A 116,399-nucleotide genomic window follows, 5' to 3' on the forward strand; every position below is an offset into this window, starting at 1 on the left:
CCTGCACACCAGTATAGTATTGTTATTGATCTCACCAAATCATATGAATATCACACCACACCGGTATCATTACATCATCTGTATAGGAATAATGAAATAATATAAACTAATCTTGGGAGACAAGACAGGGTATCGGTTTGTGGCTCTTGCGACTTTTGGTTACTTCTACTTCTGCGCATGTAGAAAGTGCTGGCGATTAAGCTCTTCAAAGTTCTATTCGATCCCTTCACTAGTATATTGGACAAAACTTAAATTGAAATAGGAGAATCCTCCAAGCAACTCCAAGTTGACGCAAAGGTGAAAAGTGTGGCGACTGACAAACTGGTAAGATATCATATATTGGACTTTATTTTGTCTTCGGTGTTAAGGAAATAATAATAATCAACCAAGGAATAAAAGCGTAGACAAGAATATTCCTACTATGGTCCAACGTATCATCTGCATGGAGCATTCGTCACTCAACCCCATCCACCAATCATCCCCTGCGGACAGGTCCACAGCTACACTTTCTCACATCCACTAAGAGTTGTGTTTTCTCGAAATTACATGATCAACTTTCCTTTTTTAAATAGATACGAAGTGTGTTTCAATCAATATTATTAAATTAGGAACATGACCTATTGATAGAATAAAATTGAGATTCGTCCCTAAGTTGAACTTTTAAATTCACTTCCCTTCTTATTATCAATCAAAATGCTACGTAGATTAATAATAAAATATATTATTTCTTAAAAAAAAATCTAAAATAATTGAAAAAAATAATGACGCTCATTTTAATGACGATAACGCCGCTAACTAAACTCTAAATCTGAAATTCTAAATCCTAAACCTTAAATCTAAATCGTAAACCCTAAATTCTAAACCCAAACTCTAAACCCTAAACACAAACCTATATCTTAAACCCTAATCCTAAACCCTAATCCCAAACCGTAAACTCTAAACCCAAACCCTAGACCTTAAATTCAAACCCTAGATCCTAAACCCAAACGTAGACTCTAAACCCAAGCCTTAAACCCTAAAGAAACAACATCAACATTAACCCAAACCTTTAGGATATAAGATTTGGGTTCAGGGTTTACGATTTGAGTTTAAGGTCTAGGGATTAGGTTTGGGTATATGGTTTGAGTTTAGCGTCTAAGATTTGGGTTTAAGATATAGGCTTTGGGTTTACGGTTTACGGTTTAGATTTAGGGTTTAGGATTTACGGTTTGGGTTTAGGATTTGGGTTTAGGGTTTAGGGTTTAGAGTTTGATTTTAGAATTTAGGGTTTAGATTTAAGGTTTAGGGTTTAGTTAGTGGCATAAGCATCATTAAAATTGGCGTTATTTTTTTTCAATTATTTCAGATTTTTTTAAAATAAAGTTAATCTATTTTATTATTAATTTAGATAACAAGAGGAGAGGTAAATCTAAAGGTTCACCCTAGGGGTGAACCTAAATCTTGTTCCTATTGATATATGTTTAGTCCAACTAATTATTTTCAACAATCTATACTTAAAAAAATACTAAGTGCATCTAATTATATATTGTGGATGTAACCACCACTTGAGCATAATAATCGGGATCCAGTTTTTCTATTTACATCTAAATATCTTATTTAATCAAACAAAAACTGAAATTAAATAAAGATGAGAAAAGTGTATGATAGCATCAAAATCGTTAGTTAATTATTACTTCAATCAACATATTTTAAAATTGCATCTAAATTCCCTAGAAGATGTAGCATTTAAATATATAACGTAACCAACTTCTATTTGGTACCTAATTATATGGCTAATATCTAATTTAAATTCTGAATATATTTTTAATATGTATCTGATATTATTATGGAAGTTAGTGAAGATCATATTAACTCATTACATATATATAACAGAATATATTAAAATTAATTTTTTCAAACATTTTTCAAAAAAATTGTTTGGTTTTCGATGCGGATTAAATTTGATATTGGTTTCAGATATAACACTTTAAGAACCATTCGAGTATATAGGTCATATCTAACAGAGTAATCGACTTTGATTTTCGGGTCGATTCTGAGTTGGGTTTTTCTGGGTATGAATATTCTTGGCTAATTATGTTAGGTAACTATTACAAAAATATAATATGTTACCAAAATTATATTAAATTAAATAAATATTAAACACAAATATTATTACAAAAAAAAATATAAATATAAAAATTAAATTTCTCAAAAAAAATAAATAAAAATATACATGCCCTTTAAATGCCTTTTAAAGGACGGATCAAAATCTAGTTGATATTAAAGGAAACCTAACTTTAATTAATCAACATCTCTTTCTAGAGATAACAAAAAGAAAGTTTAATCAATCATATAAAATCCCAGATTTGGTTTGAATGTAGATAGCATTGCAATTATTAGGCGTTATGTTATGTGATTGTTTTTTTTTTTTGGAACTGAAATGTTATGTGATTGTTTCATTAAACTATACCTTACCCGCTCTATAGCAAGAAAAAAAAAGGGACTATCCGGCTTTTTACTAAACAAATGGCAAATCCATATTACATCCCCACACGACAGACACTGACGAGCATCAGTAATGTTAAATTAGAAACATGACTTATTGATAAAAAAATTGTATCTAACTTTTATTTCAATAAAATATACCTTTTAAATATAACTGTAATTAAATTTAATTTCTGAATCTAACCACCACATGCCTAATAATCAAGTAACCGCCACAATAACCACCATGACCTTTGATTAAAATATATTGATGCAATTATTCATACAAACATCAATGAATATATCACGTCAGTTACTAAAGAAACATTTATGCCAATATATATTTTTTTAATAGTAAATGACTATAAATCCAGATACCAAAGAATCAAAAACATCAGAAAAATCAACTTTGTTTTAATTAAATTTATGCCAATATATTGAAATTCCAAACACATATTCCAATATATATTGACATTCTAAACATATATCAATTGTAACTATAACTTTTTTTTTATCTTTTTAAAATTAATCATTCTTTAAAAATAAAGTACAAAATTAATGTGTAAAACGTAATTGAGAACAATCTGTTACAAACGTAATATGAAACTGTCGTAAATTCTTCATACATTCTATTGCTCAAATCAAAGTTTCCACCTCCGAACGAAGAGATGAAAGACATAGCCAAATAATGACACTCTAATACCACCAAACACAAGTATATAAATCAAACATAAAAGCATGTGGACATTATAGTGAATCATGAAGATATAAAACATAATTGTGAATATTGTTTTTGAGATATGTATATATTTAGTTAAGAAAACTAAGTTTAATGTTTATATTATTATCTCCCTATATAAGTTGTACATGTATAAGCTTTATCATTAAGAGTCGATACAATATTCTTCCAATCTTATACTCTCATCATTCTCTACATGGTATAAGAGCTACAATGATCTAACGATCTGCTCCGTTCCTGTTTTTCTTTTATTTTCTTCAAGCTACAGAGCTTCTTTATTTTTTGATTTCAAGCCATTAAGCTTCTATCATATTTTATGTTAAGCTATACACTTCCACCATTCATGTTCATGTGAGCGTTTGAATCTAAGCCATTGAGGTTTTTGTTATTCAAGTCTACCATAGACCTCTGAATCCAAGCCTAGTGCTTCTTTATATTCATGCCTCATTTTTATCTTTATAATTCTTAAGCCATCATGGTTTCACTTCCAAAATCAAAGCTTAATGCTTCTTGTTTTGTTTTTCTTAAAGCCATGGAGCTTCTTATTAATTATTCATGTCTCCGAAGACCTCTGAATCTATCTCTTCTTTTTGAAAAAAAATCGTTTTCTTTGTTCTATATTTCTTAGGTATTAGAAAAAAAACATTAAAAAATGGTTTTGTTACCAAGCCAAAGTGCTTCCTACCATCATTCAAGCTAATCAAACGTGCCTCTGAATCTATAAGCCTTCAACCTTCTATTTTCTGTTTCCAAGTCAAGGTGCTTCCTCTCCAACCATCTCACGATATCAACAAGATGAGACTTCCATTGTCAAAACACAAATCTTATGTCCTCCGATCTCTCCGTCAAACATGACTGCAACATTCCTCCGTCTCCGCTACACAGTTACTGATCCGCTGCGTTCACAAACACAGATCATTGGATCTCCGTCTCTCTTCATCTCCATCATGAGATCTCTTCGCCGCCAACGAAGAAAAAAAAGCCTCAAGCTCCTAACCACCATTGCGATCTCCATCACGTCTTGATCTATTATTGTTCAATCTCAAGCCTAGCTTCAGTTGTCACTTCATCACCACCTTGAGCTTGAGGAGACATATAGAGAATCATAAAGATATAAAATATAATTGTGAATATTGTTATTGAGATATGTATATATTTATTTAAGGAAACTAGGTTTAATGTTTATATTCTTATCTTCCTATAAAAGTTGTAAATGTATAAGCTTTATCATTATGAGAGTCAATACAATATTCTTCCAATCTTATACTCTCATCATTCTCTACAGACATAACATAATAGTATTGTTACTGATCTCACGAAATCATATGAATATCACACCACACCAGCAGTGCCGGCTTGTTACTGATCTCACGAAATCATATGAATATCACACCACACCAGCAGTGCCGGCTCTAGGGGTAGGCAAGTGGGTGGCACACGCCCAGGGTTCACTTTTAAAACAAATAAATTTAATGATAAAAAAAATTCAAATTTTTGTTGTATTTTTGCAATAAAGTCCCAAAATATTATATATCTATATTATTAAAAAAGAAGTACCCATTTGAAAATGTTCTTACTTCATTAATTAAACTCCCTATTTTTTTGCTTGTTTTTTTCAGTTGCATTTATGAAATATCCTAAAACGAATAAAACTACCTAATTTATTACTTATCTTTTCAGTTAAATTAATGAAATATGCTTAAATGAATTTAAACTTCCTATTTTATTGTTTGTCTTTTTCAGTTACCTTAATTAAATATCCTTAAATAAATTTGGACATAATGTCATTTAATCAACCAAGAAAACTCATGAGTTATCCTTACGTGCATAATTTTAATAATAGAGATTTTTAAAAACGTGCATCATTAAAATTTTACCTAAAACATGCATCACTAATATATAACATGCATCAATAAAAGTAGAATTTGACTCATACAATTGTACGGATATTATTTTTAGTTGATTAAATTTAAAAATAATTATTTATTCAAAAAATATTTAAGAATGGCTATGCTTTTAAAAATTATATGGTATTATTTTTTCATAACTCATTTGTCATTTGCTAAATTGTTAGAAAAAAAATTTTAGCATAATATAACTCAGTTGTCATTTGCTAAATTTATGGTTTTTATTTATATTTTTTATTAATTAATTATAATATTTTCATTTTATATTTGAAAGATAAATGATTTTTTTTTCAAACAATATTTTTGTAAATGTATTTTCTTAAAAATAATCAATTTAAATTGTTATTATCATTGAATATAATTATTTTTGACATAATTTGAGTTTTCGTTTACATCAAAACTTATCATATTTTAGGATAATTTTAATTTAAAATGTAATTTTCGTATTTTTCAAACAAATTCTAAAAATATTTTTTTTAAATATTTTGTTATAATTTTCAAAAAAATATTGAGTTACATTTCAAATAAAAAGGTAAAGATATTAAAAATATTCTAATTAAAATATGTAAAATTTAATATAGTTTTAAGGAAATGGTCAAAATAAAAAAATTACACATAAAAAAATCATGATTTTTGTTAATTGGGCGGATCATTATTTATATGGTATCGCACACGAATTTTTTTTTTCTGTTTTTACAATTATCTAATTAACTCTATATACTCATTTTTTTATATTTTTTATATGATATCACATATTCGTAAAAAAATAGATAGTTTAAGATGCAAAAAAATATTTACTTAATGAATATAATATGAACGAATATTACAAATATATCATTTAATAAAATAAATAATTAAAAACTGAAAAAGTTCATATCCGCGCTCAGGGTCTAGTAATCAATTATATTGCATATATATTAAATTTATGGAAGGACCCAATATAAAGTTGAGCCGGGCCTCCACACCGGTATAGTATTGTTATTGATCTCACCAAATCATATGAATATCACACTACACCAGTATCATTACATCATCTGTATAGGAATAATGAAATAATATAAACTAATCTTGGGAGACAAGACAGGGTATCGGTTTGTGGCTCTTGCGACTTTTGGTTACTTCTACTTCTACGCACGTAGAAGGTGCTGGCGATTAAGCTCTTCAAAGTTCTATTCGATCCCTTCACTAGTATATTGGACAAAACTTAAATTGAAATAGGAGAATCCTCCAAGCAACTCCAAGTTGACGCAAAGGTGAAAAGTGTGGCGGCTGACAAACTGGTAAGATATCATATATTGGACTTTATTTTGTCTTCGGTGTTAAGGAAATAATAATAATCAACCAAGGAATAAAAGCGTAGAGAAGAATATTCCTACGAAAAAAAAAAAAAAAAAAAAAAAAAAATATTCCTGCGATGGTCCAACGTATCATCTGCACGGAGCATTCGTCACTCAACCCCATCCACCAATCATTCCCTGCGGACAGGTCCGCATCTACACTTTCTCACATCCACTAAGAGTTGTGTCTTCTCGAAATTACATGATCAGCTTTCCTTTTTTAAATAGATACGAAGTGTGTTTCAATCAATCCCCTACTCAATCCCCTAAACTATATTCGCAAAATGATTTATACATATGTCATCACTACAATCATTTTCGCTGAAAAAAAAATGACATAATACTTAAAATAGATGACACGGTTTTAGAAAATAGTGACATGACATCATATTAATTATGAAATGTAAAATTTCCTTATACAAATTTAAATTTTTTACAGAGATTTTAAATATGGTAATAAAAATAACTCATATATCATCATTAATGTCAATTTTCCGTATAAATATTTATTTAAGGAAAACTATTAAATATATTTATAATTCATATATCACAATTAAAATAATAATATATCTGTATATGTGTATCTCACGTTAATAAAAATAAACTAAATAAAGTAGCATTAATCCAAAAATTTTTTGATAGTTAAATATTTAAACATTATTTAAATTTATCCGTTCATCTTCATCATTTAAATTAACAAAAATATTTTTCAGTTTAACTAAAACAAACAAAGTCTCAAATTTATTAGAATTTATATTCATATGTAAATATATATATATATATATATATATATATATATTTACAATTAGATGGGAAGATATATATATATATATATGTATATTTAAAATAAATAATCATTAAACACAATAATATAATTAAAACTATTTTTATAAAATCTAATTTTATCTTTATTAAAAATTAAATCAAATCAAATTTAAATAATTATACCTAATCAAAAAAATATGATTACAAAAATACTTTTATGATTTTTTATAACTATTGAAGTTAAAATATAAATTAATAAAGTTAAAATATAAATCAAATTTTTTTTTTGAAATAAAAAATGTTATGTTAAAAATTACTATTTCTGCGCATGACGCAGGAAAACTCCTAATATTATTAAATTAAGAACATGATCTATTGATAGAACAAAACTTAGGTTTGCCCCTAAGTTGAACCTTTAAATTCACTTCCATTCTTATTACCAATTAAAATACCACGTATATTAATAATAAAATATATTATTTTTTAAAAAAAAATCTAAAATAATTGAAAAAAATAACGACGCTCATTTTAATGACGCTAACGCCGTTAACTAAACTCTAAATCTTAAATTCTAAACCCTAAACCTTAAATCTAAATCATAAACCCTAAGTTCTAAACCCAAACTCTAAACCCTAAACCCAAATCCTAAACCCTAAGCCCAAACCGTAAACTATAAACCCAAACCCTAGACCTTAAATTCAAACCCTAGATCCTAAGCCCAAACTTAGACTCTGAACCCAAACCTTAAACCCTAAAGAAACAACATCAACATTAACCCAAACCTTTAGGATATAAGATTTGAGTTCAGGGTTTACGATTTGAGTTTAAGGTCTAGGGATTAGGTTTGGGTATATGGTTTGAGTTTAGAGTCTAAGATTTAGGTTTAAGATATAGGGTTTGAGTTTAGGGTTTACGGTTTAAATTTAGTGTTTAGGATTTGGGTTAGGATATAGGGCTTTGGTTTAGGGTTTACGGTCTGGATTTAGAATTTGGGTTTAGGGTTTAGGGTTTAGAGTTTGATTTTAGAATTTAGGGTTTAGGGTTTAGATTTAAGGTTTAAGGTTTAGTTAGTGGCTTTAGCATCATTAAAATTGACGGTTTTTTTTTCAATTATTTCAGATTTAAAAAAAAATAAAATTAATCTATTTTATTATTAATCTAGCTAACAAGAGGAGAGGTGAATCTAAAGGTTCACCCCTAGGGTAAACCTAAGTCTTGTTCCTATTGATATATGTTTAGTCCAACTAATTATTTTCAACAATCTATACTTACAAAAATACTAAGTGCATCTAATTATATATTGTTAATGTAACCACCACTTGAGCATAATAATCTCGATCCAGTTTTTCTATTTACATCTAAATATCTTATTTAATCAAACAAAAACTGAAATTAAATAAAGATGAGAAAAGTGTATGATAGCATCAAAATCGTTAGTTAATTATTACTTCAATCAACATATTTTAAAATTGCATCTAAATTCCCTAGAAGATATAGCATTTAAATATATAATGTAACCAACTTCTATTTGGTACCTAATTATATGGCTAATATCTAATTTAAATTCTGAATATATTTTTAATGTGTATCTGATATTATTATGGAAGTTAGTGAAGATCATATTAACCCATTTACATATATATAACATAATATATTAAAATTATTTTTTTCAAACATTTTTCAAAAAATTTGTTTGGTTTTCGATGCGGGTTAAATTTGATATTGGTTTCGGATATAACACTTTAAGAACCATTCGAGTATATATGCCATATATAATAGAGTAATCGACTTTGATTTTCGTGTCGATTCCGAGTTGGGTTTTTCTGGGTACGAATATTCTTGGCTAATTATGATAGGTAACTATTACAAAATATCATATGTTACCAAAATTATATTAAATTAAATAAATATTAAACACAAATATGATTACAAAAAATAACATAAATATAAAAATTAAATTTCTCAAAAATATTAAATAAAAAATATACCCGTCCTTTAAAGGCGGATTAAAATCTAGTTGATATTAAAGGAAACCTAACTTTAATTAATCAACATCTCTTTTTAGAGATAACAAAAAGAAAGTTTAATCAATCATATAAAATCCCAGATTTGGTTTGAATGTAGATTGCATTGCAATTATTAGGCGTTATGTTATGTGATTGTTTTTTTTTTTTTAACTGAAATGTTATGTGATTGTTTCATTAAACTATACCTTACCCGCTCTGTTGCAAGAAAAAAAAAGGGACTATCCGGCTTTTTACTAAACAAAAGGCAAATCCATATTACATCCCACACGACAGACACCGACGAGCATCAATATTATTAAATTAGAAACATGACTTATTGATAAAAGGCTGTGTCCAACTATTATTTTAATAAAATATATTTTTAAAATATAACTGTAATTAAATTTAATTTCTAAATTTAACCACCGCATACCTAATAATCAAGTAACCGTCACAATAACCACCATGACATGTTTGATTAAAATATATTGATGCAATTATTCATACAAATATCATTTAATATATCACGTTAGTTACTAAAGAAACATTTATGCCAATATATTTTTTTAATAGTAAGTGACTATAAATTCAGATACCAAAAAAACAAAAACATCAGAAAAATCAACTTTGTTTTAATTAAATTTATACCAATATATTGACATTCCAAACACATATTCCAATATATATTGACATTCCAAACGCATATCAATTGTAACTATAACTTTTTTTTATCTTTTTAAAATTAATCATTCTTTAAAAATAATGTACAAAATTAATGTGTAAAATGACCATGACACTATATAGTTATGTAACATCACAAATTCAATACAATTATCAAAACCTCTTACTAATAATTTAAAAAATATTATACACAAACATATAAATTAAATTTCTTTAATATATAAACAAATTACAAAAAATACATATTTACATTAAAAAACAAAAAATTACAAACCAACATTATACATGCGGGTCAAGATCTAGAACCGACAAATATAATTATAAAGAAACGGGCATATATGCAATATGATTACAAAGAACTAAGCGTATGCTGTCAATTTTTAAATGACTATTCTTTTATAAAATAGATTTTGATAAAGATTTATACACAGATATAATTACAAAGAAAAACACAAATATAATTATACAAAAACACAAATATGAAAATTAAATTTCTAAAAAAAATTAAAACAAATATGAAGGACATGTCAGAATCTAGTTAGTAAATAAAAATGTCATTTATTTGGACCGCATATGTATATTAGTGGGAATACTTTGATTTTAAAAAGTGATCACAAATCATAGTACCATTTCAGTGTTAATCCAGTAATCCTAAGTGTGTATATGATTATGAATATTAGATGACAAAGAGACAAATGTATAATAATATCTCAAATTTGTCTATACAACAGTCTAATAATAATTGATGAAGCTGAGTGATTTTCTTATCCTAATAAGTTACAAAACTACATGCGATCACTAGCAACATCTCTTTTGGATAATGTTTTATCAAGAAAAGGAAACCGAATATTCACTTGAAAGATTATATATCCCTTTTTCATTTAATTACCGTACGTAATCCACCGACAAATGAATTTGCCTGTCATAAACACAAACACGAAGTTGCGGTGCACTCGCTAACACCGGATCTCGCTCCTCCTCCTCCAGCATATTCTCCAATCTACTGTAGTTAACGGAGACTTAACGCGGTCTCCCCGCAATTCGAATACACTCTTAGACCATCTCAGATCCATGTTTATAATAGAGATCTCTAAAATAGAGGTAAAACTAGAGATGGTGTTTTTGCTCTATTGTGTTCCTCTATAATAGAGAAATTCTATATTTACCTATATAAATAGAGGAATACTATTTTTTTCTCTATATGTAAAGAAAAAAATAGCATTTTTCTATTTATAGAAGTAAATATAGCATTTTTCTATTATACATTAGAGCAAAAACAATATCTTTATTTTTTTTTCTATTTTAGAAATGTATGGATCGGAGATGCTCTTACGTTAAACGTGTAGCAGACCTTGCCTTGACCCCACGACCGTTAGGAACTCCGTCTATATCTCTCTCTCGATTCATCCAATAATATCTTAACACGTGTACACTTTCGGGTTATAGAGATATTCGTCTCGATTTAATTTCCAAAATTAAAGAGATCTTTTTAAATATAATAAAGCTTTTTTATTAATTTTCCTCGTTTCTTTAAGGAGTCTTCAAATAGCAGCGGGAACGCGTATAGTTACAGCTACATTCTCCTTTAGCTTTCCTTCTCTCTATCGGTGCGTCTTGAGTTTGTTCTTCTCGAGATCTGTGCCTCCGTGTTTCTTCTTCGTTCGAAACTTTTGTTCCGGAGGTTTTATCGATTCGCTCAGGTACGGATTCACCGAGCGACTAACATTTGTAGATTACTGCTATATGTATTCTTTCTTGTAGATCTGAGTTGAGTTTCGAACTTTCGACTGATTCACTTTCATTTCTTGATATTGAAACTCCACAATGGGGAAACGTTGGCTCGTTTCTCACTAAGTCCATTGCCGAGTTTGTGAACATGATTCAAGAGAGAGAGAGAGAGAGTGCCCTGTTTTTTACTTTTTTAATATAAAAATCGAGTCTTCTTGTTTGGGGTTCGAGAACGGTTTCGTCGGTAGATACATATAAGCGTTTCTTGGGCGTTTCTGTAACTTTTCTTTATAAAAGATTTTGGTATCTTGACTCAAGGCATTGCGTTTTGTTTTTCAGTTGTGGAGAACGTGTAGATCTTTGGTATATAGTGCATGAACATATATGCTATTACATCTGTTCGTATTGGGTCGCGTGACCAGATGCATATATTTATGGTTTTTCTGTTTTGGTATGTGCATTGTTTTTGTTTGCAGATATGGCGCCACCCATTGAGATTGCTGCTACCAAAACTTATGCTGAGAAACAGGCTTCACTTCCTCTGCTTAACGAAAGGATTCTTTCGTCCATGACCCATAGATCAGTTGCTGCACACCCATGGCATGATCTTGAGATAGGTATGCAGCTATATAACGTAACGGTTCATTCTTTTGTACAGGTTCTTTGCTTCTAATATTTAACTCTTAATACCTTTTTATTTTTCTTTGTTTAATAGGACCTGAAGCTCCAATAATCTTCAACTGTGTAAGTATACTTTGGCAACGTTCTTGATATTTTAGGTTGCAAAAAGGCATTAGGATAGATAAGTTTTTTTTATTATCAAAAAATATAACTGGCATTTTGGGTATGTGGGAGACGTTGCGCTTGTTCACTGATGTCTATTGCCGGATTAGGAAACCTGTTTATGAGTTTAATCGTTGAGATGTTTCTTTGGGAATCATTAACAAATCATAGGGAGGGTATTATTGCAGGTGGTTGAGATAGGAAAGGGGAGCAAGGTGAAGTATGAACTCGACAAAACTACGGGTCTCATCAAGGTATTAGCTTCGTTGCAACTTGCAACCACTTTTGTTCACTGTCCTTTTCACTACTAGAGCCTTGCCATGGTTTAAAACATTACGTATTGTTTTCAGGTTGACCGTATTCTTTACTCGTCTGTCGTGTACCCACACAACTATGGGTTCATTCCGCGTACCCTTTGTGAGGACAATGACCCTATTGATGTTCTTGTCATTATGCAGGTAATCTCTTTTGTTTCTCCATGACACGTTGAGAACTTGTATAATTTATCAAATAATGTTTTTATTGCTTCATAAGTGCATCTGTTAAGCTTCGAAGAGGCTCAGTAGCTCAGCGTTTAGCTATAGGCTCTCCTGTATGTAGCAGCCTAGGACTTTAATGTAATGTAGCAGAGTAGAGATGTTGTTGCATTGGTTATAAACCATTTAGTGAGAGCTAGGCTTATATAGGTGTCTACTAATCAGTTTGGTCTTGTGAAACTGAGCTAGAAAAGCAGTTTTACAGCTTACATATGTAACAGTGACACTATCACCAGCTTCTTTTAGTCTGTCTTTTTGACCATTAGAAAATACATGCCATGTGAATCATATTGGATTTGTTCACAGGAACCGGTGATCCCAGGATGCTTTCTCCGGGCCAAAGCTATTGGTCTTATGCCAATGATTGATCAGGTTAAAAACATTAACATCCTTCAATGTTAATATGTGTCATCTTATGTTCTCATAAAACCAAAAGATACTGAACCAATATGCTGTTTATGCTTTTAAAAGGGTGAGAAAGACGACAAGATCATTGCTGTGTGCGCTGACGATCCAGAGTATCGCCATTACAATGACATCAAGGAGCTTCCTCCTCATCGTCTGGCTGAGATCCGCCGTTTCTTTGAAGACTGTGAGTGTTCTTTCTTCATCTTCTTTCAACCTTTGGTTCTCTAGGGGATGGTATAAGATTAGGGGTGAATCAAAACTAAACCGGCCCATGACACATCCGTATATGAGACTTATACATACTCTTGGATTCTTGTCACAGATAAGAAAAACGAGAACAAAGAAGTAGCCGTTAACGACTTCCTTCCAGCAACCGCAGCCTACGAAGCAGTTCAGCATTCCATGTAAGCCTTTTTTATAAAGCTCACTGTTATATAGATTTCATATACAATGTAAAAACATTGTTTCATAGGATAGCTAAATAATAACTCTTTTTGTGACATGTAGGGATCTCTATGCGGATTACGTCATGGAAACCTTGAGACGGTGATCTCTTTCACCACCCAAGCAAGCAATAAAGAAAGAACGTGTGCAACTGCACTTTCACATTGTGTTTTGCTTGGCAAATGTGAAGTGTATACAAGAGTATAAATACTTACATATAATATGTTAGGATTCTCATTGGATATGTCCTTTTTGTTGAATCCAGTAGATGATGCCGAAAAAACAAATTCAATGAAACTAAGAACGTTGGTATTCTTTTACCCATTTTGTTTCTTCTTCACTTGTGTATCTTTTTACCCATGGTAAAATGTTTTCTTATACTTCGTCGTTCAGAGTCTACAAGTGGTTATTACCATTATAACCTTACCTTTTACGAAGTTACCGGTTCACCCACGTTTACATCTAAAACCCTCATCGACCCCTAAAACCACTCGACGAGAAGGAAGACGAACAAGGAGGAGGAGGGAGGAGGAGGAAGAAGAAGATCGATTCGCGATTCCGTAACCATGAGCTCCTTCAATGGAAGCAGCAATATCGACAACCTTCTACTCCAAACCCTACTTGGACGCCTCCAGATTCGTCCCCCTAACTCTCCTCCTCTTCTCTCTCAATCCCTAGAGGACCTCCTCTTCAAACCCGACGACAGCGACGGAGATGATCGGAGCAGTCTCGATGGGGAAGAAGCTAGGCTGGAGAAGGAGCTAATCAGCGTCATCGTCTCGGGTCGAATCGATCCTCTGAAGCCGAATTCAGGGCAGGCGGTGACGGTTAACGAGCACCACATCTGCGTTGGGTTTCATGAAGATGAGGAATCGGATTATCGTGTGTGGGAGTGGCACGGACATATCATGCTTTTTGATGAAGAGAATGGGTACACGCCTGAGTATATCTATGGGAATTACTTCGAGAGGTTGCCGGTGAAGCTACCGAAGAAGAAGGAAGCGAAAGAGGAGGAGGAGGAGGAGGTTGAGAATTTGGGTCTGCGAGAGCTGATTGATGGCGGAGATGCTGCTACTCGTGGCAGGGTTCTTCACAGGAACATCAACATCGGTTCCTCAAGGTTGGTTTCATATGTTTTGCTTGATTTTTACTGTTAGTTTTGTAAATAAGTCTGATACAAGCTCGGTTAACTACGTAATGTTATTTAAAAGTCTGATTCACTCTAGGTTGCTTCAACATTTTTTTTAATAATTTCAAGACAGTAATTTCTGATAGGAAGACAAAAAAAATGGAACCTGATAGTGTTTCATCAGTTCCTAGAGCAAATGTTTTGGCATTTGGTTGCAAGAAAGGCCAATGTTTGGTTGTGGCTGTTGCATTTGTGATCAATTAGTTCTTCTCATTCACATAGAATGTTTGCAACTTTTCTTCACATTGCCTACTTTATCTCTGTGGATGGTTGCTTCCCAACTCTGATCAAAATCCATGTTTCATATTCAAAGTCTGGCTTTTTAATGTGCCGTGTCATTATGTTCTTGCAAAGATTGCATTTTGTTAATTGTTCTACTTTTGCTCCGCTTTGCTGAGACACAATTTAGTATATAACAACACTTGGTATTCAAATCTTTTGCGTTAGCATACAGTTCACTATAGTTGTCAGTGGGTTTTTTTTTTTTGCCAAGAAAACTCATTGACGATTTATAATTTCTTGAGTACCATGTCGAAATATTAGTGTTAATGTTTGAATGACTTCATCTTTACTTTTGCCAGTGTGATAAATCTCTTGAGTATTTGTAGTGCCTATGTCTTACTCTTATTTTTTTCATATGCACTTCATAGTCTCTTTCTTCCGGTTAGCTGTTAGATTAAACTCGTCTTGTTTCGCTTTAGATTCCAACTATACCTTGGTTAATTTTGAGTTTGGATATCGCAAAAAGATTGAATCAATCACTGCATTTAACATGGTTCATGTGAATCGGCAGGGCCTAAATTCCTAGGATCGGCTTGGCTATGAGAGGTTACTTTGCTCATGAAGATTTCAGATGTGTGGACAACTCAGTACAACAAAACATAACGCGTTGGTGGGTTTACGACCTCTGTTCTGTTCTATTTAAACAAGTAAACCAATGGGTGAATCAGTTTCCTTTAAAACAACCACCTAAAGTTGTTTCTGATCCAAATTTACAATACATGTTGATGAACAGAGCCAGCAAAAATTACATGATTATGGTCATTAAACTTTTCCCCTGTTTTGTTTATTGTATGTAACTGGCCTGATCAATCACTCGTTTTCGAACATTGATGCAGCTGTTTGGTAACTTCAGCTCCGTTACAACTATGAAAATATGAATCCGAATGTAGTGTGTGAGAAAAATGTATAATACTTTTTTTAAAGAAAGGTTACCAAATCTAATAACGACAATAAATAAGGGCCCGGCCAGGTAATGGGTCCCAATAAAAAAAAAGTCCATCAGAATAAGCTTGAACAAAAAGAAAGTTAAAAACAATGAGAGATAGCAGCCGTTGATGTAAACCCTTCCGATATTTGCCACGTCATCGATCCGCGTAAAGCAGAGACAACCAATAAGAGTCAGCACAAGCTTCTATATAATAAATCTGCTCCTCCATTAGTCTTCAATCACCGAACTCACAGAACATTTGATCCTCTCTCAATCTCTAATAACGTTTTCTAACCTCTTAAAAAAAACCATCGATAATGGCTCCTAAGGCGGCAGAGAAGAAACCGGCAGAGAAGAAGCCAGCAGAGAAGGCCCCGGCGGAGAAGCGACCAAAGGCGGAGAAGAAGATCTCGAAGGAAGGCGGTAGCGACAAGAAGAAGAAGAAGGCGAAGAAGAGCGTTGAGACGTACAAGATCTACATCTTCAAGGTCCTGAAGCAGGTTCATCCCGATATCGGAATCTCGGGGAAAGCCATGGGGATCATGAACAGTTTCATCAACGACATCTTCGAGAAACTCGCCCAGGAATCGTCGAAGCTCGCGAGGTACAACAAGAAGCCGACGATCACGTCTCGGGAGATCCAGACGGCGGTTAGGCTTGTGTTGCCGGGAGAGCTCGCGAAGCACGCCGTCTCTGAAGGGACTAAGGCGGTTACCAAATTCACAAGCACTTAGGGTTTCTTTTATCTTCAATTCGCATGTTTTGATATAAATTGATTCTCTTGTCTTGATCTTTGGTTCTGGATTGTATTCAATTAGTGAGATGGTTGAATGAACAGGTTTTTGTGTTAATGAATATGCTGCGTTTTCTCTTATGGTTTAAGTTATCTAATCGGATTTAATAAGCCTTAATTGTTCAGAAGTTCTTAGAATCATTGGTTAATTTAGTTCTTCCAGTAAATATGTTAGATCTTATAATAATTGAAACAATCGGTTGATATTTCTCATTTGTTTGGTTCCTTGGATCATCAAAGGGAATGCTAAACCTTACTTTGCTTGATTGTTAGATGTGTCACAAATTGATTTCGATATTGATTACTAATAGTAATACTGGATATGCGACAGTTACGGAATAATCATATCCCAAGATCTAGTTCCGGTAATTCCTTTGCAATTTGCAACAAAACAGGATCAACCCTAGTCCTAAGCTAAACGTATACATTAACATAAAAATGCATAGGAGAGCAATTGTCCCGACAAAAGAAAGAACATTACATGTGTTGGTGTAGAATTAATTCACTATGCAAATCCAACTTAATGATCAGAGAAATCTCACGAGAAGGAAAACTTGTCTTGGTACCAATCAATATAATGTTCTGCTTCTGATGTAAACAGTAGTGAAATGCTTGCATCTCTGTTTTGGTAAGCTCTTTATTGACTTGTGTGTTACTTTTATGCAATACAAGAACGGATGCAGTGTGGTTAACTAGTCTGTTTTCAGCCATTGTAAGCCGTCCGAGAGAAACATGGCAAGGTTTGTTGAGAGGCTGAACGCGTCATCCTTCACCCTCGATTAGGAAAGTGAAAGAGATATAAGAGCAAACACAACTTGAAGAAGATAGAAAGAATTGACAAAAGAGATATAAGCGCTTTTGAAGATTAATTGCTGTGTTACCGCCAAATCAAAGTTTGCAGGATTTGTATCATCTTTTGGAAGATAATTGATTAGTTGAATTGAAACGTTTCTTTCAAACGAATATCAGGTAACTAAGACCCCGTGATTTTCAGTAATGTATGTTAAAAAGGGTTATCGGATAAAGATGCGTAAAACAAACAAACACAAAAATCATGTCATACTATTGGGCTTTTAAGGGCCCATGTATTAGTGTAAGACGTGTGCATTTCTGATTCGTTTTTAATAAGATGGCCACGTCTTTCGCCTTAGATGTTGTTGTTTGACTTTTCTTTCAGCTATAAAATGTTGTTCTTCTTCTAATCCGTTCTCAAATTAGCTTCTTCTTTTTTTAATCTGTCGTCCTGGGTTTTTGGGAATCTCATGTTGGATATGGTCAAGATCTGATCGTGGTTTCGATGATCCGACTTTAATGTTTTCAACCTCACTGATTTTGATTGATTTTCCCAAGCGTTTTCTCGTCTGATTAATAGATAGCTCTGAGATCTCTGTTGGATTGGATTAGGGTAGCTCTTCGATTATAGATAGGGTTTGGAAGAGCATAATAGGGGATATAATGCGGCTGAGCTCCGAGCTACTCATCTCTTTGGTTCCTTCGTTGACTTTTTCTTATTCTGGTTTATCTTCTAATCGTTTGAAACCTCTCGAAAAGAGTGATTGGCGTGGTAATCTTAGTTGAAGTTTCGTTCCTCTCTTAGATCTTTTGCCTTTTGTTCCATCTCTCACGGTTTTCTTAGCTCGGTTTAAAAACTAAACTAATCGAAGAAGAAGAAGCTTGTTTCACCAGTGATCTTTCTTTCGGTGTGTGTTTGATCTTTCGAAGAAGATTTGCGACGCACAGGAGGTATTTGAATCTTTCTTGGATAAAAATCTAGATTAGGTTAATCAGTGTGCCTTTTTGTTTCTGGTGTATGTTCTCAAGATCTTTTACTGATGTTACTTTTGATTTTGTTTGTCGCAGTTACTGTTTGCTACAATTGGATATGAGCTCTGTTTGCGGTGGGTTTGATTACAAAAATGCAGAGTCCCACATCTCTGCTTCCAGCCCCAATAAATGTTCTAATAATGGTTCGAATCATGTCTCCGTTACCGGATCTGAAGATGCTCAGGAGTCTGATGGGGATGATAGTGGTAATATACACCAATATCTGAATGAAGAATCCAAAGACATCACCGAACCGGTGATCCCAGAGCCTTTATTACCTCTCAAGTCTTCCGATGATGAAGGAGAAGACAAGAACCTTGCCAAGGACATGCTCTCTGAGAGTGTAAGTTGCCACCAAACTCTTTTATTCTTTAGTAGTAGATGCACAAGAACACGGAGGTGTTAGACTATAAAATAGCATGGACATATAACATATGATTGGAGAATTTACAAAAAAAAAAATCATCTGAGAAAATCCCATTTTTTCAGATATAGTACCATTCTCGTATTGGTTATTGCTCTGTGATTTATCACTAGGCTTTGTGATTAGCACTTTCCCCATATGTGAGGTAGATGTTTATAGATTTTAGAAACAAAACAAACTAGTCTTAGTCGTAGATGCATCAAACATGTGTGAATATGATTGAAGAATTCGTTAAATCCATTCCGACTTTACTGTCTGAAAAATATTATTACATTAGACATGGGAAAGAGTGTCACTCACTCATTCATTGGACTTTGGCTGTATGATGCATCTCAGTGGTTGTTGGAACTTATCGATTGAATTTTAGTTTAAAAGTATATGCTTTGTCTGGGTTTCCCTGTTTATGTTATATCTGCTTCTGACTGGTGTTTCTTCTGGTAATCTAGCCACAGGTGAGTGCTGCTATTGTCATCCCAGCCATTAAAGGCAGCCGAGAGAAGCATGGCAAGTCCGTCGAGAAGCTGAGCGTGTCATGGGCTGAAGATGTGTATGATCCTCCACCTTCCATCGTCTCTCACACGAGGAGCAAGAAACAGCAGCAACATCAGAAATCAAAGAGCAGTTTGAAAAAGAGTGGAAAGAAAGGACACAAGGGAAGCAGTAGTTCATCATCATCATCATCATCGTCATCCCGTGGCAGCAAAGACAAGAAGTCGTCATCTTCTTCTTCTCGCAGTAAACACAGTCGTGATAAGTTTGGATGGGCAACACAAATGCCTATTGCAGCCGCATCTTCTTGATCGTCGTCTATGGCATGACCATCTCTACTTTGCTATGTCTCCTCTCTCTTTCTCTCTCTCTCTCTCTCACTCGCTTTCTCACTTGTTTATATATATATAAATAAAAGCTATGGTGTGAAAACTTTTCTCGAGTTTCAGAACGATTTTTGTTTTTTGTTTTGTACGGAATTGAGTTTGTTTTAAAGACGCTTTGTTTACTTGTCAATTTTCTGCTTGATTTTAGAATATTTAATTAATAAATAGATATCCTACAAATCATATTCTTAACTTAAAATAATTTGATTTGTATTTGTACACGAGGAACATCAAAATCACAACTGAATTTATGCTAATAATAATTTTATTCATAAATACAATATTATCAAAATAATATATTTAAAACTAAAATAGTAAATATTATATAAACTAAACAACGAAAATTAATTTCAAAGATTAAAAAATATAAAAACATGAAATCCTAGAATTAAAACATTAAATAACACTTAAAATTTGACAAATAATAAACATAAAATAAATATAATCTGAATATCTAATAGGATACAAAGATAATATTTTGCAATTTACTATTTTTGTATTTTTTTCATCTATACTATTAAAAAGGAAGAAATCTTAAAAAATCTATTTATGTAAGGTTGTTGGACATTTTCATTTTTAGTCCAATCTATTATATACAATCAAATATTATACCAACCCCTATTATATATCAACCAAATAATATTCTCTAACATTTATAAATATATGTAACCTCTCCTTTAATTTCAACTAGACTAAGATCCACGTCTTACACGAGATGAACATCGTATATATAAATTATTTTGGATATTATATGTTCTTTTATATATTATTTTATAATATATATATTGGATAATGAAAAGTCAGTAATTATTACGTATATAATTAAATTGGTCTGAATACGTAAATAAATTTTATTAATCCAAACGATCACTTTTCTATTTTCTATAATTAAATTTACATAATATATACATAGATAAATAGTATATTTTAAATATTGATATATCGTTAAATGATGCGTTCTACTTATTTGTATCTTTTTATAACAAAAAAAATTAAGTCGCTGATAACAAATTTTCATTGTGCAATATTTTTGAAAGTTTTAGTAATTTATAATTTTTATAAACATTCAATGCAAATTTTAAATTTTTAAATATTAAGTTGTCAGTATTTATTCAAATTCAAAGCAAATTTCAAAATTAAAATCTTTATGTATTTTCTATGGTATATAGTTTAATTAAAAGATATTAATATATATGAGACTTTCTATTTACATGATTTTGTAATAATTTGTATCTTTTCATAAAAAATAAATAAATCATAGATCATAAAAATTTCAATGTGGGACTCTTTAAAAAGTTCAAAATATAACATATATGGAAAAATCTTATTTTTTATTATATGGTTAATGTGTGTTTAATATATTTTAATAACTTAAAGTTAAACAAAAATTATAGATAATACACTAATTTGTATCAAATCTTTATTCAAAATCTTTAATTGTTATATATACTTTAGCCACATTAGGCAATTTCGTAATATTTATTTAAGGAAATAATTGAAAACATTAATAATTACTTTATGGTTAGTTTAATAAAAAGTTTATTATATATTTAGATGGACGAATTCTAATAATCATTGTGGTGATGACACGCAGCTACTGTTGTAATGTTTCTTTTTAATATATTGGGGATTTTTTTTGTGACCCGCTTATCTTATCTACATATAAAAATGCTTAATGGTTACCAAACGTACCTACCTATAGTATCTACAACTTATAACATCTACCATTAATGATATACCAATATCAACACTATTAAAAGCAAATTATAGCAGACATTATGGACAATGCAGAAGGTTTTGTATTATGTTCTTAGATATTGTTGGGATTGCCCTATTAAATTAGAAAAAATGTGCCAAGTAAATCTTAAATTTCATCAACTAACAATAACTCTTATAAAATGCATACATTGTATGAGAGAGAGAGTAAGATTTAGTATTCAGGTTTCGGACCAGGTATGGAACGATTCCTTTCGGGTTCCAGACATTTAGACCAACTAGGTATTTGAATATTTTCTCTTCGGATTCGGATCAGTTATTTTCAGGTCCGGATCAATTCACATCAATAATTTAAATAACTATAATTTTTGGGTATATGACGAGTCGGGTTAGTTTGGATATTTAGGATACAAAAATACTATAAATACCCGAAACACACAAAAATATCAGAAAACATGATTTTTTTCGAAAACTCAAACAAATACAAAAAAATAGTCAAATACCTTGAACAACCCAATTTTTTTACCCGAAATGTAAACTAAAGAATTGAAAAATACCCAAAATTTTATTCGAATACCCAAAATATATAAGTAAAAATTTGATAGCTTTACTCTTTTTTATTTTTAACGTCTGATTAATTATGCTATTACAACGATGAGATACATAGACGATTCTACACCCGACAATTCTACCTTCATATGAGAATGCACGTCTGACTGCATCAATCCAAGGCGCCTTATGAGATCCATGTTCGATGATACGCCATGCACCATGCTGAAGACCTCTTGTAACTTTTTTCTCCATAATCTGCATAATTTGCGTTTTCTGGGGTTTGAACCCCATACCTCCTGGTGTAGAAGCATTAATGAACCCTTAGTCAAATCAATGGACTAAGAGGGCTTCCACAGCTTTATTTTTTTAACTTAAAAATATCCATAATACCGAAAACATATCTTAAATACCCAGATACAAAAAAAAAATGGGTACTTTAGGTAGTCGATCGGTTCTCAGATAGGACTCAGACCAAACCGAAACCCGCATGTCCAAAAATATACCCAATAGGTACTTTGTCTTGGACCTGGACACAAATTGAATATGTATTTCCGTGTCAGTTTTGGTTTGATGCTTTTAGGTTCGGATAAAATGCATGTGTCTGATAGAAAGTTACATAAAATGTACATACAAAATCTCAAATAAACAGTGGAGGATTGTAGAAATCATAGAAGAAGGCGTCACAGAGTGCCTATGCTTAATAGGATTGAACTGGAGATAGAGAAGTTTAAAGAAAATTGGACTCAAGATGAAGATGCACTACAAGAAAACATAATCTTAACGAGGGCGGTTTTCCTCGCTAATTCGTCGCAAAAGAGGCTTTACGACGAATTAGCGAGGAAACGTGTTTGATCGTTACACGTCCGTCGTAACACATATTTCCTCGCTAATTCGTCGTAACTTAGCGACGAATATATTTCGTCGTAAAGACGAAGTAGAACGATTCGTCGTAAAGACGTCGCTACAATTCCTCGTAAGGACGTCGCTACAATTCCTCGTAAATAACTCGAAAACAGTTCCTCGTAATCTACACGTAAATACCTTGAAATATTTTCCTCGCAAAATACACGTAACAACCACGAAATTATTTCCTCGTAAAATAGTCGTAAACATTTCCTCGTTATTTCCTCGTAAAGAATTCCTCGTAAAATACTCGTAAACTGTTTCTCGTCATTTCCTCGTAAGATTTCCACGTAAAGAGGTCGTACTTTAGCTACGAATTTACTTCGTTTTTATTATTTTACAGAATTTTAAAATATAATTAAAAAATAATTAAAATTATTTAATTTAATAATAAATTAAAATTCAAAATAAAAATAAATTCATATGAAAATATTTTATAAATAAATAAGTTTTGAATTTATATAATACAACAACAAAAAAAAAACTAAGGGTCGTTCATCGCCCGGTAGAATTCATCACTCCTCCTCGTAACATCCGCCTCGTTATGTACGTCGTCGGATGACTCGCCATGAATGGGATGTTGTTGTCGCATGTTCCTCAACATGGACTCCCATTCCGGATTTGTGGCCGCAATAACGTCCAAGAAGCCCTCGACTCCACCCATACGAGATTTTGTCGCGGTCAACTCGTTACGCAGCTGAGCGGACTCTCTACGCAGCTCCGTGACTTCATCATCCCGTCGCTGACCATAAGACGATGTCGCTCTCGGAACATCATTGACGGAACCAATACCCAACGTCCGTCCCTTTTTTTTAGGGACAACCTTAAAAACAAAAAATAAATATTGTAAGTAAATATTTAAAGTTAAATTAAATGAATAATTAAAAGTTAATTTTTTTGAAAATTTACCTCCTCGTAAATCTTATCCACTTCAAGTGTGGATAAGGTGACGGGTAATCCGTCGGTAGACTGCTGGGTCAGCTGAGTCTGGCGGTCTTCAACCCGAGCAACTACGTCGTTGTAGATTTGCTCGGACTTGCCATCTACAAATACGCCCGCCTTGTTCTTGTGGGTCCTCTCGTAAAGTTCCATAAGAGACGGGAGATGTCCCGTCTCTTTGGCCTAAAAAAACAGTTAAGAAAGTTAGAATAAATTAATATAATTATTAAAAAATTATTTAATAAAATATTTAATTACCATTTCCAAACGGACACCGGCGTGGGGTTTTTGGCCCGTAGTGTGAAGCATCGGCCCGTTCCCGTGCTCATCGACCGTGTTACGGGAGTTAGAGCAAGCCTGGGCGATTCTAATCGAATCAGGAAGGCGCCAATAACGGATGAGGCCATCCCACACCTCCGTGGTGAGCTCAGCGGGTTTGCCACGCTCATACCCCTTCACGATCCAGTCACCCTTCCAGTTGGAGACCGTGTCCAACAAGCGAACTTTCGCTTTCGCGTTAAACTTCTTCCTCACCCTCTCAGTGATCCCCAAAGCCCAATTATATTTTTGCTGTTGGAAAAAATAAATTAACAATTAGTTTTTTAGAAAGTATATATATAAATCATGAAAAAATTAAAATATATATAATTAATTAATAGAAACTTACAGCGTAAATTTTGAACCACGTCTTTCTGACGTAGTGAGGCGTCTTACTCCAGTTTGGATGTGGCATGGAGAAGTAACCCTTGATCGTGTCGGTTACGTCCGATGCAAGACATCCGTCAACCCCCCACCTGGAAAATACAAATTTAAAATATAAATTATTTTTTAATGTTATAAAAGATATTTAAACGAATTAAAAAAATTAATGCAACATACCACAACGTTCCGTCCGGTCGGTCTGGGTCGATGACTGGTAAACCTTCTCTGCCTGGCAGACTGAGAATGTCCTCTACCGTGTACTGCGAGTAAGGAGCACTCGGAGGCACCATCAGATCAGGATGAATATCAGCGACCATCGGAGGTGCCATCGGAGGAGGCACAGGAGGAGGCATCGGAGGAGGCACATGAGGAGCCGATGGTGCACTAGAAGAAGTAGACCCAGAGACTCTCTGAGTGTACTGAGTCTCGGGGACAGTCTCCTGGCCCGAAGAACTGGGAGCGGAAGAAGAGGCCGGGTCTAAACGACTACCCGGCTCACCGAAGATCTCTCTATAATGGGCAGTAAGTCTTCCTTTTCGAACCTGGAAAAAAAAATGAAATTTTTGAAATTAACATCAACAATATATTTTCCAACATTATCCACCTAATCAACACTAAATAACATAAAATCCGCAAACCTATCTAAATTCCCTATACTAACCACCTAATCTATCCTAAACTAACCAAATTAGAGAGGAATCAGGCTTACCATTGCTACGAAATGGAGAGGAAGTAGAGAGGAAGTAGAGAGGAAAGAAAGAGTGAGCGGTCGGGTGTATATATAAGATTACATATCGTCGCAAATTCGTCGTAAATTTACGACTAAATAGCGAGCAGTTACAAAGGCCCGTCTTTTTTTTTACGAGGAAATTGCGAGGAATCACAAAGGCCCGTGTTTTTTTATACGTGGTATTAACGACGATTTACTTTACGAGGAATTAACGAGGCTTGCTTTCCTATAAATATACCCACAACTCTCACTCTCAAACCACACCCAAACTCCCAAATCACACTTTATCTCAAATCACAATCCTCAAAAAATCCTATTCAAATTATAAATATTTGAAAAAATAGGAAAAGGAGAAGATATTAGAATTCATGTGGGCGAGACTTACGTATTATAATTGCTGGAAGTCTTGCCACATGTTAATCTGGTATTTTTCTCCTTTTCCTTTTTTTTTCAAGTTTGTACACAACGAGATATTTACGACGATTTGTGCTTACGTGGAATTAACGTGTTTATGTATAAATCCGTTTACGTGGTCTTTACGACGATTTGTGCTTACGTGGAATTAACGAGTGTTTTTTTTACGTGGACTTTACGACGATTTTTCTTACGTGGAATTAACGTGATTTATGTTTAAATCTTTTTACGTGGTCTTTACGACGATTTCATCCTACGTGGAATTAACGAGTGTTATGTTTAAATCCCTAGAACCCCAAACCCGAAACCCGAAACCCCAAACCCCAAACCCCAAACCCCAACCCCGAAACCCGAAACCCCAAACCCCAAACCCCAGATTCCTTATTTTCTACTTCATATATTCCAAACCCCCATCTTTAATTTTCTACTTCATATATTCCAACCCCAAACCCGAAACCCGAAACCCGAAACCCCAACCCCGAAACCCGAAACCCGAAATCCGAAACCCGAAACCCCAAACCCGAAACCCGAAACTCGAAACCCCAAACCCGAAACCCAACCCCGAAACCCGAAACCTCAAACCCGAAACCACAAACCCCAAACCCGAAACCCCAAACCCGAAACCCGAAACCCGAAACCCAAACCCCCATCTTTAATTTTCTACTTCATATATTCCAACCCCCATCTTTAATTTTCTACTTCATATATTCCAAACCCCCATCTTTAATTTTCTACTTCATATATCCCTAGAACCCCAAACCCGAAACCTGAAACCCGAAACCCCATACCCCAAACCCGAAACCCCAAACCCGAAACCCGAAACCCGAAACCCCATATTCCTTATTTTCTACTTCATATATTCCAAACCCCCATCTTTAATTTTCTACTTCATATATTCCAAACCTCATATTTAATTTTAAGTTTCGTCGTTATTTCCTCGTTGTCTTACGTGGTTTTTACGACGATTTAACCCTACGTGGACTTTACGACGATTTTATTCTACGTGGACTTTACGACGATTTCATCCTACGTGTACTTTACGACGATTTCATCCTGCGTGGACTTTACGACGATTTCATCCTACGTGGACTTTACGACGATTTGTGCTTACGTGGAATTAACGAGTGTTATGTTTAAATCCCTAGAATCAGAAACCCGAAACCCCAAACCCCAACCCCCAAACCCCATACCCTAAACCCGAAACCCCAAACCCGAAACCCCATACCCTAAACCCCAAACCCGAAACCCCAACCCCAAACCCCATACCCTAAACCCGAAACCCCAAACCCGAAACCCCAAACCCGAAACCCGAAACCCGAAACCCAACCCCCATCTTTAATTTTCTACTTCATATATTCCAAACCCCCATCTTTAATTTTCTACTTCATATATCCCTAGAACCCCAAACCCCGAAACCCGAAAGCCCAAACCCGAAACCCAAAACCCAAAACCCGAAATCCGAAACCAAAAACCCGAAACCCCATATTCCTTATTTTCTACTTCATATATTCCAAACTCCATCTTTATTTCCATTCCAAACCACAATATCCCACATTTGCTTATTCATAAAACAAACTCCCAGCATTCCCTTATTCATAAAACAAACCTCACATTATCTTATTCATAAAACAAACTCCCTCATCTTATTCATAGAACAAATACATCAATCGGATACATCGACATTCTCGTCATCACTAGAAACATCATCATTTTCATTAAACTCGTCTTCAACAGCTTCGTCTGTGGCATCATCGGTAAGATCTTCGTACTCGTGATTATGCGGATCAATGAGAAGGATGTCATCAATTTCTTGTTCAGGTTCCTCGACTTCATTTATCTGTTCTTCTTGCAATGGTGGTTCTTCTCCACTGATGATTCGTCCTCGAGGTGTAACTTTGATCACTGCTAACCAATTTATACCTGAATCTCTCATCCGAGGGTATGGAAGGAAGCTAACTTGGTCTGCTTGTGAAGCTAAGATGAAAGGCTCGAATTTGTTGTACCTTCGTCCACCGTTGACATCAACTACACCGAATTTGTTAGACCGAACACCTCTGTTGACGACGGGGTCGAACCATTCACATTTGAAGAGGACGCATTTCAGCTTCAGTATCCCTGGAAATTCGACTTCAATAATCTCCGTCAAGATCCCGTAGAAATCTGTTTCCCCTTTCACACATATTCCATAGTTACTGGTCGCCCGCTGTCTACCATAGTCATATGTATGAAAAGTATAGCCTCGTGTGAAATACATCTGTGATGTGGTGACCTTTACAAGTGGAGATTGAATTACTTCGTGTAACCACTTAGGATAATCTGCATCGTCGTCGTCATAATCAACCTGCAAAAATAAAGAGAATGTTAATGAAATACAGATAATGTATGAAAAAAAGTTTTAGTTAATACCTGATTCCGCAACCACTTAATGAAGTGTTGATCTTTCCTTTTGTCTACGTCACTTGTGGATATACCAGGAAATGTTTCTTCGACTTGAGAAACAAATAGGCTGTAAAATCACATTTTATAGGAATGAATCTCTCGCAATTATACAATTAATTATAGTTATATGTGTTTCGAAGTGTCAATATATGTTACCTTTCAAAATAACGCATCAATGGATCTTCGCAATTGAGTAGAATATAGGTGTGTGCACTATGAGCGTCTTCTTCACTCGACCACCAAACCTCTTTACACTTCCCACCGAGTCGCCCAATCTGGCTAAAGATGTCTGGAACACCAGCAACTGCATATGTTGGCGCAACACCACCATCATCATATCTTCTTGGAGCTCTTCTCCGTGTACGTACTTTTGACGCAAAGTAGTACGATGTGAAGTGAGAAACTTCTTCCGTCAAACTTCCAGCAATTATAGAACCTTCAACTTTGGCGAGGTTCTTTGCTTTTCCCTTCAAATATTTCATGGCTCGCTCATACTGATACATCCATCCGTAATGTACAGGTCCACGAAGCAATGCCTCATATGGGAGGTGGACAGCTAGATGCTCCATGACGTCAAAAAATCCGGGAGGAAATATCTTCTCCAAGTTGCACAATAAGATGGGAATGTTCTCCTGAAGCTGTTCCACAACTTCTTCTTTAAGAGTGCGTGTGCTCAGATCCCTGAAAAATGCTCCAATGCCTTTTATATTCAAAAAAAATTAAACACATTGTTAGTCATATATTATTTTGTAAATTATTGTGATATAATACACTACGTACCTGCAAGTGCTTCATGTACGTTTGTTGGAAGTAGCTCCGCAAATGCAAAGGGCAGTAGTCGTTGCATAAATACATGACAATCATGACTCTTCATCCCGGAGAACTTTTGACCCTTTTCAACACATCTAGAGAGATTCGAAACATACCCATCGGGGAACTTCACTTCTGATGCCACCCAGTTGAACAACACCGACTTTTTTTCTGAAGATAATCTGAATATCGGAACGGGAACTTGTCCATTGCTTTTAATATGTAACTCGCTTCTTGAGCAAATATCCGGCAAGTCCAACCTCGATTTTATGTTGTCTTTTGTCTTCCCTGGGACATTCAATATTGTATTCATGATGTTCTCAAAGAAATTCTTCTCTATATGCATCACATCGAGGTTGTGGCGCAGAAGAAGATCCTTCCAATATGGCAACTCCCAAAATATACTCTTCTTGTGCCAGTTGTGATGAACACCGTAAGAATCTGGCATATTACGAGGGACATGCCAATTACCACCCCAACGAACTGTTTCGTTAGCTCCGTAGTAGTCGATTTGCGCTTCAATTTGTTCTCCAGTTAGATATGGAGGAGGAGTGTCTCTCACAACCCTTTTGTGCCTAAACAAATTCTTGTTTCTTCGGTAAGGATGGCCAATGGGAAGAAATCGACGGTGACAATCAAACCAACTTGTCTTCCTACCATTCTTCAGTTGAAACGCATCTGTCGTTCCATTACAATATGGACAAGCTAATCTCCCATGTGTAGTCCATCCAGACAACATCCCATAGGCAGGGAAATCACTTATGGTCCACAAAAGCATCGCTCGCATCGTAAAATTCGTCTTCGTTGAACAGTCATACGTCCTCACCCCTGTTGACCACAAATCCTTCAACTCTTTTATCAGTGGTTGTAGGAAAACATCCAGGGACCTTTTTGGATGGTTCGGACCAGGTATTAATATGGTCAAGAATAGTAACTCCCGTTGCATGCACATCTCCGGTGGCAGGTTGTATGGAGTAAGAAAGACTGGCCACAATGAATATTGTCTCCCTGACATTCCGAACGGACTAAATCCATCTGTGCATAATCCGAGATACACATTCCGGATATTGCTAGCGAAATCTGGATGTACTTTGTTGAAATGTTTCCAGGCTCTTGCATCTGATGGATGAGTCATCTCACCATCCGTCTGAGTATGCTCGGCATGCCATCTCATCTTTCCAGCAGTCTGCTCTGATTGATACAATCTTTTCAATCTGTCTGTAATTGGTAGGTACCACATCCTTTGGTACGGTACCCTATTACGTCCCCGTCCTTGCGGCTTGAATCGTGGCTTCTTGCAGAATCGACATTCTTCTAGCTTCTCATCATCTCCCCAATAGATCATGCAGTTGTCGATGCAAACATCTATCATCTCCGAAGGCAACCCAAGGCTATAAACCAGTTTCTGAATCTCATAATAAGAATCAGCAGACACATTGTCTTCCGGCAAATACTCTTTAAACAAGTCCGCCCATTCGTTCATGCAACTTTCAGGTAGATTGTGATCAGTTTTAATATTCATCATTCTAGCAGCTAACGACAATTTAGAGAGACCTTCTCTACAACCACTGTAAAGTGGTTGATTCGCCGCGCTTAACATTTCGTAAAACTTTTTTGCATCTATATTAGGTTCTTCATCTCCATCATGAGCTACGAATGCATCAGCTACCATATCATGAACCCTATCATAATCTACCATCTCCTCCTGCTGGTAACTATGTTCATTATGCAAATGATGATCAACCGGTTCTTTTTCCTGAAAATTGCTATTACTACTACTAGCTTCATTCTGATCATAATTAAAACCTTCTCCATGTTGAAACCAGATATAGTAATTTGCCGTGAAACCTCTATTTATTAAATGCTTCCAAACATTTTCACGGTTTGCCAGTTTCGAATTGTTGCATTTCCGACAAGGACAGAACATCTTACCACTTTCTTGGGCGAGCGGTGTTGAATCTGCTTGATGCATAAATGTCTCCAGACCCGCAAGGTATTCTTTCGTCACTCTCCCGTTAGCATCTCTATGCATATACATCCACTTCCGCAACTCGTAAATATTCCCGGAGCCAGCCATTTTTTTTCTTTCACGTTTTTTGTTGTTGGTGTGTTTAAAATGATGTTTAAACATCCATATTTATAGGAAAATTCGAATCTGGTAGTTGTAATTTTGCTATGAATTTACGACGAAAATTAATTAGGTGGGCAAAAAAAACGGGTAACACCTATAAAGTTGGTGGATTCAAAAATTTCCTCGCTAAATACACGTAAACTATTTCCTCGTAAATACCACGCAAAGTTTACGTCGTATTTACGAGGAAATAGTTTTTTCTCGTAAAATACTCGTAAAGTTACATCCACTTTACGACGAAATATTTTTGTCGTTACGTTACGAGGAAATAACGATGACTTTAGTTTTTCACGTAAATTCGTCGTAAACTCGACGCAAATTTACGAGGATTGTTTTTCCTCGTTAATTTTCGTCGTTAACCATGTGTTTTCTTGTAGTGATGTCTCGATGTGGAAAAATGGGAAAGGTAGATTCAAGAGAAGTTTTTCTACAAAGGAAACTTGACTTAACATTAGAGATAATCATATCTTGTGTGACTGGTATAAGGCTGTTTGGTTCAAGCATGTGACACCTAAATATGCTTTTGTCACTTGGATTGCTATGCGTGGGAGATTAGCAACAGGGGAGAGAATGCAATGCTGGAATACTAATGGGGATGTGTCCTGCATTTAATGCAATGAGCCTATGGAGACTCTAACGCACCTGTTTTTTGAATGGTCATACTCTGCACAGGTATGGGAAGCTCTCATGAAGGGTGTTCTGAAAGATCAATACACGGATCACTGGGAAAGACTTACCCGACTTATAATTGATAACTCGAGTTGGGGTAAAGTCAAGCTGTTCATTGTGAGATATGCTCTTCATGTGGTTTGAGAGTATGGAGATGGTATGGCCATGTGGTCTGAGTCAAGAGAGTTGGGATAAAAGCTTATGGAGAGTTGATTTTTTATCCTTTTATTTTACAGTTTAAAAAATCATATGAAAAGTTGTAAAAGGTATTTTTCTTTTGAATTAAATTTAACATTCAATTCAAAAAAAAAAAATCTCAAATAAACTAATTAAGTTTAAATAAATTTTCTTCATTGATATATACAACTTTGTAACATAATAATGTACAACACCCAAAATACTAATTCATATCAAAATGTGTTTTTTATTTATAATTCAATAAACCCGTGTTTTTGAAGCGCGAGTCAAAATCTAGTAATTTTTTAAAAAATCTAAACTATAAAATGTATATAGTGTTTTTGACTATTGTTATTTTGTTATGTTTTATGGGTAGTGGTGATCGTTTATAATCCTTCAGTATCAATGGATTTTTCATTCAAATCCTCAGAAGGCCTTGGCTACTCTTGCTGGCGTCTTAGACAGTGGCCAGCAGAGGAGAACCTTCCCGTCAAGATGCTGATACCTTCGAGAAGAATTCTCACTTTCCAGTTGAAAATAAATTAAAATTGTGATTACAGTTGAAAATGAATTAAAATTGTGAAAGACTATCTGAGAATCTTTAGCAGAAATAGTCTGTTATGGATCTTTTGAAAACATGTAACTCCTTACAAAAAAAAAAAGAAAACTATCAAGACACTGCTAACTTATGAAGAAAAACAAAGACGTGTGGCAATCGATGGAAATTGTTTTAAAGATGACGACCAATCTTCAACTTATATCCAGACTTAATTAATTATACACTTCTTTTCACCGGCATTCACTATCACCTGTCGAATGCAATCATCAGTATTAGCGTTATTACGATATAACAAAAGCTCCACACTACACTAGATAAATCTAAAAGCTTGATTGCTTACCTTTAGTGAAAACCTCCACCAGTCCAAGCGGTGTCTGATTTCCCGTTGTGACCAGCTGATTTCTTGTCTCCGGCACTTTGGTAATAAACATCATCTTTGGGATCATTCCAACCGGTCCAGCCATCATCATCATTAGAAGCTGATGACCCCTTTGAAGCTACTGCCTCCTTCTTCTTACTCTCATCCCAAGAATTTGACCTCTGAGAATTGTTGTAATAACCACTTGATGATGACTGTGACCCTCTTCCTTCAACAGATGGATTCGCTGCTTTGTTCCCATTTCCAAAGTTTTGGTAGTAACCATTGCTCTCGCTTTCGTTACGCTGGCTCCAGGTTGTTGTTCTTCCTTCTTTAGTGTACTCCCCGACCTTCTGTGACGCAATCGCCATTACTCCTTTCATAATCCCCCATGTTCTCTGTCCTATCTCCGTTGTCTTACTCGCTACTACATTTACAGTTTCACTCACCTTGTGATCATACCCACCTTCCTTCACCTGCAAGACAAAAAATGGTTTCTTTATCTGATTTGACATTACTTCAGCAAAACTCTACTGTGGTAAACAAGAAAAGTAAAGAGATCCTCCAAGAATTGTGCTCTATACAGAGTTACAAAGAATCTATAGACATGACACTAAATCTATTACATGACAATGTAGAAAATGGGATAGCTGGCACCCAGATGAGAGATTAAGCTAAGCAAATCAACACAGATACTCAATAACAAGGCTAGAGATAGATCCAAGAACTGTATAGAGAGCATCCAAGAATTGTGCTCTATACAGAGTTATAATCTACACTAGACAGGACACTAAATCTCTTATATAAAGATGTTGGAAATGGGATAACCTACGCCCAGATGAGAGATTAAGCTTAATCAGCAACTTATGTAAACTAACATAGATACTACAGATAGAAACCACAAACTTCATGTTGACCCAAATCAAATATAGCCTTTCAATGGTTATGAATTATCATAGGAAATTAAGCACAATAAAAGTGTTACAAGTACCTTGGAAGTGAACTCCTTGGTTCCTGTCTGAACAACACTTGCTGCAGAAGCAGCAACCATAGACAATCTTCCAAAGCCCTAAACCCATCACATCTACATTATCATCATGACATCATCCCATTCAAGAAACGAGCTAAAACAAAACAAAAGTACATCCAAATCACCTGAGACACAGCGGAGAAAACATCATCCTGCTGATTCCTTCTCGGTACCGGACCCGAGCCTGATCCAAACCCTACATACTTGCCTCCCTGCGAAGGAGGAAGCCCTTCAGGCTTAGACTCATTCTCCGCCATCCTCCTCGCGAAGAAACTCTCCTTCCCCGCAGCCGAAGCCTCAAGCTGCGACCTCGTATAAATATCCTCAGACGACTTCGACTTCACCGGCGCACCTCCTCCTCCTCCTCCCAACCCCCTAAAATCATTCTCCGATTGATTCCGTCTCATATCCCTCGAAGTCCGGTACGAATCATCGTTACCCCAACTATCCCATCCTCCGTTACCGTTACCTAACGGCGGCTTCTTCTTATGCATCCCCCCAACCGCTTCCTTAACAACTGGCGGATCACTCCATGGCTTACCTGATACAAGGAATTACAACAAAAGCCACGTCATCAACAAATATGGCAACAGAAGCTGATTCATTTCACTCATCGAAAAATATCTGAAAGTTTGTTAGATCATCTTTCTTCCATCACAAAAAGCCACGTCATCAACAAATACGTCTACCCTCTATCACTACCTTCCGCTAACGCCTGGATCCGGTTACGATACACGGAGGCGGCGTTGGAATTGTACTTGGAGACGATATCAGTCTCCTTGGCGATTCCGTACTGCGCGAGGAAGCTGTTGAGCCGCTCGTTGCCTCCCGCTTCCATCTTCTTGATCTGGATCTCTGACCATGAGTCCATGGTGACGGATCTGACGAAGGAGATGTGTACGCCTAGTCCTCGGTGCTTCCCGGAGCACTCTAAGCACATGAAGATTCCGTAAGAGACCGACGCCCATTGCGGATTCTTTTGAGCGCAGTCGACGCATACTTTGTTGTCCGGTTGAGATTGGAGTGTGCGTAGCTTTCTCGCCGCCGCCGCCATAGTTCCCGGAGCTCCGAACACCGATCAATCTGATGATTCGGATCGCAGGCTTGTGGGGCTGATAAATGTGTAGTTTCGGTGCGTGTGTTTGGCACGTGCGAGGTTCCTGGCACAGCTTCTCAAAGAAGGCATGCCGAGACTGACATTATATAGTTAAGAGAATCAAATATCATTCGTGTGCTATAATCATATAACTATTTGAACAAAGAAATTGGATATGAGTAATATAATGTGAATCGAGATTCCAAAACTGCAGAACCAGTCAAAATCCATATTGAGTTAAAATATGTTTTGTGAGACCTATTTTTAGTTTAAAATTAAAGTGTGTGTGTGGCTTAGTTTAATTTCAAGTTGTAAAGTTTATGGATGAAGAAGGATACTTTGACAAAAAATTGAACCTGCTGAGCTGTGTCCTAGTCGTTTGTCACTTGCATTTATGTTGTTTTCCTTGTCACTTGCGTGTAAAGCCAAAGCATACCCATTATTTGATTTTGAGGACCTCTTTAATTACATGTAAACTAATAAGATGTAAACCAAACTCAACACACCTATAAAGTGTCAATCTGAGTGGAACCTACCATTTATCTAGCTATTTTTTGGTTGGTCCCAAGTGTATGATCGCTGTTGTTTTTTTATTTTGAACAATATGATCGCTGTTATATTACTAGAAGACTTATATAGTACTTGGGACCTGCCAGTAAGGGGGTTTAAAAAAAATCTCTCTCCACAAGTAACCGAGTAATTTAGAAAAATGATTTTGCATCAGTAGAGTAAATTGACTATTCAATTATCTACAGTTTACTAATGGTTTACATTAACAAGATGCATAATCACGCTTATTTATATGCAGAACGCTCTCTCTACAATTCTTACCACTTTAACCATTAAGGTAAAGTTCAACTAGCTACATCAATCTTTATTTTGTTCATACATTTGCATCTCCATTAATAGTTAGAGACGACTCCTTAACAATTTTTGAAACCGCAATCTCTTCTACTTGAGGTTTGTTGTGTTGTTGAACCACAAGGATTGATGGGATGATGTGGTTGATCGAAGAGGCAAGCACGTCTCCGATACGACCTAACTCGGGATGTTCGGTCTGACGCTCGGCTAATGTCGCCACCTCGGCTGATGGTAACCTCCCTCTTCCAACCACTATGAGGTCAAAGTCTTGGCTTTGTCCTAATGACAATATTTCTTGAATTATATTGTTTGGTTCCTTTTCTTTGTATTCCACCATTTCTTTCCATTTGCTCTTGAAATCTTTTAATACTCCTTCGTCTAGTTCCTAATTTTATATTTGTCAAACCAAAAAAAAAGAACGATAAAACACCTCGACTTTGTTGACCTAAAAACCGGTTTGGTTACGTTTTTACAGATATATCAAAACCAAAACCGAACAAAAATATAATTAAATGCCACATTATAACTAGCAAAAAATAGAACAATACCTTTTCTTTTTTTTGGATCCACGTTGGTTGTCAAGCAGGTATAATACTTCTCCTTGCCTTTAGACGATGCCGGTCGTAACGTGACGGCGTTACTCCTCAGCGTTTCTCTCACCAAAAACCTAACAATGGTAACTTTAACAGCCTGATGCTCCGCCATCCTCCCTCCCAGCTCTAAAGCCTCACGGTCATCGGCCCCACCAAAGAAAATCACACAAACCCTTTCAACCACGTTCGACCCATCAAGACTCGAAATTTGGGGCTCGAGAGACCCAAGCCCACGATCAACAAGAACGGCCACTGAACACGGTGCATTCTTCAAAACCCTCTGGTTAACTAATCTCCAACCATGGCCAACGTTTTCCGGTACGTTTACATCTCCTCTGTCTTGGTGGTGGTGGCCACGACCATGATCAACGTTCCATCGTTTGTGGAAAGGTAAAATGATCATTGTGACTCTTTTGGTCTCTGCCATGTGGCAAATATCTTCGTGCATTGTGTGTAAAGAAGAGACTGCGGTAATTGGGCGGACAGCGACTCGGCCTAATTGACGATAGGCTTGGAAACCTCCTACGACGCTGCTGTGACACACGCCGTGACGGTAACGGTGGACGAAAGGTAATCCGTCTTTACGGGCTCTTTGCACCATTATGATTGACGAGGTTCGTTCCGTTAGTTCCATGAGGTGCATGACGAACAGTTTTAGCCGCAGTATCTGCCAAAATAAATATGGTATAACCAAGATTAGTCCCAATCAGTTGAAATGATTTTTAATAAAATACCGTGGACGTATAAATGATATATATATGCATGCATATATAGAGCCTCCGGTTTTATATATGACCAAAAAAAATTAAAGTTAATATTGAGTTAAAATTTGTAGAACCTCCAGATACTTTAAAACAGTAATGTGATGAAGGAACTCAGAGGTTCTGAAACAAACATATATTTACGTAGGACATGGATTTACGCCTCAGAAGATTCATCTATTTTAGAACATAAACAGAGCGGGTCTCCAGCACATACACAAGAAACATCTAAGTGGGCCATTTTTGTGGGTTCATCATTTTATTTTTCAAAAATAAAATAAATATTGTATATCATAGATATTTAATCAAAAATATAATGACAAACATATCAAACTAATATATCTTATATAATAAATTAGTTAAACAAATATAATATCTACAAATAAACATCGTGTTTAATTGATTAGCTTTAAAAATTGGTTATAGGCTAGCAGATACAATTTTGGGTAAATTTTTGTTAAAATAATTTTATCAAAAGTATATCAAATAACATTAAAAAATTATTTTTTACTATTTATTATTTGTATAATATTGATATATTTTTTATATTGGGTCTCGGAAATGTGGTGCCCTGCACACAAAGAGACGAGGATGCGAACCTCTTCCCTGGTGGAGTCTTCACTAGACGACAAGTCCTTTAATTTGCGGTGGGTACCACGTGCCGGTTTGTAAATGGCCATTACAGTTGGCGTCGTAATGAACGTTGTGAAGAGTGCCATTAGCACCAGTATCGCAAAAGTCTCGTCGTTTAGCACCTAGAATTAAACCCAACCCAACCCAACCCACATACGCTTGATCAGTAACGACATAACACATAACACAGTTTTGTTTTATATGCAGACATGCGGTCCTTATAAAAAAAACATGATCGTATAACTTTAATGATTAAGGATGAGTCGAGGATCCAAATGTCCAAATGATGTTATAGTTTTGTGGTACAATGAGCTCCACCAAACCTTTCGTGTTTATCAAGCAACCAAGTGTCAAAGCCTCTCTCCCCGGAACTTCGACCATCACCGCCGCAGCAAAAGTTCCGACGATCTTTCCTACACAAGCCGTAACCACGACAAGTCCCAACATCCCCCACGACTCAGCTCCTCTGATCTTTGCCACGTCAGTTTTCAATCCACTCGTCGCGAAATAAAGCGGTAAGAGTAAACCGGAGACAAAATCCTCAATCCGTTCAATCAATCGGTGACCGAACTCTCCGTCTTTCGGTATAATTAAACCGAAAACAAAAGCTCCTAAAATCGAGTGAATACCGATTAGATCAGTGACGAAACCGGAAACCATAACTCCAGCTAAAGTCAAACACACGTCAGACTCGCGTACGACGTCGTTTTCAGGAGATCCGCGTTTCGCGACCCATTTCATTCCGTGTCGGATCACGACCAACATAAAAACAACAAACCCGACACCCGATAACAGAACCCACAACGACACCAACGGACTCGTCTTCTCCCCACCGCCGCTACCCGCTAACGCAACCGCTCAAGCGAGCAAAATCCACGCGGCTACATCGTTGAAAGCGGCTGCAGCCATCGCGGTTTCTCCGACCCGAGTCGTCAATAGCTTGAGCTCAGCTAAGATACGCGCGAGCACAGGGAAAGCTGTGATTGAGAGAGCGACTCCCATGAAAACGAGAAACTCGGCGTATCCGGGTCTATCTGCGGCGGTGTAAAGAGTGTTGCGTATCACGAAGGCGATTCCAGCGCCGGCGAGAAACGGGAGCGTTATTCCGGCGGCTGCGATTCCGAAAGCGCGTTTGCCGCTTCGACGGATGGATGATAAGTCGAGCTCGAGACCGACGAGGAAGAGGAAGAAGAGGAGTCCTATGCTCGCGACGGACTCGAGTATCGGCATGCTCCATGTCGGGAACACGCGGTGCATATACGGCGTGTTCCTACCTAAAGCAGACGGTCCTAACAAAATCCCTCCCTTCGAAAAAAACAAAGATGATGATGGCAAAACCGTAAATAAGAACGATGGCATAATTGTAAATAGTGTGTGTTTTAAGTGTAAATTTTACTTACGACTATCTCGGCGATGACTTTCGGTTGGCGGAGAGGTTTGAAGAGGAGGCCGATCGAGGGAGCGACTGACGGCTACGATTAACGCCGTTTGGACGATGAGTAACGGAAAGGCGAAGTTCAAGGGATTGTCGCCTTGCCATGCTCCGTCAGAGGAGGTTTTCACGGCGGTTATGTTTAAGGCCATTTTGGGGATTGTTTTTCTCTATTAAGAATGGCTTTTATTTGGAACATTTGATATAGTTCAAGTGACTAGAATGTTACGTGAAGAAATTTATAGGCAAACTATTACAATTTTTCAGTCTTTGAAGATTCAAAAAGGTAATGACGATGTTGTTGCTTGTAAGTTGTATGCGTCTATCTACATACGTATCACGTTTGACTTTGAATGATTAAGGTTTACTTATGAACAGTAATTTGTTTACACATATGCTGTGATTGTATAGTCATAATTAATGCATGCATGTCAATATTTGCAAGTTATATAACATATTGTGTTATCTGGTGACATGCTATTATGTTGCCAAAACATCAATTTTTTTCTTCCCTCAAGAATTTATTTAATTAAAGGGCCAAGCCCAACACGTTGCAAAGTTCAACCACTAAGGGACAAGCTAAAACCATAAACATGGGCCGAAACCCACCTAGAGAAACCCTAGAAACGAAACGAGGCGCCGCCGTTCACGCGAACAACTTTTTCGAGCCACGACATTCCCCCCGCTTCAAGCCACCACCGGAGAACCAACCATCGATTCACCGGGACACACCAGAGCTCATTAGCTCTACACCATCTTCACCGCAAACGCCTTCAACTCATGTGTTTCCATTATCGGAAAGCATCAATCGCCAGTTCGAGATCTCATCCGTCACCATTCATCACAAACACCGAGAAGAAAGCTTCGCACGAAACATCACCATTTACCACTGGAGAGCTTCGATCGTCCTCCACGAGATCTCATCCATCGAATCCAGCCAGAAACCGCATAAACAAAGATACAAAACCAAACCCTAAAACAGAACTAGGGAACCAAAAGCCGGCGACACAAGGCAAGGAACGACTTCACCCGCCGGAGTCAAAAGCCGGTGACTGCGGAGCTGGAGAAGCCTCCACCTCCCGGAGACAAGGCCGGCGGCGACGGAGCTGTAGAAACCTCCACCTCCCGGAATCGAAACTTAATCTGACAAGCCGACTTCACCACACCAAAACCCTCCACACGATCGCGTCGTTACTCCAGACGCAGAGCCACCATTGATGTTGGTTCACTCCCCGAATTGACGACGACGAATGGGGACTGGACCAGAGCTCAGACAAGGCGGTCAGGAAAAGGAAACGAAAGAGAAGCAGGAGATGTAGATCTTAATGGAAGAACGAAAGACTCCGGTGATGGCACGTTTGCTCACGCGCCGGCCGTACGCCGGATCCAAGAGTAGATCTACTTTTTCTCTCTGAAACTTTTAAACATCAATTTTTTTACAAAGACAGCTATGTTAAGAAATAACTTATAATTTATAGTATCGAGAAATTTAAATAAGAGTAGAATTTGATACCCGTAGGAAGCAAATAACACTAGTATAAGGGAGAGAGTTTATTATAAGGAAGAAGAAGAAGATGTAATGGTTCTTTGATTATAAACTCTTGTTCTTGTTTATGGTGTACAAATGAGTGAGATGAGTGATGGTATTTATAGTGAGCAACAATACATAAAATATGAAAGATAGTGCTTGAGTTGGTAAATGAGTGGATGATCATAGTGCTTGAGTTTGGTAAAGAAGTGGATGATCATAGTGCTTGAGTTTGGTAAAGAAGTGGATGATCATTTCAATGCTTATCTTATAACACTCCCCCTTGATCATTCATCTTGTATTACGTAATACCTCGTTAAAAACCTAGTCATGGAAAACCCAATGGGAAAAACCGTAGTAAAAGTAAAAAGAGTACAACTACGTAAGCTCCCCCTCGAATGAGTAGTCATAGAACCTTTAGAACAATGATAGATTTTCATCTCTCAAATTGTAACATTCTCTTTGGTGTCTATCTTTTGTATGTTCTTTGTTGCCTCGTTAAAACCTTGTCATGGAAAAACCCAATGGGATAAAAAAAAAACCATGATAAGGAAAAAGAGTACAACCATACTTACTATCATATTTCTTTCCCTGGAAACAATATCTTCAGGATATGCATTCCAATCAACTCTCTTTAGAAAATTGAGCTTAAGAGAATAAACTCTATTAATTTCTATTATGATATCTAGGGCATTTAGACTTCTTGTCCATAATTCTTTTTTGACTTAGACAATAGTTTATTGGTCTATTTGGATTTCAAACCAAATTTCTTACATACAATCGTCTAGAGATTCGCCTCGTATATACGAATTATTCATTTGTAACTATAGAAGTTACTATTATGATTTTCTTTCTTTTCATATGAAATTACATCTTTCAGTAATGAAAAAGATTAATAATTTTCTCAAATAACACTCTTACGTATGGTATTTCAGGACCAAACATATACGAGCGTCTTAAATAAAATACTTTAAGGATCTTTATGATAACATCTCAGTTTTAGATCTCCAGTTTAGAATACATAAAAACAATATGGTATTGTCAAAAGTTTTTTTTTTTCAAAACATAATTTTTCTATAACTCTTCAGGAGTTTTGATTATATTCAAATCATGATTCTATTGATTTATAATCTCTTCATAAATACAAATGGATACATTAGTTAACCTTATAATATTTCATATATCCCATAAAATAGTTTGTTTCAATTCGATCGAATATGCAGAGTTCCCGGGAACATGATTTTGATATCATCAATCCTTCATGGATTATACTTTCAGGGATTAACATTTTTCAAGTGGATTGTTTCATTCAAGCTCTTCCTTTATTACCAGACTATAAGGAACTTGATACTAGTTGCATCTACCACATGAAATTATGTTTCTTCACAATTAATTTCATATTGATCCTTCTTTATGTGCAACGGTTCATTTACATCTCACTTGTTTTACATCTTTTAGTGTATGGACTACTGGTCCAAATACTTCTCTATTTCACAAGAAGTTTATATCTTTGTCTATTGCATCTTTCTGATTTGGCCAATCATTTCTTTGTGTACACTTTTCAATAGACTTTCTTTCATGATCATCTTTCTCATTTATTATATCAACTGCTACTTTGCATGTATAATATCATCGACGTCAATTTTCTTATCGGTTCCATTTTGTTTCATACATGACATAACTTATTGAGATCTCTTCATTTGTCTCAGGTACCTGAATTTTCGTCACTCATGTTTAATTTCTCTTCTGGAGATCATACAAAACTATATTTTACCTCGTTTTGACCATTATCAATATATGCTCCTTTTCATTTACGAGGATTTATCTTGGGAACCAATCTGTCTACCACGCTGCAGGCATGACTAGCAGTTTGATATTGTTTTTGTAGAACATTTATTCTTATTGGAGCATTTACAGCTGGTATATGTGACTTGATCACTATATTTATATGGGTCGTGTCTGGCAACTGCTTTAGTAAGTTTTGAAATGAATTATCTTTTGGACTTCTATTTCACATTGTGTTTAGCCCGAGGATCAATGATAATTCATTTCAACTTATTTTCTTTTCCAGCTGTTTATTTTCTCCCCCTTATGTTGGAAGTACTAACTCACTTTTAGAATTCATGTATAGCCTTACTTATATTTTTCGGGGATGGCTCTGGATTCTTAAGTGTCAATAGAGATTTATATCCAACATATATTTCCAACCTCATTTGAAAACACATCTTCATTTGAAGCTCTGTGGCGGAGCAATATCCAACATTCTTAGATGAAAATGATTGGTTTCTGATTCTATACCAATGATGGGGAGAACTAGTGAATATTTATTGGCTTGATGCGAACCATTGTTGCTCAAAATGTTTAGCACTTATCTCAGTGAATGTGCTATAGTCGTTAAAGACTTTAAGAAGTGAATTCACCAATATTATAAAAATGCATAGTGGGTGATCAGTCCACTAACATCTTCGTTATTTATGCCAATATCTTATTTTGGCTGGTGAAAACCATATTACCCTTTTATCTTTTGGGTAAGCAACATATGTCAAATCATTCGGAAGAATCTTCTGGTTCTTATATGACTATGCATATGACCTTTAAGTATATATTCGCATTATTAATGAACCAAAATGGTCTAACTGATTCATGCCAAATGTAAACTTCTAGTTTACTATACATTTATCTTCATTATATTAATCTTTGTGTAGTACAATATATAAGAGGCTGTAGATATTTTCTCTAAAATACTTATACTGCTTTGAGAATTTTTTTTGATTGAAATGTATATATCATTTCGTTTGCTTATTGTCTCAACATAAGTGTCTCAAAATCTTACGGATTTACTTTGAGAAAAATTCATCAATCTTAGTTTTAGTGTAAACATAATCTTCTGGATGTTTGACTTATCATAAAAAGTGAGATTCTTTAACTCTTCCCCTCGAGATTATAATACTACAGGTTTATCAATCTCGAATGTATCTCATTTTCTTAATCAACAACATATCCTACATGGGTTATGTATTTTTCGTAGATCCTTTTAACTTTTGATACTTATAAAAATACAATACCTTAAGAACTTTAAATTGCATTCTTAAGAACTTTAAATTAAATTTTTATGTGCAGTAATACTATGTATACTTCTCGAGCATCATATATATCTTCTTTTTAAGCATTCTATAAGTTTTTACTACCTTGTATTGTACACACAATAAATTTTCTTTCATCTTCAGATGAATTCATAATTTCTTTTCTTTATTACCATGTTTATTTTCTCAACTTTAAGTGAGAGTATGAGTTCTATAAAGAAACTCTTTGGACCTTGACCTCATTTATGCTCACGTCTAAAACCACTATTTATGAGTTTTTTTAAATGTCATATTCTCTTCAGGAGAATGAATCATAATCAACTAGACGTGATTTATCAATAGATATTTTTCAATATATATGCATCATAAAAAAATTTCTTGAAGAAATTTTACTTTTAAACTTAACATCCAACATAGTTGGCTTTATTTACAGACTTCAGGTCTTGTAATCTTTAAATGCAAAATACAAAATGAGCTTTAGGTAATCACTTCAGGTGATAATACCTTTTTATATTTATTATCTTCCAAAACTTATGGATCTTTTAAAGTCAAGCTTTAAACTTAAAATCCTCAATATAAATGGTAATAAAATCAAAATATTTCATATATATATAAATATGTATTAACAAAGGTGTCTTATTATATCATAAAATAAATAAAACTTTCATAGTAATTATTATATAGACTATATTATTACTCTCATGCTATTTAACAAAGTTTAACCTATCAATCAATTTAATGAACAAATTTATATCACTGCCAACTTCATGCAAATTGATTTATCTAATCAAGTTTGTTAAACTTGTATATAAAGCATAAAAATACTTATCTTATAAACAGAAATATATCGGCGATGAAAGTTTCAGCTGTTCACGTTTCTGAATTGGCTGATAACTTGCACATATCTTTCCGAGAGAATACACAATCCTGAAAACTTTAAATTTTGCTCATATAAACATGGCCATTACATTAGTAAATATCAACATATAATCCAAATTATTTTATGATATTAGACCAAAGACTAATCGACTACAAAACTAACCGATTACAAATAATTTCTTTTATGATGTTAGACCATGAATCATAAAGTATGTTTCCTTAATACCATTAAACCATGAAGCATATTAAAGTATAATAAGCAAAATTTAATTCATCAAATAACTATTATTCTTACATATAGACAAGCGTTGATGATTATTAATGATATCAAGTTCTTTAGTGCTCAAAGATTTTAAAACCAAACAATCAAACCAATCAAAGATTATATTGCAAATATTAATTAATGATTCTCAATTATTTATAGCATGAACCATATAAACCAATGGTTATCCAAACCAATTCAAACATATTATTTTTTGAACAAACCAATTTAGTATTATAACTTTGACCAAACGTATTATTATCAAACAAGCATATTGGTGACACATGTGTGCATGTGCATGGTTCAATGAATAGACGAGCAAATCGGTAACGCAACTACACGTTATAAAGGTGTTTTCTGTTTGGAGTGTTAACCGAACCAAACCAATTAACAATAAGCGATACACATTACAGTGTGTAGAATTAAATTAAACAAAGTCGTTTTAGCAGATCCATCGATCGATGCGTTATAGCCCATAAACCCATCGATCGATGCGTTTTAGCATATGGACAACCATTAGTCATGGTTAATATATTATATGTCATATGACTATAGTATTATGCAATTTTAAAATGAACCATTTATATTAATCATGCAAGCAATTACAAGGAGAAGCGATGTAAAGAAAATTAAACCGATTTTCATCTTAAATTCACTCGGAGTAAATTCTCCAACGAATAAACCATAAATAGAAACACAAATAAAAATGACACATAAAAACAAAAGTGCGCGAATCATCTTTCTTGAAATGAAAAAATCGGAGGAGAGCGATTTGAATTTTTTTTTTTTTTTTTTTTTTTTTTTTTAGAGAAGATGAAATGTTTTGGATGATGAAATGGAGTGAAAATGAGTTGTATTTATAGATGAATAAATATTTTTTGTTATGATAATAAATTATGCGACGGCTCAGCCGGTCAATGCAGAATAATAAATAAATTATACGGCGGCTCGGCCGACCAATTAGCAATAAACAAAATATAAGGTGGCTCAGCCGACCAGTTAACAACAAACAGAAAATAAAGGCGGCTCGGCCGTCCAGTTAACAACAAACAGAAAATAAAGGCGGCTCGGCCGTCCAGTTAACAATAAATAGAATATAAGGCGGCTCGGCTGACCAATAAATTAATTAAAATATTAATAAATAATATAGGCGGTATTCCGGCCATTATAACATAATATAAATAATAGTACAGGCGGTATACCGACCATTATAGCAGAGTATATATGATACAATATATTTTACCGAATTGCAGAATGATCGTGTTGATAACGTGTTAAGAAATAACTTATAATTTATAGTATCGAGAAATTTAAATAAGAGTAGAATTTGATACCCGTAAGAAGCAAATAACACTAGTATAAGGGAGAGAGTTTATTATAAGGAGGAAGAAGAAGATGTAATGGTTCTTTGATTATAAACTCTTGTTCTTGTTTATGGTATACAAATGAGTGAGATGAGTGATGGTATTTATAGTGAACAACAATACATAAAATATGAAAGATAGTGCTTGAGTTGGTAAATGAGTGGATGATCATAGTGCTTGAGTTTGGTAAAGAAATGGATGATCATAGTGCTTGAGTTTGGTAAAGAAGTGGATGATCATTTCAATGTTTATCTTATAACAAGCTATTATATAAATGTATAAAAATTAATTCTTCATAACAAGGGAGAAAACTCACCTCACAAAGAGGAAACTGCAAAATAATATACTGACTTATTATCACTTAGAAGTAGGAATCATACGAGTCGCACGTGGAACGCGAGACACCGGCGTTGACGTATGCTACGTCGGCGTGATTCAGTTTTAGCAAGTGCATTCAGGTGACACGTATCTTCTTTCCTTTTAAAAAATATAGTTTTGACATTAATTAGAGCGGTTGATTTTTTCAAAAAAATTTAAGGCATTTTATCACTTTTCAATTACATTCAAAGCCACAGTGCATTTGTAAGACATTTTTTTATGAGACCTACAGAAAGAATATACAGATTTACCTTTAATGAAAAAAAATTAGATCTTTTCTATGCTAGAAAAAAGAAAAAATTTGTTTCTTTATTATTATTTAATGTACTTCTTAATATTTTGTTTTTGCTTATTTTTAAATTAAAAATACATATAACAAATTTTGTTGATATAATAAATTATGTTTTTTTATTCTATATAATTTGATATCCACTTTGATATTTTTTTTGTTATATTTTAAAATATCTACTTGTACACGTATTCAATGATTGTGTTATGGATGAGTGATATGTGGATGTTTGAAGACCGTGGATAATTACATGTAGAATATAAACATGGAAAGACACATGTGGATGAGAGTGGGAAGATAGTGTAGACGGATAAGCATGGATGAGTAAACATGGACGGCTATTTGTGGATGAGTAAAATTATGATTAAAAATCATAATTTAGCACACTACATATCTCATGGTGGAGGATTGTGACGATCTCGATGCAATGCAGCTTCACCGAGCTCATCCACGACGATGTTGAGCTCGGAATCAATGGTGTGGCTCACCGGAAAGAGGAGCTGACTCGTTTTGACCGATGGTTTTGGAGGAGGAGCTGGCTCGTTTTAACTTTTTGGTTTGTTTAGCTTTGTTTTCATCACTCATGCTTATTTTTTTTCCTAGACATGTATGTGGTCGTAATTGGTTTGAAGTTATTAATTTGTTCATCTTTGATATTGTGGACACATTGACATCCATATCATAGCCTTTCAATATGTTACATTTTTTAATTAATGTTTAGTGTTTGAGTTACTACTCTATCCACCACATAAACTTCAATTTTCTATCCACAAATTTAAGAGATCTCTCTTATTCTTTATTCATGGTTATGTTAGTGTCCATATCCACAACATAATCAAAATCTTCTTTCCTGGCGACAGATAAATATTGTTGTTGGGGTTGTGTCATTAAGCTCAGCTATTGTGGACTTTGCTCTGATGAAACTTTTGAAATTTTTACACTCATCTCCGTCCACGCATCTACGTCCACGCATCATCCGTCCACACATCATCCGTCCACAGGAGCGAAGCCACATGATAGGGAAGAGGTGGCACAGGCACCCATAATTTTCTTAAAAAATAATGTAAATGCTAAGTAATTTTATATGTGCACTCATTAGAATTTATAATTGTGCACCCATTAGAATTTAGATTAAGGGCAAATGAAAAACAAAACGAACTAAATTCCAAAAAAAAAAATAGCTTAGCCCACATAAAATAAAAGAAACTTTTAAAACTCAATTATAGTTTTCAATTTCTTTTGCTAAAATCATAAATCCCTAACTAGTAGTGACTAGTGTCTAGTAACTATTAACGTGACATGCAAAAAACTTTAATAATATATTTTTATTTCCAAAATTTCTTTTAAAAAATATTTTGATTTGTTTCCACTAGGATCTGTAATTATTCGAATAGCATTTGAATTTTACACAGAAGTCCTAAAGTTTTAAACAATGACTAATTTGACTTTAGATAAATTTTGTTTTTTTATCGACGATGAAAAAATAATTTAGTTATTTAATTACATATCTTTTAATTTGTAGACTTTTGAAATTGGTTTTGAATTTACCTGCAGGGTCGGCTTAGATAGGGAGGCGAGCGGTGCGACCATCCCGGACCCAATCCATTGTCCCCCTATTTCTTAATAGATAAGGGTCTGATTTTTTTTTAAAAAAAATACATGTATTCTTATATTAAAAATAAGAAAAGGGGTCCAAAATTTTTTTATATGAAAATATTTTTTTTATTTCCGTAGATTTATTTTTAAAAATACTTCTGGTATTTTGAAAAAAAACATATATCTATCAAATTTTTTAAAGAAAAATAATAGGTGAAAATTAAATTTTTTTTTTGCCCAAGGGACCATGAATATGAGATCATTTAAGGGAATATCTCATTTTGATTTACCAAAAAATTGTTTCAAAATATTACAAACTACGAAGTGATACCTTACCTCAAGCAATGATTAATTTATAATGTATTAATATCAATATTTTATTATATTTAGTTTCATATTATTAAATATTTTAATTTTAATATTAGTAGTGCACCCACCATAAAAATTTCCTGGCTTCGCCCCTGTCCGTCCACGCATCAAATGTCTATTAAAGGCAAAGTTGTCCATAGTTTATTGCTGGTCCACAACAAAATGTCTCACATGTAAAAAGTAATTCTGAATGTAAAGATAAGTCAAAAAGTGGCTTAGAGAGTAATCAACTCATTTTTGAAGGATCAGCATCTCTATTATATAATCAAGTTTGAAATAAGCATAGTTGTGCTTCACGAGTCTCAAAATTATAATGGTGGCAAAACCAGTTTTGAACTTGTAGAATATAAATGATGTAAAAGTAGTGACTAAATTTCGTCACATGCCTAATTTTCTTGTAAAATTTAGTTAACCCCATTGACATCGTTCACTTATTTATGTTTGTCATAACGTAAGACCCTTCTTCCCCACACACAATTCGGATAGATCTGCTATATGCTGTGTAATGTATAAACAAAATAGTGTTCATAAACATAAGTCACTACATAAAAATATTTATAATGCGATCTGGTCGAGTACGAAAACTCAGATTCGTCATAAATAGACTGTTCATAATCATTATGTAACGCTTTTATTTCGGGTCATTCATAATTTATTTTTGTTGGGCCATTACATCTTTAGGCCAACATTATAGCCGTCAAATGGTCCCTCCATGGTCCAAATGGGCATGACCAGTTGGACCATTTCGGTTTGGGCACTGATGGGTGGTCCATATTGGACAATGGTCCAAACAAATGTCCAAGACTAATAGAGATCATGTCCAAACGGACATGCCCATGGACATCTAATAAAATTTATAATTATTTTTTAATTATTAGTTTAGATCTTATTTCTAAAATTTTGAAATTATGTTTACTTTCCAAAATTATAAAAGTATTTTTTTCTTATCAAAACTGTAAAACTATGTTTTTCTTTCAAAATCGAGAAATTTCATTTTTCCGTAGAAATCGAGAAATTGTTTTTTTCCGCCAAAACCAGAAATTGTGTTTTTCCGCCAAAACCGAAAATTGCGTTTTCCCGCCAAAATCGAGAAATTACGCTTTCCCACCGAAACCGAGAAATTGTGTTTTCCCGCCAAAACCGAGAAATTGCATTTTCCCGCAAAAACCGAAAATTGCGTTTTCCCGCCAAAACCGAGAAATTACGTTTTCCCACCGAAACCGAGAAATTGCGTTTTCCCGCCGAAACCGAGAAATTGCGTTTTTCCGCCAAAACCGAGAAATTGTGTTTTCCCGCCAAAACCGAGAAATTGCTTTTTCCCGCAAAAACCGAGAAATTATGTTTTTCCGCTGAAACCGAGAAATTGCGTTTTCCCGCCAAAACCAAGAAATTGCGTTTTCCCGCCAAAACCGAGAAATTGCGTTTTCCCGCCAAAACCGAGAAATTGGGGTTTCCCGCCAAAATCGAGAAATTGGGGTTTCCCGCTAAAACCGAGAAATTGCGTTTTCACGCCAAAACCAAAAAAATTGCGTTTTTCCGCTAAAACCGAGAAATTGCATTTTCCTGCCAAATTAATGAAATACATTTTTCTGTCAAAATTGTGAAATTATGTTTTCCGTCAAAATCGTGAATTTTTTATTTTAACAATAAAACTATTGTTTTGGGTTAAATTATAAAGTTATGTTTTCTTTTGTTAAACTAATAAAAACATGTTTTAGGAAGCCCATGGACATCCATTGTCCATTTGGTCTTTGTCCAATTAGACCATGTACCAATTAGTCTTTTGTCCTGTTGGACCGTTTATTAATTGGGCACATACATAGCGGGCTAGCCTATGGTCAGCCCGCCGAGTTGACAACTCTAGCCAACATGTATAGTAAATTTTCGTCCAAAAAAGGATTACAGTAACGTTTTCTGCGTTTTGGTACACTTCTATTGGGCCACATAACTTTTAACCAAAAAATATTATCGTGCGCATTAATTAGTTTTCACAATCAAAAGAAGATATGCGAACTAGAGTTCTTTCAGTTTACAATAATTTTATATGCGGAAACAAAAAAAAACAAGATTGTTCGGAAAAAGATGCATATTTTCCCATTGATTCTGAAAAAAAAAAAGATTTTACAAGATCTGAAACTGAAACAATCGAATTAACCGCCGAATCCGTACAGAGTCCGACCCTGCCTCTTGAGAGCGTAGACAACGTCCATGGCCGTGACTGTTTTGCGGCGAGCGTGCTCTGTGTACGTAACCGCGTCACGAATCACGTTCTCTAGAAAGATCTTGAGAACGCCGCGAGTTTCTTCGTAGATCAAACCGCTGATACGCTTCACACCTCCTCTTCTCGCCAGACGACGGATCGCTGGTTTCGTAATTCCCTGGATGTTGTCTCGGAGAACTTTCCGATGCCTCTTGGCTCCTCCCTTTCCCAATCCTTTTCCTCCCTTTCCGCGGCCTGACATTTTTTCTCGGGAAAATTCAATATTAAAAACCTTCGATGGGAGAAAATAATAAGTTGAGAGATTGGGAGGTAATGAGGTTTTTATATAAAAGGGGGTGAGACGAGAATGATTTGTGTATATGTGTTTTTAATAAGTTTGAGAGATTCTGGATCGTCGGATCGTTTACAATCGACGGTTGTTATCATCGATCCGCGTGGTTGTCAGCTTCTGACTTTTAAACCGTTAGATATGTTGCTATCCGCGTCATATGCGTGAGTGAGATTCTGAACCGTAAGATCTTGTGATTGGCGATTCGCAAGACGAGGGTAACGAGCGGGAGAGTTAACGCTTAAGCGCGGACATGCCAATATTTTAACGAAATTATATTGTACTAGGATCGGTCCGCGCTACGCGCGGGATTTGGATACATGTCCTTTCCATTTGAACAGAATTGTAAAGGCATTGTTTGTTAGGTATTGTCTAGTTTCATGGTGTTGACTGTTTTTTACTGTATGAGATATTTGAAAGAGAAGGTGACTTGAAGTTGTTAGACATGTAATAAGTTTATACGTATGTTGGTTGTATTTTATAGGGCCGTTAGAGATACTGGGCTATTACATTTGTTAATGTGGTCTTGTATGGGCTTGTCAATCGTATGTAACGTTTTTGAGTTGCTGAATATGTTGTTGGATCAATTTTCTTTTGGTTTTGTTATGTATATATTGGTTTAGCAATATCTTATTGACCAAGCAATCGGTGAGTTTTACATTATTTTAGTGCAGCATACTCTTGCTTAATAGTATATTATACAGATGTTTTTAAGTAAATTGCATATGTTTCTATTTGTTGTAATTTTTTTTTATCCATACTATTTAACAATATAAAGTTAAAGAGATTTATAGTAAATCTATACTCAAATTTTGATCATAAAAGATTCTTCATTTTTCTTATATAATCTTACTTGGTCCCACACATATTTATAGTTTATAGACAGCTTTCATGTTTCTTAGTTCATGCAAGTTTGATTGGAAAAAAAGAGCGATAGAGAGATAACAATAAAAGAAGTAGAGTGAGGTTCTCTTCTATGAGTTTTGTACTTTTAACTTTGAAGTCTTAAACTCAATGCTAATTGAGTCTTATGTTTGGTCTCAGCAGAATCAGAATGGCTCAGGCTGATGGTCAAAGGAGAAGACGGATAGACTTCATCAGCAACAGTCCAGAGCCACCACTTGTGTTGTGGTTTTGAGTTCACTCGGAACTCGGAGAGTGAAGATCTGTGAGTTTTCATCTGAGGATGATGATGATGGAGCTATTATGCTCAGCAATGAGGACTCAATAGGGTAAAACATGTCAGTGAAGTGATGAAGCCGTCGGGAAGAAGAAGAAGAAGAAGAAGAAGAAGAAGACCAAATTTGTCGGTATGGCCAAACTTGCAAATCCCACATTGCAGAAAATGGCTGCATTGTTACTACCGAGCTGTTTCTATTGAACCAAAAATGAATGCAGGATAGAAAAACAGAGATTCATGACCAAATAATATTTTTTGTAACAATTTTCAGCAAATAATTACTTAACATAATTAAGTAAGTTCATTAGATCCCTAAGCTTACAACACCCCAAAATACTTAAAACACAACAATACATTAATGATCATAAGATGATTAAAAAATTATGACGAAAGAAAAATAATAGTTAATGTGAAGAATAAAAAAAGCATGGTTTGATTGCTAATTAACTCTAGTAGAAAAAATTGGAGAAGAAGCCTACCGAGATAAAAAAAACAAACAATCAAAGAAGCATTATTGTTATAGTTTCTGAAGCATCGGATTATTTCAATAGAGATAAGCATTGTCTATGAGGGAATATTATAACCCTACATAGTTACATTGTAGAATTAACTTAGAAGTGTTTTCCTGTCAACTTCATACTTGCAAACTAAATCATATATCTGCAATAAATCATAAATGAAACATAAACATAACAATATAGAAATACAAAAAGCAAAAAAAGTGACTGCTAAACTTTTCCGTAAAAGCATTTGTTTCCTAACTGGTTTATTTAATGATGTTCAGTAGTGAACTTTTCTCTGAAAAACAAGACAGAACACAAAATATACCACAATAAGCAAATCAAAGTGGAAACCTAGAATTTAGTAGCTCTACATATTCCATCCACAAAACAACCCAATTTTTTAAAAAAAAGGAACATTCAAAACCAAAACAATCCGTCCAACGTCTAAGCTCATTTCTACAAAACATTTCCTGAAAAGAAAGAGTAATATTTTTTTGTCAAGTGTTTATCTGTAAAGGCTTTTATTAGCAAGATATAAAGTAATGATTTCTTATACCTGAAGCAATCATGTCTAAGTTCGCGAGTTGTGGTTGCAAAGAAGAAGATGCATATTTTGCTAAATAAACATTGATTAATCTGAAGTTATAGTAAGACATTATTTTAACATGACTTATATGTATAAAATAAGTTATATTTTAAATAAATGATAGTCTAATAAATCCGAAAAAATATTTAATAAAAATACAGTAACCTTCTCTAAAAATAAATAAATTATATATAAAAAGCCAATATTATAAAAAAATCAAAAACATTAATTTGTAAATTTTATCTTACAACACCTAATTTTTTATTTGATATATAATTTTTATTTAGGCTGCAAATATAATAACATAAAATATACATTCATGTATTTTATTTAAATATCAAGAACTATTATTATGTTTTTAAAAAAAATAATTTCCTATTACTGCAAGTCATATATATACATTTTTGAAATATTTAAAATAGTAATTTTAAAATAAGTACGTAAGAAAACTAAAAATAAATTCAAAAATATATAAATATTATAAATAATCAATGTTTTGAGTGTTAAACCTAACCAAAACAATAAAAAACTCCATTCTACTTACTATATATATATATATATATATATCTAAATATATATTTTTGACACAAACATTTAAGAAAATTTATAACAACTACAATCATGAAAATCTATTCATGCTAATACAAACTTCCGACCTATAATAAAACTAATAAAAATATAAAAATAAGTTTAGTTAGACACATGTGAGAATGAGATGAGATTGTGTTATCATTAAACAATAACTACAATGTATTTGCTGAAAAGTATCGAAAGTCTACATTAAAACGATGAGAGCTCACATGCAATAAATGTTACATATTGGGCTAGCATAATAGGCCCGTGACATAAAATCCCATCCAACAGATCCAAGACTCACAGATGTTTCTAACAGAGAGCTCAAGAAGACATCTCATGTATTCTTCTACTTCCTTCTTGGTTTTGGTCTCTTCATCACAGCTTTAAACTCAGTGCACAAAAAGCTTGAAAACAGTGTCTTCACTTACCAAGACGTACTCGTGTCCAAGAACTTGAGCTCGGGTTTTGAAATACGCCATGTTTTGCTCCGGCACTTGGATCCTGACCAGCACGTTCGTGCCTGCCCCACCCTGTTTTGAAAGAAGGAACCATTGTACGGAAATAATGAGACTCAAAAGTTACAATGGTGCTTTATTATGGTGCAATGGTGAACTCAGATACAAACCTATGGGTTTATTATGGAAAAGGCTAATGTTCCAACGTGGACTGAAAGAGTCCAAGAAGTTCATCAGAGCACCATGTCTCTCAGGGAAGCTGAACTGGTAGAGAAACTCTTCTCCAATACCGATCTTCCACCCATCTGAACATATACAAAGTGTGGTTCACATATCACTTGCATCAATCAATGAGAGTTATTGCCTAAAGAGACGTACCAAATAACGCAAGTAATTTCTTACTAAGTCACTGGTTGTGAGGCTCCTAGTTCTGAGCTAGGAAGATTCCATTCTCTTCTCTAATGTTTTGAGCTCTCTGGGAGTGTGCACTCCAACACTAAGCATCAATACACAACATTGTCTGGATTAGAGAACGAATAACAACAACAACCTAGGGAAAAAAATATTCTCAGGTTATATTCATTGGTCCAACTTGCACCATATCAGATGTATTATATAACGGGATTAACTGTCACATGCTGTAATATCAAACACGCACCAGTTCACAGAATTTCTTAAAGCTTCCAGGATTTTCCGGCAAGATAGTAGCAAGAACAACCTCTTGGTATTAGTCTGCATATGCAAAACGACAGTATGGTGCGTCATATTAAAAATCTGGCAATAATTATGGCCGTGGATGTCATCTTCCTGATCGCCTGTCTCAGTATCTCTCGATCTTGCTGCCATTTTTCCCCATCCCAAGCGTGTCAATGAAACATAAAAAAAAACAAAAAGGTGATATATATTACCTCATTAACACTGTCTGCTTGGAAAAATCATATATCAAATCATAGGAATAATATGCGAATGTGTAATCTAGTCATTCTGTAAACTTGCTATCTAATCTGAGATTCATGTCAACATAGTATGAATCAACAAAATCAATATTGAGAATCAACGATCAACAGGAAACCCAAAAGAGTTGTTTTAGTCAATGGCAAACCTTGAGGATTGCATCTTAGGCATATTAATTAGAGCTTTAGAGGTATTGAGGAACCTCTGTTTCGCCAAATCAAACTCGTGACGGATCTTTGAGATGTCGTCTGAAAATTACGGCACAGAGTCCATCGTATCTGCCCCAAAACCAAAATCGATCAATCAAACATAGAAATTCGATAGGATGCGAGATTGGATGATGCAAAGTAACTTACTCTTGGGGGCAGGTGAAGGAGAGACGTAGGGATTGAACTCCGGCGGCATGGTGGTGGGGGCATCGCCGGAGATGGGAGGCAGAGGGGGAGAGACGTCGTTGGGATCAAGCTAATGAGCGTAGGAATCAGATGGGGAGCGGAACAATAATATTAGGGCTTCTGGTTATAGGAAGCGACAATAAGCTAAAGCCCAGACACAAACATAAGCCCACATTGCACAATAAGTTAAATGAAACGCGACGTTTTCAAAGGTGGGACACGTGTCGACATTACAGACCTCGACTTTCTGACCTGGCGCTGACGTGGCGCGCCCAGGAGAGAGTAGACAGTATTATATATATATAGATTTGTATTTGTATTTTTGTTATTCTGTGATTAAGGAAGAAGAGCTTTGTTCTCGTGCGGGTTATTTGTGAGTTAATCTCAATTACTCGAGTGAGTGAATGTGATAGAGACTCTTTTTGTTAGGAAATTGTAATTTTGAGATTAAGAAACTTGTAGTCAGGATCAAGATAACAAGATCTTTAATAAAGTTTGAGATTTATAAGACTCTAGAGAATCTTGTTAAACACATTTTCTGAAATTTTCTGGAGCATTTTACTTCGATTGTTCAAAGGTACTTTTTCTTGATTTTTCAGTATTTAAATGAAATCAGAGGTGTAATAAAAGATAAAATGACAAGTTTCAACGAATAGTAAGCAGTCATGGACAAAATTCTCTTCAAATCCCAAATACTAAAACACACATAATATGAATAACTTGTCATTGTGAGAGATACGATGCTCACTTCTTCTTCTCAGTAGCACCGCCACCACCACCACCACCAGACCTACATTCATTACAACAACAAAATTAATTTATTTGCTGTATATGTTTAAGATGAGTGTTCGGAATGGAAATTTTAGTTAGCTATATACATAAGCATCAAGGCTATATATATAAAACACTTAGGACTTTTATTCCCCAAGCAATAGACATCAAGAAGAGCAAAATGCAGAGTCGTCAAAAATGGAGCTTAGGGTTTTTTTTACCTCATCTTGCGGAGAACGCTAGACATCTCCTCTCTCTTCCTCTTGGCTCTCTTGTGTGTTCCCAACTTTCGCTTAGCCACCTTGAGAGCACGTTTGTCTTTACCAACCTTAAGAAGCTCAGTGATTCTCTTCTCGTAGGGAGCAAAACCGGCAACTTCCCTTATCAATGATCTGATAAAGAGTGTCCTCTTGCTCGTTTGCTGAGCACACCCAAACAACAATCAATTTACAACAACAAATAAAGAATCAAGCAGAGTGACAAAATGCTGCAACATATATTGCTACACCAAACCACCAAATCAAGAACACAGCACCACGGATTCAGTACAAGATAAGCTCAAAATAAAGAGAACAAGAAGTACAAAGATGCATCAACACAAAATAGTTTTAATAGTTTCAAACAAAGCCGTTAAGTTAGAACAATCACAAGATAACGATGGCAGCACTTAGGATCATAAATCCAGAAACAGAGAATCAGAAACTATGTTCCAGGCACTATGTGAACAGAACAAACACAATCTAGTCGAAACTATTAAGACTAAGTACAAAGAATAAAAAAGCTGAGAGAGAGAGAGAGAGAGAGAGATACTCCTTTGCGAGCACGGGGACGAGGAGCCAACTCGCGTCTGGTGACAACATGTCCCTTGTTCAACCCCACGAACAAACCGGTCTTCACTTGAGGAGCTGTCATCTTCTTCTGCAAAATTTTCAAAAACCAACAACAACAGATCATTTCTATACAGTTACAACATCGATGAAACCGATGCACATTTTCAAGACCATCACGAGAAGAGATATCAGAGAATCGAATCAGAAGTGATACCTTGTTTTGGAATCGAGCTGCTCCGAAAGAAGGAAAACGACTGAAAAACTCCGAATGGTATATACGGAGGCTAAAGAGAAACCCCTAACCCTTTCCCTAATAGTTCGGCCACTATTGGGCCTTAAACGCGGGCTTAGGTTTGGACTTTACAGTTTAACCCATTTTCTTACGGTAAGGACTCCTCCTATTGCTCTTTTGTAAAATATCGAAATGATTTTAAAACAGAGGGTAAAAACGTCTTTTAGTTAATTGAACCGGAAAAAGAGGAGCGAAGCCTTTTTTGACCCGTTTAAATATTTTTACTGCTTCGCCATTCATTTTGGTTTTGCGTTCGTTTTTTCCTTTTTCTTAAGACAGATTGTTTCCCGAGAATCTTCCTGTCGCGAGAAAGGTTTTCATTGTCTTCTCTTTCTCCTCCTGTTTCCTGTATCGTATTTTTGTTTTTACAGATCCTGATTTCTTTATTCCTCCACCTCGTTCTCGATTGACAATTGTCTCTTTGATTCTTTGAATTTTGATTTCTGGATCTGTAAGTGGCAAAGATTGGTATATTACTCAGCGCAGGCGAGGGCGAGCACAAGTGTGATAGTGTTATTTTTTCAACAGTGTTTCTCTGGTCGATATTGTTTAATATTAAATCGAATTGGAAAACGTGGTTCTGCTTGATCTAGAATCTTTCTCTCTGTCTGGATATAATTTTGTATTGACTCGTTGAAAATGAATTTGTTATTTTTCTTTGTTTATCATATAATAAGGATCATTGACTGCTTTGCCTTTTAATCTATTCTTGTTTATATACCAAATTGGTCTTATGTTTATTTCTTTGCAGAAAATGGCTGACGGTGAGGACATTCAACCCCTTGTATGCGACAATGGTACTGGAATGGTCAAGGTAAATGCCCAAATGTAATCTTTAATCTGATATCTATTGATAAGTCTCTCCTTTATTTCCTCCAACATATCACTGAGCTGAAAACTTATGGGTCTCTAGGTGTTCTCTTAAGTGGATTTAGAAGAACTCATTAGATGGATCTGTGCATTGTTTAACCATGGAAGTTGTAATTTTTGTTGCTGTTATTGATCTGATGAACAATGTAGCTAAGTCCATCTCTAAGGGTGTTTTATGTTATGTGTTTGACTTAGGCTGGTTTTGCTGGAGATGATGCACCCAGGGCTGTGTTTCCAAGTATCGTAGGCCGTCCTCGTCACACTGGAGTCATGGTTGGGATGGGACAGAAGGATGCATACGTTGGTGATGAAGCTCAATCCAAGCGTGGTATTCTAACTCTCAAGTACCCTATTGAGCACGGCATTGTCAACAACTGGGATGACATGGAGAAAATTTGGCATCATACTTTCTACAATGAGCTCCGTGTTGCTCCTGAGGAGCATCCTATTCTCCTCACTGAAGCACCTCTCAACCCAAAAGCTAACCGTGAGAAGATGACTCAGATCATGTTCGAAACTTTCAATGCTCCGGCTATGTATGTTGCCATTCAAGCTGTCCTGTCACTTTACGCTAGTGGTCGTACTACCGGTAAGTCCAAAATCATATAGCCTTTTTTTACTCTGCAGATTCAAGAACTGTATCTTGAACATTTGTTGATCTATGCTTGTAGGTATTGTGCTTGACTCTGGAGATGGTGTGAGCCACACGGTCCCTATCTATGAGGGTTACGCTCTTCCCCATGCCATCCTACGTCTTGATCTCGCCGGTCGTGACCTCACAGATGCTCTGATGAAGATCCTCACTGAGCGTGGTTACTCTTTCACCACAACAGCTGAGCGTGAAATTGTCAGAGACATTAAGGAGAAGCTCTGCTACATTGCTTTGGACTATGAGCAGGAGCTTGAGACTGCTAATACCAGCTCCTCTGTGGAGAAGAACTACGAGTTACCTGATGGCCAAGTGATCACTATTGGATCTGAGCGGTTCCGTTGCCCTGAGGTTCTTTACCAGCCGTCTATGATTGGTATGGAGAATCCCGGTATCCATGAAACCACTTACAACTCCATAATGAAATGTGATGTGGATATTAGAAAGGACTTGTATGGTAACATTGTGCTAAGTGGTGGAACCACTATGTTCCCTGGGATTGCTGATAGAATGAGCAAGGAGATTACTGCTTTGGCACCGAGCAGCATGAAGATCAAGGTTGTTGCACCGCCTGAGAGGAAATACTCTGTCTGGATTGGAGGATCCATCTTGGCTTCTCTCAGTACCTTCCAGCAGGTAACTAGTACAACCAGTTTTATTTCACTCAAACCAAATAATTTCTAGTCATTTCTGACTGATATGTCTTTCATGATTTTTGCAGATGTGGATTGCAAAGGCGGAATATGATGAGTCAGGCCCGTCCATTGTTCACCGGAAATGCTTTTGAGTTTGAGTCTAAGCCATGGGGGTTTTCCAATTCATCCTTACTGGGTTTCATCTTCGTTATTTGTTGCTCTTTGTTCTTCTTCAATATTTTCAGATTCTGGCCTAAGACATTTTGAAGCACTTGCATTATCTTTTTGTAGTATGGATACTTTTTGCGTCTGTCAGTGAATAAGAACACCTATTTTCATAAAATTTTCAAGGTATTGGATAGCAGTAAAAGTACAATCTATTGTTATACAATAGTTGAATGTGTTGTTCATAGCATCAGCTTACTAAGATGGACGTAGACTATACTAACTATAGCTTCATTTTGTACTTTGCTAATATTCGCATAAGATAAAACGTGTTAAAATAGAAAATTATAGAACTCGCATCATCATCAAGCATTCAAATAATCAAACGAACCAGACCTATAGTCGTCTCTAACTTAATTTACATAGTATAACATCTCAAAATCACGAAGGAAACACACAACTTGCAGTTTATGTTATTGAGTTTATAAGGAAATGCGTGAGCACAAACCACGTCCACATACCATACATATTCCCTTTAATGGCGTCATGTGATCATGATTTGAAGATCAGAACAATATTTCACCAGGTGTCATAGCTGCTGCAAAACCTCAAGTCCATTTGTGAAAAAGCTGAATTAGATTCTCTGACAAGAACTGTCGTACGTTTACAATGGAAGAGCTGGGCGTTGCCGAACAACGTTCAACAAGCCCCTTGTAGTTGCCTGTTGCAGTGAAACAGAGTAGGTAAAGAAGCTCGACTTCTATGAACCACAAAATCTTACTGTATAGAAATCACTACCTCGTAGAAAGAATTGAAATTTAGGCGTAAAAGAAAACGTCTCAAGAACGGGGCTCGCTGGCTCCCGGCCAGCTTGCTGCTTCTCAGTATGGTGTACAAAGAATTCGACTTCTGGTTGAATTCCTTCAAAACCGCAAGAAAGACAAACTAATGAAACAGAGCACTTAGTTTGAATTGAATGTGCGAAAAGATAACGCACCTCGGATATGTTTTCAAGTCCCGAAGTGTTTGGATTGCTTTCATGATTCTCAATGTTCCAGCAGAACTGGAGACAGAGTTTCATGATGCTGTCGAGTATCCTCGAGACTGCACCAATGTCGAGGAAAGATTGAGAGATAAGAGCCGAGAGATACCTGCATTTACATAGTATAGTGGGTAAGAAACTAAACCCAAATTTATTTATAACAGTAACAATAGCTCACTCTTGATGGAAGCCAACGAGTTCAGTGAAGTCTTGAGAGTCTTCGATGTGAGTTTGCAACACCTTCCACTGAGATTCTATCACGTCAACCTTAAGACAAAGAGAAATCAAACCTTAGATGTTTTTGCTTTTTATCAATCTGCCTTGAGACCAACTTTGGGTTTCCAAGACATGTAAGTTTCTTTACCTGAATGTAAAACTGAAGATTCCTTATAAGAAACGCCATGTGCTCTCTGACTCGCCACATGGGTCGTATGCCTTGTCGTCTTTGCTGAGATATTGATTCCTTTGTACCATCTTTTCGATGTTGAGCAAAATCCATGTGATCTTGATGCATTACAGAAGCCCATGATTTCTCCAATTCCATCTGAGTTCTTTTTAGCCGTATCAAGTACTGGAACACTTTGAGATACCTAAAACACACAAAACAATAGCTCTTAGAGAAAGCATCAAGCATTTCAAGTTCCAGTAAACAGCCAACGAAATTGATACAAAGACCTCTGAAGTGAGAAAAATTCGAAGAAAAAGAGGATTCAAGCAATGCCCAATGATTCTTACTTAGAAAGTACTTCTTGAGTGAAAAACAGTTGCATGGGCCAATCAACAGAATACTCAAGAGCAATAGCGTCCCAGCCATCCACAGAGGTGTCTGATGTAAGATTCGCCTTCCCGGTAAGAGCGAGTTTAGATCTCGCCAGGTCAGCTTGAGAAGATCTTACTGTAACTCCAAATGAAGGCAACCTGTTGAGCAGCAGTAAAAGCAGCGAAATTATGGACCAGTTGGTTGAAGTAATTATTAATGTGTGCTTCCCACTTAGATCAAAGGCTGGCAAATACTCATCTACTAGAACGTGATGTTACTGACCTTAGGGATACCCTAGAGAAATACTTATCTTCCTCGCCAATTGTTTTTGTTGCAGCCTGTGCGTTTATATACACAATTTGACCTCATCAGAACCTTTTATCATGAAAACTCTTATATGTTGTATACACTTACCAACTGAAATGGTATCATTAGATCAGCTTCTCCAGTTGACTGGCGAGGTGGAAATCGCATCAACTGGCGACTCTCCTCCAGAAAGCACTGAAATCAGAAAGTCCATAAGATATGAGGTTACATGTCTACATGTCCTTTACTGAGGCTAATGCAAGAAACGAGGATATAAACACACGATATGGATATAAATTAACCTTATTTTCAACTCAAGAGTGACAACAGAAATTATATTCAGTTTACCTGAAAGAAATCTCCTTTTTCTAGCAGAAAATAGTCTTTTAGAGCTTTAAGATGACCATTGAGATCAGCACGCACAACGACGAGCTGTAGAAAGGAAGGTATGTAATAAAAATTGATCCAAAATTCCAAATGATTAAGAATTAGAAGTTGACAGGTGAGAACCTGCCAAAGATGACTGGCTGCTATTGCTCGAACAGAATCAACAGTGCACTCAAATGATCTCTTGTGAAACTCAGATGATTCCTGCACGTAGAGGTTTAAAATTTAAGTATAATGTGATTGTAAGAGAGACAAATACTAGTTCTATCATGAACATGATAATAAAGGTGTCCCATGAATGAAACCGAAATAAACCATGAGACAGTCTCCCAACCAGTACCTTCAGATCTTTTAACATAGCTTCGATCTTGTCCGCCTCAGATTGAGGGAGTAACTCCTCCCCAGTAAGATCCGCATCCAACTCAGTTTCCTTCTCAGAGAAATCACTATGCATAAATCCACGAATTCTCTGGGAGCCACGCATTGTCTGCTGAAAACTCTTGTCCTTCTGGAACTGGAAAGCAGGACTGGGATTTCGCAAAACCCTTATGGCCTTCCCCGCAAAAAGAACTGATTCACCAAGACGCATAGGAATATGATCAGGTAACATATCCTGCAATATAAGCACATAAACATCATAACAAATACATTAACTGTACCTAATTAAAACCTAAAAAAAATGGCAGGGAAAATACCAAAGAGATGTGAAATCCAGAATGCCAATCAGTTAAAGATGTCTCGTGAACTGAGGTACGAGCCAACTTTTCAGATATCTCTTCCTGAGATGAGCGATGATCTAAATCGCCATCTTCCTGCCTGCAAAGTATATCAGAACTGAATTGTATATTCTTTAGAGAAAAACATACAGAAACCAAAGTGTACAGATATAGGCAACGGCATCAGCTCAAGACTACAGAAGCCAATATATTACGAGGACCACTAATGGCGACACTGAGCAAAACAAGATGACACTCAGAGAGTAAAAAGAAAAAAGAAAACAAAACAACATAAAATTTACAGTTACCTCTTAATGAAAAACTCTTCATGGGGATCCTGGAGAATCCCATAGACCATCCAAGCCGCGAGTTGATTATACATGACCTGATGTCCATGCCAAAGAAGCCTACACATGGATATGGAAAATAAGCAACAAAACAATTTTTTTTTAGTTTATTGTACATCGAAAGACTAAGAAACAAAGCAAAGTGAGTACCTTTGAAGACAAGCCCTGAGTTCAGGAACACCACAATGACACCTTTTGTTCAATACATTCAAAAGCTGCCCTCCACGAATATCATCACGCTCAATCTCGAGAACAACCTCGTAAAGTGGCGGGAAGAGAACGAAAAACTAGACAGATAACAAAGGTATGGACTTTACTCATACTGTAATCCTCAGCTCAATGTAGTATTCACGTGTTGTTGAGAAATGTACCTTATTGAGTCCCTGAGTCACCGTAGCAAGAATAGGCGTAGTCTCAGCCAAAAGCTTCTGCTCAATGTGAAGAACCGCAGACCTGTAAACCGAAAGAATCTCCACAATTCCATTAGCAATAGCTCTGCGGTAGACGCTAGGCTTCTTCTCGCCGCTACTACTACTCTGCTTTGACAACTCATCGGCTCGTTCCAAGGGATGCACGCTGGTTACTGACCTAATCCAGCTCAAGTTCCGGGACTTGTTCGCGAACCGGTCAAGCTCTCTATAGTAAAACCCTAGCTTGATCAACCCCTCGATCAGGTCCCTACGAGAGAAATCGAAATCAGGTCAATCAGAGAGAAGAGATCGAGAAGAGAGAGAGAGTACCTTTCGCTGGGTTGGATGAAGGAGATGTCCGGGGCGAGTTTGAAGGTGGATTCGTCGGAGAGAGGGGAATCGAGGCCTAGGGTTTTCAATTGCTCCCGCTCGTCGACGATGAGGTCTCCGGTGAAACCGAGGAGAGCTAGGAGAAGCTCGTGCAACATTGCGGCTATGGAATTGCGTAACTTTCTCGGGAGGGAAAATCAAAATGACCGGTCACAGTCGCCGGAACGGTTGGTTCACTGGTGTGGTTCAGTGGCAAATTATGTAAATTCTACAGAAAGCAAAGATGTTTTGGTAACTTCGATAGTCTCTTTAGTGTTCTTTACTCAAAAGAGTAAAAAGATCCACTCAGAGACCCTCTAATCGACTCAGAAGTTAACGAGACTGTTATTTGCCGCATTCACATGTATAGGTGCCGGTTAGTCTGTTGCAAATACTAACAAAGCATCGAAGCCGTCTTAGCACAGTGGTAGAGCGCGTGACTTTTAATCCCGTGGCCGTGGGTTCGATGTCCACAGACGGCGACTGTTTGTTATACATTTTTTTTTTAATTTTAAGAGATATATAGAACACACATGGCCGACAAGAGATCAGCCTATGGCAAAAAATAACATAGGATTCAAAATTTCAAAGACAATAAAAACCGAGTTTGGGTAGTCCACTTGTGTTTTCAACATGTAAATAACGTTTCTTCTTAAGTTCTAAACGTTACCCATGCAAATTTACTAAATAGGATCGAGCTCGACCATTGAAATTTACCAGAGTTTCACAGCTCAATAAAGAAACATAATTCAGAACAACATAGTATTATTTATAAGATATATATATACAAAGCAAGCAAGAAAGAAAGAGTGTGTGACGAAGAAGATACAACGGAATCTGAATGTGTATTCTCTATAACCAGTTAAGTAAATCAACGGCAAAGCTGAACGCATAAGCTATTAATCCGTGAATCCGATGGATTAGCCAAAATGTACGATCCAGACTTGCCGTTCCTCAAACAAGTCATGCTCAATTGGTTGCCTAATTGAGTCGTCTGCAGGGAAATAAAAGAAAAACACATAGTAATGTTAAAGGAGATTCTTCTATCCAAGGGCCAAGGCTGGAGAAACCACGAAAGAAAAATGTCTACAAAGAATCTTTACCGTGCAAGAGGCTGGTTCTCGGTTACAGCTCCATCTAGAAGTTGGAACACATGAAAGATAATGACACCATGAGCAGTGTTTGTTTCCATCCACATTGTTGAAAAGAGAGATCAAACCAACAATGAACCTGACAAAGAGACAAGATCATTACTATAGGATAAATAAACAGGCTGGTTTATAGTTGATATAATGTAACACTTACCAACCAAGCAAGAGGAGAAGAGACATGGTCCATAATATGACCTGATACATCTTGTACTTGTGCGGTTTACCTAGAGGAGCATTCCTTTGGTTAATCCATCCGTAGTGAGGACGGATCAAGAGCACGAATCCAAGAAGAAAACCGGTAGCAAAACCACCAATGTGAGCAAAGTTATCAACTCCAGGAAGCACACCGAGTCCCAAGTTTACCGCCACAATCAATACAAGAGTTAGGATCGTCACAACCTATGCAAAAACATTGACAAACAACATTAAAGTCTCAACCTTTAGATCATATATATGAAAAGGTGGTTTTTTTAAGGTATCAGTACCTTGTTAGAATAGATAGTCCAATTGATGAAGATCTCAGAGAGCATTCCTCCAAGTAAACCAAACACGGCACCAGATGCACCCACAGAGATGTTTGAGCGGAGGAAAAGAGCTGACAATATACTTCCTCCAAAGCCAGATATCAAATAAAGCAATCCAATCCTTACTGAGAACAACAATAAAAAACCATAGGTTATACACACATTTAATCAAAGGTGAGTGTGTAACACATAGAGCTAGAGAGGGTACTTACTAAAACCAAATTCACGTTCCATACGCATACCAATGAACAAAAGAGTCAACATGTTCACCAGCAAGTGAACAACTCCACCATGTAACCAGTTGCAAGAAAGCAAACGCCATCCTTCATCTCCTTTAACCACTTTCTTCACTTCTAATCCACCCATTGTTCGTAACCTGTTGAACCAAAATCAATCTCAAAAAAGCCGGTTTGACCAAAGTCAAAATCAGTTCTTTGAGGATAATAAACTTACGTGAGAGAGGAAGGACCAAGAAGAGGATTCTCTCGTGTGCTCTGAAACGAGAACCGACCCAAGAAACCGGCGAAACAATCTCCAGATTTCTTCGGACAGTTGTTGACATACATGGTGATCACGAACACGGCGACGTTGGCGATCACGAAACAGGGGATCAGCCAAGGGAACCAGCTACGAAACTCCTTGACTCCTCTTCCTCGCTCTGCATAAGAACCTCCTCGACTTCGATTCAGCGATCGAGGTTGCCCAGATTGAGTAGATGATTCTATATTCACTGGGTGGATGTTGCTGCTCTCTCTCTGTTGGGTTTTTCCCCAAATCGGAGCTGTCTCTGAATCCTTCTCACCCATTCGAAGCAGTTAAAGATTCCAGGTTTGATCCAAAATTCGAGAGGTTTGAGAAAAAAAAAAATTAGGTTTTTGGGTTTATATTAGTTTCGGAGTTTTTGAGCTTAAAAGCGAGTTCTTCTTCAGACAAGAAGGAAACTATCTTCTGCAGATTGTGTCTTAACTCTCAACATAATAAGAAAAAGGAAAGAGTTAGTCAACCGTCTTTACCAAATGTGCGTCACACGGTTCCTAATTATACCACTAAACCAATTTTTCATTAGATAACCAAAACTTGTTTTGCTCGTGTAGGTTTCCGGTTTAGATGAAAAGTTTCGGTTTATCATAATCACATGTAATGGGTTTTCGGTTTAAAGCCGCCTTTCATTAGTTTTGTTAACGCGGTTTTAGTAAGTACGCTACTCTCTCTGCTACCTCTCCGTCAGTCTACGTCTGAAGATACGTTTTATACGCTGAAAATCTTATATATTTTCTTTCTGATACTTTACATAAGTTAACCTTCTCTGAGATAATCTTCTGGTATGAATTCATTAATGCATTTCCTTAGTTATGTATTTTATTCTTGGTCTTATGTCTTTGTTGAACAACTACGAGTCTACTAATTAATTTGCATTCAACCATAACATTTGAATACTGATATTAAATTTTGGAAAAGTATCTGTCTATAGAAAATCAGCACTCGACATAAAAATTTCAAAATGTTTTTCAACTTCTTTATTTTAATCAAAGCAATATACATGAAACAGTTTTTAAATAAAAAGTCGTCTTTATTCTTTTTATTTCTTTTAAATATAAGTTTATTTGCTCTCATAGTGCTGAAATTTTCTCTATATGAGTTAGCAATATCTTAACCGATATATCTTATATTTGTTTGTTTCCTTTTTCTTTGACCTCAAGTTTGTGTCTTTGATTAATTCTTAGATTCTGTTTATTTCGTTGACTTGTGTATTAATTCCAAAACTAGATCCTGACGCGCGGATATGAATTTTCAGTTTTTAATTATTTATTTTATTAAATGATGTATTTGTAAAATTCATTCATATTATAATCATTAATTAAATATTTTTTTTTGCATCTTAAACTATCTAATTTTTTACGAATGTGTGATATCATATAAAAAAATATAAAAAAATGAGTATACATAGTTAATTAGATAATTGTAAAAACATAAACTTTTCTTTCGTTTGCGATATCATATAAATAATGATCCGCCCAGTTAACAAAAATCCTGATTTTTTTTATGTGTAATTTTTTTTTTATTTTGACCGTTTCCTTAAAACTATATTAAATTTTACATATTTTAATTAGAATATTTTTAATCTCTTTACCTTTTTATTTGAAATGCAACTCAATATTTTTTAAGAAAATTATAACAAAATATTTAAAAAATATTTTTTGAATTTGTTTGAAAAATATGAAAATTACATTTTAAATTAAAATTATCCTAAAATATGATAAGTTTTGATGTAAACGAAAACTCAAATTATGTCAAAAATAATTATATTCAATGATAATAACAATTTAAATTGATTATTTTTAAAAAAATATATTTACAAAAATATTGTTTGAAAGAAAATTCATTTCTCTTTCAAATATAAAATGAAAATATTATAGTTAAATAATAAAAAAAAATATAAATAAAAACCATAAATTTAGCAAATGACAACTGAGTTATATTATCCTAAAATTTTATTTCTAACAATTTAGCAAATGACAAATGAGTTGTGAGCAAATAATACCATATAATTTTTAAAAACATAGCCATTCTTAAATATTTTTTGAATAAATAAATATCTTTTAATTTAATCAACTGAAAATAATATTCGTACAATTGTGTGAGCCAAATTCTAGTTTTATTGATGCATGTTATATATTAGTGCTGTATGTTTTAGGTAACATTTTAATGATGCACGTTTTTTAAAATCTCCATTATTAAAATTATGCACGTAAGGATAACTCATGAGTTTTTTTGTTGATTAAATGACATTATGTCCAAATTTATTTAAGGATATTTTCATTAAGATAACTGAAAAAGACAAACAATAAAATAGGATGTTTAAATTCATCATTTAAGCATATTTCATTAATGTAACTGAAAAGACAAGTAATAAATTATGCAGTTTTATTCGTTTTAGGGTATTTCATAAATGCAACTGAAAAAGACAAGCAAAAAAATAGGGAGTTTAATTAATGAAGTAAGAACATTTTCAAATTGGTACTTCTCTTTTGATAATATAGATATAAAGAACATTTTTTTTTTGCCAAAAAATTACTCTATTTAAGCATATTCTAGGGTTTAAACCTTAGAGGAGCTGCAAGGATATATAACTATAGATGGATGAATTGTAAATGAATGAAGTTAAATAATATTTTAGAGTAATAGTTCTGTTAATATATATAGTAGATAGAGGAACAACTCCAGTCCTCTGTAAGCTAAGTTTTACTTACATTTTCAGATATTTTCTGGTGCAACATGGAATTTGCCAAGCTCTATCAAAATAATATTATTTTCCTTAATAAAACGTGGTCATATTTGGATCAAAAATTCAAAACTATAGATTTCTCAAGTTTTTGTTTTGAAGTTTTTTTTAAAAAAATATTCGTGCTGACTAGTCGTTTGTAGTTCCCTAAATAAAACTTCGATGAGATCAAATCAACTCCATTGATATTGATAACAAGTCCCTTGATTTTAGGGAAAGCAAATCATGTATTAGCCTAAAACATGATAAATGGAAAACGTTGGTTCACATGGCAAAGATATCAGCAAGGCAGAGGAGATCAGGAGAGGCAAACCCTTTACCTCAAGAGCTTCTTGATAGAGTTTTAGCCGCTCACGCTTCCTGGTCTGACCATGCCGGCGAATAAAGAATCTCAATAAATTTGGTACGAATGGTTTTGACCTTTTGATATACGTTCCGGTTTTAGATTCGATTTAGAACTACTTAAGTGATTTTGAACATACGATTGCCATTTTCTGTACTTGGACAATACTAGTGGTAGATGAGAGGATAATATTACAATAGTCCTGTTCGTTTGGTTGCCGCAGGTTTCGGCGTCAGCGGCGGCGGCAGCGTCAATGAGGACAGTTGTTGTTCGTTTTGCAGACGCTGACGCAGCCGCTGCCGCTGCCGCATACTATATCGCGACCGCAGATTTTATCGGCGTCAGCCGCAGGACGCGGCATTCGGACGCAGCGTCAGACACAGTTTCCTGCATCAACGAAACGAACAAGAGTTGACGCAGAATGTTGACGCTGCCGCTGCCGCCGGTACCTGCGGCAACCAAACGAACAGCCCTAATGACCAGAGCCGGCCCTTGGGCCAAGCCCATCAAGCACTGGCTTTCGGCCGACAAATTTATAAAAATATTTCGGCCACATTTTCGTAAGTGTCTTTGTGGTATGGTGGCTTAGTGTTAACATTTAAATGTGGCTGGTCTCGGGTTCGATCCGCTGAAGCCACAATAAGTTTTTTTTTTTACTTTACATAAAATTAAATTAAGTAAACGAAAAGGAAATTCTCATTAAACCTAAAATTAATCACTTTTTTTTTAGTTACTGCTGCCGTAAAGCTCTAAAGTCTGAACAATCAGTTGAAAAAAACAATCAGTTGAAAAAAAAATTTTGAACCAGCCTTTTTTTTTTACTCGCTTCTAGCCACCAAAAAGTCAGGACCGGCTCTGCTAATGACTCCACCAAAAGTGACTTGGGAACATTTTATTGATTACTGAGAGTCTGAGATGGTGTAGGTTGATGTTTAACGCATGTACGATTGTGTGATTCAGACATGCATATCGATAGAACTTATATTTTATGTTGAATGGTTTTGAGTTTTCCCTTCCGGTCTATTGATTTATTTCAAATAACGAATTTGTTGATAGTATAATTTTTTTTTTGTTGATAGCATAAATAGAGACTTAGCAAACAGAGAAACTATATACATTGATGATCCAAAGAGGCTTAACAAATTAATAGTATACCACTCTTTTTTTTTTTTTGAAAGAATGTAAAATTTATTCAATCAAAACTTTGTACATCAAGTGCTACTGTTTTTTGTCTAAAGAATAAAAAAAATGAACTCTATGGGTTTTGAACTTGCCGGGTTTCAAACCAAATGACTAGACCTTCCTCCAAATACTGATGTCCTCTGCCCTTAACTGTTAAGAGCAACCTGAACCTGACCGTCTTGTCCACAAATTTGATGAGACAGCTCGCATGTTGCGGTTGTCACCATGTCTGCATGAGTTTCGTTCTCTCCATACCGCATGTACCGTGGCTTGGAAGGTATAACCGAGTAGGAAAGTCTTTGCGGGGCTGAGTGTTGGTTTTGAGATCATCTCAATGATTTCGTTCCAATCTGTTGAGTAATTCCCTAGCAAAATCCCCCCTGCTTGTGACTCCCAAATCTGTTTGGTATATCGGCACTCAAAGAAAAGATGGTGACAGGTTTCATCCTCCTCATCGTATAGCACACAAGTCTTGCTAGCAGCTGCGTTCCACATTTGTAGCCGGTCGCAAGTTTGAAGCCTATTTCGGAGAGCAACCCAGAGTAGGAAGGAGTACTTTGGGGTTGAGTATGGAAACCATATTCCCTTACTCCAAGAGCAGACTGGTTGTGCGTTTCTCAGCTGTGACCACGTTTTCTTTGCTGAGAAGCTACTGCCAAACTTATCATCTCTCTGTTCCAAAGTGAGATGTCATCTTCAGAACAGTTTCTTTGTTGAAGATCTTCAATCTCGTTTTCAACTTCATTTAGAATGGGAACTCTATGCCTTCTTCGACGGTGCTTTGCGAAAACCTCTGCTACTGATTCCTTGTGAGAGATACCCAAATCAAAGCGATTATCCCCTAGCACATCCTTGAGACAGCCATACTTTGACCAGTTATCATACCAGAAACAAGTGTCTTTTCCATTTCGAACCTCCATTTTGAAAAACTCCTGAGCCAGATCTCTCATCTTCAGTAGTTTCCTCCAAATCCAGGACCCAATACTTGTGTTACCATTTACTGACCAGAATGATCCTTTCCTTATCAGATAACAATGTAGCCATTTAACCCACAAGGACTCCTTTGAGGATTGAATTTGCCATATCAGTTTTAAGCACATGACCGTATTCATTTCCTTTAGTGGCCGCACCCCTAAGCCCCCTTTCTTGTTTTGGTAAGCAGACGTCAGTCCAACTCACGAGAGGACTGGGTTGGGCCAACCTATGGTGTACCAGTTGTTATGACAATAGCAGCGCCGGGAAGCTAAGTTGGTATGGAAGAACTGCTGCTTAGCGGTCCCGGCTATTCACGTATGAAGATCGTCCTATGTATGCTTGACTTCGGTTGCCGGTGCTGTAGGCAGGAGTACATTATGGCAGGATCAGTCACCCGGGCAAACCAACCCCCCTCCGTATGAGACCGGACATGCCAGCGAATCGAATAGCGTAGGAAGTCAACAAGTCTTAATGGTGGAAAGCTAGAAAGGGAAAAAAGTTCTTTCTTTAATCTTCCCAAGAAGTGTAATAAGAATGAGAGTTGTTAAGCTTTTCATCATCCTGGCGTCGAGCTATTTTTCCGCAGGACCTCCCCTCAAGAATATCTGGAGTTCAGTATGTCTGGAAGGTCTACTCTACCTCAATTCACCATTTCGAACTTTATACATAAGGTTTTTCCGTACCAGCTGTTCTGTAAATAAGAGATGTCTCATCCGGTTGAGCTGTCACAATCAGTCTTTCTCTTCGAATGCCGCCAGGCGTCTATTATTGAATTCACCCGACCCGATAGTACCAATTCAGTCCCTATCTTCGTGGTGTGTTAATTGCAAGGATTCGGGATGGGAGCTTTGTTTGTTTTCAAATCAGGACCGGACCAGAGGAAAGAAGAGCAGAGCCTTTCAACCTCTTTCAGACAGCTACCAGGCAACTTGAAAGCTTGAAGCCAAAAATTTGCAAGGCTGGCGATGACTGAGTTGATGAGTTGCAAACGACCTGCATGAAATAAGAACCTGCCAGTCCAAGAGCTCATTCTCTTCCGGGTTTTCTCGATCAGCGGGAGATAGTCAGTTACCGTCATGCGTTTTGTGAGTAAGGGAAGACCCAAGTATCGAACGGGAACAGTCCAAATGCAAAAGGAAAGCTATTTAGGATTTCCTCTTGTTGGTTCTGAGTAGTTCCTGCAATGTACAAAGTCGACTTCTCAAGGCTGATCTTCAACCCCGACATTGTTGTGAATTCCTCAAAGATTCTTAAGACGCCCTCAACTGATCTCTTTGTCCCGTCTGTGAAGACCATTAAGTCATCTGCAAAACACAGGTGCGTCAACAGGATGTTCTTGCAGCGAGAGTGGTAGCCAAATAGGTTCTTCTCTGCAGCTTTGTCAAGCATTTGTGACAAAACATTGATGCATATGACAAACAGATAAGGAGATAAAGCACATCCCTGGCGTAGACCCCTTTTGCTCTGAAAAAACCCGGCTAACTCACCATTAACCTGAACAGAGAACGAAGTTGTGCAGACGCACAACTCTATCCAGTGTACAAACTCCTCGGGTATGTTTAGAGCTCGCAGAGTGTTGAGAAGGAAGCTCTAGTGAACAGAGTCGAAGGCCTTTGCAATGTCTATCTTTAAGGCGCATCGAGGAGAGACATCTTCCTTGTGATAGTATTTTACTATCTCTATTGCTATAAGCAGATTCTCGACAAGAAGCCTATCATTTACAAACGCATACTGATTCGCAGATATACACTGAGGAAGAGTAGCTTTCAGCCTGTTTGTAACTATCTTGGAGATCACCTTATAGAGGACGTTGCAACATGAAATTGTTCTGTAGTCTTTCATTTCCGTAGCGGCTTCTTTCTTAGGTATGAGGGCTAGGATAGTAGCGTTCAAACCCTTCGGTAAGAAACCTTTCTGAAAGAAGGACTGGACTGCAATCGTTAGGTCTTTTCCTATGATGCTCCAAGACGCTTTGAAGAATTCTGTTGTATAACCATCGAGCCCCGGGGCTTTATTACTTGGCATATGAAAGATCACCTCTCGAATCTCTTCCTCCAAAACCGGCTTCGTGAGCATATATCTTTCCTCATCACTACATCTGAAAGGGACAATATCTTGAAGCTCCTCAACTGTTTTGTCATGTATATCTCGTGGTTGCCTCGAGAGAAATTCATTGAAGAATCTTTCCGCTTCCGCCTTGATTTCTTCCTGTGAAGTAACCACATTACCAGATGGACACCTGATTTCTCTGATTGCATTTTTTGTTTCTCTAATCTTGGCTGCGTAGTGGAAAGCTTTGTTGTTGTGATCTCCTACTTGCAACCAATGAAGTTTCGATCTCTATTTCAGAAGCTTCTCCTCTATATCTGAAACCCTTTGCCATCTTTCAGCCGCCATTCTCTCAGCTCTAATATTCTCTTGTGTCTGATCAACAAGCAATTTTTCCTGCTTCTCACAGAGGTCTAGGTAGGTTTCTTTTACCTTCCTAGATAGTTCTCCCAATCTCCCACACTCTTTAAATAAAGCTACTATTAGAAATCGTATCTGGAAGACTTAAACATCATTATGGTGATTCACAAACCATCTATGAGACACTAATAGATTGTAGCAACAAGGACAAGGAGTAAAGAGGTCTGGTGAATTGCTATATCAACCTATATATATGTTCAGGATATCTTAGGGAGATCTGCTTCTTTAATGATTTAAACATCAGATAATGTTCGTAGGGGATGCTATATAGTATAGCCAATCAGGTAAGTTTTTTCTTTGGCTAGAATTTGGTGCATTTAATAACTTGTCAACGTATATATGTTGTGTACTTGTGCATTGTGGCATGCAGCAATCATAGTGTGTGTGTGCATAAGTCTATGTAGGAACTCTATTAACCTCTGATTCTCTATGATAATGTGACAAGTTGAAGACAACAGTTATAAAAAGGGAAGTTAACACATCGGTCCAATTCATAACAGGTGAATTTAGTATTGGGTTGTTATACCATCTTTAAGGGTGTCCTTATAACTGTGAATAAAAACCATAAGATAAGTTCTGTTTTAAGATTAAACCTTGATTAACCACTAATTAATCTCTTAAAGACTTAAACACACTATACAACCTTTTGCGAACCTGATTTAACGTCTTTTTATGTTTTTTATAGTCTCACGCCTCCTCACCCCATTGGGCCATACATTTTAGGACGGTTTGTACCCGCGATCCAATTAATTCACACGTCGTCGTTTTAGTTTTACACATGGTGGGTCCCCTCTCACTCAATCTCCTTACCGATACAGTGATTGGTTCATCTTTGCAACTTGACCACGTGTTTTGTCTATCCAAACGAAAATATCTCCGTGTTCGTGTAATAAAATTAGTAACATTCTCTTTCGATCTTCATCTTCCACAATTTTCCGTTTCTTGTGTTCTTGTTCTTCTATTGCAGAAGCGTAAATGGCGAACAATGGACCCAGCTGGGACGGATTGCTCAAATGGAGCCTCTCCCATTCCGATGGTGCTTCCCCTTCTCGCCCTTTGAGGTCCGTGAGCTCTGTTTTCGCTTTAATTAGATCATTTAGATTGAAAGATCTCTACTTGTTTTTTCTTGATCGGGTCTTACCCTCTTCTTTTTGTTCAAATCTTGTTATTTCTGATCAAAGCTTCTTACAATGGGTTATTATTATATGATCGAAAATAAATGCTCTGTTTTCTGTTAATGAATGACTATTTGCTTATGATTATGTGTTCTTGTTATAGTGAGGAAGATCGACAATGGTTCATGGAAGCAATGCAAGGACATACGATAGATTCAATTTCGCGTATGAAACAGATATCTCAAATCATGAAAATGCCTGAACACCTCTTGGATTCTCAAGGAGTCACAACAGACGATCTTGAAGGTTCTTTTACTTTGTTCCAATGTCTGATTATCCGACGGTTTGATCTTTTTTTTTCTTCAAAAACTTGTGTACTTTTATTTGGACAGGAATGTTGGATGAGCTGCAAGAACACGTCGAGTCAATCGATTTAGCCAATGGTTTGATCTCTTACACAAACCATTATTTTATGTCTGTTATATCTTTTTAACATATTTGGATCATGATCATTCAGATCTTCATTCGATTGGAGGTTTAGTCCCTCTCCTTAGCTATCTTAAGAATTCCAACGCAAAGATCAGAGCAAAGGCAGCAGATGTCTTGACAACTGTTGTCCAAAATAATCCTCGAAGCCAGCAGCTTGTTATGGAAGCAAATGGCTTCGAGCCCTTGTTAACCAACTTCATTACTGATCCTGACATTAGAGTCCGGACTAAAGCCCTTGGTGCTATATCTTGTAAGAGTTACTTATCTCTAAGCATCTTTCTTTAGGACATGAAGTTTGACAGTGTTTTTATTGTTGCAGCTCTTATCCGTCACAACCAACAAGGGATTACAGCTTTCCGTCTAGCAAATGGTTACGCTGGCTTAAGAGACGCACTGGTCTCTGATACCGTCAGATTTCAAAGGTAATATTATTATTAATTTTAGACTATAAACAATTTAATATAAAATATGTTATGAAATAACTTATAATTTATAGTATCGAGAAATTTAAATAAGAGTAGAATTTGATACCCGTAGGAAGCAAATAACACTAGTATAAGGGAGATAGTTTATTATAAGGAAGAAGAAGAAGATGTAATGATTCTTTGATTATAAACTCTTGTTCTTGTTTTTGGTGTACAAAAGAGTGAGATGAGTGATGGTATTTATAGTGAAAAACAATACATAAAATAACAAAGATAGTGCTTAATTTGGTAAATGAGTGGGTGATCATAGTGTTTGATGAGTAGATGATCATAGTGCTTGAGTTGGTAAATGAGTGGATGATCATAGTGCTTGAGTTTGGTAAAGAAGTGGATGATCATTTCAATGCTTAATTTATAACACTCCCCCTTGATCATCCATCTTGTATTACGTGGTGTCTCGTTAAAAACCTAGTAATGGGAAACCCAATGGGAAAAACCGTAGTAAAAGTAAAAAGAGTACAACTACGTAAGCTCCCCCTCGAATGAGTAGTCATAGAACCTTTAGAACAATGATAGATTTTCATCTCTCAAATTGTAACATTCTCTTTGGTTGTCTATCTTTTGTATGTTCTTTGTTGCCTCGTTAAAACCTTGTCATGGAAAAACCCAATGGGAAAAAAAAATCATGATAAGGAAAAAGAGTACAACCACACTTACTATCATATTTCTTTCCCTGGAAACAATATCTTCAGGATATGCATTCCAATCAACTCTCTTCAGAGAATTAAGTTTAAGAGAATAAACTCTATTCATTTCTATTATGATATATAGGGCCTTTAGACTTCTTGTCCATAATTCTCTTTTGACTTAGACAATAATTTATTGGTCTATTTGGATTTCAAATCAAATTTCTTACATATAATCGTATAGAAATTCGTCTCGTACATACGAATTATTCATTTGTAACTATAGAAGTTACTATTATGATTTTCTTTCTTTTCATATGAAATTACATCTTTCAGTAATGAAAAAGATTAATAATTTTCTTAAATAACACTCTTACGTATGGTATTTCAGGACCAAACATATACGAGCGTCTTAAATAAAATACTTTAAGGATCTTTATGATAACATCTCAGTTTTAGATCTCCAGTTTAGAATACATAAAACAATATAGTATTGTCAAGAGTTTTCTTCCAAAATATAATTTTTCTATAACTCTTCAGGAGTTTTGATTATATTCAAATCATGATTCTATTGATTTATAATCTCTTGATAAATACAAATGGATACATTTGTTAACCTTATAATATTTCATATATCCCATAAAATAGTTTGTTTCAATTCGATCGAATATGCAGAGTTCCCGGGAACATGATTTTGATATCATCAATCCTTCATGGATTATACTTTCAGGGATTAACATTTTTCAAGTGGATTGTTTTATTCAAGTTCTTCCTTTATTACCAGACTATAAGGAACTTGAAACTAGTTGCATCTACCATATGAAATTATGTCTCTTCACAATCAATTTCATATTGATCATTCTTTGTGTGCAACGGTTCATTTACATCTCACTTGTTTTACACCTTTTAGTGTATGGACTACTGGTCCAAATACTTCTCTATTTCACAAGAAGTTTATATCTTTGTCTATTGCATCTTTCTGATTTGGCCAATCATTTCTTTGTGTACACTTTTCAATAGACTTTCTTTCATGATCCTCTTTCTCATTTATTATATCAACTGCTACTTTGCATGTATAATATCATCGACGTCAATTTTCTTATCGGTTCCATTTTGTTTCATACATGACATAACTTATTGAGATCTCTTCATTTGTCTCAGGTACCTGAATTTTCGTCAGTCATGTTTAATTTCTCTTCTGGAGATCATACAAAACTATATTGCCTCGTTTTGACCATTATCAATATATGCTCCTTTTTCATTTACGAGGATTTATCTTTGGAACCAATCTGTCTACCACGCTGCAGGCGTGACTAGCAGTTTGATATTGTTCTTGTAGAACATTTATTCTTATTGGAGCATTTACAGCTGGTATATGTGACTTGATCACTATATTTATATGGGTCGTGTCTGGCAACTGCTTTAGTAAGTTTTGAAATGAATTATCTTTTGGACTTCTATTTCACATTGTGTTTAGCCCGAGGATCAATGATAATTCATTTCAACTTATTTTCTTTTCCAGCTGTTTATTTTCTCCCCCTTATGTTGGAAGTACTAACTCACTTTTAGAATTCATGTATAGCCTTACTTATATTTTTCGGGGATGGCTCTGGATTCTTAAGTGTCAATAGAGATTTATATCCAACATATATTTCCAACCTCATTTGAAAACACATCTTCATTTGAAGCTCTGTGGCGGAGCAACATCCAACATTCTTAGATGAAAATGATTGGTTTCTGATTCTATACCAATGATGGGGAGAACTAGTGAATATTTATTGGCTTGATGCGAACCATTGTTGCTCAAAATGTTTAGCACTTATCTCAGTGAATGTGCTATAGTCGTTAAAGACTTTAAGAAGTGAATTCACCAATATTATAAAAATGCATAGTGGGTGATCAGTCCACTAACATCTTCGTTATTTATGCCAATATCTTATTTTGGCTGGTGAAAACCATATTACCCTTTTATCTTATGGGTAAGCAACATATGTCAAATCATTCGGAAGAATCTTCTGGTTCTTATATGACTATGCATATGACCTTTAAGTATATATTCGCATTATTAATGAACCAAAATGGTCTAACTGATTCATGCCAAATGTAAACTTCTAGTTTACTATACATTTATCTTCATTATACTAATCTTTGTGTAGTACAATATATAAGAGGCTGTAGATATTTTCTCTAAAATACTTATACTGCTTTGAGAATTATTTCTGATTGAAATGTATATATCATTTCGTTTGCTTATTGTCTCAACATAAGTGTCTCAAAATCTTACGGATTTACTTTGAGAAAAATTCATTAATCTTAGTTTTAGTGTAAACATAATCTTCTGGATGTTTGACTTATCATAAAAAGTGAGATTCTTTAACTCTTCCCCTCGAGATGATACTACTACAGGTTTATCAATCTCGAATGTATCTCATTTTCTTAATCAACAACATATCCTACATGGGTTATGTATTTTTCGTAGATCGTTTTAACTTTTGATACTTATAAAAATACAATACCTTAAGAACTTTAAATTGCATTCTTAAGAACTTTAAATTAAATTTTTATGTGCAGTAATACTATGTATACTTCTGGAGCATCATATATATCCTCTTTTTAAGCATTCTATAAGTTTTTACTACCTTGTATTGTACACACAATAAATTTTCTTTCATCTTCAGATGAATTCATAATTTCTTTTCTTTATTACCATGTTTATTTTCTCAACTTTAAGTGAGAGTATGAGTTCTATAAAGAAACTCTTTGGACCTTGACCTCATTTATGCTCACGTTTAAAACCACAATTTATGAGTTTTTAAATGTCATATTCTCTTCAGGAGAATGAATCATAATCAACTAGACGTGATTTATCAATAGATATTTTTTCAATATATATGCATCATAAAACAATTTCTTGAAGAAATTTTACTTTTAAACTTAACATCCAACATAGTTGGCTTTATTTACCGACTTCAGGTCTTGTAATCTTTAAATGCAAAATACAAAATGAGCTTTAGGTAATCACTTCAGGTGATAATACTTTTTTATATATATTATCTTCCAAAACTTATGGATCTTTTAGAGTCAAGCTTTAAACTTAAAATCCTCAATATAAATGGTAATAAAATCAAAATATTTCAAATATATATAAATATGTATTAACAAAGGTGTCTTATTATATCAGAAAATAAATAAAACTTTCATAGTAATTATTATATAGACTATATTATTACTCTCATGCTTTTTAACAAAGTTTAACCTATCAATCAATTTAATGAACAAATTTATATCACTGCCAACTTCATGCAAATTGATTTATCTAATCAAGTTTGTTAAACTTGTATATAAAGCATAAAAATACTTATCTTATAAACAGAAGTATATCGGCGATGAAAGTTTCAGCTGTTCACGTTTCTGAATTGGCTGATAACTTGTACATATCTTTCCGAGAGAATACACAATCCTGAAAACTTTAAATTTTTGCTCATATAAACATGGCCATTACATTAGTAAATATCAACATATAATCCAAATTCTTTTATGATATTAGACCAAAGACTAATCGACAACAAAACTAACCGATTACAAATAATTTCTTTTATGATGTTAGACCATGAATCATAAAGTATGTTTCCTTAATACCATTAAATCATGAAGCATATTAAAGTATAATAAGCAAAATTTAATTCATAAAATAACTATTATTCTTACATATAGACAAGCGTTGATATATATATATATATATCATCGTCTAAAATGACTATATATATATATATATATTTTTTTTTTTTTAGAATTTCGCAATTTTAAAATGAATCATTTATTATGAACTTCATAATTTAAAAACCGTTTACATTAATCATACAAGAAATTACAAGGAGAAGCGATGTAAATAAAATTAAACCGATATTCATCTTAAATTCACTCGGAGTAAATTCTCCAACGAATAAACCATAAATAGAAACACAAATAAAAATGGCACATAAAAACAAAAGTGCGCGAATCATCTTTCTTGAAATGAAAAATCGGAGGAGAGCGATTTGAAATTTTTGAGAGAAGATGAAATGTTTTGGATGATGAAATGGAGTGAAAATGAGTTGTATTTATAGATGAAAATTACTGTTCATGACCGTTGGAGAAAGGGGAAATTTTTGAAAAATTTTCTTTGTGACCGTTGGGGTTAAATCGAGTGCACTAAAAATTAGTCTGAAAATATCGTATTAAACGGTCAATCAAATCTATAAAATTTCATAAAAGTGAAAAATTATGACAATGAAATATTTATGTTATATGACAACAAATCATGCGACGGCTCAGCCGATCAATGCAGAATAATAAATAAATTATACGGCGGCTCGGCCGACCAATTAATAATAAACAGAATATAAGGCGGCTCAGCCGACCAATAAATAATAAACAGGATATAAGGCGGCTCGGCCGACCAATAAATAATAAACATGATATAAGGCGGCTCGGCCGACCAATAAATAAATTAAATTACTAGTAAATAATATAGGCGGTATTCCGGCCATTATAACATGATATAAATAATAGTAGAGGCGGTATACCGACCATTATAACAGGGTATAAATGATACAAATAAATTTTACCGAATCGCAGAGTGATCGTGCTGATAACGTGTTATGAAATAACTTATAATTTATAGTATCGAGAAATTTAAATAAGAGTAGAATTTGATACCCGTAGGAAGCAAATAACACTAGTATAAGGGAGATAGTTTATTATAAGGAAGAAGAAGAAGATGTAATGATTCTTTGATTATAAACTCTTGTTCTTGTTTTTGGTGTACAAAAGAGTGAGATGAGTGATGGTATTTATAGTGAAAAACAATACATAAAATAACAAAGATAGTGCTTAATTTGGTAAATGAGTGGGTGATCATAGTGTTTGATGAGTAGATGATCATAGTGCTTGAGTTGGTAAATGAGTGGATGATCATAGTGCTTGAGTTTGGTAAAGAAGTGGATGATCATTTCAATGCTTAATTTATAACAAAATAATAATTTTGGATGCTTATGTTTATATAAATTATCTATTATATAGACCAATATTTCACTTACCTATGTCCATGACCGGTTCTGCTTAAAACATCTCAAGAATATGCATTAGATAGGAATGTTCTTGAATCCATGATGTTTATAAATCCTTTCCATTTCAGGAAAGCGTTGAATTTGATTCACTATCTTCTCCAAGAAAGCAACTCAGACTGTAGAATCGTTAGGGATCTTGGATTCCCTCGCATAATGATCCACCTAGCATCAAACCAAGACCTTGAAGTCCGTGAATTCGCACTTCGTGGTCTCCTAGAGCTTACCCGTGAAGAATCCGAGAGAAATCTCGACAGAGCTGATGTGAATCTGAGACAGCTTCTTGAGGAGAGAACAAGAAGAATCATTGCAATGTCGGAGGAAGATCTTTGTGCAGCTAGAGAAGAAAGAGAGCTAGTGGATATTCTTTGGACCGTGTGTTATGATGAACCGTCCCTTCTAAGAGAGAGAGGTCTTGTTTACCTCCCGTGTGATGACGAGATGGCTCCTGATGTGGTTAGAGACCGCTTTGAACCTCCGTTAAGGGCTTGGGCTGCAAGACGAGATGATGAAATCAACGAACCACCGGTTCCACTTCTCCTTGGTCCTGCACAGTGATCTCATTGCTTAGGCTTTTGATCTGATCACAAATAAAAACTTTGTGGAACACTTATTTCAAATGTTCTGCCAAAACTATAGTGTTTATTTATTGTCATAGTATGAACTATTGCAATCGACCATGTCAATATTATAGAAACATAAAAATTAAAAAGAATCTGGAAAAATCTTATTTAGGAATTAAAAGTTATCTATTTATATATTTTTCCAAATTAGAGCAGTTCCATTGAGAGGTTGAAGAGGGGATCTAGACGGAATTTTTTTTAAAAAAAATTAAGGAAATAAAAAGAAAAAATTCTGATTTGGTACTCTTAAAAACTTATAAATGTATCTTTTCCACGTGTCCTTACCTAATTAATCTAGTGATTTAATTTAAATCAAAATTTAAATATTTAATTTAGATACTATTATTTTGTTTATAAGAACCTTTTTTTTTACAAACTCACCAATAATTAGGTTTAACTTTTTAGTCTATGCATATTGTAATCTGAGTCGATAACACTTCTTCCAATTCCTAAACTCTCATCAATTTATCACAATCATAGTCATATTTAATAAATTTTTGTAAGAAAATCTTACATCTCCATACAAAGGCAAAACTGTATATACATAATCATACGTTACTAATGTTGTAACATCAATCACCTCCCACCAGAGAGTAGAGAATCAGCGATGGAAGACACACCGGTAAACCCATTAAACACTGAGGAATAATACGACATGGCAATACCGCTAAACCCCTCTCTCCCTCCCAAGTTCATCTCATTCCCAGCCGACAAATCCAACGGCGTTAGTTCCGGCAGAGACATATCTCCTCTCAGATATTGTAACACCAGCCTCATACTAGGTCTAGCCCGAGGATCCGAGTGCGAACACAACAAACCGAGCTTCAAAACCATTTCAACCTCTTCAAGATCGTACCCATCACACCCAAGATTCGGATCTTTCGCTTCCATTATGTTCCCTCTTAGCCACAAACCGAAAACCCACTCCACAAGCAAAAACGTATCATCGCTTTCGCTGTGTAGCTCAATAGGTCTTCTCCCGGACACAACTTCTAGAAGAAACGCACCAAACGCATACACATCGGTCGCGGTAGTAGCCCGCCCCGTCCGGGAATGCTCAGGTGCTAAGTAACCCAACGTACCAACAACATGAGTGGTCTGAGGATCCGACCCGTGGTCATACAACCGGGCCAACCCGAAATCCCCGAGCCTACCGTTGAAGTCAGCGTCTAACAAAACATTACTAGCCTTCACGTCACGGTGAATCACAACCTGTTCCCACTCCTCGTGGAGATAGAACAATCCAGACGCAACTCCTTTGACGATCTTCGACCTCTGCTTCCAATCTAAAGTCCTCTCCGGATTATTGTATAGATACTTATCTAAACTTCCGTTAGGCATGTAATCATAAACAAGAAGCAGCTCTCCTCTCCTACGACAGTACCCCAACAAAGGCACCAAGTTCCGATGACTCATCCGACCGATACTCACAATCTCCGCCACGAACTCTTTCATACCTATAGAAGGATATAGAATATTTATTAATAATGTATATTTATTATGTAAGATATAATATTACTAATAATGTATATTTATTATATTTACTAATAATGTATATTGTTTATTATATAAGATATTAAATATATATGTACATCTCATCATTCTCTGCAATACCTTGTTTATTGTCCAAAAAAAAAAAAAAATAATAATTTATAAAAAGTTAATAGCCCTAATAATAATACCTTGTTTAGAATCGTGTGAGACTCTCTTCACAGCGACTTCGATCTTCGTCGTCGGTAGTATCCCTCTGTAAACCCTCCCGAACCCTCCCGAGCCGAGGAGGTCCTTCTCCTTGAACCCTTTGGTCGCGTGGTAAAGCTCCTTGAACCGGAACCGGTTCTTGCCGAACTCTGTCTCCCAGTCGTCGAGCTCTTCCTCGAACTTCTTCCTCCTCCTCGCGACGTAGAAGGCGAGGGAGATCACGGAGAAGATCAGGAAGAGGGAGATCAGCGGCATGCCGATCTTGTAGAAGTCAGAGATTCGCTTCGGCTCGAAGCGAGGAAGCTTCGGGAGGTTCGATGACGTCAGCGACGGTGCTTCTCCGTTTAACCGGAAACTCCATCCGGCTACGTAATGCTCCGAGATGACGGAGCCGGTCGCGGAGGCGAAGCCTACGTACATGTCTTGGAGAAGAACGGAAGAAAGATCTGTTACGTAAGTGATGAGCGGTTTGCTAGGCTTGTCGGAACCGTACGGAGACATCGTGACATCGATTTTATTACTGAGTTTGTCGTAATTAATCCAAACTTGCATCAGTTTGCGGCTGATCAAGTTCAGACTCTGAAACTTGTTATTCTCGTTCCAGTATCCAGCGGTTGAGTACTTAACCGATCTTAAACCGTTGATGTCGATTCCGACGTGGTTATCATTCGGATCTCCGAACTCGTTGCTCTGGATCGTGTCGAACTCCACTGCGAAGACGTGGTTCGTGTCGTTGCCGTTGTTCGAGTTGTTGAAGAGACCGATGTATTGACTAGGAAGTGCGTAAGGGAGAGCAGGGGATGGAGAGATGACGAAGGCGATCCCGTGGCCGCTTAGAGTTGGGATCTGGGAGTATATGGCGAAGACGAAGGTTGTGGAGAAGGAAGAGACGGTGGCGTTTGGTGAGTCTTTGAACCGGACCGGTTTTGTGTAGAATGCATGACCGGTTTTTTGAACTGTGGTGTTGGTTAGCTTCAAGAGACCGTTGGGTGTGACTGTGGCGAGGCCTTGGAGGGAGATGTCTGTCGGAGGGTTGAAGCCATTGTAGGTGAGGATCTGAGAAGAAGATCTCAAGGTTTGAGAGAGGAGAAAGAACAAGATGAGCTTGATGAACATGGTGGAGGCTTCCGGTTATTTCCGGTTCAGTCTTGCTCAATTTTGAGATGTGAAGAGAGAAATAAAAGTTCTTGGTAATAAGGTTTTTTTAGGCCACGCCCGTGATTGAATACAAAGATGTCAGAGGTAGGCTGTGGAGTATTGATCAAGATAATAAAGCTTGAATTAAATAGATATTTAATGTCATACTATGGATTATTTATTAATATTCGTTTTCGTGAGGACTATCTAACACCATCACTTTGATTTTGACTATTACATGAAATCCAGTTTGTCTGCACGTGGCTGCCATTATTTGTAGGGGTTCTTTATTTCTTTTGTAATATAATAGTCAAATGGTCGACCGGTGGGATGTTGATAACTTTAGTTTTTTCTTCATGGCAATGAGATTAAATTTAAGTCCAGTCTTTGGGTCATATGGTTTTTGACCACAAAGACAACAAATTCGAATTTGTGATTTTCAGACCTTATCTATAGGCTTTCTTTTTGTTAGTTCATTAGGCACTTGTTGATTTATAATATAGTTGTATGAAAATAGTACTCCCTCTGTTTTTATATGTAAGTAGTTTTAGCAAAATAAGTTTGTTTTACAATATAAGATGTTTACACAATCCAAAGCAGCTTTTACATTTATTAGATATATTGTGACCAATCTAATAATTCATGCTTTTTTATTATTGGTTAAATTTATGTATTAAATGTTATTTTTTCAAAAGTAACAATTTTCTTAATATTATCACTTTTAACTAAAACTACTTACATATAAAAACAGAGGGAGTATAAAGTTATGAAAATAGTATAAAGTTATAAACTAGTATAAGAAAATATAGTTTAGTGTATATGTGAAGTTTTCTTATATTAATTATTTTGAATATATATTGGTTCATAATACAGTACTATCTTTTTAGAACATCGTATTTGAAGTTCGATGAGTGGTATAAATGGTAAATAAATTTGAGGATGAAATTCACGGAAACGTTATTTTCAGAAGAAAATTGAGTTCTTTCAGTTTAAATTGGTTTTGGTCTCCATAATTTCTAAACTCACTCTCGTTGACCAGAAACAGAAATAATACAATAATGTTTTTGTTTTCATTTACTTTTATATAAATATTTTGTTTTCAATTCTAAATTGGTCTATATTATAATATATATGTGTCTATCAATTTTTAAAACATAATAAATATACAGTATATTTTTTCATTGAATAGATTGTTTCAAATTTTCATATGTATTTGTATATTCTTCTATATATATTTTCGGATTATTATTTTATTATTAAAATCGTAACTATATATATAGATTAGTAAAATATTGTTTTATTGTCATATTCAAAAATATTGTAACATTTCACAAATTTATAAAGTTTTTTAAAAATTAAACTTTTCGTTTCATAGATTTATATTATCGAGTAAATAATTAAACATTTAGTTTTTGTTTAATTTTTAAAATAAACTATATAGTTAATTTGTTTTCATTGGTTTAAGGTAGTAAAGATTAATCATTGTTAGATAATATGATTTTTGTTATTTAAAAAAAATATTTATAATTTTAAAAGTTAATATCAACAAATATTTAAATAATTACCGTATGGAAGTATAATATTACAACATTAAATTATATCTATTTAATTTATACTATCTATAAATCCAATGGATCATCTATTGTTTAAATTCAATTATTGATAAACCAATAAAAATTTCTTGTACGCCCAAAATTTAAATGATAAAATTAGAGATTAAATGTAACATGATTTTTTTGGAATAGGTCCATTAAATCTATTTTTTAAAAAATCACACGTAAATAAATGTTGTGATTTCTATTTTAATACATAAGATACAATAAATTTAAATATTACCAAGATTCTCTAATGACGATGACTGGATATCGACATAAGTACGTACTATCTTTCGACATTTCCAAAAAATATTATAGTGTGAACACTGAAAAGATATCAGAACACACTGTTAGCTCGAAAGGCGGAGATTACAGACAAAAAAAAAATGAAAGGCTGAGATTTGCTGTGGATTATCGTTTATTCCTCGGAGATGAAAAACTGGTCGATATATATATATTGTTCCGCTGCTTAGAGCATAATTAACGGTATGCCGTTAATCCTGCTCTTATATCGTTATATTTCTTCTTATAATGCCCTTGGCTGACCAAAAAAAAAAACCTTGCTTGTAATATTTTTAATATAAATAATATTTGGGTTCACGTAAACCCTCCAATTCACTTCACTTTTTATTACCAATTAAAATGCCTTATAGGATTAATAAAAATTATATTAAAACCTTTTAAAAAAATGAAAAAAAGAAAAGAAACGCACCGACGTTACTGCAGAATCCTAAATCTTAAATTCTAAATTGAAATTCTGAAATTGGCGTTAACGCCGACATCATTACTATTTATAGGTTTTTGAGTTTAAATTTTAGGGTTTAATGTTCAGAGTTTTGAGTTTAGAGTTTAGCTGATAACATTAATATTGTTAACGTCAGCGTAGTTTTTTCCAACTATTTTGAATTTTTTTTAAATATATATTTTTACTAATCTTACGTGATATTTTGATTGATAATAAGAGGTAAGATGAATATGAGCGTTCACATTTGTGAGGTGAATGCAAGTATTTTTCTTTTAATATATTGGGAATTTGAGGTATATACTTTGAAATGATTAATGGGCAGTAACAAATTGAAACTAGTATGTGTTATAAAATAATTTATAATTTTATAGTATTGAAAAATTTAAATAAGGACAAAATTTTATATCCGCAGGTAGAAGGTAACACTGATAATAAGAGAAAATGTGTTATAAGAAGAAGGAGAGATGGTGTGTTACAATCGATCGAAATGATCGATTTATATAGAAGTAAAAAAATTGAAGTTACTGTGCGTGCATAGTGACGTGGGCTCCACATAATAAACGTATACACGTAAATGTCAATATTCGGTGCGTTGTTTATTGACATTTACTTTCACGTACTCTTTCACGTTTATAACACTCTCCCTTGGAGACCAGTGTCACTATCGCTTATTGCTTGACGTCTTTGTTGCCTTGTTAAAAACCTTTCTAGGAAAACCCAATGGGAAAAACCATAGTAAGGTAAAAAGAGTACAACTACGTAAGCTCCCCCTCGAATGAGCAGTCATAGATCCTTTTGATGACGCATTCCAATGTTATGGATATGTTTTCTGAATACCGAAGTCGGAGTGATTTTGTGAAGAGGTCAGCTGCATTGTCGCATGATCGGACATATCTTACTTCAATCTCTTTCTTCTTCACGAGCTCTTGAGTGTATGAAAAGAACTTCAGATGAATATGCTTCGTTCTATCGCTTTTGATATATTCGTCCTTTGTTTGAGCAACACATGCTACATTATCTTCATATAGAATAGTTGGCTCCGTATTTTTGTCAATCCCGCTGCTTGAACAGATGTGTCGGCTTATTGATCTTAGCCATACACATTCTCTACTTGCTTCATGGAGTGCAATGATCTCAGCATGATTTGAAGAAGTAGCCACGAGCGTTTGTTTCTGAGAACGCCAAGATATAGCAGTGCCTCCGATCGTGAAAACGTATCATGTTTGTGATCGGGCTTTGTGTGGATCTGAAAGATATCATGCATCTGCAAAAACAACCATTTGACATTTTGAACTTTTAGGATAAAACAAGTCTAAATCAATGGTCCCTTGGAGGTAACGAAAAACATGTTTAATCCCATTCCAATGTCTTCGAGTTGGAGATGAGCTGAATCTTGCCAAAAGATTCACATCAAATGATATAGCAGGTCGTGTACAATTTGCAAGGTACATCAGCGCTCCAATTGCACTTAGATATGGTACTTCCGGACCAAGTATCTCTTCTTTCTCCTCAGGTGGTCGAAATGGATCACTTTCAATATTAAGTGACCTAACGACCATCGGGGTGCTAAGAGGAGTTGATTTATTCATGTTAAATCGTTTCAACACTCTTTTAGTGTATGTGGATTGATGCACAAATATACCATTTTGTGAATGTTCTATTTGTAGGCCAAGGCAATACTGTGTCTGTCCAAGATCTTTCATCTCAAATTCTCCTTTGAGATAGTCTGATGTCTTTTGAATTTCCTTTTGAGTTCCGATAATGTTAAGATCATCAACATATACCGCGATTATTACAAATCCGGATATTGTTTTCTTGATGAAAACACATGGGCATATAGGATCATTCACATATCCTTCTTTTGTTAAATGATCATTGAGACGATTATACCACATACGTCCAGATTGCTTTAACCAATATAGTGATCTTTGCAATTTATTGCACATAACTCTTTAGGTTTGGAACTTAATGCTTCTGGCATTTTAAATCCATCAGGAACTTTCATGTAGATATCAGTATCTAATGATCCATATAGATAAGCTGTAACAACATCCATGAGACGCATCTCTAGATTTTTATCAGCTGCTAGACTCATCAGGAATCTAAACGTGATTGCATCCATAACTGGAGAATACGTTTCTTCATAATCGATTTCAGGTCTTTGAGAAAAACTTTGAGCCACTAGACGAGCTTTGTATCTCGTAACCTCATTTTTCTCATTTCGCTTTCGAACGAAAACCCATTTGTACCCAACTGGTCTCACATCTGTAGGTGTGAGCACAATAGATCCAAATACTTCTCGTTTATTAAGCGAATCAAGTTCGGCTTGTATTGCATCTTTCCATTGTTCCCAATCATGTCTCTTTTGACATTCATAGACAGATTGGTTATGGATCATCGATTTCTTCATTTATTTCACTTGACACAATATATGAGAAAGCATCATCAAGATCATCTTGTTCATTTTTATTCCATATCTTCTTATTATGAATGTAGTTGATAGAAATTTCATGATTAATTTCCGACTCATGATGCTCAACTTTCTCTGCATCCTCATTATTTGTTTCTTCCAAAATACTTTCTACTATTTTGGATGTGTCATTAATCTTGACATCCTTCTGTTTTCTAGGATTTTTATTCTTAGAACCAGCAGGTCTGCCACGCTGCAAGCGTGTTTTAGATTCTCGTGTATCATATGCTTTTCCTTGCTCATTTGATATTTTGATACAAGCAAGAGCATTCACGGCTGGTATATGAGATTTAGTTACCGTCTTGGTATCCGCAAATGCATCAGGTAGCTGATTAGCTATACTCTGTAAATGCATGATTCGTCGAACTTCTAGTTCAAACTCATTAGTAGGAGGATCAAGATATAATAACGAAGGTACACTCCATTTGATATCATTTTCTACATTTTTGTTTTACCCCCCTAAAACTGGGAATACTTTCTCATCAAAATGACAATCGGCGAAACGTGCCGTGAAGACATTACCAGTCTGTCCTAATCTTCTTTGTGATCTCATCTTTGTACGTTGTGGTGGTGCTACAGGCACATATACCACACAATCAAAGATTTTAAAGTGGAAAATGTTTGGTTCTCGACCAAACGCTAACTGTAGTGGGGAATACTTATGGTATGCACTCGGTCTGATCCGAATGAGTGCTTCTGCATGCAAAATGGCATGTCCCCATACAAAGGTTGGAAGTTTTGATCTCATGATCAATGATCTTGCAATCAATTGCAGACGCTTAATTAAAGAATCGGCCAAACCATTTTGCGTATGAACATGAGCAACCGAATGTTCAACTTCAATTCTCATTACCATACAATAGTCATTGAATGCTTGGGATGTGAATTCACCAGCGTTGTCTAGTCTAACTCTTTTAATAGTATAATCAGGAAACTGTGCTCGCAGTTTGATTATCTGAGTTAGAAATCTCGCAAATGCCACATTTCGAGATGATAATAGACAAATGTGTGACCATCTACTGGATGCGTCAATTAATACCATAAAATAGTGGAATGGTCCACAAGGTGGGTGTATAGGTCCACATATATCGCCTTGAATTCTTTCAAGGAAATTTGGTGATTCTTTATCTATTTTGGTTGGCGATGGCCTTACGATCAATTTTCCTAGAGAACATGCAACACATGTCATTTTATTCCCTTGAGAAATCTCCTGGATTTTCAGTGAATAACAATGTGAACTTTCTATGATTTTACGCATCATTGTAGTGCCTGGATGGCCGAGGCGATCATGCCATAATGTGAACTCTTCTGGGTTCCATTTTACTACAAGATTTGATTCGATTTCATCGATATAAGTATGGTGTAGCCCCGAAGGAAGTTCTGGAAACTTTTCCAATATGTGTTTTCTGCCACATTTCTCAGAAGTTACATACATGTATTTCTTTTCATCCTCAGTTGCAGACTGAGTATCAGATCCGTGAAGATATATGTCTTTAAAACTCAACAAATTCCTTTTAGAACTCGGAGGATATAGAGCATTATTTATGGAAAATTTTGTTCCATTCGGCAACGTAAAGTTTGCTTTACCAGTTCCTTCAATCACGTCTGCAGGACCTGATATTGTATTGACGACAATTCTTGTCAGTTTTATATCGGAGAAATATCTCTTTTGTCTCAGAATAGTGTGCGTTGTTCCAATATCTGGTATGCATATTTCACGAATCCGTTTCTTGGATTTTGCTCCATTTGCATTTTGATCCATTTCTGAAATTGTCATAAATATTAATAAAAGAAAACATAAAATTCATTCATATAATAATCATATAGGGAAACACACAATAATTGTACATTAAGGTGATGTTAAAACATCATTATTTGTTTAAAACATGAAATGTAATAATTATACATGACAATATTGAAAATTATTCAATAGTCTTATTGTAAGCATTTCTGCTCTCTTCAGGAGTAATCTAGTCCAGCTCATTTGCGAAGTCGGAGGCATCAAGGTACGATGTCCCTTCAAAGTTTTCAGTGAGGTTCACTTCTTTAGCTTTGCCTTTCGTGGACTCTTGATATAACTTACATAGATGTGGAGGAGTACGACAGGTAGGGGACTAATGTCCTTTACAGCCACATCTGTAACACACTGTCTCACGCTTCTGGGTGATATCCTTTTGAGTTTCTTTACCCTTAGTAACTTGTCCGGATCTAACCCACTTGTTAGATCCCTTCCATTTGGGATTGTAAGTTTTTCCACGTTCGTTGTTGAAACGGCGACCATGACCTCGGTTGGTCTGGTTTCTCCTTTCCGAATTTTCAATCGCCATAACATTCACTTCAGGAAATGCTTTGGCTCCCGTAGGTCGGAAATTGTGGTTTTTGATTAGGAGCTCATTGTTCTTTTCAGCCAACATGAGCACAACCATCAATTCAGAAAATCTCGTGTACCCTCATTTTCTGTAAATTTTGGGCAAAAAGTGAAGCTGTTTGTGGAAAGTATTGTATGTTTTATTCATCATTTCTGCCTCAGAGACATGATTACCACAATACTTCAGGAGTGAAACTATCCTCAGGACAGCAAAATTGTAATCCTCAACCTTTTGAAAATCTTGGAACCTCAGATTTTTCCACTCTTCTAGAGCGTGAGGGAGGTTGAATTGTATCTGGTTATCGAACCTTTCTTTTAAAGCTTGCCACAGTTCACCTGGGTCATCTACGCTTGCATAGTCATGCGTTACATTTTCATCTAAATGCTTCTTCATGAAGATTATCGCTTCGGCTATATGCTCGGGTGGCGATTTGTTACCGATTACAATTGTTTCGGTTACCTTTTTCATCACCAGATATGGTTTCACGTTTATGACCCATTGATATTAGGAGTTTTCAAGGCTCCTAAGACAAATGTTGTAGTATAAATGATTGTCGAACCAATTCTAAGGGATTTCAAGCACTGAGAATGCAAGTACTTACTTAATCTAAGTGCAACCGATGATTTAAAGGGTTTTCTAAACTAATGATTAATACTAATGCAGTTTCAGAATAATAAAAACGGTAAATGAGTCGACTTTCTTAACTAAGGAAAATGAGAACTCATGAGCATAAGAATTAGACCTTTAGTGATCAAGTTTCGAACTAAGGATGACAGACGAACTATCAAACTATCAACCTTAAGCTTAGACACGATCCTAAACAAACTCTATGTCTAGATGAATGTTCATTTACTAACACATTTCGAACAACAAATGTCTTTGGTTGAATAATATGGAAGCAATCATTACTAACAGGTCTAAGGCTATCTTAGCACTTCTAACAACAAATGTCTTTGGCAAAATATGCTAAAAGCTTAGAAGAGTTGTTTCAGGCATTTCATCGAACACTAAAGATCAACTTTTGAGAATCTAACTCAGAAGATGCATTATGATTACTCTACTAGCAAGGTTTTGGAATGATCTACTCTAAAACATCATAGCTCTAACCTAATCACCCTTAATCTTCATAACCCATGAATTCAAATGGTGATTACTCACTACTCTTCATGATTCCTCTTAAACCCATTTTGGATTTCAGATTAATCATACAGAGGGATACAACAACGAATTGGAAAACACAGAATTGCAATAACTAGATGAACAAAGATGATTCAAGAGATGAACTTTCCAAAGGTTTTTCTTAGAACCAAAGATAATATGTCTGATGGCTGCCAAAAGTACTTAAAACATAGGTTTTCAGAAGTAAAAACGTGCATAATGAAATGACCAAAAGGACTTTGAGTAGAAATGAATTCGAGCAAACAAAAGGCGCACAGCCACCTCTAGTAGTCGCTCCGGGAGGTCGTTCCTGGCTTCGGGAGCGACCTGGAGGGGTCGCTGCGAGACGTCGCTCTGGGTCGCTCTTCGCGAGCGACCTCGCTGTGTCGCTCCGGTCACGTCGCTCTGGGTTGCTCTTCGCGAGCGACCTCGCTGTGTCGCTCCGGTCACATCGCTCCGGGTGGTGGTGACGCGAGCGACATCGGGGTGTCGCTCTGAAAGGGTGTCACAGCGACTTCACGGTGTCGCTCCGGTGAGGTCGCTCCCATGCACTGCTCGTCTAATGATCACCTTTATCACCTCTTTTGAGCTCCAAATGTCTCCAAGAACTCCATGTGGTACTCCAATACCTGATAAGGACTCATGTATGCAAAATACAACCTAAACATGGTTAAATCGTAGTCTATATGATCAAAATGCATATGGGTGAATGGATAAGACAATGGAAATATGCAAGATATCAACTCTCCCAAACTTGTTCTTTTACTTGTCCACAAGTGAACTTTCTAGAACTCATAGGGAGAGAAGTTTGAAGGTGGGAGCTCATAGCCAAAAGAAACACAACTAGCACTCAATTCAACATCTAATCTAACATGAGCACACTCTCTTATTACACTCTAGCTTCTCTAGGCCTATCTCAACTCCTTTTGCCCTTATACTCATCATCAAGCATCCACACACTCAAATCAACCAACTCTCACATTCATTAAGCATAAAACATCAATTGAATTCTTGCAAATGGTCAATTGGTCCAAATCATTTGGTTGAGTAAGGGAAGGCTTTTATTCAAGTGGGTCAAGAGGTTCAAAATCCATGATCTTTTAAAGTGATTTACTCTCAAAACGAGTAGCCTTGACATTGCACATAATATATCTAAGAAAGGGACCAACTCATGCATACAATGCTCAATCTCCATTGTTCTACCCTTTTCCCAAACATACAAGTTACACAATCACTTCATAATGTCAAACCCAACTCTCATCTCTCACCAAAAGATCCCAAGAACACTTTGCACATAAAACTCTTTTTCTTTGAAATCTATAAAGGATTTTCTTAACTTCTAAACAAATCTTAGCTCTAAACAACTTTGCTAGCCTTTTTTTTTTTTTTTTTTTTTTTTTTTTGTTTGGGGGCCAAGACTTTTCACAAATTGAGCTAGAAATTTCTCTACTTATCCCATAAAGACTAGTCAATTAAACACAAGAGTTCACTCTTTTCCTTCAACTTTCTCATACTCCCAAATCAAACTTCACAACACTCACCCCCATCCTATGACTAGACAATAATGTGCCTAATCTAGCAAGAATGAAGATCAAGCATTGTCGTTCCCGATACTCTCAACATTATGTGCATGTAAGACTTTCCGAAAAAGGCCTCACTCATCAATCAATGAAGGCTTAAACGGAGGAAGGGATTTTGGGGAGAGGTCTACCACTAGAGGTTGTCAAAAAGATTGGCATAAAGGATGTGACAACTCAAGTGTGTATATCCATGATTCAGTACACAAGGGACCATGAGCAAGATGCATTAAGTTCGTTCAGTTCAAATAAGGTTGTAGTTGGCTTCAAAGACTGAGTTTCAGCAATCAACAAGTTTCAGGAAGAGTTTTCAAGGCTCGAAGCATACAAGTCCTTTTGAGAGGTGCATAAGCTACTCAGGTGCAAAGTAGTGTTCTTTACAAGGCATTTAAAATCATTGCTCCCAATGCAAGTGAATGCAACCTATATGCTCTAGACTCTCCTAGAAATGCAAATGATGCAAACTAAATGATTTTTTTATATGCAAATAGATATGCAATGCATGACTCAATGAAACAACATCAAAGCAAACATGATCAAATACTTGGTACCTCCCCCAAACTTAAATGACACAGTCTCTGTGTTGTCAAGGAGAGGGAGATACCCAAAAAGAGAAAACTAATATGCAAAAACGAAATGGTATATACAAGGGAAAGTAGAGAAGTACCTTCAAGGATAGTAAGTGGGGGCAGATGCCCCAGCATCATCGTCGTCCGGTGGGAACGTGGTGTAGTAACCTCCATGTCCTGAGCTGTAGTCTCCATACCATTGTTGGCTCTGAACTTCTTCAATCTCAGCTTCACTTTCTGAAGAGGCTAGGGATGGAGACTTGTTTCCAGAGGCGGAAGGCTGAGTGGGTGGGTTCCTCCATTGTCGCTGGAGCTGTCTATCAGTGAGTGGGAAACCAAGATCAGTGGGCTGAGGTGGGGGCTGGGGGACTGATGTGTTCGCGAAGGCGAAGTCCGCTGAGCTACATCCAGCTATTCCTCCTCTGGTCAAGACATCGGCCACCTTCTTCATGAACTTGGCTGAAGTCTTTGCTTGCTTCTTCACCGTCTTGCTCAGCGCCTTGCACTTGTCCTTCAGCTTTTCGATTGTTCTGTCTTGTGCCTTGTTCCATCGCTGAAGTCGGCTAATGTGGTCATGAGCATCACGAAGCGCACCAGGGGGAAGGACTCCATCATGTGGCTTGAAGTAGTAGCGTGGAGGTCCATAGATGGGTACAGATTCTTCCCTAGGAGGTTCTGTGAAGTCGTGTCTCGTCGGAACACTCCTTTTCCTTGGTGCAGCAATGGGACCGAGAGACCCGTGTTCTCCAAGAAAGTCTTCTTGGGATAAGTTGAAGCTGATAGCTCCAGGTCTCTCTAAGCTCGTCAGTCTCTGGTTTGGAAGAACCACTTCGACCGGCTTGCCCTGCAAGTAGTAGTGGTAGACGTAGTCCTTCCCATACATCCCACTGAAATAGGTGGCAATCCTCAAGTAAGTGCCATCGATGAACTTAGGCCCTGCTGCGTCCTTTCCCAAGGGAACATTCAGAAATTGGAGCAGTGGCGTGATCATCCCGCCTATCCCAACCTTTGGTTGCGAATCAGTTGTGTACCATGCCCAGTCTCTGTAGTGCTCGAGACGATTCACGAAGAAGCTGACCATCCCGAAGGAAGCATAGATGTCGTTGCTTGGAAGGGGCAACGTTCCAGGTGGGGCGTAGGGGCGGATAGCCGGGCAGAGCAGTCGCATGTCTTCCTCGGTGACACTACCAGCTTGCTTCCGTGGGTAGAATGCATGGACGAGCATCCTATGGAGGTAGCGTACAGACGGGTGCCGGATATGTGAGTTCTTGTCAGCCCCGGTAGAGTGCTTGTTTCCAGTGATTAACTTCCAAAGCTGAGTGGGGAGGTTTTCACACTTGGGAAGGGAGTAGTCTGCCAAGTCTTGGAAACCCATGACTCTCCCAATGTCTTTGAAGTTCATGTTGTACTCTCTCCCATTGACCTTGAACTTTATTTTGCCCCATCCTTGCCTCACGTGCGGATCGTCATGGTAAGTGACCTCAAGGGAAGACAAGAACTGACAGGAGACATCCCGGTAGGTGGGGTAGGCCATGGTGAGGAGTTTGGGCATCTTCAGGTGCCCCAGCATTGCCTCAATATCAGAATCGAGACCCACCTCCTTCAGCAAATCAAGGTCAGCGAATCTGGTCGGAGTCCAAGTTACCCCATTCAACAAATGGTGATACAGCTCTTCCTCAGATGGAGTTTTCGCCCTGTCTCTATCCTCAGCAACCTCTTTCCCCTTGGACATCTTGGCCCTCTTTGTAGGAGCCTGCTCATCTGCACTTTCATCGCCACTCTCCTCATCTGTGGCAACTGCTATACTCTTTCCTGCCCTCTTCTCTTGCTCCTTTGCCTTCTTTGCAGCCACGGTTTTCTGTCGAGAAGTCCTTTGTGTCCCAGAACCAGCTCGTTCCGAGGCTAAAGCCTTTCCTCTCAACGAAGACTCTTGACTTTCAGGTTCTTGCCTCTCAGCATCCGACTTTCCCTTAGTTTTCCTAACCATTGTACCTGAGAAATACAAAACTTGGAAAGGGATAAGTCGATTGACTTTGCAAATGTAAACTTCAAGAAGCAACGTAAAGAATCACAATTCTCAATCTTTTCATCATGTGAAAATTACAAGACAAGTAAAATTCAATAATCAAAGTAATTCTAGAATGAGAGGGTTCTCTAATCAAACCTTTCAACACCTTAACATACTAACTCACCCACTAACACACTCAATTAGGATCAATTTCGAAAAGCCCCAAATCCATGAACCCTAATTTTGCCAAAGTTCAAATTAAGCTCAGTTCCACCATCAATTCAACAACCCAACTTGATATATAAGCTTTCCCTAGTCTATTTTACCACAATCAAGCAAGAAAATGACCAAATTTCGATTTTCAAATTCTAGGGTTCATGGACCTACGAATTTGAATTTAAAAACACAATACCTTGCTTTGGATGGAAGGAAATGGGGAATGGGTGGTGAGGAATAGACTGTTGGGGCGAAAGCTTAGATTTAGAAACAAGAACTAGGAGATTTGGGTGAGAATTGAGAAAGTTAGGAGATTTTTGGTGTGGGTTTGTTTGAGAGAGTATGAGTGTTTGTGAGAGGAAGGGATAGTGAAAGAGATGAAGGTCGTGGGTATGGGTAGGTCTAGGGTCGTCCGGTTAGGTTTAGGGCTGGTTAACTCGAATTAAACCGGACAAAATCGAAGAGGGACTTACCTGGACCGGCTCGGGAGCGACCTGGAGTGGTCGCTCTGATAGGTCGCTCCAGGTCGCAGAAAACGCGAGCGACCTTACGTGGTCGCTGCGTCACGTCGCTCTGATCGACTGAAAACGCGAGCGACCTCACGTGGTCGCTGCGAGACGTCGCTCCCAGAGCGACTCTCGAGCTCCGGACACCGAAAATGCGAGCGACTTGGACCAGTCGCTCTGATCACGTCGCTCCCAGCGACAGAAACGCGAGCGACCTCACGTGGTCGCTGCGAGACGTCGCTCCCAGAGCGACTCTCGAGCTCCGGACACCGAAAATGCGAGCGACTTGGACCAGTCGCTCTGATCACGTCGCTCCCAGCTGGAGCGACCTCGTGGCGTCGCTGCGGAACCTCACTCCCACGCTCGAGTCTTTGCCTTGACCGGATCGATGAACCACCTGAACACTACTTCAACACTTTCCCCTTTTTTTTTTATGAAATATGATGAAAATGAAAATACCAATGCAATATGTACAAGGATACGCATGGGACTTCCTCCCAAGTGAGCTTGTTTTAAGTCTCTAGCTTGACTTTGCCTCCTTTTGGACTAGGCTGGGGTAGGATCAGACAGTGGAGTTGAAACTCCATCTTCCTCAGGTGCATCAGCCATGTAGAGCTTAACCCTTTGCCCATTGACTGTGAAGTCTCTTCCATCAGTACTCCACAAAACTATTGCTCCATATGGCTTAACCTCTTTGACCTTGAAAGGGCCGGACCACCTTGACTTAAGCTTTCCTGGAAACAACTTCAGTCTTGAGTTGTAGAGAAGAACTTGATCTCCTTCTTTAAACTCTCTCTTTAGGATATTCTTGTCATGGAAAGATTTAGTCTTCTCCTTGTAGATCCTTGAGTTTTCGAAGGCATCCATTCTTATCTCATCAAGCTCATGTAGCTGAAAAAGCCTTTTCTCCTTGGCACTCTTGATGTCAAAGTTCAGCAACTTTACTGCCCAAAGTGCCTTGTACTCAAGCTCCACTGGTAGATGGCAAGCTTTCCCGTACAATAGGTTGAAAGGTGTGGTCCCCAGAGGTGTCTTGTAAGCTGTCCTGTAAGCCCAAAGCGCATCATCAAGCTTAACTGACCAATCCTTCCTTGTAATCCCCACAATCTTCTCCAGAATGGACTTGATCTCTCTGTTAGAAATCTCAACTTGACCACTTGTTTGAGGATGGTAAGGAGTTGCAACCTTGTGCTTAACACCGTTCTTCCTGAGAAGTCCCTCAAGCAGTTTGTTGATGAAATGAGACCCTCCATCACTGATTACAACTCTTGGAACTCCGAACCTTGGAAAGATGGTGCTCTTGAACATCTTGATTACCACTCTTGCATCATTGGTGGGACTTGCAATAGCTTCCACCCATTTTGAGACATAATCAACAGCTACCAGGATGTACTTGTTGCCATGTGATGATGGAAATGGCCCCATGAAGTCAATACCCCACACATCAAACACTTCAACTTCAAGGATTGGATTCTGAGGCATCTCATTCCTCTTGGTGATGTTTCCCCTCCTTTGGCATGAATCACACCTTGAAACAAAGTCTTGTGTGTCCTTGAACATGTGTGGCCACCAGAATCCAGCTTGTAACACCTTAGCAACAGTCTTGAAGGTAGCAAAGTGGCCTCCATAAGATGATCCATGACACTGTGTAAGGATCCCATCAATCTCCTCATTAGCAACCACTCTCCTATAAAGTTGATCTTTGCAGAGAATGTAGAGGTAGGGCTCATCCCAGTAGTATCTCTTCACATCCTTGTAGAACTTCTTCTTGGCATAACCCACAAGATTCAAAGGCTCTTTTCCTGTGGCTAGGTAATTCACCAAATCAGCATACCAAGGTTCTTTCTCTTCTGTTGCCTTGACTTCTTCAAGCTTCCTTCCAGTCTCACAAACTGCTATCACTGCTCCAATAGCCATGATCTGTTCCTCAGGGAGTCCTTCATCAATGGGAATGCCACACTCCACTCTCAGCCTGGACAAGTGATCAGCTACACCATTCTCAACTCCTGGCTTGTCCTTGATCTCTAAATCAAACTCTTGCAGCAAAAGAATCCATCTCAAGAGCCTGGGCTTTGCATCCTTCTTCGCCAAAAGGTGTCTCAACGCAGCATGATCTGTGTAGACAATGACTTTAGATCCCACCAAGTAGCTTCTGAACTTCTCAAAGGCAAAGACAATGGCTAGCATCTCCTTCTCTGTTGTGGCATATCTCATCTGAGCATCATTCAGGGTTTGGCTCGCGTAGTAGATCACATGGGTCTTGCCATCTTTCTTCTGCCCCAAAACAGCTCCCACAGCATAATCACTAGCATCACACATGATCTCAAAGGGGAGATCCCAATTAGGTGGCTGGACAATTGGAGCACTGATGAGTTCACCTTTCAGCTTCTTGAAGGCTTCTAGACACTCCACATCAAAGCTGAAGGTGGCTTCTTTGCACAGCAGCCTGGTCAATGGTCTAGTGATCATGGAGAAGTCCTTTATGAATCTCCTGTAAAACCCAGCATGACCAAGAAAACTTCGGATGTCTTTCACTGTCTTTGGTGGGGGCAAACCAACCATAACATCGATTTTGGCCTTATCCACCTCAATCCCCTTCTCTGAAATCTTGTGCCCCAGCACAATCCCTTCTTTGACCATGAAGTGACACTTCTCCCAGTTCAGCACAAGGTTGGTGTCTTCACATCTCTGTAGGACCCTGCACAAATTTGACAAACAAGCAGAAAACGAAGATCCATAGACAGAGAAATCATCCATGAACACCTCCACAACATCCTCAATCAGATCAGAAAAGATCGACATCATGCACCTTTGAAAGGTGGCTGGAGCATTACATAGACCAAATGGCATTCTTCGATATGCGAAGGTACCATAAGGACATGTGAATGTTGTTTTCTCCTGATCATTGGGATGTATGGGGATCTGGAAGAATCCTGAATATCCATCAAGAAAACAATAGAATGGATGATTTGCAAGTCTCTCAAGCATCTGATCAATAAATGGAAGTGGAAAATGATCCTTTCTAGATGCAGAGTTCAGTTTGCGGTAATCAATACACATCCTATGCCCAGTGACTGTTCTTGTTGGTATCAATTCATCCTTGTCATTTTTAATCACAGTTATACCACCCTTTTTTGGCACAACATGCACAGGAGATACCCATTTAGAATCTGAGATAGGGTAGATAACACCAGCATCTAAGAGTTTAAGAATCTCTTTCTTTACAACATCCTTCAGGTTAGGATTTAACCTTCTTTGATGCTCGATAGAAGTCATTGATTCATCCTCAAGATGTATCCTATGCATACACAAAGAGGGTGATATTCCCTTGATGTCATCAAGTGAGTAACCTATTGCTTTTCTAAATCTTTTAAGTGTTTTCAAAAGTTCAGATAGCTCAGTTTCAGTAAGTTCACTACTCACAATGACTGGATAAGTTCCATTAGGACCAAGAAATGCATACCTTACACCATTGGGGAGAGGTTTAAGCTCCACCTTAGGCGCCTTAAGCTCGCTCCAGTCGTTTTGCTGGGTGTCCCCTTGTTGAATGACCGAGGCTTCCTGATGGACAATTTGAGGCAGCTCCTCATACTGATCCTTACTACCAAATCCTCTGTGTGAATCCAACATCATCCCATAGGCAGCACTCTCCAGGTTCTGAATCACTTCAGCTGGCCTCTCTATCGTCAAAGCATGCTGTAGAGGGTCTTCTATTGACAATTCTTCAAGGAGCTCATCAGCAAGGGCATCCATCTCTTCAATGTAGAAAACTTGCCCTTGAACTGTTGGTTTCTTCATTACCTCCTTGATGTCAAAGTGAAGAACATGCCCTTTACCCAAGTGGAGATCAATCTTGCCCTCTTTCACATTAACAATTGCTCCTGCTGTAGCTAAGAAAGGCCTTCCAAGGATTAAAGGATCTGCAGCTTCCTCACCCATCTCAAGCACCACAAAGTCTGTAGGGATCTCATATTTTCCAACCATAACGGGGAGGTCCTCCAAGATACCCACCGGGTACTTCACTGAACGATCAGCCAATACCAGAGACAGTCTACACTTCTTGTACTGAGTGAAACCAAGCTTCTTAGCAACAGATAAAGGCATCAAGCTGACACTAGCTCCCAAATCGCAGAGACATCTATCAAATACCATAGGTCCAAGAGCACAAGGTAATGTGAAGCATCCTGGATCTTCTAGCTTCTTTGGAACAACAAGCCTCTGGATGATGGCACTGCACTCATGAGTGAGAATCATCATGCCCTCCATCTCCTTCTTCTTTGCAGCTACAACATCTTTCAGGAACTTGCTATATTGAGGAATTAGCATGAAAGCATCAATGATGGGCATTGTGACTTGAACTTCACTCATTTGCTTCTCAAATAGAGCTTTGTACTTCTCTAGCAGCTGCCTCTTGAATCTACCAGGGAATGGTAGTTTGGGTTCATAGGGAGGAGGAACAAAAGAATTCTCACTTGCTGGAGCAACAACTTCACCATCTTTCACTGTTTTCTTCTCTTCCCCAACCTTTCCTTTACCTTTCGCTTCCACAATCTTCTCCAAGATTTCATCATTGATTTTCTCATCAACAATCACCACTTCATCATCTATGTTGATGGCAACCCCCTCACCTTGTTTCTCAGCATCCTTGGTGAGAGCTTTCTGAGGTAACTCCTTACCACTCCTGAGGGTGATAGCTTTCATGGTCTCCTTGGGGTTTTGCTCAGATTTTCCAGGTAAAGAACCTTGTTGGCGATTTTGTTGAGTGTTCATGGCAGCAAACTGGTTCTCCAAGGTTCTGAACTTGTTGTTGAGCTCATTGTAGCTTCCATCAATCTTTGCGTGAAGGTTTTTCAACTCATAGCCAACATGCTTCTCACTTCTTGTCTGAGACTCCAAGATTTGTTTTAGTAGGGCATCAGTGCTGCTGACTGGAGGAGTAGAGGTAGAAGTAGTAGGTTGTTGTTGGGCAGGTTGTTGTCCTTTGTTGTTGAAACCGGGAGGAGGGTTTTGTTGAGGCTGATAGCTGCCTTGCTGGTTGTTCCGAGGCTGATAACCACTCTGTTGGTTGTTGGGGTAAGATCTCTGTTGGTAGTTGTTGTACTGAAAGTTTGGCTCTTTCTTGTACCAGCTACCATTGTTGTTGATGAAGCACAGCTCTTCTTGCCCTTCCAAACCATCAACTTCCTGGACAACAGGTGTGGCTTCTTTGTTTGGGTTACCAACAAAGTGCAGCTGCTCCTGGGTGGCCTTATCAGCAATGAGAATGTCAATCTTATCCTGGAGAGCCTTTAACTCCCTCCTCGTCTGCTTGTCATCTGTTCGACTGCCTCTGTCGTGGTCTCCACTGTAGACTGCATCACTCTTTACCATGTTGTCAACCAGCTCTTCTGCATCTTCCTCAGTTCTCCCCAAGAAGAACCCATTGCTAGCTGTATCCAGTCTGGCCCTGTACTTAGGAAGAGCACCACGGTAGAATGTGCTCAGCAAGCTCTCCTTAGAGAAACCATGGTGTGGGCATTGAGCTTGGTAGCCCTTGAATCTCTCCCAGGCTTCACTGAAGCCTTCCAAGCCTTTCTGTTGAAAACTGGAGATCTCATTTCTCAGCTTAGCAGTTCTTGAAGTAGAGAAGAACTTCTCCAAGAAAGCTTTCTTGCAGTCATCCCAAGTGGTGATTGAGTCACTTGGTAGAGACTTCTCCCACTGTCGTGCCTTATCCCCCAGAGAGAAAGGGAATAACTTCAGCTTTAAGGCATCCTCAGACACACCATTGGTTTTTGACAACCCACAGTAGCTGTCGAACCTGTCCAAGTGATCAAATGGGTCCTCTAGAGCCAAGCCATGATACTTGTTGTTCTCGATCACGTTGAGGAGTCCTGATTTGATCTCAAAGTTGTTGGCTGCTACAGCTGGTGCTCGGATTCCCAATCTATGACCATGAATGTTGGGGCGGTCATAAGTGCCAATGGGTCGAGCTGCTCGCTGTTGGTTTTGTGGAACGTTGTTGGCATCATTTTGAGGTATGTCTCCCATATCAGTATCCAATCTCTGCAAGTGAGACTGTTGCTCTTCTTCTCTTCTCTTTCTAGCACACTCTCTCTCTAAAGCTCTGATGTCTGCGGCTCTTGGAACTAGGTTTGATGGACCCCTGCTCCTCAAGTTCATACACCTGTAAATTAAAGGGAGGTGAAGAAGGAGAATCAGTAACTAAAGAAAATAAAAATGACTTAGTCTCAAGCAAATGACTAAATCTCAATGTTCAAATCTACTTAGAATTTGGCAACGGCGCCAATTTGATATTAGGAGTTTTCAAGGCTCCTAAGACAAATGTTGTAGTATAAATGATTGTCGAACCAATTCTAAGGGATTTCAAGCACTGAGAATGCAAGTACTTACTTAATCTAAGTGCAACCGATGATTTAAAGGGTTTTCTAAACTAATGATTAATACTAATGCAGTTTCAGAATAATAAAAACGGTAAATGAGTTGACTTTCTTAACTAAGAAAATGAGAACTCATGGGCATAGGAATTAGACCTTGGGTGATCAAGTTTCGAACTAAGGATGGCAGACGAACAATCAAACTATCAACCTTAAGCTTAGACACGATCCTAAACAAACTCTATGTCTAGATGAATGTTCATTTACTAACACATTTCAAACAACAAATGTCTTTGGTTGAATAATATGGAAGCAATCATTACTAACAGGTCTAAGGCTATCTTAGCACTTCTAACAACAAATGTCTTTGGCAAAATATGCTAAAAGCTTAGAAGAGTTGTTTCAGACATTTCATCGAACACCTTTTGGGTGGGAAATGCCTAAAGATCAACTTTTGAGAAGCTAACTCAGAAGATACATTATGACTACTCTACTAGCAAGGTTTTGGAATGATTTACTCTAAAACATCATAGCTCTAACCTAATCACCCTTAATCTTCCTAACCCATGAATTCAAATGGTGATTACTCACTACTCTTCATGATTCCTCTTAAACCCATTTTGGATTTCAGATTAATCATACAGAGGGATACAACAACGAATTGGAAAACACAGAATTGCAATAACTAGATGAACAAAGATGATTCAAGAGATGAACTTTCCAAAGGTTTTTCTTAGAACCAAAGATAATCTGTCTGGTGGCTGCCAAAAGTACTTAAAACATAAGTTTTCAGAAGTAAAAACGTGCATAATGAAATGACCAAAAGGCCCTTGAGTAGAAATGAATTCGAGCAAACAGAAGGCACGCAGCGACCTCCGGTAGTCGCTCCGGGAGGTCGCTCCAGGCTTCGGGAGCGACCTGGAGGGGTCGCTGCGAGACGTCGCTCTGGGTCGCTCTTCGCGAGCGACCTCATTGTGTCGCTCCGGTCACGTCGCTCCGGGTCTCTCTTCGCGTGCGACCTCGCTGTGTCACTCTGGTCACATCGCTCCGGGTGATGGTGACGCGAGCGACATCGGGGTGTCGCTCTGGTCAAGTCGCTCTGAAAGGGTGTCACAACGACTTCACGGTGTCGCTCCGGTGAGGTCGCTCCCATGCACTGCTCGTCCAATGATCACCTTTATCACCTCTTTTGAGCTTCAAATGCACCCAAATGTCTCCAAGAACTCCATGTGGTACTCCAATACCTGATAAAGACTCATGTATGCAAAATACAACCTAAACATGGCTAAATCCTAGTCTATATGATCAAAATGCACATGAGTGAATGGATAAGACAATGGAAATATGCAAGATATCAACTCCCCCAAACTTGTTCTTTTACTTGTCCACAAGTGAATTTTCTAGAACTCATAGGGAGAGAGGTTTGAAGGTGGGAGCTCATAGCCAAAAGAAACACAACTAGCACTTGATTCAACATCTAATCTAACATGAGCACACTCTCTTATTACACTCTAGCTTCTCTAGGCCTATCTCAACTTCTTTTGCCCTTATACTCATCATCAAGCATCCACACACTCAAATCTGCCAACTCTCACATTCATTAAGCATAAAACATCAAGTGAATTCTTGCAAATGGTCAATTGGTCCAAATCATTTAGTTGAGTAAGGGAAGGCTTTTATTCAAGTGGGTCAAGAGGTTCACAATCCATGATCTTTTAAAGTGGTTTACTCTCAAAACGAGTAGTCTTGACATTGCACATAATATATCTAAGAAATTGACCAACTCATGCATACAATGTTCAATCTCTATTGTTCTACCCTTTTCCCAAACATACAAGTTACACAGTCACTTCATAATGTCAAACCTAACTCCCATCTCTTACCAAAAGATCCCAAGAACACTTTGCACATAAAACTCTTTTTCTTTGAAATCTATAAAGGATTTTCTTAACTTCTAAACAAATCTTAGCTCTAAACAATTTTGCTAGCCCTTTTTTTTTTTTTTTGGGGGGGCCAAGACTTTTCACAAATTGAGCTTGAAGTTTCTCTACTTATCCCATAAAGACTAGTCAATTAAACACAAGAGTTCACTCTTTTCCTTCAACTTTCTCATACTCCCAAATCAAACTTCACAGCACTCACCCCCATCCTATGGCTAGACAATAATGTGCCTAATCTATTCAGAATGAAGATCAAACATTGTTGTTCCCGATACTCTCAACATTATGTGCATGTAAGACTTTCCGAAAAAGGCCTCACTCATCAATCAATGAAGGCTTAAACAGAGGAAGGGATTTTGGGGAGAGGTCTACCACTAGAGGTTGTCAAAAAGATTGGCATAAAGGATGTGACAACTCAAGTGTGTATATCCATGATTCAGTACACAAGAGACCATGAGCAAGATGCATTAAGTTCGTTCAGTTCAAATAAGGTTGTAATTGGCTTTAAAGACTGAGTTTCAGCAATCAACAAGTTCCAGGAAGAGTTTTCAAGGCTCGAAGCATACAAGTCTTTTTGAGAGGTGCATAAGCTACTCAGGTGCAAAGTAGTGTTCTTTACAAGGCATTTAAAATCATTGCTCCCAATGCAAGTGAATGCAACCTATATGCTCTTCGCGAGCGACCTCGCTGTGTCGCTCCGGTCACATCGCTCCGGGTGATGGTGACGCGAGCGACATCGGGGTGTCGCTCTGGTCAAGTCGCTCTGAAAGGGTGTCACAGCGACTTCACGGTGTCGCTCCGGTGAGGTCGCTCCCATGCACTGCTCGTCCAATGATCACCTTTATCACCTCTTTTGAGCTCCAAATGCACCCAAATGTCTCCAAGATCTCCATGTGGTACTCCAATACCTGATAAGGACTCATGTATGCAAAATGCAACCTAAACATGGCTAAATCCTAGTCTATATGATCAAAATGCACATGGGTGAATGGATAAGACAATGGAAATATGCAAGATATCACCCATCCGACGTAATTTTCGCCAGTTATTTTCAGAGCCGGGAACTGGAGTTTCTCAATGTTTGCCATTTGTATTTCTAAAACACAAAATAATATATTTTATTAGAATTTCGTAATTTTAAAACGAACCATTTATATTAATAATATACGCAATTATAAGGAGAAACAACGCATAGAAAAGTAAACCGACATTAAGCGCAAATTCTTCAGGAGCAAATTCTCCAATAAAAAGACCGTACATAGAAGCAAAAATAAAAATTGCACATAAGACCAAAAATATGCGAATCATCTTTCTTGCAATGAAAAACCGGAATGGAACGATTTGAAAGTATCTGAGAGAAGATGAAATGTTTTGGAAGAAGTAAATGAGTGAAGTATGAGTGTATTTATAGATGAAAAACACTGTTTATAACCGTTTGAAAAGGGTAAAAATTTTGAAATTTTTTTTTTGTGACCGTTGGGTTTAAATCGTATGAACCGAAAATCAATATGAAAATATTGTAATAATCAGTCAGCCAAATTCCGTAAATTTCATAATATTCGATATAGGTGACCAAACATTTATATAATAACCATAATTTAATAAACAAACAAATATCAATCATATTATGGTGATATACATTACATAAATTATAAGGCGGCATAGCCAAGCCAATAATTATAGTGTAATTAGCAATCAAGGTTTATTAACGAGGTGACATACTGCCCGCATTAATATAGATAAATAATAATAATTAAAACATCCACTATAAAATTATTAATAATAATATAGGCGTTATACCAGCCGTTATAGCTGAGTATATATGATACATATAAATTTTACCGAATCGCAGAGTGATCGTGCTGATAACATGTTATAAAATAACTTATAATTTTATAGTATTGAAAAATTTAAATAAGGGCAAAATTTTATATCCGCAGAAAAAAGGTAACACTGATAATAAAAGAAAATGTGTTATAAAAAGAAGAAGAGATGGTGTGTTACAATCGATCGAAATGATCGAGTTATATAGAAATGAAAAAGTTAAAATTACTGTGCGTGTATAGTGACGTGAGCTCCACGTAATAAACGTATCCACGTAAACGTCAATAGTCGGTGCGTTATTTATTGACTTTTACTTTCACTTACTCTTTCACGTTTATAACAGAATGCAATTATAGTGTTACAAAAAAAAAAAAAAAACAGAATGCAATTATATTACTTTTTTTTTTTGACCCAAAATTATATTACTTGTTTAAGTAAAAGAGATACCAAAAAGATACTTCCGTGATGCAATAACAAACTATTCGTTTGACATTTCTCCTTGGGATGTGTAAAAATTCATGCGACTTTTATGAAAACGTGAGCTTATCCTTACATAGTTGATTGTTTGACAGACGTAGTAGTTTTTTGTGTTGGTTTAATGGTATTAATCACATATTGTGACCGACATTAAAATAATACTCAGGACATACGAATACAGTGACACAAAAATGTAACCGAACCTTTTTGGTGTGGACATATATGATCACTCGATTCGTTTCGAAATTGATCATCTAATAGGCAGTGATGTAGTATACATATTGTTTTTTTTTTGAATAATTACATATTGTATTTACACTCAAAATATGACACTTTATACGATTAAAGTGAGCTTATATTTTTGAAAAGTTGTAGCTTATAACATTTTCTTATATATATAAAATTGTCCAAAATATTATTAGTAGAAAAAAAGAAAATGATCCATAACTCCTTTAAGGATGTATCGTTTGTGTGTAGGAAAACGTGACTTGTGAGAAAAGGAAATGGGATGGAGGGAGAGAAGAACAATGACTTTAAGAAGTGATGATGAAATTGATGAGTGTTCCAAAAAAAAAAAAAAAAAAGAAATTGATGGTTTTGAATTAAATGGACAAGTGGTCAAAACTTGTCCACTCTATTTCTTGTCAGGAAACTTCTCATGTCAATCATGACCGTTGATTTTTTGTGCCAGTCAAATACATATATGACAGACGGTATGATCCCATCTTTTGAAAGTTTCTTTGGACTTTCAATTTTATTCCATCGCGACTCAAAGTGATATTACTATGGGACTTGGAACTTGGAAGTATAAAACTATGAAGAGAAAAGAGAGAGAAATAAAAAATAGAAAATTTGAAAATAACAATTAATGAACAGAGAAAAGGCATTTAGTAATTAGTATTCTAACTTGTTAAAATCATATAGAGCTTATTCAAAAGTTGGTAAGGTTTGGTTTAGTCAGTACCTATAACATAGTGTTGGACCACAAGAAAACCAGGAGAGACACTAGAATGGAATGGCATTAAAAGTGAATTAAAGGTGGTGTGAATATTGCAGTTGAAGAAATATAATAAACTGTCAGAAATGATATAAATATTGTTGGAATTTTACTACTAGTATAAAGTATAAACAGTTCTATCTTTATATAAACAACTATAATACTTATATACAGTACTGCTTATATATATATATATATATTAATACATACATAAATGTTAATATGTAATGATTCTTCCTTAGTTGGAGTTTGAGATTAATCTATCTATAAAAAGTATGGTTTGTCAGGTTTGATCCAAGGAAAAAAATGTTGAGCCTAGGTCATATACATGTCCCACACATGTAAATTGACCAAAACATAATAATAAAGGAGCCAGAAAACATTATAACCAAGGCGGGTAGGTTTATCTAAATACGTTACGTTGTTCTTTGTGATTCGTGTAAGAAGTGGAATTTTGTTTTTTCGCGTCAAAACATGTCTTTTGTTGTATGAGTAGATAAGTATGGCGCTCCCCAGTTGATGATGTTAATACTTGTAAAATAATAGGATCCGATTTTGATATATATGCTCCGATGTTGTCATGTTGATGTATAACATTAATTTTGGGGGAGGGCTAGTTGGGTGGTAAGCTACTGATTGCAGAAGAAAAAAGAAAAGAAGAAAAGATGCACTTTAAGCCCAAGCCAGGCCCACCATTTGTTTGTTTATAGTAACCCCATAATAACCAAAGCAAACTAAAGTTTTAACTTTTGACTCGTTAGATGAACCTACAAATTTCTTTAAGAGTTTTTCAATGCAAGAGTTTTTATATGGTATTTGTCGTATTGGTCATAAGTACTAGAGAAATTGCATTTCATGTACAAACATAACATAAGTACATAATTTGCATGGATGGAAATTGAACAATACTTAGGTTCACCCATGTGGTGAATGGTTAAATTCACCACAGTGTTCATAACCAATCAAAATATCATGTATTAGTAGTTAAAAAAGACAATAAAAATAAAAATAAAATAGCTGAAAAAAAAACAACACCGCCATTAATTAACGCTGTCTAAAAACTTAAACTCTAAAACCATAAATCATAAATCTGAAACACTAAACCATAAATATCAATCATAAAATCTAAACCCTAAATCTTAAACCTTAAACTCAAACTCTAAACAATAAACCTTAAATCCTAAAATCTAAACCCTAAACCCAAAACTCTAAACCATAAACCCTAAAATCTAAACCCTAAATCCTAAACCCTAAACTCAAATCCAAAACTTTAAACCCAAAACTTCAAATCCTAAACCCTAAACTCTGAATCCTAAACCCTAAACCCAAACCTCTAAACCGTAAACCCATGTGCTAGTTAATAAGGTTAAGGTTTACGGTTTAGAGGTTTGGGTTTAGGGTTTATGATTTAGGGTTTGGGTTTAAGATTTAAAGTTTTGGGTTTAGGGTTTAGGATTTAGGGTTTAGGGTTTAGGGTTTGGGTTTAAGATTTAAAGTTTTGGGTTTAGGGTTTAGAATTTAAGGTTTAGATTTTATGATTTAGAGTTTAGGGTTTAGAGTTTAGGGTTTAGGCTTTAGGGTTTAGATTTTAGGATTTAGGGTTTATTGTGTAGAGTTTGAGTTTAGGGTTTAGATTTTAGGATTGGGGTTTATGGTTTAGTGTTTTAGATTTAGGATTTATGTTTTTAGAGTTTAGGTTTTTATAATTTAGAATTTTGCAGATGGCGCTAATTAATGTCGGTCTTGTTTTTTTTTCAGCTATTTAATTTTTTATTTTTATTACCTTTTTAAGATATTCCTACATGGCATTTTGGTTGGTTATGAAGAGTGTGGTGAATTTAACCATTCACCATAGGGGTGAACCTAAGTATTGGTCATGGAAATTTGCTTTTCACGCTGATGTGTTTTTTAAATGACTCTTCTACCTCTATTCTTTTTATAATACAACCTAAAAATGAACTCCTTTCTATCTCATTTCTTCACTCTCCTCTCTTTAATCCTTCTACCATGTCGAGAGATCTCACCTCTCTTGTCTTATCTCTTTCTTCAGAGTTTCTTAACTCTTATATGTCTCTTGATCTCTCCTCTCTTCTTCTCTTCAGATTTATCACCTTCTCTTCTTGGCTATCATCATCTCATCGTCACATCGTCACGCCATCACACCATTACGTCTGCTCAAGCTCGCTCTCACGCAGTTACCTCACCTCTGCTCAAGCTCACCATCACGCCATCACCTCACATATGTAGTAATGTCAAATGGGCGGGCTATAAATGGGTAGCCCGTGTCCAAATAGATATGGTCCGAAATGGACAGATCCATATTGAACCATAAATATTTTTTGTCCAAATGGGTGAGCCCAACTACGTACATGGCCAAATTTGGGTTTAACCAGTTGGACAATGGGCGGCCCAATAAGCTTAAATGTCTAGGGTTAGGAAATTGGGGGAAAACACGATTTCCTTTTTTTTTTTCCGTCTCCTGCGATTCTTCTTCTTCTCCTGCGATTCTTCTTCTCCTTCTTCGATTTTCCTTCTCCTTCTTCGATTCTTCTTCACTTTTCTTCGGTTCTTCTTCGCTCTTCTTCGATTCTTCTTCGTTGTCTCTGATTTCGTCATCTCTCGAGGTTTGATTTTGTCATCTTTGAACTGTTTATGTGTGATTTGTGTTATGGGTTTTCACTATTAGCTACTGATTTGATGGATTAGTGATTTGTGTTATGTGTTAGACTCAGATAGATCGGTGAAAGTGAAAACAAATGCTGGACTAGGAGATCTGACAGCAGGAACAAATGCTGGAACGAGTTCATAAAGGGTAGGCAATTTTAGCATGCAAAGCTTTTGGGGTTAATTGTATAAATATCTGATCACGACTACTTCTCTATCGTTAATGCAGCTGAATGCTCGTGTGGTCTTCTGCATAAGTAAAAGACAGAAGAATTCTTTAATGCACGTAAGCTGGTTATGGAGAAACCAGTGTGGTTTTATATCTAGTGAAAATGAGTCTTATCAAACCAGGGTAGGCAATACATGTGTTTGCTTTTGCTCTTGGCTCATGTTAATGATTGAGTTTAGCCTTTAGTAGATCATGTCAATTTTTTTTCTCTTTGTTTGGTTAGGTGGTGGAAAATCATCTAGTTTGAAGCTCCTATTGTTGTTGCTGTTGTTGCTGTTGCACCTCCCCTTCCCTATTGCATTTGATTGACAAATGACAACTTATCTTTTGAATTTATCTTGTGTTTTTTATAACTTTGAAACATGAAGTTGAAAACACAAGTATATCATATTTATAAATCTTTTGAACTGTATATGACATCTTTAAAATTGAAAAACTTAAGAATTTTTGCATTTTTAGAACTGAAATATATTGTTTACATTAAGTGGGCACATGGGCCGTCCATGGATAACCCAACAAATCATGGTCCTATTTGGTTATGGTCTCATTTGGACATGGTTCTATTTGGGCTTCGACCAAAAATGTCCAGCAAAAAACTGAAGCCCATTCGGACACACCCAAACCCGCCCAACCCGCCCATTTGACATCTCTACACATATGCTACAGCTCGCCGTCACCTCACCTTTGCTACAACTCGCCTTCATTTTAGTCAATGGAGAAGGGAAAAATCCAGGATGCTACAGAGGAGGAGGAAGAATAAAAGAAGAGAAGGAATAAAAAAGATGAGAAAGGGTGACGAGGAAGAAGAGAAGAACAAAGGCTCCTGGAGACTGGCCGTAGAAGATGACAGAAGAGTGGTCCTTATGTTTACTGATGGCATCCTGGATTACTAGTTGCATGATTCTCAACCGCCACATGCTCATAGTTGGTGAGTCTCAACATGAGTCTACTTGATTCTGGATATCAACTTGGCATAACACATGTGTAGAGTATCAATGGATTTCATCGAGTTACCCCCTCGTTTTTTTTGTTGTTGATGATGAATCCGTTAGGTTATGAATTGTTCCAAACCAACTAACAATAGCCAGTAATTTTAAATCTAAATATCAGCTAACATGTACAATATCTAGATAATTTGAAATATAACCATGTTAATTTATGGAAGATCTGAAAATTTAGAATATAACCATTCTAACTTACATATCAACTATATGAGCTCTACTTATATGAGTTAAGCTAACATTACCCAAAAATAGAATCAGGGAAGACGAATAAAAAAAACATATATTTATTAACATGATAATTATAATCGAGAAAACATGCGTAGTCGGATAACTGCAGTGTTAACCGACCATTTATTAAAAATACTAACTAAAAATATTGATATCTAGATAATTAGTATATATTACCGACTAACTATAACAAAAAACTTTCAAGTGAAATTACAACTTACATCATAAGGAAAAGTGAAAGATATTTCCAAGAATCATGGTAACAACTAATAGTTGGTACTTCACCCTTAATAAACTCTCGTCTTCATAAACTCTCGTCTTCTGAGCTGATCCGCCGGAGATGGTACTTGACGAGGAAATGCGACGGCAATGCGGCAATGGATGATGATGGTCATAAAGAAAGCATTTGTTGAAGTGTGCAGAGTGAATGAGCTATTTCTTAAACAAGGCTCGTGCTTTCCAGTTTCTGCGAGTTTACGCGCCGTCGTGTAATCACATCCAAAACTTGATGGTTCGGGCGAGAGAGATTTGAAACTCAATGTGTGAATTTGTGGCAATGAATATAAGGATGATAAAATTTCTTAATAGAAAGGATCCCAATCTAAAAAAAATGATGATTTAGTGTTTGATAATTTATCTTTTTGTGAAAAGATGTGTTTGTGGTTTGCGGAGGAAACGAGTGTGGTTTGCAGGAGAAAACGAGTGTGAGAGAGAGAGAGAGAGTCAGCCATCACACCATTAAACCAGAGAACGAATAGGGTCACAAAGGTCATTTCTCATCTTCTGCAGTTGGGCTAGTGGGCCATTGTTTTTTTTCATCCCTATAAATTTCTGAATCTTTGTATATTTCGCTCGTAAGTAATATATTGGAAAATGATCAAAACGTCATTCAGAAACTTTTTCTTTGCATTGCAGATTAAGAATACATGTGAAACTCCAACATTGAAAAGTCGGTATATAAAATGTTCAAATTAGAATTCTTCTTAGAAATCATAATCCTTTGATGACAAATTCCATGCATAGGGTGAAAGTAATGTTTAACTATATCAATTAATTGTTGGATAAGTGACATAAAAGTCCAAGAAACTAATGCAGAATTGTTCTCTAGTTTCTTGCTTAAGGAAAC

General features: G+C 36.3%; 13 protein-coding genes, 2 long non-coding RNA genes, 2 other non-coding genes and 1 pseudogene across 24 annotated transcripts; 9 read left to right on the top strand and 9 right to left on the bottom strand.

Moving 5' to 3' along the window:
* Positions 1-11,374: 11,374 nt before the first annotated feature.
* LOC106382798 (soluble inorganic pyrophosphatase 4) lies at positions 11,375-14,177 on the top strand. Its single transcript, XM_013822858.3, has 9 exons — positions 11,375-11,598; positions 12,103-12,243; positions 12,342-12,370; positions 12,598-12,663; positions 12,760-12,867; positions 13,252-13,317; positions 13,417-13,537; positions 13,676-13,757; positions 13,861-14,177. The coding sequence occupies exons 2-9, from the start codon at positions 12,105-12,107 to the stop codon at positions 13,901-13,903; spliced, it is 654 nt and encodes a 217-aa protein (XP_013678312.1). The 5' UTR covers positions 11,375-11,598; positions 12,103-12,104; the 3' UTR covers positions 13,904-14,177.
* A 138-nt stretch (positions 14,178-14,315) lies between these two features.
* On the top strand, positions 14,316-16,115 carry LOC106382799. Its single transcript, XM_013822859.3, has 2 exons — positions 14,316-14,917; positions 15,780-16,115. Exons 1-2 carry the CDS (start codon positions 14,364-14,366, stop codon positions 15,784-15,786), a joined length of 561 nt encoding a protein of 186 aa, XP_013678313.1. The 5' UTR covers positions 14,316-14,363; the 3' UTR covers positions 15,787-16,115.
* A 301-nt stretch (positions 16,116-16,416) lies between these two features.
* Positions 16,417-17,070, top strand: LOC106382797 (histone H2B.8). Its single transcript, XM_013822857.3, has one exon. The coding sequence runs from the start codon at positions 16,514-16,516 to the stop codon at positions 16,928-16,930; it is 417 nt and encodes a 138-aa protein (XP_013678311.1). The 5' UTR covers positions 16,417-16,513; the 3' UTR covers positions 16,931-17,070.
* Positions 17,071-18,143: 1,073 nt separating this feature from the next.
* LOC106382795 (suppressor protein SRP40) lies at positions 18,144-20,242 on the top strand. Its single transcript, XM_013822855.3, has 3 exons — positions 18,144-18,732; positions 18,850-19,156; positions 19,684-20,242. Exons 2-3 carry the CDS (start codon positions 18,872-18,874, stop codon positions 20,035-20,037), a joined length of 639 nt encoding a protein of 212 aa, XP_013678309.1. The 5' UTR covers positions 18,144-18,732; positions 18,850-18,871; the 3' UTR covers positions 20,038-20,242.
* A 12,558-nt stretch (positions 20,243-32,800) lies between these two features.
* Positions 32,801-35,688, bottom strand: LOC106382794 (probable ADP-ribosylation factor GTPase-activating protein AGD6). Its single transcript, XM_013822854.3, has 5 exons — positions 34,944-35,688; positions 34,367-34,782; positions 34,203-34,280; positions 33,194-33,687; positions 32,801-33,103 (listed from the first exon to the last, which is right to left on the bottom strand). Exons 1-4 carry the CDS (start codon positions 35,293-35,295, stop codon positions 33,196-33,198), a joined length of 1,338 nt encoding a protein of 445 aa, XP_013678308.1. The 5' UTR covers positions 35,296-35,688; the 3' UTR covers positions 32,801-33,103; positions 33,194-33,195.
* A 333-nt stretch (positions 35,689-36,021) lies between these two features.
* LOC106380126 lies at positions 36,022-41,157 on the bottom strand (annotated as a pseudogene).
* Positions 41,158-51,368: 10,211 nt separating this feature from the next.
* Positions 51,369-51,923, bottom strand: LOC106382793 (histone H4). Its single transcript, XM_013822853.3, has one exon. The coding sequence runs from the start codon at positions 51,825-51,827 to the stop codon at positions 51,516-51,518; it is 312 nt and encodes a 103-aa protein (XP_013678307.1). The 5' UTR covers positions 51,828-51,923; the 3' UTR covers positions 51,369-51,515.
* Positions 51,924-54,894: 2,971 nt separating this feature from the next.
* Positions 54,895-56,744, bottom strand: LOC106382792. Of its 4 annotated transcripts, none has more exons than XR_001276960.3 (6): positions 56,525-56,744; positions 56,317-56,446; positions 55,873-56,053; positions 55,593-55,710; positions 55,385-55,519; positions 54,895-55,289 (listed from the first exon to the last, which is right to left on the bottom strand). It is a non-coding gene; the product is annotated as an uncharacterized LOC106382792 (long non-coding RNA). The 4 variants fall into 4 exon arrangements; XR_007327108.1 differs by having other exon boundaries at positions 55,593-55,764; XR_002660865.2 differs by having other exon boundaries at positions 55,873-56,446.
* A 440-nt stretch (positions 56,745-57,184) lies between these two features.
* LOC106382791 (60S ribosomal protein L36-2) lies at positions 57,185-58,521 on the bottom strand. The gene is made up of 4 exons (XM_013822852.3): positions 58,379-58,521; positions 58,145-58,252; positions 57,556-57,755; positions 57,185-57,353 (listed from the first exon to the last, which is right to left on the bottom strand). The coding sequence occupies exons 2-4, from the start codon at positions 58,244-58,246 to the stop codon at positions 57,308-57,310; spliced, it is 348 nt and encodes a 115-aa protein (XP_013678306.1). The 5' UTR covers positions 58,247-58,252; positions 58,379-58,521; the 3' UTR covers positions 57,185-57,307.
* Positions 58,522-58,641: 120 nt separating this feature from the next.
* LOC106382790 (actin-1-like) lies at positions 58,642-60,953 on the top strand. 5 transcript variants are annotated; one of them, XM_013822850.3, is made up of 5 exons: positions 58,642-58,769; positions 59,208-59,270; positions 59,522-59,915; positions 59,998-60,611; positions 60,697-60,953. In XM_013822850.3, exons 2-5 carry the CDS (start codon positions 59,211-59,213, stop codon positions 60,760-60,762), a joined length of 1,134 nt encoding a protein of 377 aa, XP_013678304.2. In that variant the 5' UTR covers positions 58,642-58,769; positions 59,208-59,210; the 3' UTR covers positions 60,763-60,953. The 5 variants fall into 5 exon arrangements, with proteins under 5 accessions (XP_013678304.2, XP_048620572.1, XP_013678305.2 ...); XM_048764615.1 differs by having other exon boundaries at positions 58,758-58,907; XM_013822851.3 differs by having other exon boundaries at positions 58,760-58,958.
* A 140-nt stretch (positions 60,954-61,093) lies between these two features.
* LOC106382789 (gamma-tubulin complex component 4-like) lies at positions 61,094-65,321 on the bottom strand. The gene is made up of 16 exons (XM_013822849.3): positions 65,074-65,321; positions 64,705-65,011; positions 64,484-64,620; positions 64,295-64,393; positions 63,966-64,086; positions 63,611-63,883; positions 63,394-63,474; positions 63,232-63,315; positions 62,992-63,078; positions 62,860-62,915; positions 62,553-62,735; positions 62,182-62,407; positions 61,996-62,084; positions 61,773-61,926; positions 61,574-61,696; positions 61,094-61,496 (listed from the first exon to the last, which is right to left on the bottom strand). Exons 1-16 carry the CDS (start codon positions 65,229-65,231, stop codon positions 61,440-61,442), a joined length of 2,235 nt encoding a protein of 744 aa, XP_013678303.2. The 5' UTR covers positions 65,232-65,321; the 3' UTR covers positions 61,094-61,439.
* A 201-nt stretch (positions 65,322-65,522) lies between these two features.
* On the top strand, positions 65,523-65,594 carry TRNAK-UUU. Its single transcript has one exon. It is a non-coding gene; the product is annotated as a tRNA-Lys (tRNA).
* A 224-nt stretch (positions 65,595-65,818) lies between these two features.
* On the bottom strand, positions 65,819-67,797 carry LOC106382788 (RHOMBOID-like protein 4). The gene is made up of 6 exons (XM_013822848.3): positions 67,241-67,797; positions 67,000-67,163; positions 66,749-66,912; positions 66,418-66,662; positions 66,216-66,342; positions 65,819-66,106 (listed from the first exon to the last, which is right to left on the bottom strand). Exons 1-6 carry the CDS (start codon positions 67,591-67,593, stop codon positions 65,984-65,986), a joined length of 1,176 nt encoding a protein of 391 aa, XP_013678302.2. The 5' UTR covers positions 67,594-67,797; the 3' UTR covers positions 65,819-65,983.
* A 4,415-nt stretch (positions 67,798-72,212) lies between these two features.
* On the bottom strand, positions 72,213-72,707 carry LOC125591995. Its single transcript, XM_048766959.1, has one exon. It carries the CDS (start codon positions 72,705-72,707, stop codon positions 72,213-72,215), a length of 495 nt encoding a protein of 164 aa, XP_048622916.1.
* Positions 72,708-75,840: 3,133 nt separating this feature from the next.
* LOC106382787 (hsp70-binding protein 1) lies at positions 75,841-83,539 on the top strand. Its single transcript, XM_013822847.3, has 6 exons — positions 75,841-76,100; positions 76,318-76,460; positions 76,547-76,597; positions 76,672-76,893; positions 76,963-77,065; positions 82,931-83,539. Exons 1-6 carry the CDS (start codon positions 76,015-76,017, stop codon positions 83,415-83,417), a joined length of 1,092 nt encoding a protein of 363 aa, XP_013678301.2. The 5' UTR covers positions 75,841-76,014; the 3' UTR covers positions 83,418-83,539.
* Positions 83,540-83,946: 407 nt separating this feature from the next.
* LOC125591117 (L-type lectin-domain containing receptor kinase IV.2) lies at positions 83,947-86,703 on the bottom strand. The gene is made up of 2 exons (XM_048764616.1): positions 85,165-86,703; positions 83,947-84,939 (listed from the first exon to the last, which is right to left on the bottom strand). Exons 1-2 carry the CDS (start codon positions 86,297-86,299, stop codon positions 84,059-84,061), a joined length of 2,016 nt encoding a protein of 671 aa, XP_048620573.1. The 5' UTR covers positions 86,300-86,703; the 3' UTR covers positions 83,947-84,058.
* Positions 86,704-105,033: 18,330 nt separating this feature from the next.
* LOC125592260 lies at positions 105,034-105,140 on the top strand. Its single transcript, XR_007328098.1, has one exon. It is a non-coding gene; the product is annotated as a small nucleolar RNA R71 (small nucleolar RNA).
* A 7,634-nt stretch (positions 105,141-112,774) lies between these two features.
* Positions 112,775-114,377, top strand: LOC125591118. Its single transcript, XR_007327109.1, has 2 exons — positions 112,775-113,960; positions 114,042-114,377. It is a non-coding gene; the product is annotated as an uncharacterized LOC125591118 (long non-coding RNA).
* The last annotated feature ends 2,022 nt before the right edge of the window (positions 114,378-116,399 follow it).

Source organism: Brassica napus, chromosome C8 (assembly GCF_020379485.1).
Source record: "Brassica napus cultivar Da-Ae chromosome C8, Da-Ae, whole genome shotgun sequence".
In the NCBI taxonomy this organism is placed as follows: Eukaryota; Viridiplantae; Streptophyta; class Magnoliopsida; order Brassicales; family Brassicaceae; genus Brassica; species Brassica napus.

Excerpts from the sequence above, each read along its gene's own strand:
- LOC106382798 (XM_013822858.3), top strand. The coding sequence starts at position 12,105 with ATGGCGCCACCCATTGAGATTGCTGCTACCAAAACTTATGCTGAGAAA. Across the intron at positions 12,371-12,597 it reads CTCCAATAATCTTCAACTGT|GTGGTTGAGATAGGAAAGGG; the intron begins GTAAGTATACTT and ends GTATTATTGCAG. Across the intron at positions 13,318-13,416 it reads TTATGCCAATGATTGATCAG|GGTGAGAAAGACGACAAGAT; the intron begins GTTAAAAACATT and ends TGCTTTTAAAAG.
- LOC106382799 (XM_013822859.3), top strand. The coding sequence starts at position 14,364 with ATGAGCTCCTTCAATGGAAGCAGCAATATCGACAACCTTCTACTCCAA.
- LOC106382797 (XM_013822857.3), top strand. The coding sequence starts at position 16,514 with ATGGCTCCTAAGGCGGCAGAGAAGAAACCGGCAGAGAAGAAGCCAGCA.
- LOC106382795 (XM_013822855.3), top strand. The coding sequence starts at position 18,872 with ATGAGCTCTGTTTGCGGTGGGTTTGATTACAAAAATGCAGAGTCCCAC. Across the intron at positions 19,157-19,683 it reads AGGACATGCTCTCTGAGAGT|CCACAGGTGAGTGCTGCTAT; the intron begins GTAAGTTGCCAC and ends CTGGTAATCTAG.
- LOC106382794 (XM_013822854.3), bottom strand. The coding sequence starts at position 35,295 with ATGGCGGCGGCGGCGAGAAAGCTACGCACACTCCAATCTCAACCGGAC. Across the intron at positions 34,783-34,943 it reads GATCCAGGCGTTAGCGGAAG|GTAAGCCATGGAGTGATCCG; the intron begins GTAGTGATAGAG and ends TCCTTGTATCAG. Across the intron at positions 33,688-34,202 it reads CCAAGGAGTTCACTTCCAAG|GTGAAGGAAGGTGGGTATGA; the intron begins GTACTTGTAACA and ends TTTGTCTTGCAG.
- LOC106382793 (XM_013822853.3), bottom strand. The coding sequence starts at position 51,827 with ATGTCAGGCCGCGGAAAGGGAGGAAAAGGATTGGGAAAGGGAGGAGCC.
- LOC106382791 (XM_013822852.3), bottom strand. The coding sequence starts at position 58,246 with ATGACAGCTCCTCAAGTGAAGACCGGTTTGTTCGTGGGGTTGAACAAG. Across the intron at positions 57,756-58,144 it reads GTCCCCGTGCTCGCAAAGGA|CAAACGAGCAAGAGGACACT; the intron begins GTATCTCTCTCT and ends GGGTGTGCTCAG. Across the intron at positions 57,354-57,555 it reads AGCGTTCTCCGCAAGATGAG|GTCTGGTGGTGGTGGTGGTG; the intron begins GTAAAAAAAACC and ends TAATGAATGTAG.
- LOC106382790 (XM_013822850.3), top strand. The coding sequence starts at position 59,211 with ATGGCTGACGGTGAGGACATTCAACCCCTTGTATGCGACAATGGTACT. Across the intron at positions 59,271-59,521 it reads ATGGTACTGGAATGGTCAAG|GCTGGTTTTGCTGGAGATGA; the intron begins GTAAATGCCCAA and ends TGTTTGACTTAG. Across the intron at positions 59,916-59,997 it reads CGCTAGTGGTCGTACTACCG|GTATTGTGCTTGACTCTGGA; the intron begins GTAAGTCCAAAA and ends CTATGCTTGTAG.
- LOC106382789 (XM_013822849.3), bottom strand. The coding sequence starts at position 65,231 with ATGTTGCACGAGCTTCTCCTAGCTCTCCTCGGTTTCACCGGAGACCTC. Across the intron at positions 64,621-64,704 it reads TGACTCAGGGACTCAATAAG|TTTTTCGTTCTCTTCCCGCC; the intron begins GTACATTTCTCA and ends TTATCTGTCTAG. Across the intron at positions 61,927-61,995 it reads CTCGTTGGCTTCCATCAAGA|GTATCTCTCGGCTCTTATCT; the intron begins GTGAGCTATTGT and ends ATGTAAATGCAG.
- LOC106382788 (XM_013822848.3), bottom strand. The coding sequence starts at position 67,593 with ATGGGTGAGAAGGATTCAGAGACAGCTCCGATTTGGGGAAAAACCCAA. Across the intron at positions 67,164-67,240 it reads CTTGGTCCTTCCTCTCTCAC|GTTACGAACAATGGGTGGAT; the intron begins GTAAGTTTATTA and ends TTGGTTCAACAG. Across the intron at positions 66,663-66,748 it reads GGACTATCTATTCTAACAAG|GTTGTGACGATCCTAACTCT; the intron begins GTACTGATACCT and ends GTTTTTGCATAG.
- LOC125591995 (XM_048766959.1), bottom strand. The coding sequence starts at position 72,707 with ATGAATACGGTCATGTGCTTAAAACTGATATGGCAAATTCAATCCTCA.
- LOC106382787 (XM_013822847.3), top strand. The coding sequence starts at position 76,015 with ATGGCGAACAATGGACCCAGCTGGGACGGATTGCTCAAATGGAGCCTC. Across the intron at positions 76,598-76,671 it reads GTCAATCGATTTAGCCAATG|ATCTTCATTCGATTGGAGGT; the intron begins GTTTGATCTCTT and ends ATGATCATTCAG. Across the intron at positions 77,066-82,930 it reads GATACCGTCAGATTTCAAAG|GAAAGCGTTGAATTTGATTC; the intron begins GTAATATTATTA and ends TTTCCATTTCAG.
- LOC125591117 (XM_048764616.1), bottom strand. The coding sequence starts at position 86,299 with ATGTTCATCAAGCTCATCTTGTTCTTTCTCCTCTCTCAAACCTTGAGA. Across the intron at positions 84,940-85,164 it reads CTCACACGATTCTAAACAAG|GTATGAAAGAGTTCGTGGCG; the intron begins GTATTATTATTA and ends ATCCTTCTATAG.